This window comes from Nelumbo lutea, chromosome 2 (genome assembly GCF_056320005.1).
Source record: "Nelumbo lutea isolate HS-2025 chromosome 2, American lotus-T2T, whole genome shotgun sequence".
Lineage (NCBI taxonomy): Eukaryota > Viridiplantae > Streptophyta > Magnoliopsida > Proteales > Nelumbonaceae > Nelumbo > Nelumbo lutea.
In genome coordinates, this window is record NC_142685.1 from 27,257,253 (window position 1) to 27,384,234 (window position 126,982).

Here is a 126,982-nt window from a genome sequence, read left to right on the forward strand (position 1 = left end):
GGAATAGGTCCGGAAGAGGGACATGTGGCAGAACAATGAATCCTCCACAGCTCTCTACAATAGAGAACACGGATATGCCCTAAAACTTTGGGTGGAGGGTACTTCAGCTGAGTCCGGATCACCTGCCCATGAGAATTCTGTCCACGCCTACACACTATACACTACCCCTCCCCTCTCGTGAATTTGGAACATCTCCCCCTATATTATACTAGGCAGAAGATGAGATGTTCTCCGTGTGTGGCTTCGATAAACGTGGGTAGGAGATCCGGATTCACTTCAGCTCGCATTTCCCCCAAGTATTTAAAGGCACTATTCTCGAGGTATAGTTTTCTTCTTTCACTCTCTTTAGCACCCATGCTCTCGTCTTATTGCTTCCTCTTACTCTTCAATTCTGTTCAGCTAACACCAGTACAGCCTAGCCAACCTCCATGAAACCATCAGAAGGCCTCTTTGACTTTGTATGCATTTAGTACCGTTTATGTTTATTGAATAAATGTTTGTACTTTATTTTTTGATAAAACTGAGAAATGCAATAATTGCAACCGTTTATGACAATTAGGCGCTAGTTCAACGTAACAGTAAATAAATGTCTGGCTGTTTGTGGAAAATAACTTCTACACACGGCTAGCATGCATATAAACCAAAATTCACTTTTTACATTTTCCATGTATGCAGAAAAACAAAAGAAAAAAATGATGAAATGACACTTATGTGACACCATTAATAAATGTTTACTAAGCAAACATAAAGTGTATCAAACATCACCTTTGTTGTCTTGCCTTGTCCTACTAACCTCATTCAACGCAACTCATCCACTGCGGCACATCTAGCTTGGTCCGTATAACTTAACAGTACATTTATATGCTACTCGTCCATCTCAGGAATTCCAATTCTTCCCTGAGTTATATGCTAATCTTCGAGTCGGGATTAACTATAGATTAAGGGGTATTATGGCCCAAAAAAGCACGGATGTTCCAGGGCACATTATGGTCATTTTGATGTGTCTGGTTTTGAAACGCACTACACCTTTTACTATACATATGTGATGTGTTATGTGGCTTTGTTATTTGTAATACATGTAGCTTTATTAAAAAACTAGTGGGGCCTATGCGATGCAAAGGATGAGCCATTCCTTGTCCCTCGCCCCTATAAGTTTATTCACTCTTCCATTCCCACCTTGACCCCAATGGCGAGGTGGGTTCGGGGTGAGGCACCCATTTCTCATCTGGGATAGGGAATTCTCAAAAATTTCCCACATTGAGATAACTACCTAAAAAATCTAATTTATAGATATTTTACAAATAGGATTATGTGAATTTTGGGGTATTTTAAGAATTTGATTATGACAATTTTGGGGTATTTTATAAATAAAATTATGGAAAAAACTTAGATATATTTTAAAAATAAATATTAAATCTACAGATATTTTACTAATTTACCATTGGGCTCGGGGAATTATATACAAAACCCCATCCCTAATTTGGGGCAAAAATATTTTCCCTGCCCCCACTTCATCTCTGCCCTATCACCATTTAAGATTTGAGAAAACATGCCCCATTCGGGGCAAGGCAAGGTAAGGCCCCAGCTTTATGGGCAAACTTTTCAACCCAACAATTTTAATAAATTTGTATAACTAATTAACTAATAGTAAATTACATAACAATAAGTTATAATATTTTATGATAGTTTCCAAAAAAAAATTTATTGAAGCTTCTATTGATTAATAATAATGTACTATAAATTAATTATTTACAATAACAATAAATTAATGTAAATTATTTACTTTTTAAGACTAAATTATTTACTATTATTCAAAATAAATGTAATTATAATAAATTAATATAATTATGGTAAATTACATCATTTTTAATTAAAAGTAAACGATTTGTTGTTAATTAATGTAAAACCAAGTATGGTCAAAATCAACCAAGTGATCTAAATCGGTGTGGATAGATTTAATAATTTTCCTAAATTATTTAATAATTATTTATTGAAATCATAATAATGGATTGTTATTTAAATAATTATGAAACAATTCTGATAGATTAATTTCCTAGTTTAAATTTTCTAAATTTTTATTAATTATTTAGTTGAATAATAATAATGGATTATTATTTAAATAGTTTTGGAGAATATTTTTTCATAGATTAATTTCTTAATTTTTTAATTACTTATTTATAAAGTAATTATGGATTATTAGTTAAAGAGTTTTCCTAAATTATTTTATAATTGTTAACTATAATTATTGATTTTATAGAAATTAGTAAATTATGCTAATTAGTAATATCTTTTATCAATAAATTATTATTATAAAGTTTTAATAAAAAATTATTAAATTACAATGATTAATGTAAAGTATGCTAAACATTGAAATTTTGAACATTTATTAATAACCAAAAATTATTAAATAATGGATTGTTTATTAATTTTTGGTAGATTATTAAATTATTTAATATTTGTTAAATAATGGATTATTTCTTAAATAATTACTTCATAATTTTTGGTAGAAGATTTTCCAAAATTCTTAATAATTTTCATAACTAGTGTATTATTTAACAATAGATTATTATTTAAAAAATAGATTATTTAACAATAATGGAAGATGCCATGGATATATAGGAAACATCAAATTCCCCTTATTCCCCTCTCTTTAATTTGATTGAAATCATGTATATGGATATAAATATTGTTTGATTTGGAAAACCAAATTTTAATAAATTATTATGGCCCTATTTTTATGGGAGAGTGGAAAGAACAGAGAGGAATTAGAGATAGAAGTTTTTTCCAATTAAGAAATGTTGTGTATGCCCAACAGCCTGTGCTGTCCAAAGAATAACTTCACATTGGACACACTAGTCCATACAGCCATGCCTCCAGCACTGGTCTTACCGTTTACAAGGAGTTTGCATGGACGGAAGAGGCTATCAAAATTTCACATGTAAATACCCAAAGTTTTCTCCCCTAATTAGGCTGCATTTGGTATTTCTTATTTTAAGGACTTGTCTCCTTTTTATAGTTAAAATACCCTTATAAATATTGAGCTTTTAACTGCAAAAAGAAAATAAATCTTTAAAATAAGGATGCCAAATGCAGCCTTAGTGTTCAATTACAATGTTTTCTGCAGTGTTAGAAAGTAAAACGATGGTCTTTGCAACCACGGATCTGCTAGTAATAGGAATAATGCTAGGCACATGATAGTTTTGTGCCACCAAAACTCAACATGCAATTCTACATGAATTTTGAAAAATTTCACGTATCGAGGATAGGGTAATACAAAACTTTGATGTGCCTAGCTACCATTGTTATTTTTTGCTTTTTAATGGTGCTAATCAAGGTTTTTAAAGCCGAATTGGAAAAAGAACCGATCGGGGTCTAGTTCTCGGGTCAAATGGTTTGATCATTTGAACCGAATGGATGGCCCGTTCTAATACAAAAATAAAAAATAAAAATAACCAAAACCGTTGAACGGTTTAAACGGTTTGACCCCCCAAGTCAAACGATTTACTGACTAAATCAACAGTTTTTGGCGAAATAATAGTTCTGGGATAAAAACGGACCTAACTAGTTCCCAGTTTTTCCAGTCTAACCATCTAATCCGGTCCGATTTTGAAAACCATGGTGCCAATAGAATGAGGGTACATAGCCCATCCCTCAAACCCATAACCCCCAACCTTTGGCAGCGGAATTTGGTCCAAGGTCTCTCTCCGATATCAACCTTTTACATGTTCCCGCCAAATATGACCCATTAATATGATATCCCCATATTTTTTTTATTGGGTTTGGTTTGAGTTGAACGAAATTCATGCTCAAATCTACCCGTTAACACACAAAACATGTACAAATTAAAAGATTGAACAAATAAAACTTAAATGAAAGTTGACAGAGTAATTAGATAAAATAACTTATCACTTTGTAAATGTTAGTTCAAGTTTCTCCTTTTTGTTTAACTTTTTGTGGTGTATTTATCTTAACATCTCTTCAAGAATGATAACATACAAATATAAAAGATAATGTGCAGCTGCTGTGAGGTTGGTGTGGAAAGCACTCAGTGGGAGCAGATCCGAGTTCCCCCAGATGGGCACTGAGTTTTTGGGCTTATCCAACTCCATTGATGCCCTCATTGACAGCTTTATGGTAAGTACAATGTTAAGAATCAGAAACCCATATAGACATATGCTGTTAGTCTACAAATTTAAAAAGAGTCGGACCTTTCTTGGCTTCCCGTAAAAAAGAAAGGACAGCTTTTGGAACAAAGAACCACAAAATTCCAACTTTAAACACCTCAAGAAACCATAGATCACGGTAGTACTTTGTGTGGCTTTTCTCAATAACATGACCAGAAGAGTCGTTGTGATGTGAACTTGTCCTCAAAGCCAATGGAAATGGTTGGCCTAGAGCTACAAGAAAAAGGAAATTCGATCTTTATTGGTTGATGAGGAATTGGGGTTGCGGGTAAAAGACTCAAAACAATCAGCTGAATCATATATGGTGACTGATCCACTAAAGAATGGATTCATGAGGAGAGAGATTTTCCTTTTAATTTACTTAGACAAAATCTTGACTCAAGAGACAAGCTGCAGGTAATAAACTAAGAAGGTATATAACAAATATTTAATACAAAGCACAGTTTCTAGATGATATGTTCTATTATTATAAGTGGAAGCAAATGAGATGTTAATGTAGAAGCATTTTTCTAAGCACTGAAAGAACTAAGAAGTGGATAAGAAAAGGAGGAGGATACTGGATACCCAGCTTTGCTTTCAAAACACTCTCTTCAAAGTGGAAATAGGAAATCACAATTACATCTAATAAATGAAAAGGAATATCTATCAACCTTTGCATAAAATAAAGATTAGGTGAGCCCAAGGGTTCCATGTTTCTACAAGGTTGGTTGAACTCCATTTTCCCCTTACAAAGTACTTTTATTATTATTTTTTATATGGGTAAGTGGTTTCTTGCTTAAGGCATCTTCTATGCCTTACTGTGGTAGATAAGCTGGGAATTGAACCTCTAAAAACGATGGGTCACGGGTCAAATAGTTTGATCACTTGGTTGACCTGGTGACCCTTGATATCATATAAATAAGATGTAAAATGTGCAAGTAGTGGCTAAATGGCTTGTTTATTTGCCTTCTTAATAGAAGTGCTCATGTTTTATTGAAAATATATATGTATTTAATCAATATAAATATCAAAGAGACAAAAGCAAATAATACTCATGGTCCGTTTGGTTCAAATCTTTTCATTATCTTTGCAATAGACCAATGATTCCAGTCATCGAAAACCTACAAAATTTCACTGGTTTTTGATAGATCACTCAGATTTTATGAAAATTAAAAGATTTGGGTTCTTAAAACTGAAATGGCTGTTGGTTTTTGGTTTTCATGGTCCCACCGTCCAATCTGATCCAAATATTACTGAAAATGGAGGTGCAGGATCAACCCACAGCTGAGATGGTTACTTGGCATTCTTCCCAAATGGAGGTCCAGGGTCAACCCACATCACCAAAAGCTCTTTGTGGTAAAGTCAGTGGACCTATCATCCCTTAATCCTCTGTTAATATGGGATGCAAGTCGGATGGGTAGGGTTAGGTTTATGATCAACCCAGGCCCAATCGTAAGATTTGGGCCTAAATACCCAAGCCCGAGGTTAATCCTGATCTTTTTAAATCAAGCTCAACCTATATTGTAATTTGATACACTGGGGTGGGACTTGGGCTTGGGCCAAGCTGGGGTTGATCAATGAACATACTCTAAAATTATATATGTATGTATACAAATATATATGTATATATATAAATATGTAAGAATATATATTTATATATATTTGTTTATAGTTAGTCCAGATTCGAATTACTTAAAGCTCGACCGGGGTTTAGTCTAAAAAATAAAAAGCCCGAATTCTTAAGCCCAATCCCAATCCAAGAATTGAAAATTCAAGCCTGATCTGTATAAATTCTTGGAATGAATCAGTTCGGACTCAGTTTGGATCCGCCCAAGTTGCACCCCTATCTGTGAATGTGATGTAATACCAAAAAAGTAAAAGTTAAGTACATGTTAATAATATGCCAAAGTCTAGGTAAAAAATAATAATAATAATTTCTAAATAAAGACTTTGATTTTCCATGTTTCACATTTGTTGGAGAAGAGGAGGCACCTCACATGTTCTCTCAAACGCTATTTGTCTAAGAGCAAGGTTTGCATATCTCAAAAGATCTCCACAGATCACTACTTGGAATGTGAATGAGATCCATCATGGACCCTTGTAAGCATTCTTTATATAAATTCACGTGAAGTCCGAACTCGAACGAAAAAGCAAATCTTTGGAAAAGCAGTGCAGAATATCTGACCGGGGCCGGCCGGCGGGGGGACTGATTTATGGTAGGCTGGTAGCCCAGAAAACGACTCACTAGTGGTAGTTGCATTATAAGGACTTCTTTTGAACATGGCTGCATGGGATAACTGCACAAGCCAATGTAGGCATTGCCTCTGCATGTACTTGAGTTTAAGCCCAATGTATGATGATTTTATCTAGTAGTTGAGTTGGTCACTTGTCATCCCTTGCAAAAATGGAGATGTGGGATCAAATCGAAACCGTACATTCTCCACGATAAGGTTGATGGACCCCACATGCACCCACTTGTGTAGTATCTAATGCCCAAAAGTTGAAACATATGAGCTCATCCCACTTGAGAATGTATGAGCAATGCATATAATGTTAGAGAATTGAGTAGTTGTGGGGCATATGTATACAATGGCTGATATGCATAATTATTGGTCACATAGCCCCTAACACAATCATCACATTCAACTAATGTAGACTGAAACAACGAAGCCCATATTTAGTGGTGACCCAGCCGTTGAGAATGGTCGTTTTGGCAAGTTAGGGGTGTCAATGGACTGGTTTTGGATTGAATCCTGTCAAAACCAAAATCAATTTAGATGGATTGAAATATTGGATGGACCAACAAGACATTGAATTGAACCAGTCCAGATTTAATGATCCAAAGTATTTATTGGATTGGATTAGACATGGTCCATCCGTAATGAACTTATATTGGATTGGGTTGGATTGAGATAATATCTGGTCCATTGATAGAAAATTAATTATGAATATAGGTGTCAGTGGACCAGGTTTGGGTTAGAATAAATCTAAATTAAAACAAATTTGAACAGGTTGGACGGTCTAGGCATTGAATTGGACCATTCCAAAATATTCATTGGATTGGATTGAACCTAGTCCATTTCTAATGGACACTCACATTGGATTGGATCGGATTGGACCAAATCCAATACAATTGGCACCCCTATTTGGCTTCAATACTCTCATTGCAGATAGGGGTGGCAATTTTTCCCATTCCCGATGGGACACGACTTCCCCGACCCCATTGGGTTGGGAATGGGGATTGTTTTAGCGGGGCGGGGATAGGGATGGGGATTAATAGGAAGCCCTGATTGGGGTTAGGGTCAGGGATGGGGATTGAGGTCCCAGCTCCGACCCCAAATATATATATAATATTAAATATTATTTATATTATATATATCAAAACATATTTAAATCATTATTTAAAATTTTTATTTATTTTAAATAAATTTATTTTCCAAAAAAAAATATTATCTAAAAAAGTTTCAGAATTCGGATCCCCACGAAAAATCCATCCCCATCGAGAATCGGAGATGAAGAACAAATTTTATCCCCAGTGAAAATCAAAAACAGGGATGAGAATTAATATCAGAATCGAAGTCAGGAACGGGGAGTTCCCATTCCTAATTGCAGAGGGTGCAGGATCGGCAAAGACTAACTGCAAACTTATCAACATATATATGGCCAATGCACCTTACATGCACCTTATTATTACTAACAAGTCCATGATCATAAGATCATAAGAGTTTAACAAGTCCAAGATCACTTTGGATCCATGATCATAAGATCATAAGAACTTGTCAAAAAGTTTTAAATGCCAACTGTTAACCTGATAATTCTCCTTTATTCAAGATTTCAGAAAGTTAGTGTATAAGACAAGCTATATTGAATTATAAAGAGGGCCTGCTGTGCTATTTTGGGCCCAATTTAAGCTGTGCCCCTGAACCGAAAGCTTGGCCGATTATGACCAATAAATAGAAGGAGAAATGTTGCTCACTTGCGACAAACATGATCGATGTTGTAAACTATGAGATCCCTTAGACCAAAAATGGCCAAATCAATCTATTCAATCAGTTGCATCTTCCAACGATGAGGGTAACAAATACAGAAATGGATTCGTTGACCCATAAGTTCACTATCTAGGTTCCTTTGGCTTATCACTAGAAAAATAATTAAATTCTTTCATGGCAACACCCACAATAATATATGAGGCTGTTACTGTTGCTCAAATTGGGCCAAGACGTTTGCCCCATGAGTTGATAATCCAGTCTGAGTGAATTAACGCGGTTCCTCTCTTCTTTTTAATGTCTATCTTCTCCATGTTAGAGATATTAACGACTATTAGCATCTCTTGTAGAGGTTTTCCATTACCCTTTCTTTCTTTCTTATAGCACCTGTCCCAAACATTAGCGTGTTCACTCGTGATAGGTTGTACAGCCCATCCGTACCCAAAACTTGTTACGTTGGGGCTTATGTAGGTTTCTGCCTCATAATGCATTTGAGCAAACAGAAGGTTGGGTCATGGGTGAATTGAGATAGGGCTAGAATCGAATTGAGCTTTAATCAAATAGTTCGGACTCAAGTTTAATTAGGTTCAATTCGATTTCAATTTTAATTGAGTTTAAATCTTGAGATAAGATCAATTAGTTATTCGAACTCAAACTTGACCAATAGAAACATCAACTTGAAAACTCACACGCCTGACTCATAGTCAATTAATATGAAATATATATATATATACATACACATATTAGAGAATATAATATGAAAATATATATTTTTTGTATTCTATGTATAATTATAGGAACATCTCCTGAATGACAATAAATAGTAAGAGATGTTCCCAACGTGTAGTTATTGATTCTCTGTACACACACTCTGTGGTCACTAGATCCGGTTTTGGAATTTGGGTTCCATCAGGGCAACACCCGTTCTAGTAGCTTTTACAGTCTTGCATTAAAAATATATCCACATAGGGGTGTAAACATATCAAATTCGAATTGGATCAAGCAATATCCAAATTCGAATTCGATTAGAAAATTCGATCTCCAAATTCGATTCGATATCCGACGGATATTGAAAATTAATATCCGAATTCGAATCTGATTAAATATTCAAATATTCGATTTGATTCGAATTCGATTAATTAATTATTTTAGATAATTAATAAATATATAAAATAAATATTTTATTGATATAAAGTATGTAAATATATAAATTATTTATATAACTTAATTATTATATATATTATATAAAATATTTTATATATTATATATAACAATTAAATAATCGGTCGAACTCGGATACTTATCGAATTGAATCATGTCATATTCGAATTCGAATCCGATTAACTATTCGGTAAGAATAGGATATCCAAATTCAACCGATTAGATATTCGAATTATCCGAATTCGATTTGATTATGTTAAATATTGAATTCAAAATCGAATTTTCAAATATCGTTGACTTCCTTATCTCCACACTAATGTGCTTTATTTCATGGGGAGATATTCCTTATGCAAGGTTGCAAGAGGCTGTTGGGACGGAGTGAGCACGGGCTTGATCTGACCGAAGCTGATCTCCCGGTTTTGTGAAGCACTAATTTGACTCCTAGTTGGTCTGGTCATGGGCACTTCGACCTATGTTAAACTACTCGTGGCTCCTTGTTTTATTGAACATTTTAAAAATGTTAACGACATAGCTTCCACCAGTTTAGGTGGAAGTACCTGACCCAAATTGGATTTCCTCCTCACAAAGCTGAATGCACACATGCAAGGGCTGTGAGGTAGATGTGAAGACCAATTTTGCGAAGGAATCGGAACTCCCTATGATTATGATTAGATGGAAACAAAATATTGCCGTTTGTAATAGTATATGAAAACTTTTTTTAATCAATCTAGGGCTCTATATCTACCCCCTTTAAGAGTCCGTATCTCCTACCCACGTCCCTGTTCACGCCATAAATTTTGGACACATGTCCATTAATATGTGCTTCTTTTTAACATATGCAAAATTGCATGTGAAGTCAAATGGACGTAATGGGACGAATGTTAAGTCCATCCCGTTAGAACTCAGAATTCACCCATTACCTCAATTAATTTCCGTCTTAGCTATATCGGTATTGACCGAATCACAAGGTTGGTAAATGATGGTCCTTTGGATTTTCTAGCTGTAGAAGATCTTCCCACCTATGAACTTTGCCTTCGTGGTAAGATGATAAAACGGCCATTCGGCGGCAAGCCTGAAAGATGTACGGACACGCTTGACCTCATACATAGTGATGTATGTAGGCCCCTGAATGTTAGGACTCGTAACCAACACGTATACTTCATCACCTTCATCGATGATTATTCGCGGTTTGGTTACGTGTACCTAATGAGACACAAGTCTGAATCCTTTGAAAAGTTCAAGGAGTTTAGACAAGAGGTCGAGAAACAGTTGGGGAGAGAAATTAAGACCCTTCGATTGGAGAGTCAGGGCGTGCACGGCAGAGTTCACCTGCCAAGAGAATGTCAGTTAGCACCAGTAAGGTGACAATTTGCAGAAGTTTAAAGTATAACGAGACTTACCACCATAGAGTGGGTAGCTGCCCGAGCTCTGAGCTGAGAAGGCGATAGCTCAGCCAATTCGGAGACCACCTCGGCATAGCCCCTTTGCTCTTCCAAAAGTCGTGTTGCGGGTTCAAGATGCTCCGAGCTGTTCCTTCACTCCCTGAGAAAGTGGCGGGCACGGGAGCGGGCTCTGTAGTGGTCTCGGGAGTGGGCTCCGTGGTTGTCTCAGGAACAGGCTCCGCAATTGTCTCGGACTCCCGAGGTGGGAGGTTCTCTGACCCCTCCAAGTCAATCACAGAAGCTACAACAGGCTGTTCGGGCTCCGGAGTAGGAGCCCATGGAGACTCAATGCGAGCTCTCTTTGTAGCTCGCTTCTTTCTCCCCTCCGTTTTTCCAAAGAGTTTCTCTGCACTAAGTCGCTCTATAGGACCTGCAATAGAGTTTGGCGTTAGTAATGCTACCAAGAAGTAGAAACTAGCTACCGAAGAAAAATAATGACTCTAAACAATGTGACCTACCAGGACTCAGACCAGCCTCAATGAGCTTGTTCTCGGTGATGAAGTCCTTGTAGTCAAAGTCGAGCTCTGCCCAAGATTGGAACATCTCCCTTGTATCCTTGTCCAGCGTAATGCTAGAGTTCTGAATGGCCACCCTCCAGTGAGTAGGGAAGGGCCATTCCGCAGGGCTCCGAAGTACAAATAATCCCGTTTCTAGGCCAGGATTTTATTGAGGAGGTCATGTAGCTGCTTGTAGCCCGGGCGAGGGGACAGGTAGTAAGTCCGCCTATGCTCGGGGAGAACGCTAGAAGCATTCTTCTTTATGGAAAGTATGGAGGCGAAAATGTCAAGGTCGAGAGGCAGGGCGTAGTCAAAGAAAAGGGAGATGGTACCGACCACGTTCCGAATGGAGTTCGGGTGGAGCTGGTCTATAGTGATGTCGAAGTGATTTAACACTTCAATAATTAGGGGTGTAGTGGAAGGCGGAGTCCGGCCACGAGCTATTCCCCAAAAATCACGATCTCGTCACGACCGTGTTCTCAAGGGAAGTTGCCCGCAAGAAGGTGGTAGGTATACTCCCAAGGATGGTTATACCAAGCTATTAGCTCCTAAGCCTGTCTACCGTCATGGTAGAAGGATCGAACTTGTCTAGTATCCGACCTCGATTAGGGGTGGATGTCAGGTTACTCGAGGTCTCCCGCACCTCGTAGGTGGAATGTGCCTCGGAGTCACCTACTTGAGCCGAGGTACCCACCTCAGGCTCATCTAAAAGACTTCCAAAGCTATGGTCTCACATAGCTACGAACTGAAAAATGAACTAAGGGAAGCTAGCTACGAAACTGAAAAGATTGAAACCAAACTAAAGAGGAGAGGCTAAGGAGACTCACCAAGGAAAGACGACCGAAATAGGAAGATTGGCAGACTGGAAAACCCGAGCTGAAGAGCTTAGCCGCGACCTCAAGACGAGTTTTGGCGAACTTAAGGCGGAGAAAATGACTGGAGTCCCCCCTATTTATAGCCGATATACTCGAGATTCAACGGTTGAGATCAAGACGATCTAACGACCCCTGAGGTGAAATTAGTTTTGCGCATTTTTTGACGTCTGCAGAGTCTATAGATCGCGTGACGTCCGCGCGTGAACTGTACTCGACCCGGGTTATCCTTGATTGAGCCAAGCAGCGAACTGGTCCAAACAACGAACGCTGATGAGGCGGCCTAGACTTCAGGCCAAATCCACCTGTCATGTCGTGAACTCCCCACACTAGGTCGGGACCCCTGGCTCGGGGAGTGGGGGGCAATTGATGGAGGGTGATTTGACCCGATCTCATCATAAGATGACACGTGGACGTGACTCAGCATAAGTGACAACTCAGCACGACTAGTCCGCCAAGATCCAGCATGGCAGCTTGTTACGAGATGACACTCCGATTACCCCGAGCTAAGGTTCTTCCAAGTCGGGAATATCCCGAGCTGAAGGCACTTCGGGTTGAGCTTGGGAGCCTCCTAAGTTAGAATAAATTTACTCCTACCCAAACCTAAGTAGGCCACCTCGGGTAGAAGCACCTCAATACGACACCTGCAACTTGACATAGGGTAGCTCGGTACAAGGCAACTTGCAGAAGAGCAGCTCGGTACCTGCCAAACTTGGAGACCTACACCCACATCTCTCGCCAGGCGGCATCATGCTTGCCAGCCCTTAGAGGTGTCCCTTGTCTGGTAGGGCCGTACTCTGCAACAATTATCTGCGCCCACCAGCTCAACCCTGGCAACTAATGGCTGCAGCAGAGAATCAGAGGCGGTTATGCCAGATCTGTCAGGACACCGCCATATAAGATCTCCAACCCCCAAAGAGCAAGGGTATTGCAACTTGCGTGATCTGCACTCTAGCCCTTTTATTTTTCTCTGCAACTCTCTGTTTCAACTCTCAATTTTCTCTCCCAATTACTAACTCAAGCATCGGAGTGTTCCCGTCGTGTGAGCTCCCCGGGATCCCTTCATCTTCTTCTTTATAGGTGCTTTGCCCGCTGCCAGCTAGGAGCGCAACCACTTCCAACTAGGAGTGACCAGGTCGCACATCATCAGATGCCGAGGTGCCTCTAATATTCTTGAAATGAACATCGCTGATCTTTACACGATATGGTTGTCGGCCAAAAACAAAAATAGAATCAATCAGTGGTTCTGACTTCTGAGTGATGAGTATATATAGTAAATATTTTTTGTATTGGTTGAGGTTACTTAACCATCGGTGTATCGGTGAGCATGTCCTCGATTGCCGGTTGTTGGATGTTGGTTGAATCTCTTGGAATAGGACGTTGTGGAGAAGAGAAGAAGGTTAGCTGATGGAGTACAGAGAGAATAAGATGTCGGTGAACACGTTGCCGGTTACCAGTTGCCTATGAAGTTTCTTGGAACAGTACGTTGTAGAGAATGAAACACTGTTAGGGTTCTTGGGAAGGGAAAAATAATTATTTTTAGGTTAAAAAATTACTGGGATAAAGGGTGAATTATGAGTTCGGGATGGACTTAATGTCCGTCCCATTATATCTTTTTGACTTCACATGCAATTCTGAACATGTAAAGAAGAAACATATATTAATGGATATGTGTCCAAAATTTATGGCATGGGCGGGGACGTGGATAAGAAGTTGTGGGCAGGAGATCCGGACTCCACTTTTAATGCTTTTATTAGGAAAAATAGATTAAAAAAAAAAAAAAAAAGAAAAAAACAGTCCCATACTGCCAATCGTGCCTTCCGTGTGCCTGTTTGCCTAATAGGTTGATGCAGCATTATTGTTAATGTATATGAACTAGATATAATAATGGATTGACGACCCTTTTCAATGTTATTTAGTATTAATTCTATTTCTAAAGAATATTCTATCAATAGCTAGTTGCATGGCATGTGCATTTACGTGACATAGAGAGAGAGAGAGTAAAGAATGAGAAAAATATATGTATCAAGGTTCATACAGCATTATTGTTAATGCATATGAATGATATGTATTGGGTTGACAACACCATTTCGACCAAAAAAATATTGACAACACTTTTAAATGTTATTTAGTATTAATTCTATCCTACTGAATGTTTCTTAAGACAAAAAAAAAAAAAGGTTTGGAAACTTGTTCTTGGTTGTGTACTTATTTATTTATTTGTTTGTGGAGGGAGAATTTGTTTTTGTTTTATAAAACATAATTTTAGTGATTTTGAGAATATGATTTGTTTTTTTGGAAAGGAAATCATCGTGTTTTCACTTCTCAAAACAAAAACAAGGTTATAGCACTGAGAAGTGAGAACATGTTCTTATTTTTTTCCTGATGTGGCAACTTTGAAAACAAAAGCATTTATATTCTTGAACACCCTTTTAATGTAAAAGCTTGCCAAATATACTATTAGAAATGACACGCCATTGACACGCCATTTATAGTTTTTCCTTTGTTTTCTCTTTACTTTTAGGCTGTGATTGTTTCACTTTTCACATAAAAGTGTGGATACAATGTGAAACTTTTTTGAACTAAACCTGATAAAGGTAGATTTGGCCTGACCCCCTGGCTGTGCGACACGTGGAAGAAGACGGGTGACTTGGCAGGAACGCCAGGTTAGCACTGTGACGTAGCACGGCCGTATCCCAAAGAAAGGCTCGAGCTCTCCAGCTCCCCAAGAGGAACCCACGCTCCCTTGGAGCGAAACCCGAGCTCTCCCTAAAGGATCCCGAGGCTAACTGCGAGGCCCGCGAGGGGCAAGGTCCAGACTAGTCCACCTCGTGTCAGTTTGGACCATATGCCAGCACTTTAGGATGGTAGGACCTACACATCCGAACTCAAGACTTCACCTCGCGCACCACTCCGGCACCTTGGCTCTAGGTCGTACGACTGTGAAACCATGTCTGATAGATCCGTACTCTGAGGCAACATGCCTGACTGGTCTGGGTCTGATAGATGGCAATCACGCCGTAACAACCACCTGCCACCGCCATCCCAGTTGTGGTAGAGACGACCCTGACAGAGGGGACAATGGCTGTTATGTCTGCCCCCCCCTCCCTCCACAGAGGCGGTTGTACCTGACTTGGCAGAAATTTGGGAGTAAGTGTACCAGGTGGCTATAAAAGGCCTTCCCCCCCAAAGAAAATGGTATGTGATATTTGTGCTTTTTCTGGTCGTGAAATCCCTTATTTTCCTTGCTTTCTCAAGAATATAAACTTAAGCTTCGAAGTGTTCCTACCGGGTTCTTCCCCATAAATCTCTAGTTTCATCCTTGCTCCGTCAAATGCAATGCTACCAGCAGCTAGGACCGACTGGATTGCGCATCATCATTACCCTCTATTTCTTTGTTTGAGAAAATGTATAAAAGTCAAATTATTATAGTTTTAATGCCTAATGTAATGGCTACTAAAATGTTCATATTTGTGTATTTAATCCTTATCTAATTGTAAGGGTTGAAAATGTAACTTTAATTATTACTTTCCACATCATTTAATCCCCTTTCATTAAGTCTTATACTTAATGTATTAAATCTCATTTTTCTCTTATTATAAATCCTATATTCAAGTTATTTTTCATTAATAAATGCTACTAATTAGATATATGTCAATATTTTTAACAATATAAACACATGTTTTAAAAATGTATTGAAAACAAAACCATTTTTACCCAAGTGGTTGTTATGCAATTCAACCATTCAAATCAAATTGATCAATCTTTGAAGTCATAGTTAGGTAATAAAATTTTTAAAATAAAAATAAATGTAGAAAATTATAAAAATATAGAAAAACTAAACACATATATGATATTTTTATTAACTAAATTAAATAAATAAGTGTAATAAACAATAAATATTTTTATGGATAATGAAAATAAAATATAGTAATTAATAATAAAATAGTTCAACTTTTACGTTAAATGTGTTAACCTTTAATGTCATAAATAAATAATAAAATATAAAAATAAAACAATACATAAATTTTGCAAAAAATAAAGCATTCAGGCACATGTGTAATATCATATATTTATCATATTCAACAAAAAGTAAGTGTGACATGTCATAGTTATTTTTATACACAATATATATATATATATATATATATATATATATATATATATATATATACAAAGAGAGAGAGAGAGAGAGAGAGAGAGAGAGAGAATTGAACACATTTATAATTCTATGTTTACACTACTATTAAAAATATGAATAAAATTGTAAAACTTTATTTTAACTAAAATACTCATTTTTTAATTTAGTCCATCTATATAAGTCCTACACTTTTTTTTCTGATAAATGAACAAAAGAAAACAAATACATAAAAAAATAAACATTGCAAAAAGAAGAGTATAACGAATTAGGTAGGCCTGTCAATAATACTTAAAAATTCACAACTCGATCCGATTATCACATATATGAATGAGATGTTTATATAATTAGATTTAAATTTTGTAATCTTCATCCAATTAATAATAAAAAACAAAAAATAAAAATACAGAAAAGTTTATAAAAAATTTAGTATAATATTGCTATCATTATCTTCATCTATAATTGACACATACACACTTACTGATAAAAATGATAAGAGAAATACTCCACTTGAACCAACAAATAAGAAGAAAACAAGCGCAACCTAAGGCAAAAAGGAAACACCATAAATGGTCATTTACTAAACACTCCTATAGTGTAATGAATTTACTAAAAATTATTCTATAGTTTGTATTTTACTAAAATATCCTCAATGGTTTGCCATCAATTTAATTAATTGACCTTCCATCAAATCAAAGTGGACAATAACTGTTTTAATCCTAACATCAATTAAAATAAATTTAATGAAAAGAAACTAATAACAAAAATGCCATGCCCTAGTAAAACATGGACAACCACTATATTTTTTCTCTATTTGGTCAATTTTGTTTTCTATTCAAAAAGTATAGGGGTACTATTAAAATAAACAACTATGGATCCATACTCTTGAACATTTTCCCACTCAGTTTAGGTATAATTTTGGAATAAACAACCATGGGTCCATTGAACATTTTCTAGTCAGTTTAGATGATCATATTACTATTTTTATATGGCAAAACAAATATTTATTAAAGAAATATTGATTAATTAAATAGATTGCAAACTATAAGGAGTACTTTAATAAAATTACATACGATAAGTTTAAATAAATGTATAAAACTAAGGGGGTATTCTAGTAAATTACCCAACTATAAAAGTAGAAAAGTAGCAACTCGTCAACGGGGGAGGACCGGAGAACTCGATGAAGAAACTTTCCTCGAACTAATAAAACAAACAAACGAACAAGAAAACGATTTTCAACGTTTAAAGAGGACCGGGAAAAAGCGGAGACTAGAAAGTAGAAACGGGTTTTTGTTTTTTTGTTTTTTTGTTTTTCCTCTGAAAACGAAAGAGGGAAGGAGCAAAAGTTTTCTGAACAAGAAGAAAGAGACAAGAGATAAGAGAGTGTCTGTAATGGAGATTGAAGATGCACCGACGTCATTGGGGCCCAATGGGGACAACAGAGGCGCCGGCGGGAAGTTGAGGAAATCGGCACGGAAACCTCCGGCAACCCCATATGCCCGTCCCGCCAATCAAACCCAAACCGGCCGAAGCAAAGAGAGGGGTTGGTTCTCGAAGCTCCTCGACCCTGCTTCTCGCCTTGTCTCCAGTGGCGGTACCAGACTCTTCCCTTCTTTCTTCTCCAAAACAAATCAGGTGGAGACTCCCGCCGTTGAAGACCCTGGTGAGTTCTTCTCTTTCTTTCCTTCTACTTTTGATATTCTATTTTATCTTTCTTCTTCTTTGACGTAACTATTCACCTTTCTTTCGGAATTAGGGTTTTACGATTATCGTTTTGATCAGCTAGCGTTAATATGTCGCGTAAATGTGGATTTCTCTCTGATTTACATCATACGTGGGGATTTTTTTTAGAAGTTGGTGCATTTGGAATTGTTTCTATTAGGAATTGAAGATAATGGGAAGTTGTATAAATCAATTTTTTAAACATTCAAATTGGGATAAGTTTGTGTTTTGGTAAATAGTTAGGTTGGGTTAATGAATACTGCATCCTAGGAGGATCATTTGTTTACTCATACCGGACGTAGAAGTTGCGGGCAGCAACATCATCAATGTGAACTTATTTGAAGGGTAGCTAAGAGATAATGAACCTATTACAATGAAGATGGTCCCTAAAATGGTTACTCGATTTTAGCTTATAGATGCGTCACAGAAATTATATATACATTTCAATTGGATGGTTTGACATGTTGTCCGGTTGTCTATATTGACTCACTACTTAGTGAGGTAGTCTGTTGGACAATATCTATCTGTTTTTGACTTGGTTAGTGAAGTAGTCTGTTGGACAACATCTATCTGTTTTTGACTTGGTTACAGACGTGAAAGTTAGTACCTTGACAAAGTCAAGGAGAATATGGCTTCCAAGGTTTCAAGTGTTTGGAGCATTAGAAATCGCATATTTGATATTTGAATTTAAAACTTATATATAAATGTGAGTGAGTACTTCAAATGAGTTGTGATCAAGGGAGTGGGGAGTTGCTGGGTGATGTGTGATGTCTAGGAAATTAGGAACAAACCTATTGAGGAACATATGTGGCAACTTTTTGCAATTCTCATCGTTGGCCACCTTAGCCATTTGGAGGTGAATAGGCAACAACTAAAGAACCTTACTATTAAAGCAATTTCCTTTATCCTGAACAAACCCCAAGATTGCCTAATTTCAATGTGAAGTAATCTCACATTCTTCTATTTGGGGACACAACACAGAATCTCTTCAGGGTTTTCAGGACAAAGTCAACAGAAATAGATGACATTGGAGCCTTGACCTTGGTATTGGGATGTAAGTTGGCTCTCTTCCATCTAAGCATTTTGCTCTGTCATTTAGATCAAAGTGCATCTTGAAATTCATATGAAATCTGATATTGAACGCTTAGAAGATTATTCCATTGGAAAATTAGATACTCTTAAAAAGGAATGGAACTTACTTTATTCAGAACAAGGTTTGTTGTCACAATCAACTTTGAGGAGCTACAGTTGGATTTTTTTGTGTGCAAGGGTTGGTGAGATGAATTTGGATTCATTTGGTTGATTAAGAGATTACTTGCGTCACAGAAACAGTTAGTGGTTTGTGCTTGAGACATTTAAAACTTCAAATAAAGATTTATTAGGAAAGCGATTATGTAATTTTAATGAGGAGATGGGAAGCTGGTGGAAAAAATCCACTACCACCAGATATGGCCCCCAAAAATTCAAATGGGCCTTTTGTGAGGAAAGAACCTGTTATGGTTTGCTGTTTGGATTGGTATTAAGAAGAATTACTTTTCTTAATTGAAAGTTATTAGATGTAAACTGGGGAATGGAGTCAAGAGTAAGGTACTAAGGTTTTGGAGGGATCTATATCTTGATGTATTTACTCTTCATGAAGATATGCCATTATTTGAGGTGGCTGAAGAAAAAGGGTTCCTGCTATGAATTGAATGGAGTCCAAGGCTTTTCTATGATCTAAATAATTGGGATATAGACAACTGATAAAAAAAAGGGATATAGACACCATAGTGTTGTTATTTGCTAAAACTACAGTAACCCAACCTCTCTTAATGAGGTTGACACTAGAGTCTCTTTATGATTCAACATGTATATTCTTAGTCCATTTGTTTTTCTAGAATGCTATTTTTTGTGGCCACTGGCACCTATCTTTGTAAGATAGCATTCATGCCGTGCACTTCTTTCTTATGTAATTGCCTCACGAAGAATGAGTTTCTATGCAGAGGGGTAGGGGATTAGCATAGCAGCATACCGAACACCATATGCATCCTATACTTCATGATCAAGATATAGTGAACCACTTCCTACTGCATTGTTGGTTTTGCTCATTTCTTTGATTGCATTTTAGGAGTGTTTGAGGTTAAATTGCTTTCCTAGTTGAATGGCGAACACCTTTACTTTGTGGCATGTGAAGTTTTCCTAGTTTAAGCTGACCCTGTACAGTGTACAAAAAATGCATCACAGCCCTACCCTCTTTCTTTAAAGAACTATGTAGGCATAGAAACATCACTATACAAAGAAACCTGTTAGGGAGCCAAAGCTTTTAGGCTCGGGGAGTTAAGTCCATTGTACGACAAGTATACTCCAGGTGAAGGAAGACTGTGTCACATCAACAACAACTGTCTAACAACAACCTGCCAACTTGATCAAGAGAAGTTAGAAGTTATATGTTGGATTCTTGATGTATTCAGATTTCCGCCCATATAAGAGGGCAGTTGTAAGGAATAATAATCAAGGAAGAAGTCATTGATCTCTCTCTCTTTGTGTTGCTCTCTCCCCCTCATTTTTCCCTTTCAAGAGATTGCATCCTCTTGAAGTGGTGCTTGTGTTGGCCAAAGTTCAACAAAATTGGTATTAGAGCCTACGCTGGTGCCAATTCAAACAAGATAAAGAGCATGCGATCAGAATTCGTGGAAGACAGGATTGATAGTACGGCGGTCGGATTACACAAGGTCTCCAATGACACAAGAATTAAAGGAGGCAGTCACAGGTTAGTGTTGCATATGGGAAAGAGGCGCTATGACTAGCAATCATGATAATTAGGGAAGTCAATGGGTTAGGTTAAACGGTAAATCTGGCTTGACCTATCCCTTTAGGGTTGGGTTAGGGTCAGGTCTATTCAAGTGTAGGGTCGGGTTAGGGTTTTGGTTATTTAACCCAAGTTGAGTTTGAGTTTTGGCTGACCCACCCCACTGGGTCATGATACCCTTATGTATATATAGGGTGTTCTTGTAATTTGCTAACTTCTAACTCCATAGCCTTAAAGCTTAGGATTTCTTTTTATATTTATTTTGGTTTTTCTTCTTTAACTAATGAAGAAAGTGACACCTTAGAACCTACAAACCAAATTCCAACTTAAATTAATGGCTTTTAGGTTTTGAAAATTGTTACAAAAATACAATATAAGGTTGTTGGTTGATATTGGATTTAACTCTATAGGTTCAGGGTGTGTTTAGAAATTACATATTACTTAGTTGAGCTGATTACACTGGGTTAGGGTTGAGGTAAACTCATACTGTATCTGACTGATTGACATTCCTTTGACAATGAAATAGTAGGTATTGGGGGTGAGAATGGTTGCAATGATGGCATGGGAAGGGGCAAAACATACATCGTGAAGTTGGACTTTCCAACCTTCATTGGTGATGGCCTTGTATCATAGATCTTTAAGGCAAAAAGGTATTTTGAATTTCATGAAACCCTTAGTCACCAGAGAGTCTTGATTGCATCTTTTCACCTAGAGGGGGAAGCCATTTTATGGATTCAGTGGTTCAAGGCGAACCCACCCCCAGCTCTTGTGGGTAGACTTCACCAAAGCCCTTTGCATCCGCTTTGGACTGATGGGATTTGAAGATTTTTATGAGTTCCTCTTTAATCTCCAATAGGTAGGCTTTGTGAGAGACTACCAAATAGAATTTGGGAAGCTGGCAATAAGGGCATAGGGGTGGCCAGAGAAGGCTCTTCTACAGTGTGCTTCATCAGAGGGATTAAAGAAGAAATTAAGGTGGAACCGAAGGTGATGCAGCCTACCACCATATTAGCCACGGTGGGCCTAACCTGTTTATAGGGGGAACAGTTAAATCAATTAAGGAGGATCAGCTGGTTATACAGAGCCAAGCTGAATAATTGATCTAGTCCCGGTTTGACTCTGCGCAGCCCAAAAGTTAACCAAACCAAGGCCTAAACCTAGAAATCATTTGATTATGCCCCATCCCCAGGCCCTAGTGCCCTTCAAGAAGCTCTCATGAGCCGAGATACAAGCCTGTTGTTGAGCAGTTCTAAAGAGTAGGGTGGTTTGGGAATTGGTAGGATTCAAGAATAAAACATGGCTTTGTAAGGCAAGTGGTTATAGAGAGTCCCGAAGAATGAGAGGCTTCATGGCATTTGGTGATCAAAAGCATCTATGGGTTACATCCAAATAGTTGGGGTTCAGGGCTTGCCAGGGGTGTGACTTTGAGAAGCCCCTGGAGGTCAATTCTGACTCCATTGCCTACTTTCATGCAAAATATATGGTATGATGTGGTTTTAGGGCAAAGTGTAAAGTTTTGGTAAGATACTTGGGGTGGGGAGCTCTCCTTTTTGTCAAACCTTTCCAAGACTTTATAGGCTGTCCAACTATAAAATAGTTTAATTGCGGATGTGTTTTCCTTTGGAGAGAATGGTTTAGTTTGGGATTTGGGTCTAAGAAGGCCTTTAAGGGATTTTGAAACAAATGAGCTGTTCTCTCTTGTAACCTTTCTTGAAACCTTTGTTTTGTCTTCATCAGGGAATGGTGAGAGAACTTGGACCCCTAATACGAATGTTGTTTCACGTGCGCCTCCTTTTTTCAATCTTTACTTCTCATTTTAGAAGCTCAACCTTTCCCGGTTAAAGAGGTATGGGGGATGCCTGATTCCCCCTAAAGTAAAGTTTTTTTGTTGGGAGGTTGTCAATCAAATCAATAACACCCATGAGAGGCTCCAAAGGAAATGGAAGCACTGGGTTCTCTCTCTCCTCATGTGTGTTCTCTTTATTGGAAGAGTGGGGAAAATGCAAGCCATCTACTGTTACAATGTCTGCATGCTTCTAGACTATGACAACTCTTCTTTTGTTGTTTGGAAAAACTTGGGTGGCACAGATGTAGTAGTAGATCTTTTCAAATCAGATATTTTTGGTGGCTCAACTCAAAGACGAAAGGTTGTTTGGCAATGCAGTCGCGGGGCAGTGCTATGGGGTTTATGGTGTGAAAGAAATGCAAGGATTTTTGAAGAAAAGTGCAAAACTGTACAGGAAGTGTTTGAACTTACCAAAGTAAGGGTAGCACAAGGTTCAAAATATCGGCACACCCCTGTGTATTGGCAGGGGCGTATCGGGACTTAAAATAACACACTTTTATATTTTTTTTAGTTTTTTTTTTCAACATTTGGTTTTTGGGCCTAATTTTGATCATATTTTTCATTAAAAGAGGCCAGTTCCTGAAACACCTGTAATAGGCATATCGTGAAGCCACCGATATGATACGATACACCCGATATGGGGCATATCATATTGAAATTTTGAACCTTGGGGTAGCACACAGGGCTGTGATGTGTGGAGATTTTCAAGGGGTTTCTATCAATTATCTGCTTAGGGAGTGGTAGGTGGTGACTGGTGACAGAGTTTCAGCATACTCGGCAACAAAGGATGGTAGTTTGGTCCCCTCCTAATCTAGAGGTGCTCTTCCTGTTTCAAAAAAAAAAATGACGGTTGCAGCCTTGGAAACCCAGGGCTCTTGGGGGTGGGAGGAGTAGTTAGAGACCATGAGGCAGTATCATTCTAAGTTTCTCAGGCCCGTTGGACAGGGAAATTCCTCTATAACTGAACTTTTGGCCTTGGTTCAGGGCTTGAAGTTCTTGGTTAGGTAGGAGCTAAGGAATGTGGAAGTTGAAGGTGGCTGTCAAATGGTTATAGGTTGGATGACAAGGCAAGACCAAACTCCTTGGAAGTTCAGACCTTTAGTCAGAATGGCTCAAGCTCTAGGTGCTGACTTGAACGCCTCATTCAAGTGGATGCCTAGGAATGCCAATATATTGGCTGACTCTCTGGCTAAAGCTGGGATGCCCAGGACTGGCTATTAATGCATATTTTGTTATCAGTGCTGTTTCTGCTTTGTTGTATTTCTTTTTCTCTTTTGCCAGATGTGGATGGCCTCTTGGGAGGCCCAGCTTTGCACGCTTCTTTGGCTGTGCCTTTTGTGTGCAGTTTGATTTTAATGAATATTCTCCATGTGTTGCTTATAAAAAATGAAAGGATCCTGACCCTAATAGCTGTCCACACAAAGAAGATGGACTTGGATGGGGCTCTAGACTTCTAGGTCTATTACACTGATGGGGCAAGGTGAGGCACACACCTTTTCGAAGCAATGTGCAAAACTGCAAAAAAATAAAAATAAAACTTAAATTTTAAAATACATGTTTTAAACAAATTATTATCTCAAATTAAAATACATAAACATAACACGTAAAACATGTTTAAAATGAAAACTTAAAAATAAAATCAAGCATAACATATAAAACATATTCAAGCATGTAAAATTCTCAATCTCATTATTTTTCCCCAATTGCATTACCTCAAATAGCTAATGTGATGTTAAACACAAGTTTCAAAATTTCGTCATGTATAGTCTTGTTTCGGCCAATACGTATCGTATTGGTGGGTCACCAATACGTGAAATAGAGGGAGTTTCAGGGTACGACCTGTTTTATGGGGTAGCCGAGCCTTTTACCGACCCCCTACACACGTTTGAAAAAAAAACTATAAAAAAATAAGTGTGTTAATAAAAAGTCCGATACACCCAATTCAACGTATTAGACTATATCAATACTTTGGACGTTGGTTAAACATTATGCATTCCTTATGGCTTATGTTACGAGCCGCCTTTGTACCAAGCCCCTCGAGGCAAGCCCAAACAAGTTCATATTAGGGTCTTAAATTCTTAATCCCTATGAAAGAAGATTATATAATTTTAATTGTCTTTTAGAATATCTTTTATTAGGATGAATGAATGAACAACACTAACAAATAGAGGGTTTTTGGAGCTCTCAACCTAGCTGTTAGGCATTAAAAAAGCGCAAATTTTCAAAAGGTGTGTGCCTAGGCTGAAGCACAATGTGCCCTAGGCACACCTTTTGAAAGTGCTATGCTTAGGACTAGACCTCTTCATGGGCCGAGTAGCTTGACGGGCCAACCCAACTCAACCCATTCTAAGTTAGGCTTGGACATGAATTTAGGCCCATGGGCTTGGGTTCAAAAATTAGGCCTGATTTTTTGTTGGGCAAGGCTCAGGCTTTCTCGAAAAAGCTTGGCCTGAGCTCGAGCCCGACATGAACATGATAATATATTATATAACAAAAAAGTATATTTTACAATAAAATATATACAATATGTTTTTTTCTTTGTTCCTCTTCTCCCTTTTCAAGTCAGTCGGATCTTTCATTATTTTTGGGTTTTGAGGTCTTTTAATATAAATAAAATAGTTTTTTTATTGAATAAAAAAAGAAAAAAATATTTTTCCCAAATTTCTAGCCAGGCTGTGGGCTCAAGACCTAGGCCTGATGGTTGGACTTGGCTCAGGCTCGGGCCTGAATGTGTTCTATTAATACAGAAACAAAGCCCGACCCAGACCCAGCCCATGAACAGGTCTGCCTTGGACCTAGGCAAGGTGCATACCCTAAAATGCACTCACCTCTGTGCCTAGGCGTGCCTTTTAAATCACTGATTACCATGCTACTGCCAAGTTAGTAGACCCACTCAATTTAGAGAAAAAAATTGACTAAAAATGCTTTCCCTCTTTAGATGCAACTTTTCACATTTGGTCTTCAGAGTTGGGATGAACTTTAACCTGAGCGATATCATTCAGCAACCATCATCTCCTGAAGCTCCCACTCATAAGTATTTCTGTGCAAAACAGGGGCCCAGACTGCTTCTCCATCAATAGTTTCATACCAATCTTTTACTACAGTATCCCTGTTTAGAGCTTTATTAAAGATGTGAGGATGGGACTGGCTGAGGGGTCTTCCTCTACCCTTCGTGTCATACAGAAAGAGATGCTTTCCATTTCCCGGCTTGGGAGCAATTAACTGAGAAAAATCATCTTTTAAGCTTCATAATGCCTCCCTAGATGCTTGCCCCAATAATAAGCCTTATGCATCAAAGGTGACCAATTGTTTACCTCACTCCCATACTTGCTTTTAATAACATCTTTCCAAAGCTTATCCGTCTCATTGGCATACCTCCATAGTCATTTCCCAAAAGAGCTCTATTCATAAGGTGAAGAGATTTAATGCCTACCATAGTTTTCAAGGCGCCAAGGCGAGGCTAGGCGACAGGGGGGGTGCCTAGTCGCCTAGGTGATGGATTTTTTTTTTATGTAGGAAAAATAGATCCTAGGGTAGTTCCCTAGGTACCATAACCAGGTTTCCTTAATATTTATTCATAATTTTCATAAGAAAAGTATAGAGTTAATGTTAAAGTATAGAAAATCAACATATTAATGAGAAGAAGAAAAAGAAGGAAAAGAACATTCAGAAAATATAAGGGCTGAACCCTTATTTTTGTTATAGGAAAAGAAGAAAAAAAGTAGTAGTAGAAAATGTATTGATTAGACAAAATTTTTAAGTTCTTCCTTACTTATTGGTTCAGGTTTTAAAGTCTTTGAGGGTTCAATACAGAATTTAGCAATGTTTGTATTGATTAAACCCTAACAAATAAGAAAATAATAAAAAAATTAGTATATATAAACACACAAAATGAATATTTTAGTTTAGTAGTGCCTATTTTATAATTATAATGTCAAAAGATAAAGAATAGAAGTATTTTATAGTACATAGTACAAAACTGCTTGGCGATTAGGTGAGGCGAGCCTCAAAGGGTGCCTTGTCGCCTAGGCGTCGCGTTGACAACTAGGATGCCCACCCCACCTTCTATCTTAGGCAGACAAACTTGAGGTCATGCTACAAGATCAAATTTCTTCTATCATTGACCCCATCCTGTAAGAAGCCCCATCTGGTTTTCTCCAAAGAATTTAGAACCGAGGCTGGTGCTTTAAATAAAGACAAGAAATATATGGGAAGATTAATCATTAGTGACTTGTGAGAGCACTCTGAATTAGTGTCCCCCTTCCCCCCTTTTAGACAAGTAGTTATTCTTCCAACCTGCCAAATTGCAATGAAACCTTTCTAATATTTGGGTCCAATAACTTGTTGGACTTACTTTCGATGGGAGTGGACTACACTTGCATCCTAGCATGGCAGCTATTTCTGCAATTTTTGGAACGCCATCAATAGGGAAATGTTTATTTTCAGACCACAGGTAACTTCAAAATCTGTTAGAAGACATCTTAAAAACAGAAAGTTCTTATCCTTTTTTTTGAAGATAAATAAAAATAAACTTTATTAGAGAAAAGAAAGGATAAGGAGATTATAGCAGGGTGATAAGGAATCATCCAGCAATAGCAGACCCAAAAAGCAACAGGCCCACCCTAACAAAGACCCTAAAAACAGAGAAAAAACCTACAAACATATCAAAGCACCTTAAGAAACAAGCCTATATCCAAATACAAATATCACAACAAAATCACAGAGGTCCCTACCACCAACCCCTAAAACAACTAAAACACACAATAGACTGAATATCCCAGAAACCCAAATCCTGCCAGAAGATACATATGAAAAACATCCTGAAACCAAACAATCCAACTGATGAAAAGCTGAACTTAAACTTTATCCATTTTCTCATCATGCCCACTGTCTAATATAGAAATCTCTTGTCTCATCTGGGTAACTTTCGTTATCTTTCTCCCTTTCTTTTTTAATCCCGCTCCATATACTCCTAGCTCCAATCCTTTGCTCTCATAAAGATAATTGAGTTATCAGAAAATTGAGGAAGTGAGGTATTGTTGCTGCTTACCTTAAAGCCCTCAAGATGTCCTCCTTCAGCTTTTTTTTACCATCATGCTAAGAGCCTCTACTACTATTGTGAAGAGAATGGGTTATAGAGGATCGTCTTGTCTGAGACCCCTCTTTCCTTCATAATAGGTTTTAGGAGAGCCATTTATCACTAAGAAACTAGCAGAAGAGTGACAAGATTTTATCCATTGCCTTCATTTTACTTTGAAAACCATTCTCCATAAAAGATAATCCAAGAAAGCCCATTGAAAATGGTCATATACCTTTCAAATAACATAATAACGTCTCTTAAAAAACCCTTCCCCCGAAGCACCCTGAGTCAGATCAATGAGCCTCCTTTTGTTTAAGGGTGCAAAAAAATGTCAATCATCTTCCTAACCGAGGACATTCTATAGTGGGTTTGCCTTGTAATCATGATGTCTAATTAGATGACCGTTGATCAAATGATCAACACCTTCATTTTTGGAATCCATCCTTCCTATAGGCTGAAAATTTCCTGGTTCAAAACAGACATGTTGGTGGCAGGATGTGGTAAGCCTTCCTCTCCCTCCTGGCCAACCTTGCCTTCATGCATGAATATGATTTAAGATAAAGTGGTTCCATACAAGGTTCAAAATCTGACAACTAAAAGATAAGTGGAGTTTTGGTCAAAGCAAAACTCTCGATACATAAATTTTGCATATTGAGAGTAGTGATACTTTGAACCATGGTTCCATATTAGAGCATTGGAAAAATTTTCATCGTTTACCTATGATGATGTTTGGAGGAATTGGGGTGAGGTGGCAAAAAGTTCTTCAAAGAAACCTGTGCATAAAGTTTGGTCACCTCCTTTAGAAGGTTTTATAAAACTAGATTTTGATGGGAGCAGCCAGGGCAATCCGGGTCCCTTTGGAGTAGGGGGAGCTTTTAGAGACAAAGATGATTTCATCGTTGCACTGTTTTCGGAACAGCTAGGGATGCAACACTCTATAAGGGTGGAGTTTCTTGCGATTATCCAAGGGATGCAGGTAGCACCATGAATATGGAAAAGTTGCTTATTGAAGGTGACTCCACTGTGGTGGTGGGTTGGTTAAGTATCTGGAAACTGTGGTATGGACCTTTAGGGATGAAGTAAAGAAGTTCAAGTGGTTATATAGTAACATGACCACAGGGATACAAAGGGTGCAAAGATCGGTAAATGGGTTGTCTGACTTTAGATAAGCAAGGGGTTAATAGGGGGCAACTATATAGGGCTCAGTTGTAACTCTGTTTGCTATGAGGTTGCAACATGCACCTCTCTCTCTAATATTGATAAAAAAAACATGCACCTCTCTAAGGGATGCTTGTATTGTATGTATATATTGCTGTTCCATATTTAATGAAATTTCAAAGTTTTAGTGGAGTGGAAACCTTCAGTAAGTCACAGTATGAAGCTGAATTTTGATGGAAGCTCGATTGGAAATCCAGGACCATCAGGGATACCCAAGGCAAGGTGGTGGTTCTATTTTCAGGACTAGTTGGATTTGCTGATTCCCTAAATGCTGAAGTATTGGCACTACTGCAAGGCCTGAAGTTGACTAAGCAAATCAGACTGCAACATGCAGAGGTAGAGGGAGGCTCGAAGCTGGTTATCTCTCAGATGTGTAGAAACATCTCAGGAGCTTGGATATACAACCAAACTTTGAGGGAGATTGAGAAACTAGTGAGGGACATCAGTGCCACCTTCAGATGGTTAAGGAAATTAAAGCATTTGGGTGGTTGGGTATCCTGCCCCAGCTCTGACTGTAATTGTAATCCTTAATTCATTTATTAATAAATCTTTTCTTTGCTGGCAAAAAAAATTCAAAGATACTTATCAAAAAAATTGATGTGAAGGAATGAGGGGAATAATTGGTTGACACTCTCACCACTAATTAAGCACAAGATGCAAACATGGGGAGAGGCATGCATTCTCTACCCTTTGTGGAACATCTCCCTGTATTTGTTACTTTTAAAGCAACTTTTCAACATAAAAATGCCAAGGGTTTTCTTGAAAGCATCTTACATATGTTGATGAATGAACCACTTTTTAAAGTTGTGAAGGAAGTTGTTCTTGCCTTAATTCTTAACTGATATGTATTTTTAACTTAATTTTCTCAAAGTATGCTTCACTTTGATACTTGTAATGTTTGATTATGTGACTAATTTCTTTAAGGTCCTCATGCCATAATTATGTTACTTTTGATGAATCTCATGCCATAAGCATATTACTTTGATTTCTATTTTATTTGGCTAGTAAATTCTGCAATGACTTCTAACCGATTAGATTTTTTCTCTGTTTTCGTTTTTTACATACATGGTGTACAGAGATGAAGCAAGATCCTATTGTTGAAGATCCAAAGCGCATTTGTAATGTAAAATTTTTAACTCTTTTATGTTCTTTGTATTGTATATTCATATATTTTGTGTTTTTAAATCAGTAACATTTAAGAATTTATAAATCAAAGTAAAATAATGATGTTTAATAAATCATCATCATCCATGCCTTATCCTAATTGTACAGGGTCGACTACATGAATCCTGTTTTGCTAATCCATTCTATTTAAAACCATATCTGTTGTTAAATTATTAGTGCTTAAATCATTTCTTACTACTTCTATCCATGTCCATTTTTGGTTTACCCCGGGCTCTTATAGGCCCCTTCAATGTGTAACAAATCACTTCTTCCAATTGGTGGTCTTCTTTTTACGTGCCTAAACCATCTTAGTCTACTCTCTCTCATCTTTGTTTGATTTTCTCATCTTTTACCAAGACTCCTTTATTTTCATCTTTAATGCACCTAACATAGTTTAAATTTCTGCCTTTCCTTTTTCTCAGCTTGCTAGTTTATACTTTACCTTTTCTCCCTTTTTAGTGCCTAATTTATGGTAACGCTCATCATAAGCCTTATTTTTAATTTCATTCACTTTTTTTTTTCTCTTTTTAACTTCCTTTCTTATGGTTTTGTATTTTCCTAGTTTTCTACATTTCTAGCTTTTTACCATTCTTTGTAGCATGCTTGTTTTAATCTAATTATATTTTTAACCTCTATATTCCACCACCAAGTTTCTTTTGTACTTTTTTTGATCAATAACTCAACCTTTTATTAATTAATATAATGGAAGGTACAATACATTAAATACAGTCGGACTGTGAGAGATAACACATCTTATCTCTCTCTCTATAATCAGATCCCTTACAGTTGTGCCCAGAAAAGTGAATCTCCCTCCACCCCTTGTTTAGCTAAGGCATCTGCTACAGAATTAGCAGATCTTTTGAAAAGCCACAGTTCTGATCCCTCTTTTCATAACCAGCTAATCACCAGTTTGGAGTCTCCTTCCACAAATAGCTTTTGGATGTTCATTTGTTTTGCCTTTTGAATGCCTTCCACTACTGCCAACACTTCTGCTCTCAGGGAGTCTCCTTCTCCAGCTGGCCCTGAGAACATAGCAATGAAATTACCCTCCTCATCTCTAAAAATACCTCCAATACCTGAAGGTCCAGGATTCCCCAATCTGCTACCATCAAAGTTAAGCTTGATGAAACCTCTGTTTGGAGGTGACCAAGTATGATTTATAATTGTCTTATTGGTTGTAGAATTTGCTACTTCCTTTTTTTCGATGAATAATTTGCTACTTCCTTCCAACTTCTCATTAGATCATTTGTTGACAGTTGACACATTAGAGAAGGCTGCCAATGATTTCAGCCAATGCACCACTTTAACCTTGATTATTTCCAAGATATCACTATCATTTCTTTCTTTATCTGTAAAGATTCTTAAATTTCTTTCTTCCCAAACAGTCCAAAGAACAATAGCTCTAATGCAGTTCCACATTAACCTCCCTCTCTTTGTTGGCCATCCAAAGGTAGTTGTGTCAAATAGGCTTTGAACATCCGCTGGAGGATTCCACCTGCACCAAAAAGAGAAAAGCACCAATCCCAAATAGAGGTGATGAAGGAACAAGAGATAAAAAGGTGGAGGCAACTCTCACCATCAGCCTTACACAATACACACCAATGAGGGGATAAACACCAATTTGGCCGCTTTATTTGGAGTAGGTCAAGAGTCTTAATCTTTCCACGAGCCACTTCCCAACAAAGTGCAGCAACCCTTGGTGGAATAGCTTTGCACCACACCTCTTTCGTCGGAAAAGGAGGCAGGCCACTATAGGATGATTCTAGCAAAGTTTTAAAGGAGGCACATGAGAAGGACCCCAATGGGGTACAAGTCCAAACTCGGCTATCAAGTCTTGAAGGTTCAATGAAAACTCCTTCCCGCAAATGTAAGAGGCTAAGACCTAAGAAGACACTAAAGTTCTGAGTCTTGGATACCCTTTCGGAAACCCAAGTCCCAATTAACCCCATTGAGCGAAGGTGGGGATTGGACAAGAAACTTAGAAACTAGCTCATTTTTGAAGCTTGAGAGGGCAAAGAGAGAGGGAAATTGGTCCTTTAAAGGAGAGTCTCTCAGTCAAAGTATGCCTTTCTTCTTGGATCTCCTCATATCCTAAACACATTCATTAGTGATTAGAATTTGATCTATGATTTGCCTCTTTTGAACAAAGCCTCTTGGTTGGAAGTCACCAAAGAGGGGAGAACTTCCCGAATCCTTAAAGATTAGATTTTTGTTAGGATTTTATACAAACTATTCACCAGGTTGACGGGTTTGAAATCTTTGGGATGGTTAGCTCCCACTTTTTTAGGGATCAAGGCAATGAAAGTTGAATTCAACCTTGGATTTATTATGCCCCTTTCAAAGAACTCACTAAAAACCTCAAGTAAATCTTCTTTTGGCACATCCCAACAATCCTGATAGAAAGCCATAGTAAACCCATCTAGCCCTAGAGCTTTAGCTCTATCCATGGAAAACACTGCTCTCCTAATATCCTCCTCCTCAAAGGGTCTTTAACTGATACGATTGACCAAACCCTCAATCCACAAAGTTGCATCTAAAGGCCTCCTATAAGTTGATTTGAAATGATCCACAAAAGCCCGTGCTATCTCACATTGATCAGTAATAACTTCATCTCCTATCTCCAGTTTGGAGATGGAGTTTTTCCTTCTCCTGGCATTGGCCATTGTATGAAAGAACTTTGTGTTTCTGGCATCCTCTTGAAGCCATTTTACCCTTGATTTTTGCCTCAAGTTAATATCCTCTTTCAGTAAAATGTCTTCCAGTTGTCTCTTCAAAGCCTTCTTAGTTGTCTATCCCTTTCCTCTAGTGTTCCTTGAGATTCTTTGGAATCCACCCCTTCAATTTGATCCACTACTTCCTGCTTTCTTGCTTCAAGTCTTCTAAACTACTCTATGTTCCAAGTCTTTATCAGACTTTAGGGCCTTAAGCTTCCTATGGAAAAATATTCCTTTCCAATTCCCCCTTGGCCTTTCTCCTTCCCACCATTCCTTCACTTTATGGTGGAAACTTGGATGGGTTAACCACGTGTTTTCAAATCTGAACGGGGCAGGACCTAAATCTCTTAGCTCCTCTTGAAATAGGGAAATTGGCCAATGATCCGAGGTTACCCTAGGTAAGGTTCTAGAGGATAGCCCACTCCAATGTTCCTCCCAGTCCACTGAAAAGAGAAACCAATCATGTCTTGAGCACAACGGGGTAGTTTGGAGATTAGAGCTAGTGAAATTGTGGTGGAGAAGAGGCAGATGTTTGAGCTCAAAGGAGTTAATGAAATTGTTAAATCTCCTCATGCTTGTACTGATTCTTTGCCTTGGATTATTTGTCTCCTTAGTGAATTGAATTATATTGAAGTCTCCACCAATACACCATGGCCCCTCCCATAATCCTCTAATGTCCCTGAGTTCTTCCCACAAATCATTCCTTTCTCTGTATCCATTAGGTTCATAAATGTTGGTTATCACCCATTCATACCCATCCTCTACCTATTGAAACTTCATAGAAACAGTGTATTTACAAGTTGCTCTTCCACTCCTTCCACCACCTCTAATTTCTAGAGAGTGACAATTCCTCCTGAAGCCCCCATGAAGGAATCCAAGCCCAACCTATCCCTCTCACCTTCCACAAACTTTTGATTCATTTATTGTCAAATTCAGCCGACTTTGATTCTTGCAACAGAACTATGTCGAGATTTTCTTTCTTAATCAATTCTTTTATCACCGCTCTCGTTCTTTCACTCCCCAAACCTCTCACATTCCAGCTTAATATTTTCATTGACAATCAATAAGTTACTCCTTTTCTTTCCCCTTCTATTGCCCTCATCTTCTTCTCTCCCCTTTTCCACTAAATTCCTTGTCACCTATAATGTCGAACTTCAATCTCTCTACCTCAGTTAATTTTTTCTTTTTAGTTTTCCTTCCATCTTCAGGCTTCATCAAAGACACCTTCAACTAATTGGGATCCTTAAACTTCCAGCCTAGTTTCCCTACAAAGGCTGCTATTGAGTCTTCTTCTTTCTCTCCTAGAACTCCTCCATCCCTCTCCCCCCTTTCTTATAAACACAAATTATCTGTGGCTCTAACCACTTCCCTTTGAACCTCTCCTCTTGTTGAATTTTGTTCTTTCTCTAACTCACTCTTTTTTAATTCCTCAAGCAACTCACTGATAAGTTACCAAATTCTCTCCCCTTCTTCGTTCTCCCCTCTCTCCTCTCTCTTTCCTCTCAAATTTGATGTCCACCCCACCTCACCAACTCCTTCTATTACTGGCTCTTGAACTCTTGGCTAAACGGATAAGGGTGCTGGAAGACTTGCTTCAGGCAAAGGACAATTATTAGTATCAAAAACTGAAAACACCATAGTACCTGGGTTCGATTGGGAAGGCGAGAAGTTGTCTGCCATCTTTTCTTGCTCCAAAGCATGAGTAGAGCCTAATACTTGGGTTGTTTCTAGGGTTAAGGAAGTTGTCATGTCATTTAAGTTCTCTTGACTCACTCCAGACCTCTTTTGTCTACCCCTTTCAGGTGTGCATCTGTTCAACCTTTGGCAGTCATTGTTTAGACCTTTAATTATCTCTTGCCCTTGTTGCGGACATTGAACTTGTTTCTTCTCCCTTGACTATTAGTTTCACCCTCCATCTGTGTTCTCGGCTTCATGGTATCACCACTACCTGTGCTCGCATGTTTGGGGTTGTTGGGACTGAATTCTTCCCAGGCTTCAGATTGATTGAAGAGTAACTTAGATTCTAAGTCTTCCAGGTCCTCCCCTTTTTTCCTTACCTCTCCCTCAATGCTCCCAAGAACAGAGTCTTCCTTTGACCAAGAATTTTCACTATTCGAATCAGCAAGGTTTATCCAGTCTTCATCGTCACCTTTAGAGTTCACTGATTTCTCCCTAGAGTATTTAGGATTAGGACGATCCACCACAGATGATTGAAAAACCTGTCGTGATTGCCATATCCAGGAGTTTTTCCTTGGAGTCTAACGTGGAATAGCTGATGCAGCACTGTTCGTATTCGATTTGAAAGAAGATAGACCCAAATGATGGTCTATCACACCCTCAACCCCTTTAGAAGTCACATGTTCACTTAACAACTCACACGGCTTTAAGCCTGCCCTTTGTGGATCTTGTTTGATTAAGCGGCCCAACACTATTTCGGTTTAAGCCTGCCCTTTCTTCTCTGTGTGACTTGTCAATAGTATTTTCTGCCTCCAAAGTCTTGCTGTCCCTCTTATGCTTTAAATGTTGACCACCTGTACAAGCAACTGCTTGTGCATAGCTTTTAAAATGCACCACTCAATCAACATCCTGTGGGCATAAACCTTTTATAGATTTACCCATCCGAGCCCCTGTTTCTTCGCTTCAGACCTCTGCATTTCCTTTTTTGTGTAACATAGGCCACACATCTGTTCATCCTCTCGCAACATGCCACGTGCACTACCATCTTCCTGCACAGAGACAGCTTCCCCACCGGCAACTTCTTCCTTCCACCGTCGGGCTTCAACGGAGGAGGCAATCCACACTTTGAAGGCAATCCCATCAGAGAAGACTTCTACCCTTCTAGGTATCAGTTCTGGCTTTGCCCCCACCAACTTTAGTCTAATTGCTCTATGGTCATTAGCATCGAATGAAGCCATTTCTCCCCCACAGAGTTTTGATATCTTCTTGAAGACGTTCTCTGACTAGAGATGGAACGGAAGTCCCAAAACTCTCAGGTCAACATCCTTCTTACACTCTACTAGTTTTTCATTACTGGTAAAGGCCTAACAATGTATTGTTATCAAGTCTAGCTCTGTCTCCACAGACGTCACAAACTCCAGAGGTTTTTAATACCCCTCTACAATGATTTAAAAGGTGCACCTGAGGCATGCCTAGGCGCACAGGCGAAGCACATTTTAGGGTATGCACCTCGCCTAGGTCCTAGGCGCAACCCTTTCAAAAGTTGCACACCTAGTGCGCCTGATGTGCCTTGTGCCTCAGCCCAAGCGTGCACCTTTTGAAAATTTGATGCTTTTTTGCTTTTTTTGAACATAGCGGCTGGGCCTTTACCAGTTATCAATCCTAGCTCTGTCTTCAATCTTCAGGATCTTCCTCCAACTCCTTGCCGGCGCAAAAGCCATCCCTCTAATAGTTAAGTTTCTTTTGTACGTTGCCAATTCCCTTTATATTCTCCTAAGACATCCTTTACTACTTTCTTTATATTGTTTTCCATTTCAAGCCAAATATCATTGATCTTTCCATCTAAATTCCAATTCCCTATTATCAATCTGTTTCTAAATTAAATAGTTTTTCCCCTTTAGTTTTTTCCACTTAATTCTTGGACACCTATTTTTTTCCCTATTTCTTACCACCACTAGTCTATGTTGTGTTGTTAAAATTTCACTTGGAGTAACTTTGCAATCTTTTACAGATCATTTGTTCTGTTCTCCTTGTAAGGAAAAAATCTATTTGACTTATGTTTGACCCACTTTTAAATGTTATCAAGTGTTCATCCTTCTTTTGGGAAAAGGTGTTTATAATTCTCATATAAGCTACTACATAATCTAATATTGTACCTCTTGATTCATTCTTGTCCCCAAACCCAAATCTTCCATGCACTATATCATATCTTGCACTTCTCCCTATATGCCCATTTAAGTATCCTGCTAATCTTCTCTTCATTTAAAATTCCTTGGATTAGTCCTTCTAAGTTTTCCCAAAATTGTCTTTTAATGTTATCATCTAGATCCACTTGAGGTGCATAGGCACTAATTATGCTTTTTTTTGATGAATGAAGATAATTTTATTAATCCAGAAAATTAAGGCAATACAGGAAACCCATGATGAGGCACGAGCTGTTACCTCTTCTAGCAGAGTATTACATCAAATTAAAAACAGGAATAAACAGAAATGAAATTACAGAGCAACCCAAAATAAATGTTTCCTTGAAGCCGCTTGCTTAGCTAACCCATCCGCTAAGGTATTTGCTGATCTTCCCACCCAAAGAGAGGTAACAGTCATGCTTCTTGCGAGCCAATTGACTTTCCTCAGTAAGTCTCTGTGTCGCCACATAGCTGAAGCTGGATCTGTCAGCCATCCCACAACAGTTTTGGAGTCTCCTTCAACTACCAAATGCCGAACTCCTAATTGTTCTGCAATCTGAATGGATCACCAAGAATATGAATTTGAGGATACAATGGGTGAGGAGATTGGCAAATGGGTTAGTGATACTCTAGCCAAGCAAGGGGTGAATAGACAATCTTTGTTTTGGGCTTACTTGTAAATTTTTCTGTTTTGTTTATAGAGAGGTAGCATTTTGTGCCTCTCTAAGGGATGTTTGTAATGATTATATTTTCAGAATTAATGAAATCTAACTTCAATTATCAAAAAAATGTTAAATGAAATTTGATATATTGTGTGTGGAATATTGAAATTTGTTGTTAGAATTGATATTGCCTTACCAAATGGTGTTGTATGTGTTTTGATATGAATAATACAATATTATTGGCTTTCTTTTAGTTTTTTTCCAATGTTCCGAGAGCTGAACTGGGCATAGAACTGGAGAAGTTTATGGGTCAGAGGTTTAAACGGAGTCGAACCGTTTTCTTTTAGTTTTTTCCAATGTTCCTTAATTTTTAAAGAAAATAACTAGGGTTCAAGTCTCTTAATTTACATTTTCTTTAAAATACACGCATAATAAAGTAATATGTACAATAAAGAGTCATCAATTAACACAAGTTAAGAGGTGGATTATTGGTAATTAAGCAATATATGAAAAATAAGAGGTCATGGATTCAAATCTTGTTAAACACATGTTAAAATTTCAATTAGTTAAAGACCTGGGTGGTTTCATGAAATTGGGACCGGTTCACCGATTTTCCGGTTAAACTGGTCAGTCAGCTGTTTTTTACCGTTTTTTTAACAAAAGCGGTTATTGGGATAAGACCAAACCAGCCAAGACCCCAGGTCTCAGTTCGACCGGTCTGGTCCAGTTTTCTAAACACTGGTTTTTTCAGTGCAAAATAATATGAAATTGAAATTATAGGTCAATGTGGATTATATCCAACAAATTGTAGGTATTATTTGTCAAAAATCACTGCCTTACTGACTGGGACCCACTTGCCCATCTAAGTGCTTAAGTGACAAGGCAGTATACTGTCGCCTAGTCCCACCTTGCTGCCTGATAACTATGTTTTTGATCTGTCAATGATTCAGAAAAAAAAGAGAAAACTGGAAAGAAAAAGAAACACAGAGAAATTTGTATTATGGTTTATGAGGGGGCTGATGAGTAAGCCCAAGATTTTTTCCTTATCTTGTTTGATTTCCTTTTGGGAGCTGTATGCTGTATTTGTATTTTTTCAATTGGTGAAACTTCTTTTAATTACCAACTCAAAAGATAAATAACAAAAACAGAACCGCTTTCCATGGAATAGATTCCTTATCACGTGAAAGTTGAAACTACCTGCTAACAAGGAATTGCTATGCAAACCTTCGGAGGGGAAAAATCATTTGCTAGGATGCATTATGTGCAAGACAGTCATCACTATCATCTGCACAAAGGGCTGTTCTTTCTAAAGCTTTATAATCTTGCTGATTGCTGTCATAGCCTTATAGCTGTGAGGAACTTCTGGCTGCACTCTTTCATCTTAGTGATCTTTGCCAGCCATTTTAATGCAGATTCAGGTATCCAGATCAAAGGAAGAAGGTGGTCCTAATAAAGAAGCAGGTAGATCAAACTATGGTGGTGAAGTGGATGAACTTGCAGGAGACAAAATGGGAAGCTCATCTAATGTTGAGCTATCTAAAATTGAGCAGCTGGTGGAAGAGAAAACTTTTTCAAGGCAAGTTATTTTCTTCTGTTATTTCCTCCCATCAAAAGTCAGCTATAGTATTTTGAACATTGGGTGCAAAATAGGGTCAATGTTTACATGTACACAAATCGGTAATTTTTCTGGAGATGTATTAGGGGCATATTTCTCATTTGTAAATTTTTTCCTTTATACTGGAGTAGTCTCAATTTTTTCCCTATAAGCTAGTAATTATTAGTATCATACTTTCTTGCCAACTCTTAAATAAAACCTTTTCTTAATGCATGTAACATTGTTCAAATTGTCTTATCTGGAAGCTTTAATATCTGTACAGAGATGAACTAAACCGCTTAACAGAGATATTACGCTCAAGGATTGTTGATATCTCTGATGTTGATGGGCAGAGGAAGGAAAACCAAGACATAACCTCAGGACCAGAAGCTGCAGGGGGCATATTGGTCCAGAATAATCTTAGAACTCCAGTGAGAGAAACAACAGCAGTGAATTTGCATATAGGGGGAACACCAAGCTCTGTTTTCCGCTCAACTGTGAGTTAATATTGATATTCAATATGGTACTTTGAATCATGAAATGTTTTTCTTCACACTTTTTCACTTCTTTCTTCATATTTAGTTACGCTGTTCATTAACACGATGTAATATGTAAATGGCAATGCTTTTTTTTTTTAATTTTTTCTAGATACGTGATGATGTTGGATCTTCTCCAGTAGACATTGCAAAAGCTTACATGGAAACCCTAACATCAGAGTCAGGCCTTCATTTGCAGAGCAGAATATCAAAGGATGAAAAAGATCCAGTACATATTGATGATTTTTCATCAAAAAGGCTGTTATTTTCAGCCCCGTCACCTAAGTCACCCATGTGTTGGCCTGGTGCCATGGTACAAGACCAGCCTGGTTATCTAACACCACAAATTCAAAGAAACAGGATTGGGCTTCACAATTTGCCACGAACTCCATATTCTAGAACTGTTTATTCAAGGTCCAGTTCCAAGGTATATCATGTTTTAATAATATTATGTGGAATTTTATCCAGGTTTATTTCTTTTTGATCTCAGTTTCTTATCTTGTCAGTTGACTGCATTAGAGGGTGGTTTTGATAGATCTATTAGAATTTCACCAACAGAAGGCAATAAAAAAATTCCTGTTTATGGTGGTAAACAGGCAATATTTCATTGTTGTGATGCTTATAAGTATACCTTTAGAGCTGTCAATGGGTTGGGTCTACCCGACAGAACTGAATCAATTATGTTGGTTCTGGTTCTGATTTTTGTGTCCAATTATAATTGGGTCAAGACCAGTTTATTATAGTTTATGTCTAAAGGGTAAATTTCATAGACAGTATATAAGATATTTTTTGTTAAGAATACTTGTGTTATCAACATATAAACAATTTGCTATTTATTTAGTTTTGAAAGGTAAAAAAATTGTGTTAAAAATACTTCTCAGTATTGTACTCTTGTCTTGTTCCTTTATTGAGCCTTTTAGTCGAAGGAGGCGCAGGATCAGCTGGTGGTTTGCAAAGACAACAAATTGTAGAGTAACAATTTTCTTCCCCAGCGAACTCAGAGAGAAGTAACACCTCCTTCGGTGAAGGGAGGTTAGATTGTCACTCGCAAGAGGTGGAGACAATGAATACAATGTAGAAGCCACTTGGGGAAGGACAAGGCCAGGGGTGTTCACATGTTAGTTTGGTTCAGTTCTAGGATATTTGGTCAACTGAATCGACCTGGTCGCATTGGGAATTAGTCACTTGAAACTGACCGACCAATGATGAAAACCAGCAAACTTGGGTTGTATCGGTTTATTTTTTTTTAAATTAAAAATTACAATATAAAATATTTTAAAATAGGAAAGATGGGAATTTTCTCACTTTCCCATATTAAAAAATATAAATTTAAAATATAAAATATTAATATGCATATCTATGATTGGGTCAGCTCGGTTTTGGTCGGTTTACTAATGATCAATTCGAAACCAACCCGACCTCTCAGGTTAGGATGAAAACTAAATTGACCAACTTGGATCGGATTGGGTCGGGTTGTTTGGTTTGGTTGGTTTCATCTGTTTGATGAACATCCCTAGACAAGGTGAAGAACATAGGGTGGTTAGAGTTGGCATCTGAGGCAACTGTAGTTGTTGGATAAACTGCCACCTCCAATAGCAAAGGACCACGACACTCTTTTTCTCAGGTATCAACATTTAATGATGTATGGGGCCTTAACTGTGTGGTTCCAAAGAAAAATGAAAATTGTTTTAATTTTATTTAGGTTACATGATCTTCAGAGACAGAGGGAGAAGATACCATCTTCAGTCACTTAGTCTTCATTTCTCGACAATTTGTTGGCGATGAATGGAGAGAGAGAGAGGGATCATCTTCACCATAGTTGTCAAGGCGATGCCTAGGTGGGCGCTTAGGCGACAAGGCCCCCTTGGAGTCTCGCTTCACCTAATCGCCAAGCAGTTTTCTATAGCCTGTTATAACAAACTTTTATATTCTTAAGTTTTTGAGGTTATAATTATAGAAGACATTTTTAAATTATAATATTCTTTTTGTGTGTCTATATACTAATTTCTTTTTGTTATTTTCTTATTTGTTAGGGTTTAATCAACACAAACATTGCTAAATGCTGTATTGAACCCTCAATGACTTCAAAACCTATATTGCTAAATGCTGAAATTGAGTCTCTTTCTTTTTTGCTTGGGTGTCTTAATTAGGTTTGTTTGGATCTCTCCAAGCCTGATAAGAGGGTTTGGACTGTGCTTCTTTTTTCAAGTCCATCTCTCAACTTTCTACTCACCAACCCTTTCCGTCAAAAGAAATTTGGTGTAGGCCAGTTCCCAAAAAATTATGGCTTTTTGTTGGGAAGTTTTCCATGGGAAAGTAAACACTTTAGACAACCTACAAAAGAGAAGACCTTTTCTCTGTATTTCTCCTAATTGGTGTATCCTCTGTAGAGCTCACGGTGAGGATTGTTACCATCTATTAGTATCTTGCCCCTTTTCTGTAGACCTTTGGGCTTGGCTACTTTCGTTGTTTGGGGGTAGTTGGAGTCTACCAGCAGAAGTTCACATGCTCTTCAACCATTCTACCTTTTATTGGCCTACAAAAATAGGGAGAATTATGTGGAGATGTGCTCGTGCTGCCTTGACTTGGACTCTTTAGGAAGAAAGGAATCTCAGAATTTTTCAAGATAAGGAAAGGAACAACCAAGATTTGAAAGACTGTGTGTTAAACAGGGCAATACATTGGCTGAAGACCTTGGAAATCTTTCATCAATTCTCCTTTAATGACATTTGGAGAAATTGATTAGCAGTAGCAAGGTGTTCATCTTTGTTAGAGTTAGCCGAATAAGGGTAGATTAGTCATCTCACTTTGGTTAAGTTATGAGCTTATGTGGCAATCTTATTAGATGTTCTCTGTCCCATACTTAAGTAGGGGCAGTTTAGTCCTTGTACATTTAATTAGAAGCCTAATCACTATTAAGAGGTCGACTGATAGGGTTTAGCTATCAAGTTCGACAGTTTTTTCATCTTCTTCTTCTTCTCTTCTCTTTCTTCTTCTCCTTACTGGTTCGGACTACAGTAGCTACAGTAAAAACATGGTATCAGAGCGTGACAACTTCAGTTCGTGACTTGTTTTAGTTCGTGCTTTAGTTCTCTCCTTTTCGTCTCTGGGCTGTCAATGGAGAAAAGTGGTTCTTCCCAGGCCTGAAACATCACAACTCTTTTTTTTTTTTTTTTTTTTTTTTTTTCTGGTGCACAAAACCTTCTTTTCTAAGAAAACAACTTCAGCAGTGAATGGTTGGCTGAAGCTCTCAAACGAAGGTTGGTTATCTCTCCTCTGTGTGCTGTTTGTATTTCTGGGTTGAAAATCTTCAAGAACTTGAGAGGACTGATCAGAACCTAGAGAACTAGGTTTGTTGTTGCCCTGGTTCTTGGAAAAATTCCAAGAACAGGCTGTGTTTACAGTGACCAAATGGTGTAAGGGCTGCTACTGTAGGTGGCCAAATGGTGCAAGGTGTAATGCAATGGTACTAGTTGAGTTTTTGTTGGTCTTGTGGTGCCTCTTAAAAGCGTTAAAGCAGGTCTGTATTGTGTGTGACAGCTATGGCTGTGTGGTGGTGCTTGTAATGCACAAACTCTTGACAACAGTAGTGGTGTGACAGCTAGTTGAGTTTTTATTGAGTAGTTGTAAATGAGCTTGCATGTGGTTAGTAAGTGCTGAATTAATGTCGGTGTAGTCTGTGTTTTTTTTTTTGTGAAATCAGTAGTGGTGTGGATAAGAACAAAGGCGTGTGTATCTATCATTGTGTTTAGGGACTGCTGTAGGTTCTGGAACATCAAACTCTTGACAGCAGCACTTAGTTGGTGATTGGGAATTCAGATTAGAGGCAGCATTGAAAGAGTATCATGGCAGCAATGGGAGATGGCTGTAGTGATCAGAAACCTAGTGTGGTGGTTTCCTCTGACTATCTAGGTGTACAGATGACCTCAATTAAATTGAATGGTGAGAACTATGTTCCATGGGCCAAGTCGGTGGAAGTTTTTCTCAAGGCAAAGAGAAAAGTGAAGCATGTGAAAGAAGATAAACCACCGGCTGACTTTCCAGGGTTTGATGATTGGGAACAAGAGGATGCTCAAATCATGACATGGCTATGGAACAGTATGGAACCCAAAATAAGTGCCAACTTCATGTTCTTAGATACAGCTAAGGACATATGGGAACATGCCAAGAAGCTGTATTCTGGGCAAGATAATACTACAAGGGTATACTACAAGGGTATTCTGCAACAAGGAAATAAAACCCTAGAAGAGTACTATGCCAGTATGAAGAACCTCAGAAATGAACTCAATGTCTATCATCCTCTCACTCTAGATGTTAAGGTTCAACAACAACAGAAGGAACAACTAGATGTCACAAGGTTCTTAGTGGGGTTGAAATCAGAGTATGAACCAGTTAGAGCCCAAATATTGGGGGGCTCTACCCTTCCTACACTTGAGGAAGTGTTTGCTCGGCTTCGCAGGATTTCTTTGGGACCGATAGAGAATCCCTCACAGTCTGATAGATCAGCTTTTGTGACAGCCAGAGGAGGTGGATGTGGTACGAAAGGGGGAGGACATGCCTCCCGAGGAGGTCGTGGTGGTTCCATATTTGGCCGTGGGGGTGGTCGTGACTCAGGGGGAGACCGTGGCAAAGAAAAAGGCAGCTCTACAAGGAAGTGTACCCACTGTGGCAGGGAAGGACATTCCGTAAATTTCTGTTATGATCTTCATGACCGCCCTCCCTCTAAATGGGCCAATCATGCTATTGCTGGTGGGGTTGATGTCAGTGATAATCAATAGGCAGACCTAACTCCTCCCACATCTACATCTGTTTCCGGAAGGGAGATGGTGAGTGTACCGCGTGATGAGTATGAGCGGTTCCTTCAGTCCACTTCACAGCACACTACTGCTACACTTGCCCACTCAGGTATAGCTTGCCTGTCATCTAAAACCTCTCCTTGGATTATTGACTCTGGAGCCTCTGATCACATGACCGGGACTCCAGGTGTGTTCTCTTCTCTCTCTGAAACTTCCACATCTCAAACTGTTACCCTTGCCAATGGTTCCTCCTCTCCTATCTGTGGTGTTCGCAATGTTGACATGGCTTCTCTTTCTTTATCATCTGTTCTATATGTCCCCAAGTTTCCATTCAATCTTATGTCTGTTAGTAAATTAACCAAGACTCTTAACTGATCTGTTACTTTTTTCCCTTCCTCTTGTGTTTTTCAGGATCTCAGGACGGGAAAGAAGATTGGTGGGGGGCATGAAGCTGGTGGATTGTATTACCTTGACGGTGGTGGATCGTCAGTTGCACTTCAGACTTCACTCACTCCTCTACAGTGGCATTGTCGATTGGGACATCCTTCTCTCAAGGCACTCAAGATACTAGTTCCGTCTTTGAGTCATTTGTCAGTGTTACAGTGTGAGTCGTGTCAGTTTGGGAAACATCGTCGTGTTTCTTTCAGTCCTAGAGTTGAAAGTCGTATTTTGAGTCCTTTTGCTTTGGTTCATTCAGATGTTTGGGGCTCGATCAAAATAGAGTCTTATAATGGTTACAAGTATTTTGTCACTTTTATTGATGATTGTTCAAGAATGACATGAATTTATTTAATGAAAGAAAGGAGTGAATTATTTTCCATTTTTCAAAAATTCCATGCTGAAATATGTACACAATTTGGTGTTCCAATCAAAGTTCTTCGTTCAAATAATGGTCGTGAATATTTTCTAACTTCCTTTCAACAATATTTAGAACAACATGGCATCATTCATCAAACTTCTTGTGCATCCACTCCTCAACAAAATGGGGTGGCTGAACGGAAGAACCGTCATCTCCTTGAAACAGCTCGGTCTATTCTTCATCATATGAGTGTTCCTAAACGGTTTTGGAGTGATGTTGTACTTACTGCGTGTTTCCTCATTAATCGGATACCCTCCTTTATTCTTCATGGTCGGTCTCCCTTCTTTATCTTGTTTTCCACCTTGTCTTTGGCTGTGTGTGCTTTGTTCACAATCTGAGTCCTGGAATAGACAAGTTGGATGCACGCTCCATTAAGTGTGTCTTTCTTGGCTACTCTCAGACTCAAAGGGTACAAGTGTTACAATCCCATTACTCGGAAGTGCTATGTCTGTCTTGATGTCACATTTTTTGAGTTTGTTCCCTTCTTCTTAGGAACTGAAGCATCTTCGTCTCCACCTTTACTTCCTCTTCCTCTTCCGGTCAGTGATCCCGTTTCGGGTGTTCCTGTTGGAGTTGACTCGTCATCTCATCCAGTGCAGATCCCTACTGAACGACCACCAATTCGGCAAGTGTATACACGTCGAACGACACCGGCCCCTCCTCTAGCTTCTACCTTGTCCGCGGATCCTATCGTTGCTCCTGTTGCTGAACCTTCAGGACTTGACCTACCCATTGCCTTACGGAAAGGTAAACGTAGTTTTACTCTCCATCCCATTTCCAATTTTGTTTCAGTATCTCGCCTTTCCGCCTCACATTGCCAGTTTGTTTCACTATTGTCATCTATTTCCATACCTAACAATGTCCAAGAGGCTCTTAGTTCACCTGGGTGGAGGTAGGCAATGGAGGAGGAACTCTCTACTCTTCAACATACTCACACGTGGGAGCTCACTACTCTTCCCCCTGGTAAGCATGTTGTGGGTTGTAAATGGGTGTATACTGTTAAATACTTGCCAGATGGTAGTGTGGAGCGTCTGAAAGCCAGACTTGTTGCTAAAGGGTATTCACAGTTGTATGGAGTGGACTATATGGAGACCTTCTCTCCAGTGGCTAAGATTAGCTCTGTCCGTGTGTTAATTTCCCTGGCAGTTATGTATGATTGGCCCTTATTTCAACTTGACATAAAAAATGCCTTCCTTCATAGTGACCTTATAGAGGAGGTATATATGGAGCAACCACTTGGGTTTATTGCTCAGGGGGAGGCTGGTAAGGTGTGCAGACTGAAAAAGGCAATTTATGGGTTGAAACAATCGCCTCGTGCTTGGTTCGAGAAGTTTAGTGAAGCGGTGAAGAAATTTGGAATGAAACAATGCCAGGTTGATCACTCAGTGTTCAACTATGACTCAGAAGCTGGAATGATTTTATTAGTGGTCTATGTGGATGATATTGTCATAACTGGCAGTGACAAATTGGGGATCGACAAACTCAAGGTCTTTTTGCAAAATCATTTTCAAACAAAAGACTTTGGGACATTGAAGTATTTCTTGGGTATAGAAGTTGCTAGATCAAGACAAGGTGTAAACCTATGCCAAAGAAAAGATGTTCTCGATCTATTGGACGAAACATGACTGTTAGGTGCAAAACCGACTTAGACTCCTATGGAACCAAATGTTAAGTTGAGCGGTGATACAGGGGGAATATTTGATGATCCTGGAAGGTATAGACGACTAATGGGGAAGCTGAACTATTTGACTATCACGAGACCAGACATCTCCTTTGCAGTCAGTGTGGTGAGCCAATTTATGCAGAACCCTTGTATATCTCACTGGGATGCAGTTCTTAGAATTGTAAGATATTTGAAGGGAGCTCTAGGCCATGGGCTATTGTATAAACCAGGAGGAAAACTTGAAGTAGTTGGGTACATGGATGCAGATTGGGCGGGCTCTGTCTGATAGAAGATCTACTACAGGTTACTGCACATTTCTTGGAGGAAATCTTGTGACGTGGAAGAGTAAAAAGCAGACGGTTGTGGGTAGAAGCAGTGCTGAAGCTGAGTACAGAGCCATGGCACACACTACATGTGAATTAGTGTGGTTGAGGAATCTCCTACAAGAAATCGGGTTCCACATGGATAAACCTATGAAGTTGTACTGTGACAATCAAGCTGCGCTCCATATCTCATCCAACCCTGTTTTTCATGAGAGAACAAAGCACATAGAGATTGATTGCCACTTTGTGAGGGAGAAGGTTCTTACTAGAGAGATAAGCACAGAACATGTAAGCTCAGGTGATCAGTGGGCAGATTTGTTTACAAAAGCCTTAAGCTCAGGGAGAGTGAACTATATATGTAACAAGCTGGGATTATATGATATATATTCTCCAGCTTGAGGGGGAGTGTTAGAGTTATCCGAATAAGGGTAGATTAGTCATCTCACCTTGGTTAAGTTATGAGCTTATGTGGCAATCTTATTAGAGGTTCTCTGTCCCATACTTAAGTAGGGGCAGTTTAGTCCTTGTACATTTAATTAGAAGCCTAATCACTATTAAGAGGTCGACTGATAGGGTTTAGCTATCAAGTTCGACAGTTCTTTCATCTTCTTCTTCTTCTCTTCTCTTTCTTCTTCTCCTTACTGGTTCGGACTACTGTAGCTACAGTAGCTACAGTAAAAACAATCTTTAAAGGCCAAATCAATTACAAGCTGGTCTCCTCCACCCGAACGCTCAATTAAGTTGAACTTTGATGGAAGCAGCATGGGTAATCTAGGATTATCCGGAGTGGGGGGTGCTTTGAGAAATGAGAAGGGAGAGATTTTGTTGCTCTACTCAAGTCCTTTGGGAATTGGGAATTCCATCAGGGCAGAACTTTTAGCTATTGTACAAGGGGTCCAATTTGCAAACCAGCTGGGAGTACAACACCTAATAATCGAGGGGGATTCCAAAGTGGTGGTGGGTTGGTTGAAACATTTTGAAGAAGCTATGTGGCGAAGAATGAAATGAAGAAATTTAGTTGGTTGACAAGGAATATTTTGGTCACTGTACAGTGGGTGGGGAGATCAACAAATACCTTGTCAGATGTGTTTGCTAAGCAAGGGGTAATTAGGGAAGAATTATTTTGGGCTCAGTTGTGATTCTTGTTTTTCTTTCCTAGTTTACTTGTAAGCTTCAAGGAGGGGCTGCAGCTCGCGCCTCTGATTGGGATGATGTATGAACTCACTCTAATTTGCTTCTGAATCAATAAACTTATTTTTATTCATCAAAAAAACTTGAACCAATAAGTAAGAAAGAACATAAAATGTTGTTCAATCAACCTGTTTTCTTCTTTTTCTTTACTAATTTTCTGTTTTTATATACTGATTTCTTCTTCTTTTTCTTCTTCTTCCACCTTTTCTTTTCTTCTTTTCAGTTGAAAAACAACCCACTTGATGTATGGAACTGTTGGAGATTAGATGCAAACCAGAAAATGAACAAACAGGAGAAGAAGAGAAGAGAGAGCTGGCGGCAATGAGTGTTAGAGAGTAAGAAGTTCGAACATAACCCCTCTCTAACACTCTAAACATCTTATTAATAAGTTAATCTTTGACAAATTACAGAGAGGCCCTTGAGTGAGCAGGAAAATACAAAAAACAGAATATTACAGAGTATGGGCCCAGAATAAGGCCCACAACAGAGAGAAACATAACATAACATGAAATGACAGTCTATGGGCCATTCGGCCCATCTTCTCTACAATCCCCGTCAAGCTGAGCATAGATGTTAATCATGCCCAGCTTGCCAGTGTCATGTTGAAGCCTTGCCTTGGAAATGCCCTTGGTGAGAAAATCTGCCAGTTGTCCTTCAGAAGTAATGAATGGAAGACACACTTCACCGGAGGAGACTCTTTCACGAATAAAGTGTCTATCAACCTCAATATGTTTGGTTCTATCATGTTGTACCGGGTTGTGAGCAATGTTGATGGCAGCCTGATTATCACAGTACAACATCATGGGTTTGTCATGATCTACCCCAAGTTCTTCCATTAAGGACCTTAGCCACAATAATTCCGAGACTCCATGTGCCATGGCTCTATATTTTGCTTCTGCAGAGGATCGAGCCACAACTGTTTGTTTCTTACTCCTCCAAGAGACAACATTACCAGCCACCAGACTGCAATACCCTGAAGTAGATCTTCTATCATCAATATTTCCAGCCCAATCAGCATCAGTATAGGCTTCAAGTTTCAGATGACCATGTTTGGCAAATAGAATTCCTTTTCCTGGAGAGTCTTTCAGATAGCACAAAATCCGTTCTACTGCTGCCATATGGGTATCTCTAGGAGCATGCATGAACTGGCTAATGCAACTGACAGCATACGCGATATCTGGCCTAGTCATGCACAGGTACAAAAGCTTCCCAAGAAGTCTCTGAAAGACCCCTTTGTCTTCCAACAAAGTTCCATCCGAAGCTGAAAGTTTGTGACTCATATCAATAGGAGTTGCAGCTGGTCTTGCACCCAATTTTCCAGTTTCAGACAACAAATCAAGGACATATTTCCTCTGGGAAATAAGAATCCCATCCCTGGATCTGGCAACTTCTATGCCAAGGAAATATCTCAACTCCCCTAGATCCTTAATCTCAAATTCTATACAGAGGAAAGACTTAAGGCCCAGAATGCCAGAGGCATCATCACCAGTCACTATAATGTCATCAACATACACAATGAGATACACTGCTAGAGACCCACTTTTCTTCACAAAAAGAGTATGATCTGACTGTGTCTGAACATAGCCGAATTTAACAAGTGCAGCTCTAAATCTCTCAAACCAGGCTCTAGGAGATTGTTTGTGGCCATAAAGAGATTTCTTCAGTTTACATACCTTTCCTTGCATATCTTTCCCATACATTCCTGGAGGAAGACACATGTAGACCTCCTCATGTAAGTCACCATTCAGAATTGCATTCTTTACATCTAACTGATAGAGAGGCCAATCAAAGTGAGCTGCCAGAGATAAAAGAACCCTCACAGATGTCATCTTAGCAACAGGGGCAAAAGTCTCCAGATAGTCAATCCCATATGTGTGTGTGTAGCCCTTTGCAACAAGTCTGGCCTTGTACCTCTCAATAGTCCCATCTGCCCTGTATTTAATGGTAAAAACCCACTTGCATCCAACTGGATCCTTCCCTTCAGGCAAATCCACCACCTCCCAAGTACCATTTTCATGTAGAGCATCCATTTCAGCCTGCATGGCATCTCTCCATTCTGGAATCCCAAGAGCTTCTGATACAGACCTAGGAATGGGGTTAGAAGCAACTGAAGAGAGATAGGCACAATATGAAGGGGAAAGTAGGTCATAAGAAAGGTGTTTGGAAATGTAGTGTGCAGTACACTTCCGCTTTCCTTTCCTAACAGCAATGGGGACATCAAGATCTGGGAAGGGGGATTCCAAGGGAGCTGAAGCAATACTTGTTATCTCATCTGTGATTGGGAGGGTATGAGCCTCATTTGTTGTAAGGGAAACCACTTGCTCATTCCTGGATCTCTGCCTTTGATACACTTTGGGATTATGGGTAGGACGAGGAGGTAAAGAAATAGGAGCACTAGGACAAGAGGAATGAAGTGGCTGATCCTCCTTTGATTCATTTTGTGAGGATACAGATTTGTCAAGAGACTGAACTGGGACAAGAAGGGGAAGAGCAAAAACTTGTGACAGACTCTCCCCCTGTTGACAATGTCCTTCCTGAGAGGAACCATAAAAAGGAGAAAGTTCATCAAAGGTAACATCCATAGAGACATGTCTGGTGCCAGTCTTTGGATCAAAACAACAATAACCCTTTTGTGTGGGGGAGTAACCGAGGAAGATGCATTTGTGGGCTTTTGGTTCAAACTTGTGTCTCTGCACACTTGGAATGTGAACATAACAGGTACAACCAAACACACGAAGAGGAATTGGGAAGAGATCCTTATCTGGATGAAGAAGACTGAAGGGGGATTTAAACCCTAAAACCCTGGATGGCATACGGTTTATGAGATAGGTAGCAGTAAGTACAGCATCACCCCAAAATCTTGTGGGAACATGTGAGGCAAATAAAAGGCTCCTTGCAACTTCAACAATATGTCTATTTTTTCTCTCAGCAACTCCATTTTGTTCAGGGGTTCTAACACAGGAGTTTTGGTGAATAACCCCCATGTCAGAGAGATACAAGGATAAGCTCTTCTCAAAATACTCTTTTGCATTGTCAGATCTGAAAACCTTAATTCAGGTACCAAATTGAGTCAAAACAAGCTCATGAAATTGAAGTTTATACTTTAACATGTTAGAATATTTTGATTTTCTATACTTTAACGTGAAGTTTATACTTTTCTTTTGAAAATTCTGGATATTTATTAAGGAAATATGATTATGGAACCTAGGTAACTACCCTAGGATACATGTTTTTACTTTAAAAAAATCCATTGCCTAGGCAACTAGGTGACTAGGTGCCTCCCTGTTGCCTAGCTTCGCCTTGGCGCCTTGAAAACTATGATCTTCACTTGCCTGATAATACTAAGAAAGATTTCATCTTCATTGATATTAGAGCAAAACATTCTACAAAATTAGGAAAGAAAAAAATATATACAATCATAAACATCATCTCACATACCAAAACACATTTTCTGGATGGCTTTAACATCTCTTAGAATCTCCCACGCTTTCTTATGTAAACAAAACAAATTTTCCTTTATATTAGAATCTCTCACTCCCTCCCCTGACCCCCTTTCTATCTCTCTTTTCCCGTTTTCGTTAGAAACTAAAAGATGTTCAAATTGTTAGAACAAAATCACCCATGAAAGGCATTGGATGGGCAGTAAGATACTCCTCTTGAGTGTTATCTCTTTCTAAGTTCTCTAAAAGGTATTTTCTGTTTGCGCTGCCCTTGTGCATGTGGATTCAATATGGAGGACATCCTCCTTTTTAAGTCCTTCAATTCCAAACACCCTTTTATAGGAACTGTTCCTCTTCAACTACCTTTAGGAAGTTGGAGCTTTTTGTTGTAGATGAAACAGTTGTTACCACTGTTTGTTGTCACCGCCTTTCAAATTGCCGGAATCAATGTCTGGGGCATTTGAAATCTTTTCATGTATGAGAGGCGTGGACAATGGCCTTAGACAGACGTCTTTCCAGATCTAATCTAGAGAGGTGTGGCATCCAAATTTTAGACTCCTCTTGTGAGCTGTGCGGTTCCCTCCCAATGTGGGAGCATTTCTTGAAAGCTCTGGACAACAGCTGGGTTATGCCAAGGTCGGTCAAGGAACTGCTGTGCTGTTGGAAAATTAAAGGCCTAAACAAGAAGGGATTATTAGTGTGGAAGACCATTCCTGCAGCTGTTTTGTGGTCCATTTGGGCTGAAAGGAATAATAGAATTTTTTTCTAATAGAGCTAATAGTCCAGAAGAGTTAGTGCAGAGAGTTGTGGGCAAGCTAATCTCTTGGGTGTTTGTTACTGAGGATTTTAAGCATCTGAATTTGTCTCACTTGTTCCGAGAACCCCCTATTTACTAATGTTATTCATTTATTCATTCCAAATTTTCAATAAAATATCTTCTTAAAAGGGAATTAAAGTTATAAAATCTTTATTTTTGATGTGAGAAATAAGAATTTAAATCCCTAACATGGACTTGTTCAGGCTTGCATCGAGGGGCATGATACAAAGGCGACTCATAGAATTAAAAATGCAATATGTTTTACATCACATTAGATACTTGAAATAATGCAATTGAGGAAAAAAAGTGATTGTGGGTTTTACATGCTTGAAAATGCTTTATATGTTTGCTTTTATTTTTAAATTTTCATTTGAATACGCTTTACATGTTATGTTTATGTATTTTAACTTTAGATAATAGGTTTTTTAAAACATTTATTTTGAAATTTAAGTTTAGATTTGTTATTAACATTATGTTTCTAATTATTTATTCTTTTTTTTATTTTTTTGGCATTTTTGAAATTTCTGACTTTTATTTTTTGATTTTTTAGCATTTTTTGTAATTTTGTGCCTTGATTCAAAAAGGCATGCGCCTTGCGCCTGAGGTGCAAATTGGCCCTTGTGCCTTTTTTTTTTGCGCCTTGGGCTTTTAAAACACTGAGTTAGGCTCTGTCCCCAAGAACAAATTAATTGATTTTGAAATTTGTTTGAAGTCCAGCCTTTTAAATGCAACGTTAACGTTAAGTTTAAACATATTAATTTTGAATGACATGTTATCCTATTTGTATTGGAGGTGGCCAGTGTATGTGGCAACCACAATTGCCACAAATGTGAGTGGTAAGAGGAGGTGGCTCGGATGAGTTGGGCTTCAACTTGTATGTGTTGGAGGTATGCCCTTTTGCTTTGATCCCTACAGAATGGTAGACAGTTGGGGAGGTGTCAGCGAACTGTACTAGTAACAAGACACAAGACGGAAGCTTGGAAGTGGCACTTGCAGGTGGGGGATCTATCACAATTGCCACAAATGTGAGTGGTAGGAGGAGGTGGCTCAGAAGAGTTGGATTTCAACTTGTATGTGTTGGAGGTAAGCCCTTTTGCTTTGATTCCTACAGAATGGTTGACAGTTGGAGAGGTGTCAGCGAACTGTACTAGTAACAAGATACAAGATGGAAGCTTGGAAGTGGCACTCGCAGGTGGGGGATCTATCACAAAACCTTCAACATGGGCGCTATCAAACTTCCTCAAATTCAGTGCTTCCCTGGGAGTATCACTGAAAGGAATGGAGAAAATGTTAAATTTTCTGATGGGGTGGAGAAGAAAACTTAGGAGGAGAAAGGGAAAAAGACTCAGAGGGAACTCTTCAGATTAGCATGGGGCTTGAATGAAAATGCAGGGTCAGTGGCAAAGGATGGTAAGGGTGGAAGGAGGGGAAGACACTCACCATGAGTAGGGGCGGAGGTCCTTGGGGTTTCTTGACCAGAGGAATCATCCATTAAGATAGTCTTGTGGAATATGTGGAGGTTGAATTCAGGCTGTAGGAGATAGGTAGCAGGTTCTTATGTGAAGATTTGGAGGGTAGACAATTTGTGCTTGCCAGAAACAAAAATAGAGTTGGTGGAAGCTCGAGTTATCAGATGCATTTGGAGAGATCATAGTTGTAATTGAGTCACATTGCTGGCTGAAGGTACTGCTGGGGGTTTGGTAGTGATTTGGGAGACAGACACAGTGGAAGTTAAGTGGACAGAAGTGGGACAATTTTCAATTTCTATTTGGTGCAACTCTTTGGAGGATGATTGGGAATTTGTACTCATCTCGATGTATGGTCCAAATGACAATAGGCCGACGGAAGATTTCTGGGCGGAACTTGATGGTGTGAAAGAAAGATAGGACTTACCTTGGGTGGTAGGTGTATGAGAGGTTTTGCTTCATGGAAAGTTGGGAGTTGGTGGATTTGCCTTTGCTAGGTGGTAAAAATACTTAGATAAACAATCAAGATGAAGCAATATTAGTGAATTAGTGAAACTGAATTGCTTTGTGGTCTCTACAGCAATGAAAAAGTTCCCAAATCTTTGTGTTGAGGCCTTGCTTAGACCTATTTCAAATCATGCACCAATTTGTTTTAACTGTATTGGTGTTCAAAATAGAACCCCTCCTTTTAGGTTTGAAAACCTTTGGCTCCAAGAAGAAGGTTTTGTGGAGAAATTATGGGGCTGGTGGGAAGAAGTGCATGTGGTTGGGACAACGAGCCACATATTCAGCAAAAAGCAAGGGGTTTCGAGGGATCATCTGCTTTTGGCGGCTATGTAATTTTATTTCTGCTTCTCCGGTTCTTAAATGATGTAATACTTTTGTTAGAAGAGGTAGCAGCTCGTGCCTCTTCATGGGTTTCCTGTATTGCCTTATATTCTGAATTCATAAATTATTTTCATTCATAAAAAAAAGAAAAAATAAAGATTTGGAGAAAAGAAGTGTTTAAGGGGTTGGAGCAGAAGAAGATTAAATGCTAAGGCGGAGTTTGGCAAGTTGGCGTATCAAGATGAGGTGAAAGTGGAGACTAAGAGCTAAGTGGAAGAAGGAAGAGAGAATCAAAGCTTGTATAGTTGAATTTTATAAGAACCTATACAATGAGAATTGGATACAGGCCCAAACTCGATGGGCTAAATTGTGATGGGTTGACAAATGAGCAAGAAAGGGAGCTGGAGAGGGATTTCCAAGAAGAGGAGGTGAGAAAGGCAATTTTGGATATGGAAGGGGACAAAGCCCCGGGATTGGGTGGCTTCATCATGGCTTTTATAAGTGTTGTTGGGATTTTTTGAAGACAGATATTATGAAGGTCTTTGAGGAATTCCATACAACAACACCTTTGGAAAGTAGTCTAAACTTAACTTTCATCCCCCTTGTTCCGAAGAAGAAAGGGGCTGAAGACATAAAAGATTGTAGGCCTATTGGTCTGATAGGCAACATGAATAAAATCATTGCAAAGGTGTTAGCAAAAAGGATGAAGCTAGTAATGGGGAGCATCATGTCGGAGTGCCAAGGGGCTTTTGTAGAAGGAAGGTTGATGGTGGATGGGGTCCTAGTAGCAAATGAATTAATTGACTCGAGGATGAGAAGTGGAAGGGGTGGTTTGCTTTGCAAAATAGATTTGGAGGAACATATTATCATGTCAATTGGAGTTTCCTGGACTATGTATTTTGAAGCAGTGTTTTAAAAGCGAAAGGCCCAAGGGCCATTTTGCACCTGAGGCGCAAGGTGCAAGGTGAGGTGCGTGCCTTTTTGAGGCAAGGGGCACAATTTTTTGAAAAATCAGAAACAAATGAAAAAATTAAGGGTATAATTAAAAGACATATTCCTATACTTCAAATTAAATTAAATGATTAACACACAACCTATTAATATGTCAAGTAACAACAAAAATCTGAAATAATCAAGTTCTCAAGTACTCACCAATGACCAATCAACATTAAGTTCAAGACTTCAAGCAAGCTACAAGCCATTAATGCAATACAATGAACAATCACATAGAGTTAGAGTCATGTCATAATCATACTATCATAGGCAATTTTCATTCAAAAAAAGAGGCAGACAATTTTCTTTAAAAAAAAGACAGAGATTATAGACATATAGTCATAGACAGTTTTCTACCCAAAAAATGAGTCAGGCAAATTTCTACAAAACAAAATTCATAGACAATTTTCTATATATAGAAAAAAAAGAGTCTAAGGTTTCAATTCAGCCATTCTTTTTTTTGATGAATGATAATAAATTTATTAATTCAGAAGCAGATTTAGAGTGAGTTCATACAACATCCCAAGGAGAGGTGCGAGCTGCAGCCCCTCCTTGAATCTTACAAGTAAACTAGGAAAGAAAAGCAAGAATCACAACTGAGCCCAAAACAATTCTTCCCTATTTACCCCTTGCTTAGCTAACACATCTGACAAAGTATTTGCTGATCTCCCCACCCACTGTACAGTGACCAACATATTCCTTGTCAACCAACTAAATTTCTTCATTTCATTCTTGTAACTCCACATAGCCTCTTTAGGATTTTTCAACCAATCCACCACCACTTTGGAATCCCCCTCGATTGTTAGGTGTACCCCCAGCTGTTTTGCAAATTGCACCCCTTGTACAACAGCTAAAAGTTCTGCCCTGATGGAGTCCTCAATTCCCAAGGGACCTGAGTAGAGCAACAAGATCTCTCCCTTCTCATTTCTCAAAGCACCCCCCATTCCCGATAATCCTGGATTACCCATGCTACTTCCATCAAAATTCAACTTCAGTGAGCCTTCAGATGGAGGAGACCAGCTTGTAATTGATTTGTCCTTTAGGGATGAACACCTTGCTACTGCTGACCAATTTCTCCAAAGGTCATTAAAGGAGAATTGGTGAAAGATTTCCAAGGTCTTCAGCCAAGGTATTGCCCTATTTAACACATAGTCTTTCAATTCCTAACTGCTCCTTTCCTTTTCTTGAAAAATTCTAACATTCCTTTCTTCCCAAAGAGTCCAAATCAAGGCAGCACGAACACATCTCTACATAATTCTCTCTATTTTTGTAGGCCAATAAAAGGTAGAATGGTTGAAGAGCATGTGAACTTCTGCTGGTAGACTCCAACTACTCCCAAACAATGAAAGCAGCCAAGCCCAAAGGTCTGCAAAAAAGGGACAAGATATTAATAGGTGGTAACAATCCTCACCGTGAGCTCTACAGAGGATACACCAATTAGGAGAAATACAGAGGAAAGGTCTTCTCTTTTGTAGGTTATCTAGAGTATTTACTTTCCCATGGAATACTTCCCAACAAAATGCCATAATTTTTTTGGGAAGTGGCCTACACCAAATTTCTTTTGACGGAAAGAGTTGGTGAGTAGATAGTTGAGAGATGGACTTGAAGAAAGAAGCACAAGTGAAGGTTCCATTGGGTCTAGGAGTCCATACCCTCTTATCTGGCTTGGAGGGATCCAAACAAACCTGATTAAGACAACCAAGCAAGACAAAAAGAGATTCAATTTCATCATCCCTAAGTCCTCTATGTAACCCAAAATCCCAAGTAGGATCTAAGGGTGTTCCCAAAGGTGAGACACATTTTGAGACCACCTCTTTTTTGTACAAAGAAACAGAAAATAGCGAAGGGAACAAATCCTTTAAAGGTGTGTCTCCAACCCAAATATCCTCCCAGAAGTGAACAGTGTTGCCAGAACAAACTTCATACCTGATAAAATTGAGGAATTGAGGAAGGGTGTTTTGAATGGCCTTCCAAGGTGCTGCTAGGTTAGCTTGCCTTGATACACCAGCATTCCATCCATTCTCTGACCTCCCAAACAGAGTTTGATTTTTTCTAGTTACCCTCCCAAGTCCCAAACCTCCCTCTTCTTTACTTTTGCACACAATTTCCCAATTAACCAAGTGATCCTTTTTTTCTTGTCCCGGCTCTCATAAGAAATCTCTCATCAACTTCTCCAGTTTCCTAGCTTCCCTAACTAGTATCCTAAAAATAGACAAAAAATAGGTAGGTAAGTTAGCCAAGGTAGCTCTTATTAGGGTAATTCTCCCTCCTAAAGAGACATAATTCCTCTTCCATGAGGCTAATCTCTTCTCAAACTTTTCTATCACTGGGGTCCAAAATCTACTCTCCTTAGGATTTGCCCTTAAAGGAAGCCCTAAGTATGACATAGGCCAAGCAGAGGTGGAATGCTCAAGACACTCCACAATAGCCTCGACCTCCCCTACCTCCAAATTTATACCCGCTATGCAGCTCTATTCCAAATTTATTCTCAAATTAGAAATAGTTTCAAATCCTTTGATTAGATCCTTTAGGTTTGATACCTTTTCGCTAAAACCTCCTTCACAAAAGATCATTAGGTCATCTGCAAACTGAAGGTGGGTGACGAGGACTTGGTGTCTCCCTATTCTCCATCCCCTAATGGCATCATCACTGTCAGCCTTAGTAATGATCCTACTAATCACATCAGCTACTAAGGTAAAAAGGAAGGGTGAGAGTGGATCCCCTTGCTTGACACCCTTGCAAGCTGGAAAAAGTCCCTCACCATACCATTTGCCAGAATAGAGTAGTGACAAGTACTGATACACCCAAAAATCCAACTACACCACTTGTCCCCAAATCCACAGTTTCGCATAACCTCTAATAGAAATTCCCAATCCACCAAATCATAGGCCTTTTCAAGATCCAATTTACAAATGAAACCTCTCTTCCTAGACCTTTTCATTTCCTCCACACACTCATTCGCAATTAAGATCTTCATTTCAGCCATTCTTCAAGATTCAATCAGCATCCTCTTCATCTTTACTTGGAAGTTCAACTTCATCTTCATTGTCATCTGACTTGTAGTCATCAAAATCGTCTTCCATTCTTCTTCAACTTAAACTTTAACAAACTTCTTCTTCCTCTTCTTCATCTTCTAATTGAAGTTGTCTTGGTATTTTTCCACTAGATTTTGTTGCTCTTGCTTGTGAAGTTGAAGCTCTAGACCTTGTATACCTTAGTGGCTCTTCAACTCCAGAAGCACTAGCAACATCTCCCCATGCTAGTGTATCATCATCAAACACCAAATCAGCTTCTGCACCATCCTCATCACGTCCTACCTCCCCCATTAACCATTCACTACTCTCATCTATATCTTTTAATGAAATGGGGTCACTGGTGCTACGTGAGCCAAAACATTCTTTAAGCATCTGATTGAACTTAACAAATACCAAGTCATTCAATCGCTTGTGATCCAACTGTTTTCTTTTCTTAGTATGAATCTGTTAAGTCAAAAAATTAAACAAGTGTAAATTTAAGATAGTTTATCCAAAAAAATGGAAGTATTTTAGTGTAGTAGTTTGGCATACATGCTGAAATAAGCTCCAATTTCGCTCATACCCCGATGCACTACATGTCAAACTTAGAAATTTCATTGCAATCTTTTGTAGATTCGGGGTAGAAGCACCAAATATGGTCCACGAATCAGCTAAAAAATATAAATATTAACTGAATTAGTGATCATTAGACTAACTAAAACTATTAAGAGGATCCAATATTTATATTAATTATTAAATCAATGTTATTTACCTGGTGCTTTAATCTTCCTCTGGGAAATAGCCATATCATTCTTGTACTTGGATATTTCATCAGTTATTACACTTCTCTTGTTCATGTCCTTCTCAAGCATCTCAATTACTTTAAAAAGCCCTGTCATAACCTCTTCATCTGTTTCAATTCTCTTTTGATCATCATAATAAAATTGGGAGTTCAAAAAGTAACCAGCTGCATGCAATGGTTGGTGGAGTTCGCATTTCTATCTCTTATCAATAATTTCAAAAATGTCTTCATATTTTTCATTTCTTCCACCAAATGCCTTGTTAGTGGTCTCCTTTGCTTGGTCCATAGCCTCATAAATATAACCCATGGAAGGCTTGTTTTCACGATTTACCAACCTTAATATACAAACAAGAGGGCCACACACTTTAAGAGTAAAGACGACACTATTCCAAAATGTGGGTATCATGACGGTCTCCCCTATTCTTTTCTCTTTTGCTTCTTTTACCCATTTGCTATCATTCCATTCCTTTGAGTTGAACAAATCTCTCAAATTCTTCTTTTGTTTGTATATATTCTGCAATGTGAGAAAGGAAGTAGCAAAACGGGTTTTTGCTAGCCTAATCAATTCTCTCTGATTTGTGAGCTTCCTCATCAGGTTCAATAAACCTAGATGGTTATAGATATACCCCATAAGTGCAATTGCTCTCTCAATTGTTCTCTTCTCAGTAGTAAACTTCCCAATGTCTGCCAATATCAAGTCCAAACAATAGGCAGCACACGGTGTCCATGTCAGATGTGGATGCTTTGACATAAAAAACTTCCCTAATAATACAAGAAAACAATTCAAGAAATAATAACTTCAGAAATGTGACTCTAACATGTCAAAAAACTAGAGGAAAGTTAAATAGAAATAATAACAAAGTATAAAACTCACCGGCTAGGACATAATTTGATGCATTGTCTGTAATAACTTGGAGAAGATTTTTCTCACCATTTCTCTCCACCATCTTGTCAAGCAATATAAATAACCTCTCAACTGTTTTTACTTCACTTGAATCATCAATGTTCTCTATAAGAATTGTCCCCACACGACTATGGACCAAAAAATTTATGAGGGTCCTATCCTTTCTATCTGTCCACCCATTAACGATAATAGAGCAGCCCCTTTTTCCCAAGACTCCTTATAGTGTTGAAGCAATGTTTTTGTATAGTCGACCTCCTTCAAGAAAGAAACTCACAACTCATTGTAACTTGGGGTTTTTAATCCCGGACCAAATTTCCCTATTGCCTCTACCATTGCTTCAAAACTTTTCAAGCGTACGGTATTCAAGGGAATACCAGCTTGATAAAATCATCTAGCAATGTGTATGCATACTTGCTCTCTCCCTTCTTTATTATTTGCATCACTAATAGTGGTTTGCTTAATCTTTTTCTGTTCTCTTCTCAAATTCACAGTTTCTTTTGTGCTTGGAGTAGGAAAAAAATTATCCAAAGGCCCCTTTTGCCTTATTATGGGGGCTGTTTAGAACTTCTTTTTGAACTTGAAGCAGAAGGAATGTGATCACCACCACCAAGCACTTCCACCTTGTCCCCTGTCTCATCTTCATCTTCAACTATATTTTCAAAATCATCAAAATGTGGAATTCTGCCCTCTTGACTTCCAACTATGTCCTCTTTCATTGATTTTATTCTCTACATGCATGCTAATATCTCTTCTTTCACCTCTTTCAAGGATTTAGGACAAACTTTCACATTTCTTCCACCAATTAAATGCTCTTTTGATCTATAGATCCCTCCATTTGTCACTTTGCCACAAAATTTGCAAGTGACAGAATTTGTATTCTTTCGATCTTGCAAATAACAATATTTCCAGCCCGGGTCTTTCCTATTGCTTTCTTGAGTATTGTCGGACTTGTCTCCCATCTCTTTACTTGGTTGGCAAAATTTCCTATTGGCAAATAGCAAATTGCAATTTGCAACTATCAATACTCATATTTGTGAACCTATCTTCGAAAATAAATAAACTATTCTACTTGATAATAACACAAATAAATAAACTATTCTATTTGATAATGAGAAAATGGTGTAGTCAAGGATTTCTTTGGGGCCTTGAAAGGAGTGAGACAAGGGGACCCTTTATCCCCTTTCCTCTTCACCATACTAGCTGAGGTCTTTAGTAGATTGATCTTGAAGGCAGAGGAGAGCGGGTTGTTAAAGGGATGGGAAATAGGGAGGGAAAGGGTGGTGTTAACTCATGTACAATTTGCAGATGACATCATTATCTTTTGTGAGATTGGAGACGAGTTAGGAGTAAGAAACCTTAGGATGTTAGTTAAACTATTTGAAAAAGTGACAAATCTGTGTTGCTGATAAAAAGAAAAGTGACAAATATGAGGGTGAATCTTAATAAGAGTCAGGTGGCAGGGATCAATTTATCACAAGAAGATGTTAATTTGTGGGCTGAGGAACTAGGATGTTTAAGAAGTGATTGGCCACTTAAGTATTTAGGCCTCCCCCTTGGTGCAAATCCTAGAAGATTAGATTTTTGGAATCCAGTTGTGGAAAGATTTGAAAAGAAACTTGATGCGTGGAAGAGGAACTACATTTCTCTGGGGGGAAGGATTACTCTCATTAAGTCTACCTTAGCAAATCTTCTAGTTTACTATCTCTCAGTGTTCAGCATGCCTCAAGTTGTGGGAAAGAGATTAGAGAAGATAATGAGGGATTTTTTTTGTGGGAACCGGGCGAGAAGAAGAGAGATCATTTAGTAAGGTGGGATCTAGTGTCTAGGAGGAGAGAGTTTGGTGGTTTGGGATTAGGAAGGTTGAAGGAAAGGAGCAAGGCTCTACTAGGAAAGTGGTTACGGAGGTACCCACAGGAAACAAATAGGTTGTGGCACAAGATTGTGACCAGTATTCATGGGCTATTTATGAATGGTTGGAATGCCAGTGTCTAACAGGGTTTCCAGTGCTTCACCTTGGAAAGCGATTCACAAAATCCTTCCATTGCTCCTCAGTCATGTCAGGTTTGATATCAATTCAGGTAACAAAGTTAAATTTTGGGAAGATGTATTGGTGGGTGACTATTCTTTAAAGGCCTTGTTGCCATCAATTTATGCTTTGTCTTGCCTCAAGGGTAAACCGGTTGTTGATTTCCTGTCCCTTTCTCCTTCATAGTCTGGTTTTGCTTGGAATTTGGGTTTCCGCAGAAATGTGCGAGATTCTGAGTTGGATTTGGTGTCTTCTATTATTCAGCTGCTCGACGGGGTTTTCATTGATCCTGCAAAGCAAGATACTAGAATATGGATTCCTAATCCCCTTAGAGCATTCAGTTGTGCGTCCATTTTCAAAACCTTGACCTCTAATCACCCTGGGGTCCAATTCCCAGTCCGAGAAGTCTGGTGTCGCCCTATTCCCCCTAAAGTGGGTGCTTTTAACACCTATGGCCTCTGCCACGGTGCAATTAACATCTATGATCTGATGCAGAGGAAGAGGTCTGACTGGTGCCTTTCTCCTAATTGGTGTTGTTTGTGTGAATCAAATGGTGAAACTGCTCATCATATATTTGTTTCCTGTCCTGTAGCGAGCAGCATTTGGGATTGTTTTTTTTCTCTCTTTGGATGCAGGTGGGATACCCCGGTGAGCCTGGGGGGACTGACGCCTCCATATTCAGATGGCCAAAAAGAAGAGGAGGAACTCTATGGAGATGCACACGGGCAGCAGTACTGTGGATGTTATGGGAGGAAAGAAATCAGAGAATTTTTGAAGGGAAGAAAAGGTGTAAGGATCTACTGATAGAAGGGATTATGATTAAAGTAAGTTCATGGGTGAAATCTATGGACTTATTTTCAGACTTTACTATGGATGGTATAATCAGGAATTGGAAGACTGTAGCATCCTTGTCATCTGCAGAAAAGAAGTAAGAAGTTGGGTTCCTCCTGAATCAGGACTCCTTAAATTAAACTTTGATGGGAGCAGCTTTGGCAACCCGGGTATGGCTGGAATTGGTGGGGTTATAAGAGATGACAGGGGGACAGTAGTGGGGCTGTACTCGGGCCCTATTGGTTGGGGAGACTCCATTACAGCTGAACTAAAGGCAGTGCTCTTCGGAATACAAAAAGCCATGGAAATAGGGATCAGGAAGTTGGCTGTAGAAGGCGTCTCCAAAGTAGTTATCAGTTGGCTAAAGCAAAATGGGAAGACTCCTTGGGAATTCAGAAACAAGATCAAGAAACTTAATCATATTACAAAGGGTATACAGATATCATACCAGTGGACTCCAAGAGAAGCAAATGGATTTGCGTACCAGCTAGTGAAACAAGGGTCTAATAGGGAACACTGTTTCTGGGCTCAGTTGTAAGGATGTAAAGCAAATCTTAGATGGATTCTTAAAGGAAAATGGGGTAGCCGAGGCTACTCAATCTCTATACTAATGTTCATATCTCTTTATTAATAAAAACACTTTTACTGATAAAAAAAAACTGCTGTTTTAATGAGAAAAATCTGAAAAAAAAAATGAGGCAGAGCCATTGTTTTTGTGTAAGAACTAAGAAGCAAGACCGCAAGTCTGCAAGTATGCACGTCCTTGTAGAAACTATAAAGAGGAATGGGCAGTTTTAATGATAAAAACTAAAAAAATAATGGGGTGGAGCCCCTGTTTTAACGAGAAAAACTGAAAAAATGGGGCGGATCCCTTGTTTTTATGATAAAAGCTGAAAAACAATATGTTTTAATGAGAAAAACTGAAAAAAATGTGGTGGATCCCCTGTTTTTATGATAACAACTGAAAAACAATGGGGCAAAGCCCTTGTTTTAATGAGAAAAACTGAAAAGATGGGGCGGATCCCCTGTTTTTTTGATAAAAACTAAAAAAACAAATGGGGCAAGTCTATGTAGAAGGAAGAAGAAGAAGAAGAAGAAGAGAAAGGGTGGAGCCCCTGTTTTACTGAGAAAACTGAAAAAAAGGGGGCGGAGCCCCTGTTTTTGTGCAGGTTGTGTATGAAGAAGAAGAAGAGTAATGGAGCTCCACCCCTGATTCAACATTAAAAGCAAAAAGAGAAAGGGGCAGAGCACCTGTTTTACTGAGAAAACCGAAAAAAATAAATAGGGTGGAACCCTTGTTTTACTGAGAAAAGCCGAAAAAATAAATGGGGCGGAGCCCCTATTTTTATGCAGGTTTTGTACGAAAAAGAAGAAGAAAAATAGGGCGGAGCCCCTATTTTCTCAGCCTGGACTGCCACAGGAAGAAGAAAAAATATATATACATATACATACCTGTTACTGTAGCTCTGTTCGATTAAGGCTTGGAGTCTTGGACAAACTTGAGCTTGAATGCGCTTCAGCTTCCTCTGGTAGTCTGGTTTGGACTTTGGAGTCTTAACTTTTGGACGAAGGAGGCTTTCTTTTTTATTCTTTTGGTTGTTTTGGCAAAGGCCTCTGTCGATTCAGCTTCCTTTTCTCCCAAGTTTCCTATTTTATATTTTTTTTATTTTTAATATATTTTCAAAATTTGTTTAGGTTAGATTGTTTAGAAATCATCTAGGCGCTTGCCTGGGCTGCCTGTCGCCCGGCCTGAGGCGCATGCCTAGGCACAAAGGCGAGCACCTATCCAATGGTTGTGCGCCTTAGCTTGGGCGAGGCATCCAGCCTGGAAAGCACCTTGCCTCTATGCCTAGGCACGCCCCAGACGTGCCTTTTAAGACACTGCTTTGAATGATGAATTTTGGTTTGAAATGGAGGAATTAGATGAAGGTATGTGGTTGTATTCCATCCTTTTTGGTTTTTGGTAAATGGAAGAGCTTATGGAAACTTTAACATCTTGAGGGGGTTAGACAAGGGGACCCACTGTCCCCATTCTATTTTATTTGTGTGATGGAAGCTCTCAGCAGGTTGGTGAAAAGGGCTGGAACTTGAGGATTTTTAGAATGATTCACAGTAGGTATGAGAGGGTGGAGGTTGATCTACTGCAATATGCTGATGACGCACTTATCTTTTGTGATGCATCTCAAGAGCAACTAGATTTTGTAATGTTTATGCTGAAATTGTTTGAATTTTGAAATAGTATTGGGGTCGAAAGTAAACTTGAGCAAAAGAGAGCTAGTGACTGGAGGTGAGGTGCAGGAGTGGGCTTACGTAGCACTAGTGACCCCATTTCATTAAAAGATATCGATGAGAGTAATGAATGGTTAGTGGGGGAGGTAGGACGTGATGAGGATGGTGGAGAAGCTGATTTGGTGTTTAATGATGATACACTAACACGGGGAGATGTTACTGAACAAAAAAAAAAAAAACACGGGGAGATGTTGCTCGTGCTTCTGGAGTTGAAGAGCCACTAAGGTATACAAGGTCTAGAGCTTCAATTTCACAAGCAAGAGCAACAAAATCTAGTGGAAAAATACTAAGACAGCTTCAATTAGAAGATGAAGAAGAGGAAGAAGAAGTTGAAGAAGAAATGGAAGAGGATTTTGATGATTACAAGTCAGATGACAATGAAGATGAAGTTGAACTTCCAAGTGCGGATGAAGAGGATGCTGATTGAGTCTTGAAGAATGGCTGAAACATTAGACTCTTTTTTTATATAGAAAATTGTCTATGACTCATTTTTGGGTAGAAACCAGTCTCTGACTCTGTCTATAATCTGTATGTCTTTTTTTGAAAGAAAAATTTCTCTTTTTTTTTGGGAGAAAATTGCCTATGATAGTATGATTATGACATGACTCTAACTCTATGTGATTGTTCATTGTATTGCATTAATGGCTTGTAGCTTGGTTGAAGTCTAGAACTTAATGTTGATTGGTCATTGGTGAGTACTTAAGAACTTGATTATTTCAGATTTTTGTTATTTGACATATTAATAGGTTGTTTGTTAATCATTTAATTTAATTCGAAGATTAGGAATATGTTTTTTAATTATACCCTTCATTTTTTTCATTTATTTTTGAATTTTCAAAAAATTGTGTCTTACCTTAAAAGGTGTGTGCCTTGCCTTGTGCCTTGCACCTAATGTGAAAAATGGCCCTTTTGCCTTTTTGCTTTTAAAACACTGGCCCAATCTCGGTAGGAATGGCTGCTATCATTGAAAAGAAAATGGGGGGTTTCCTTTCGAGAGGCTAAAAAGAGAAGTACCACTTAGTAAATTGGAACATTTTAGGGTAGGTGCCTCACCCAGGTCCTAGGCACACGCCTGGTGCACCTAGTCGTGCTCCTTGCACCTCAGCTCAGGCGTGCTCCTTTTGAAAGTTTGACGCTTTTTTGCTTTTTTGTTCATTCATTTATCCTAATAAAATATTTCCCTGAAAAGCAATTATAACTATAAAGTCATTATTTTGTGTGTGAGAACTAATTATTTAAAACCCTAACATGGACTTGTTTGGGCTTTCCTTAAGGGGTGTGGCACAAAGGTGGCTCATAGAATCAAGAATGTAATATGTTTTATATCACATTAGCAACTTGAAGTAATGCAATTGAGAAAAAAAAGAGATTGTGGGTTTTACATGTTTGAAAATGTTTTATATGTTAGATTTTATTTTTAAATTCTCATTTGAATGTGCTTTACATGTTATGTTTATGTATTTTAACTTTAGATTATAGGTTTTTTTAAAACATATATTTTGAAATTTAAGTTTATATTTTTATTAATATTATGCTTAATGTTTTTTTTGTGCATTTTTTATTTTTTGGCATTATTTGATTTTCCTGACAATTTTATTTATTTTTTGTACCTTGCTTAAAAAGGCGTGCGCCTCTCCTTGCGCCTTGCGCTTTGTTCCTCAGGCGCAAATTGACCCCTATGCTTTTTTTTTTTTTTTTTTTGCGCCTTGCGCTTTTAAAACACTAGGTGGGACCCTGGAACTTCAGATCAGTCCTACAAGTGTTTGGTATGGAAGGTAATACAATGGTCTATAATTCGTTTGCAAAAGGTGTGAAACTCAAAATAGGGAATGGGGAGCGGGTCAAATTTTGGAAGGATGTTTGGTGTGGGGAGAGGTCCTTGTCCGAGAGCTTTCTTGCTTTATTTGAAGTGGCAGTGGACAAAGAAGTAAGGTTGATGAGTGGTTGCAAAATTCAATATGGTAGCATGGTCTGGATCTCACAGTTCAGGAGGAATTTGAATGATTGGGAAGTGGATGAGTGGATGGAGCTATTGCAACTTTTATATACTACATTGGTGGAGTTTTCCAGGTTTGACAGAAGAGTTTGGAAGTGGGAGAAAACTGGAAGATTCTCAGTGAAATCCTTTCAATAAGGCCTTGAACAACCAGGACATTCAGTCCCAGCTCATATCTTCTGGTGTAAAAATTGTGCCTTAAAAATATCTTTGTTTGGACAGCTTACCTTAATAGAATACTTGCAAGGGACAGCCTTGCCTGGAAAGGTGTTTTACTGGATTCAGCTTGTTGTGTACTATGTGAAGGATGGCTGTAAACAGTGGATTGCCTTTTAGTGCACTGCAGCTTCTCTTTTGGGATTTGGAACAGAATTTCACACTTGTTTGAAGTACAAAGTTGCTGCCCAGGATCAGTAAAGGACTTTGTAAAGGGTTGGAAGGTGGAAGGGCCGAGTAAAAGAGGAAAATTAATCTGGAATATAACCCCAGCAGTGGTTTTCTGGTGCCTCTGGCAACGTAAATTCTATTTATCAGAAACTTCCAGGAAAGATGTTCTCTTGGTTGGCTGGTCACAGGTTGATTAAGTGTCTAGGTTTTGAATCCCATTTTTTTTTGTACAGGATAATCTTTTTGTAAAGCAGGGTGGGGACCAAGGTTTGAGGGAAGAGGGAACAATTTTTCTTGGTTCCCAAGTACATCATCTTTCTGTACATTTTTTGTTCATACTAATACATTAATACTTTACCTTTTCTCAAAAAAAAAAAAAGGTAAAAAGAAAAGTTTTCATTAAAATAAGAAGATGAATACAATCAACAGAAGGTGTTAAGTAACATCCGGGACAATACAACCCAAACACAACAACATTACATTGATCTGAAAAGAAAAAAATCACACAATCCAAAGCTCTTGGAAAAAATACACACCTGGGACAACATAGGTAATTACTAATTGGGCCTCAATTTTATTAAGGTTATGTTATCAAAAATAAAGTTCCAAGTTGTTATTATCATAGGTAATTATAGTTGATAGATGTCAAATATAATCGGGTCAGGCCCGGTTAGTAATTAGTTTAATTCTTGGTCTATATTATAGAACCTATTAATAATCAGTTTGGGACTGTTCCATCCTATCCCAACCAGATCCAACCAATTGACAGCTCTAATACCTTCATAATGATATTATCAATGTCAGGATTTTCTGTTTGTGGCATGACTTGATTTTCTCATGCCTTTTGGACTGAGTTTCACTCACATGAAAGACTGTTGCTTTGTCATAAAGTAAAACAAAATGATTTAGGATAGATGCCCTGATATGGGATTGGTGTTGAATTGGAGTTTTAATATCAAAACTCTATGATTTGGGCAGTATTGCATGGATACAGACATGGGAACTGGAATCCATCATGTTCATGTGTACAAGAATCTGATTTGGTATGTTGAGATTTGAGGAAACATGGATTGATGGACAACACGTCCATGAAAAAAGAATTTACTTTTAAAACAGTTCATATATATATTTTAAATTCTAATGTTATATGCCCACAAAAAAGGGGTCCTTAGTAATGTTTGATGAAAAAAATGGCATTCATTTTGTGCATGAGCTGTTCACTTATGCCAAATAAGCTAGGAGGTAAAAGGAAGAAACATTGCATGGAAAGTGTCTCTCAAGAATCCATGGAGTAATGGAATCCAATGCAGAACTGGGGCTGGGCAAAGGGTCTGTTGTTAGAAATTGTTAGGTTGGAACTTGGTTTAGGGATTGGTAGCGTTTCCATTGCAATTGATGCAAGGGGCTGTTGTAAGAAATAGTTAGGTCTAACTTGGAAGAAACATCATGATCACTGTGATGATTAGTAAGGAGGTACATGGCTGTTTATTGGGTAGCAGCAGCAGATGGCATAATTGGTCTGACAGTACTTGGCTGTTTATTTGGTATCAGTGCTGTAGAGTGTACTGCAGAGTGCAGACTTAGCTGGAGCCCTGGGGTGTGCTGTTGGGAGGCTGCCATCTACCTACTTGTTCTCCCTTTGGGGGAAAAATTTATAGCAAATGTGATTTGGGGTCCTATCATTGAGAGGTTCTGTAGGAAATTGAGCTACCTTTTTCTTTGTAATTAGTATGTCTTTTTGTGAAACCCTCTGAGATGTACAGTCAGTTACCCTATAGGGTTTTGTTCCCTTTTATACTTTGGTAATACACTTATACTTTATCATTTTACCTTCTCTCTCTCTCTCTCAAAAAAAAGGAGGAATTATTAAATAGGAAATCTGTTGGTTGGTAGCATGGAAAGCCACCTAAGGAAGGGAAGGCAACTCTTTTTTTTTTGATAAATGAAGGGGAGGCGACTCTTATTAAAAGCACTTTATCCAATCTTACAGTGTACTGTCTTTCTATGTCCATCATGCCTGCTTTGCTGGTTTATATATTGGAAAAAAAAGGAGAGGGACTTTCTTTAGGATGGACCAAATGAGAAGATGAATTATTGTTTGATGGAGTAGGGGAGAATTAAGTACCCCTAGAGATGTGAGGTGCTTGGAGATTAAATCTTTCTAGCTGGTGAACAAGGTGTTACTGGGGGTAGCTTTGGAGATTTGGGAATGAATCTAATACTCTTTGGAGACATGTCATCTTGAGTCAATATGTGGGTAGACCTTTGGTTGGGAGTCCTAATTTTTGAGAATAGAACCACTACAATCCCTTTCTCATCCCTAAAGATGCCTTCTATCTCTGAGGGCCCTGAATTTCCCTTTCTGCTCCATCAAAGTTGAGCTTGATGAACCCTTCTTCTAGACGAGTCGAGCTTCTGTAAATCATTGTGTTTTGTAGAAGTCTCTTCCACCTCTTTTCACTTCCGTATGAAGTCACTAGAAGTTCAGGACTGTTATCAGTCTTGAACCCTAATGAATCTCAGGATTGAAGATAAGCAGAAAGAAAGAGGAGAGAAGAGAAAGAGGGAGAAGAAGCAGTAGAACACAAGGGTTGAAAGGAGGAGCAGAAGCTTCATGTTTTGCCGCCGCCACTTTAATTAATATTTATAGGTTATGCTCATTACATGGAAAGGACAGATCTGCCCTTAGTCTTTACATAACAAATAGAGTAAAACAAAGACTGAAATAAATAACAACTGAAACAACTAAATGACCAATAGCTAACCCTAGGCAGACTAGAATATCTTCTACCCTACGAACACAGTGGGACCGTAGCTGTGGGGCCCACTTCAGTGTTCTCTACACTCCCCCTCAAGTTGGGAATAAATGTTTATCAATCCCAACTTGGATAGATCTGCCTCTAGCTTCTTCCGTGATATAGCTTTAGTGAGGATATCTGCCAGTTGCATATTGGAGGTGATGTATGGGAGACATACTTCTTGTGATGAGACCCTCTCTCGTACAAAGTGTCGATCAACTTCAATGTGTTTAGTCCTATCATGCTGCACTGGGTTGTGTGCTATATTAATAGCCGCTTGATTATCACAATACAACATCAGGGGCTTCTCATACTCAACACCCAACTCCTCAAGTAGTGATCTCAGCCAAAGAATTTCAGCCACTCCATTAGCCATTGACCTATACTCAGCTTCAACACTGGATCGAGAGACAACACTTTGTTTCTTACTCCGCCAAGAAACCAGGCTACCTCCCACAAGAGCACAATATCCAGAGGTAGACCTTCTGTCATCAACACACCTAGCCCAATCGGCATCTGTATAGACTTCCACCTTCATGTGGTCATTGTTCTTGAACAATATACCTCTACCCGGGCATCTCTTCAAATATGCTAGTATTCTTTATGCTGCTAGAAGGTGTGTGGTTCTAGGAGAATGCATGTACTGACTGATAACACTAACGACATAACTGATGTTTGGTCGGGTAAGGCATAGATATAGGAGCTTTCCCACTAACCGCTGGAACATAACTTTGTCTTCAAGCAGCTCCCCACTCTCTACATTAATCATGTGGTTCTGTTCAATAGGTGTAACACATATTTCCTCTGAGAGACAAAGATCCCCTGCTTAGATCTAGCAACCTCAATACCCAAAAAATACCGTGGTGTACCCAGATCTTTCACCTCAAACTCTTGATGAAGAAGCTGTTTGAGGGACTCAATCTCATGGTTGTCGTTTCCTGTGACCACAATATCATCAACATAAACTGCAAGTAGTGTCAGTGACAACTCCACCCTCTTGATGAATAATGTATGATTTGACTGGGCATGTACATAACCGAACTTCCCAAGGGCTAGTCTGAATCTGTCGAACCAAGCTCTAGGTGACTGCTTCAAACCATACAAAGCCTTATTGAGCCGGCAAACTTTCTTACCTGCTTCTGTATCATAGAATCCAGGAGGCAACTGCATGTAGACCTCTTCCTGCAAGTCCCCGTTCAGGAAAGCATTCTTAACATCCATTTGGTACAAAGGCCAAGTGTAGCTTGCTGCAAGAGATAATAGAACCCGAATGGTGGTCATCTTGGCTACCGGGGCAAATGTCTCCAAGTAATCTATACCATAAGTTTGAGTGAACCCTTTTGCAACTAGCCGAGCTTTGTACCTCTCAATGGAACCATCCGCATTATGCTTCACAGTAAATACCCACCTGCATCCAACTGGTTTCTTTCCTTGGGCAAGTCAACTAGCTCCCAGGTATTATTTTTCAACAGGGCATCCATTTCAACTTGCATTGCACCTCTCCACTCCGGGACTGATAGGGCTTCTTGCACTGTTTTCGGAATAGGGACATCAGCAACAGAGGTGAGATAGGACCTATAGGAGGGAGATAGGCGATCATAGGACAAAAACTGGGAGATGTAGTGGGCTGTAGATGTGGTGCAATGCCGTTTTCCTTTACGGAGGGCAATGGGAAGGTCAAGGTCATCTGTAGAGGGTGAGGTAGCAACAATGGAAGGAGTCTCTGTGGGCCCTGGGGCTGTAATATCTGGACTTGGAGCCGCAGAAGAGATTGTAGCTGGCTGGGACTGCTGATGACCAGGATCAATCTGCCTGCATCGCCTATGATAGACTCTCAACTCCCGATCCCTTTGACCACCCTCGCTACTACAACCCTCATCATCAACTGGAATAGGTAAGGGAACAACCCCAAAGGTATTAATCCTGTCCTCACTGTACTCCTCCTCCCCCTGAAGAAAAAGACCCAAATCTCCACGCTCACTACTCTCCCCCTGAGGAGAGACCCGAGAATAGTAGGGTGTCTCCTCAAAGAAAGTGACATCCTTGGATACAAACTTCTTCCCTGAGACAGAATCATAACAACAATAACCCTTTTGAGTTTGTGCATAACCAAGAAAGATGCATTTGGAGGCCCTTGGGTTGAAACTTGGAGTGATTGGGACCAAGAAGCTGAACAAAACAGGTACAACCAAATGTCTTGAGGGGAATAGTGAACAACTCCTCATTGGGGTATAGAAGGGAAAAAGGAGGTTTCATATCAAGAACCCGAGAAGGAATCCGATTAATAAGATATACCACCGTAAGGATAGCATCACCCCAGAAGCGAATAGGGACATTGGAGGTAAACATAATACTTCTAGCCACCTCCAAGATGTGCCTATTCTTCCTCTCTGCAACCCCATTCTGCTGAGGTGTATGAGGACATGTGCTCTGGTGGATAACCCCATGATTAAGGAGGTACGATGCCAATGGCTTAGCAAAGTATTCCTTTGCATTATCAGATCTAAGTACTTTTATCCTGGCATCAAATTGTGTTAGGATCATTTGGTGGAAGTTTTGGGTCAGGACAGGCACTTCATCTCGTGATCGCATAAGATAAACCCATGAAAAACGGGTGTGGTCATCAACAAATAGCAAAAAATACCTATACCCCCCCATAGAAGGAATGTGATATGGCCCCCAAACATCAGTATGCACAATATCAAAAGAACTATTACTCTTTTTATTACTCAATGAATAAGAGTTTGTACAATGTTTAGCCAACTCACAACTTTCACACTTCAACTGAGATCACTCAACAGACTCAAACAAAGTAGGAAACAGACTCTTCATGGACCGAAAAGATAAATGACCCAATCGGTTATGCCACAACATAACCGGACTCACAACTTGAGAAACAAGTAACTTCTTATCCACTGACTCTTCCCGACGAGAACTCTCCCCGAGCAGATAGATCCCATTCGTCTCACAGCCAGTCCCAATCACCTTCTTCGTCTCCATGTCCTGAAAAACACATCGGTCAGGAAAGAAAGTTACTGAGCAGTTCAAATGTTTGGTAATGCTACTGACGGAAAGGAGGTTAGTATCCAGTTTAGGAACATGCAAGACAGAGGACAAGGATATAGTATCTGACAGTTTGATGTCACCCTTGCCAGAAATAGGGACAAGAGAGCCATCAGCTATAGATACTTTATCCCTACCAGAAGATAAGTGATAAGTAGTAAACAGAGAGGGCAAGCTGGTCATATGGTCAGATGCACCTGAATCTATTACCCAACACGGTTCAGTAGTACCTGGAGCGGAGGCATGGTAGGCTGAGGCTCGAGTACCTGAATGTGCAAAGGCCGATGTAGCTGGAGCTGATGATGACTGCGGTAACTGAGTTGAACTGCCAACTTCTCCAATTGTATTAGAGCTGCCCGAACTGCAGCTAAGGTCTCTAATGGTGTGCCTCTCGTGCCAGATGAGGATGCTGAATCAGTAGTCGTAGCCACATGAGCATTACTCCTTTTATTTCTCAATTTTGCCGGGACCAAATGTGGATGCAGCTTCCAACATGTTTCTTTTGTGTGTTTAGGTTTCTTGCAATGATCACACACCACATCCCTTTTATCTTCCTTCTTTCTGTCCCTCTCTAAATCACCCTCTGTTTTGGGTTTGACAGCTACCAAGGCAGGTGTAAGCGGCTGAGGTTGCATCATGACTTTCCTCCTGGTCTTTTCACTGTGCACTAAGGAGTATGCCTGAGAGAGGGTCACACCATCTCTGGTCAAGATTTGCTGCCTCACAATATCATATTATGAATTCAGTCCTGCCAGAAACTCAAACACTCTGTTTGTCTCAATGTGCTTTCTATGTATCTGAGCATCTTTGGGATTCTCCCACTCAAGAGTCTCTAAATGATCAATCTCATGCCACAGGGACTGCAAGTTAGAGAAATAGACCGACACCGGTTTCTCTCATTGTTTAAGGGCATTCACCTCACATTTCAACTCATATGCTCTGGCAACATTAAGGGGTTGGGAGTAAGTCTCTTTCATCACATTCCATATCTCCTTGGTTGTCTTTGCCCATAAGTAATTTCGGCTGATATGGGGCTGCATTGAATTACAGAGCCATGTCATAACCAAGTAGTTTTCTTGGACCCACTTGGTATACGTAGGGTCTCCCTTGGAAGGTTCTGCTACATCTCCCAAGAGATACCCTACTTTGCCCCTTCTCCCAATAGCCATCATGGCTGATTGGGCCCATTCCAAGTAGTTTGATCCATCAAACTTTACGGTTGTAATCTGAAAACCTGTCTCAGAACCACCACCATAACTGCTGTTCCCAAAACTGCCTTCTGCCTGATTCTTAAGCTCCATTTCAGTCAAGAACCAGAAGTATCAAAGATTATGGTTACTACAGTCAAAACCAGCACTTGAAGTCCCAACAACAATCACAAAATCAGTGGAGAACCAATCTGTACTCACGATAGATGTGCATGAAATATATATAAGACTGATCTGAAATCAATAACCACACACAACAGCAACAGTCCGAACTGTTTTCACCCCTTCAAAAGTGTTTGAAACCCCAAAAGAAGACTGAAACACGGTTTGAAGGGCAATCTGATATGCTGAAGCCAATTCGAGGTTTTAATCAGTCCTAAGAGCCTTACGGATGAGGTTTGTATTAGGGTTAATATGAAACCCTAAAACTGATCAATGTTGAGGAGAATTCTAGGGTTTGCTGCAGGAAGAAGATCACAAGTTTCAGCCTAATACTAGGGTTTTCCGTAGGGATAGGACAAAACCCTAGAGAAACCCTAGAGAATAGAGAGATAAAACCCTAGAGTAGTTCGGCCACCCTTACTGGATAGGTCCAACCTATCTTTTCTGATGTTACTTCTCTCAGAAAGTAAAAAACTTACAGTAGAATGCAATTCACTGCCTACCAAGGTTACCCAAACCCTAGCCTTCTCTGATTCTTCATGATCGCCAACTTGCTACAACTGTGATACTTCTTCAAACAGCTGCTAATCCTCTGGAGATCTCCAAGAACCAGTCAACGAACTCTGCTTTCTCAGTCTTCAAGCCTTAGATGGTTCTCATGTGGTCGGCTGGACTAGACTCACATGAGAGAACTTGGCTCTGATACCAACTAGAAGTTCAGGACTGTTATCAGTCTTGAACCCTAATGAATCTCAGGATCGAAGATAAGCAGAAAGAAAGAGGAGAGAAGAGAAAGAGGGAGAAGAAGCAGTGGAACACAAGGGTTGAAAGGAGGAGCAGAAGCTTCATGTTCTGCTGCCGCCACTTTAATTAATATTTATAGGTTATGCTAATTACATGGAAAGGACAGATCTGCCCTTAGTCTTTACATAACAAATAGAGTAAAACAAAGACCGAAATAAATAACAACTGAAACAACTAAATGACCAATAGCTAACCCTAGGCAGACTAGAATATCTTCTACCCTACGAACACAGTGGGACCGTAGCTGTGGGGCCCACTTCAGTGTTCTCTACAAAGTCATCAACTGAGTATGTTGAGAAGCTCTCCAAAGATCTAATCTAGTGGCCACTCTTATAGTGATGCATTTTAGTATTGCTTCTGTGGTTCTTTCCTTCTATTTGGGGATTTGAGCATTGCTTTCCTCCCATATTGTCCAAACAATTGCAGCCCTGGTGTATTTCCATAAATCCTTCCCCTCTTTTTTGGCCAATTGAAGGTTGTAGGTGCAAAACGGTTTGACACACTAGGAGGAATTACTCACCTGCATCTAAAAAGAATAAAATGCCAATTCCAAATACAAGTAACAAAAAGACAGGAGATTAGCAAGTGATAGCATGTCTCACCATTAGCTTTGCAAAGTATACACCACAAGGGAGAAAAGCAACACTTAGGTTTCCTTTTCTGTAATAGGTCACAAGTGTTAATTCTCTTATGGAAGACCTCCAAGTGAATGGCACCAACCTTAGGTGGAATCAATCTATACACTAAACTTCTTTCACTGGGAAAAGCTGCAAGAAAGGCTAGGGATTTTAGCTATTAGGTGCTTCTAGGACAAGGCTGGCGGTTATCAAATGAATAGGAGCATGAGAATGTTTGCCGAGTTTATCCAGAACTGGGAGTTGTTGGACCTGTCTTTATTGGGGGCAAAGGATACTTGGACCAACAACCAAGATTTTCTATCCTTTGTGAGGTTTGATTGCTTTCTGATTTCAAGAGAACGGGAGGTTCTTTTTCCAAGTACTCCTTCGCCCTCTCCGCCCTCTTTTTGAATCACATCCCTTTGCTTTTAGAGTGTGGGGCAGTAAATAGAAAAGTTTCTCCCTTCAGATTAGATCACAGTTAGTTGGAGATAGAAGATTTTGGCAACAACACCAAGAAGTGATGAGCTGAGTTTCAGGTGGAAGGATCTGCTAGCTTTGTGATATGCATGAAATTGCAATACCAGAAGAAGCAGTTAAAAGACTGGGGAGCCAAGCAAGTCACTTGTGAAAGGATTCGAAAATTAGAATGGCTAATCTTATAGCAGAGGTGATTCATCAAAAAAAAAAAATCTTATAGCAGAGATGGACAAAGAAGAGGAAAACGAGTTTGTTGTTGAGGGGTTAAATCTAAAACGACCACAAGCTGAGAAGGAATTTGACTCGCTAGCATATAGAGAGGAAGTCAGTTGGAGGAAAAGATCCAAGGTTAGATGGATGAAAGGGTGATAACACAAACTTTCTCTTGCTTGGGTACTTGTAAACTAGATCCCCATGTTTTCTGTATTGCTAACTTCTCACCCTCACCTTGCCTCCCTTCCTGAGCTTGAACTTGATCATCCCCTTTCCCAGAAAATACTATCATCTCTTAGGAGCACACCCCCAATACCAGCTTTACCAGGATTACCGATGGAAGTCCCATAAAATTTCAGCCTCATCTCTGGCTCTGCCTCCTGGAAGTTCAAAGTATGGGTTAGTTTTTTTTTTTTTTTTTTCCTTTTTCTTTTTTGGATGGTTTCTGTCCCCCATTGGAACAAGGGAGGTATTGGAAATAGTTTTTGAACATTGGCAAATCTATACTGCAGTATTAATTGCTTAAACTAAAAAAATATCTTTTTTAAATGCAAAAATATATTGTAAGATGTATGTAAAACCTATATGGTATTTTATCTTTTGGACTGACAACTTGGCTTTTCATGTTGCCCTCTGCATTGACCGCAGATGATCAAAACAGGGAACACTGTTGTGGATGATCACACAGGAACAGTAGGACCCATTCGTAGAATACGTCAGAAGTTCATTTCAACAGGTTCTTCCAGAGAACATGGTTCATCTCGTCCTTCCAGCTCTGCTCCTTTATGGTCAGAAGGTTCTGATGCTTTTAAGGGCTTTTCACCCACAGTTAAGAGGACTCTTGATCCTGGAGCATCTACCAGTGGTAATTTACAATTCCATCCTGCAGATGATAAAGCATCCACTTCTAGTACTGTTGTACCATCCGTCCACCCACAGTCTAGTAAGATGGCTAGAAAAATATTGGAGCACCTTGACAGGACTATTCCAACCCTGAAGGAGAAATCAGATGAAATAAAGCTGGCGACTGCATGGAAAAAGCCTCCTTGTGGGTTCACCAAAGACATGGTAAATGGTCAGTTTATTGGCTCTAATCTTGAGGCTTTTGATACTCAGAAGAGTGACTGTTTACTTATCTCTACCAACCAAGGAGGTGAAGATGGGGGTAGCTCTTTCCTTAAAGTTCATCATGAACAGAAAAAATCTAATGAAACTGCTACTTCAGAAAGCAGAAGAACTTCAGTTTCTGGCACAGTACCTGCTCTGGTTGGTTTTGGGTCTGATGGTACACGTTTAAAAAAGCCTTCCATGGATTCACAAGTCTGTACAGATGGGGTAAGCCATTCCTCTCTTCTCTATTTTGTTCTGATGCACTTGCATTGTCAATTTCCTATGGCCAGGGCTCAGATGAGTGAATGGTTGTTATCCTGTCATGAATGTATCTTGCTGAGAATCTTACCAAAAAAAATGTATCATGGTGAGAAAGAGGTTGCATGCAGCTATGCACCCACATACTTTCACTTGTTTCATTTTTGGGGATGTCCACATATTTATGCATAACGTTGAAACATGTTGATGTGCATTTTACATCTTGCTTGTTATTAATAAAAACTAGACTTAAAGCATAATATGTTTTCAAAGTATTTGGACCTGAGTTCCATAATACTCAATGAGCCTCCCTTGCCTATTTATGCATTACCATTAGATTGCTAGCTCATTACTCTGGATTTTACCACTACTTGCCAACTCTTGTATTCTGTAGGGTAAGGTGGAAAGCTGTATACTAAATGCTTAACATAAAATTGGAGTTGAACTTTAGTTCCAAAGGAAATGAAATGAATTCTTGGACATTTATGGAAGCCAATAATATTAAAAACACTAAAACATTGAGAAAATATTAAAAACAGTGGAATAGGATAAGAATTCAGAAAACAGTAGGATAAGCAACAAGATACATAACACTCAATAAATAACCTGATCAGATGCATATATACAGATGTGTTCAACCATGATACCAGAAAGATATGATACTGGAATAACTTGTAACCAATTAACTTGTATCATAAAAGTGGTAACCAATCAGATGGTTATTTATCAAATTCAAGTTGGGCGGGGGGGGGGGGGTTGATTGGTCAAAGCCCTTCTGGTATTATGTGTTTCCAGCAGCATGATATATTCTTGAATGTAAAATTCTGGTTGAGAAAATAATGCAAATAATGCCTACTGGAATTTGATCTAGAACTGTGTTGTTTGTATTCCAGAGTGTTTTTTAGTTTCATGTGCCACTGAAATGGAAACATCTCAATGAAAAATAATTAGGTTTCACTGAAAGTTCCAAGTCATGCCTCTACATAGAAGCTCTTCTAATAGAAACTTTAGTTTTTAGCCATTTCATTTTAAGTTTAAGCTCTTGCTTTAGCATGCCTTTGATCAGTAGCACTTCAATTTATGAAATTTATAAGAAAGAATGATGTGAATATATATGAGAATGTGCCAAGCACCTCATATAGGATAGCATTTTCTACCCACTCAAACGTAAGTATTTAATTTTTTTTTTTTTTGAAAATGGCGAATTACTAAAAGGGAGGGGGAGGAGCCCTCCAATAAGAGAGAGAGATTACAAAGAAAACATGGAGAGCATTACACATTCCCACTGCACAAGGTTGACATGCACAAATAACGAAATCAATATTTTCATTTTGGAATTATAGACTTCCCCACTTGGAAATTACTCCCAATACAATAGGTTCCTGTTCACTCCTTGTCTTGCCAATGCATCAGCTATATTATTTGGTTGATCTCAGTGTCCCTTTAATGGTTACTCCCAATTCTCCTCCCAGCTTTTTTTTTTTTTTTTACCTTATTGCATGCCTGTTTTGTATGAACTAGCCCGTCATGACTTTAAGATATCTCTTGGTGCATGTCTATAGTTCTACCTGACTACCTCATGCTTTTGATCTTACCATGTTGAGAACTTGAGACATGTATTTGATGTGATTTGTGCAATAGCTCATCAAGTGGTGGAGCATTGATATTGTAACTATTTGGTCAGCCATTGATTGATTTGGTGGGAGGATTAATTAATGATGAAGTGACCTAGAACATATGCTTGTGTATGTTTTCCATGTTTTATGTCATGAATCACATTTCTTCCAAAAAAAAAAAAACTTGTTTAATGGGTGTGTCAATGAATGAGTTGGATTTCATTGGAGGTATCCACTAACAGTGAGAAACCATGAAATCTATAGCAATGGGTATTACCTTATTTTGAAAATACCGTACTGAATTTACTAGATACATAATTGTCATGCTAATTTTATTATCCTGAAGGTCTTTGTGGGGCTGGGCGACGGTGGAAAGAATGAGAAGAGTCAACCATTTCCTCTCCACAATTGTATATCTGGGCAAGAGATTCATCGTGCTGCTACTTTCGAGAGTCTAAATGTACCAAGGAAGACTGCAGCTCAATCGTCTGGAAGTAAACTGGGTTTGACATCAACCTCTCTTGGTAAAGTGGACCAAAAGTGCACAATTTCACCCGACAATGGTTCTGGGTTTTCTTTTCCTGTGCCTATGTCATCTGGTGTACTTTCTGAACCGCCAACACCTACCATAGCACCATCATTGTCAGCTAGGGCTATGCCTGAATTCGAAGGAACCACAGTCCCGTCTTATAGTTTTGGCTCCAAGAAGTCTGGCCACTTCCTTGTTTTCAAATTTCCATCTACAGATTCCTCCGCTCAGGGTAATGCTTCGACTCCAAAGTTCAAATTTGGATCAGATAAGGTGGGCAGAGTATCCTTCCGATCAGTTGGCAAAGATGCCGTATGTTACTAACAGTGATGTTGTTGATATATTTTTTTTCTTCATTTTCATGAAAACAGTAACATTTGATGTGTAGCCATCCCAGTCTTCACATGATTTTATCCCTTTGGCCGTGTAGTTGGGCACTTCGGCTATGTAGTAGCCCTGCAGTTGAAGCTTATGAAACAATGTTTTATCAATGCTATGTAAATTACATTTCTGCTTTCACCAAAAGACTAGGCGAGAAGATAGACCTTAAGGTGCACGGATAACTTGATAATTAGTTTTAGAAGCACTGAGAGAATCGGGTTCAGGCATTGATAGGTATAGGTTTCCATGCTTGGTGAGCCTCCAATTTTGGTGTACGTACCAGTAATATTGTTCCAGTTTATTCCCTTGTGGCCTTGTGCATTTTAAGGAATTGAACAGAGTCGGGTCCAAATTCATATATGCACCACCTAGGCTTTGGCCCAAACAAGGATCTATGGTATCTGTGGGTACATATGGGTGGTCGTGGAGACACGTGGAAACACCGATTCAGAAAGGGTTTGGGGTTTTTCAAATTTGGGATGATCAATGATGGAAGACATCCCTAAAAGAGTATGTCTGTATTCATACGCCAATAACCGAGGTCTCGGTATCCTCCCTATGGATGATATTTTGATCCTTGTCTCCAAGCCTCCAACAAGGTACGTGTTGACATGATTGTGTCAAACATGAAAAATTCTTTGATGTTCTTTTTTTTAAACATTTTAATTTAAATAATAATAACACAGAAGTGTAATATGTATACATACAATCTCATCATTTACATATGTTTTTAGTTAAAAAAGTTTGGCTCAACCCAAAAGGGTCCTAAAGTTCCTCTGAGGACCATTATAAATCAAACGGAACTACAATTTAAGTTTGGAACAGGACCGATATGGACTATGGACTATGGTATTCAATGCATGAATCCAGAGGATCCCAAATCTGATGAACTTTCCAATTGGACACAATTCTTCCACATGGCTAAAATATAGTAAGCTCTGTAGGATTTTGTCCTCGCAAGATTGGTATTCACTGTCCTCACAACACTTGCAGCCATGCATTGAGAATCTCTCTGTACTTGTGTATTTTCATTGATGGGAAGGCGTTCTCATTTCTCAATGCATGGATGGAAAGGATGTGAGGACGAAATCTGGATTTAGTACCTTAATTGTTTAGCAAATGTATGGCAATATGATTTAGGCCCAAAGGTTCTCGTTCTCTTTGGGGACATATTCCAGGTTAAGATATCTAGAAACATAAGAAAACACAAAATCATCAAACCTACAAATAATTTCTCTAAAATTTGTCCAAAATACTGCAATTAGCGCACACAATACTAGGGAGTTCCGACTATTACACGCCAAAATAGAATTCAATGAGTTAGAATACACAACCACAAGTCCACAACTCTCCATCCTTGATTCTTAGCAAAATATAAAGCTTTCAAAACAGACCAGACTTCAGCTTCATGCTTGTTCTTTTGTTTTGTGTGTGTAGGCAGCTTTGGATACTTGTACGATGTCGAAATCATAATAAATTGTCAAATTTCTAAGGGAAGCCTGAAGGCTGAAGCATTTAGAGAGACACACACCTAAGCCCATATTTTCGTGGTGAGTTTCGTTCAATCATCTTTCAGTGACAGCTTTGGCACATGGAAGAAAAGTCTTTGTTCTTATCTTGATTCATGACAGTGAGTGAGTGGTTCTGGTCTCCTTTCCAGTTGGGTTAAAAAAATCCCAGTCATAACCCGGATGAAAAGCCAGAGTTGGTGGTGGATCGGATTCTATATTGACATTGGGCTGAAGGAATACCAACCTAGACCCAACCAGTTTGTTGATGGAGTCGGAACTCAGAATCTGCCAACCCAAATAGTCACGCTGGATGTCACCCCATCCACCAGCAATAGAACTCTATCTGAGATGAGCCATCAGTGTCTAGGGCCCATTTACCTTCCACAGAAAGGATCCATTTCCAAGGACCATGGCTTTTGTACGAACCAACTCCCCCCCCCTTGTTTTCCAGCTGCTGAAAATCTACGCAGTTCCTGACAATCGTTTGGCTTGATCACAAGCAAAGTATCACTTAAAGAAAAGAAAAAAAAAAAAAAAACTCCCAAGGTTGATATTAGTGGTTAAATGTGCCATTTGGAGTTATTGTATTTTGAACTATGCATCAAGAATTTTCTTGTGCCAATGGAATAGACTTTGTCCAAGAAAGATTATCTTGAATTAGTTGAGCTTTATCATTGAGGTATTTTCAATTAGAGAAGAAAGTTAAAAAAAAAAACCCTTTATCTTTAGGGTTGATATGGATGGGCCTGGTTGGTGGGCTGTTGTCCTGAATTTTGTTTACTAAACTTAGTTGTGTTAATAATGACCCAGTAGCTGAGTTGGTCATTTGTGAATTCGGATTCAATCCTTATAAAATTGTTCTCACACCATGCTCACGGCCTTTTGCAGTCATGCATTGGGAACATTTCCCTATAAATGAAAGAAAAAAAGTAAAGAGATGTTTCAAACGCAGGGCTGTAAGTGTTGTGAGGACAAATTTTGTGAGGGATGAATCCGGTCTCATCATTTGTCATCCCTCTAAATATGGAGGCATGAGATCAAAATCTGTGTAACTGCAGGCTCTCCGTGGTAAGATAAGTGCTAAAGTGGTTTTCCATTTATTATATTTTAATTTATTTTCCTTTTTAAAAGAATCACATAATTGGAAGACCTAAATCTCTAAGGGTATAAGCCCATAACTCAGTGTTGATCTTGGTTATCCAGGGTTTTGAAAGGAATTAAAAGGAAATGGACTGGATACGGACCTAACCTTGAGTATGTTCTTGTGTAAAGTGAGCGTTCTTAGACTCAAAACCCACTTTCTCATGCTTGTCAGCCCGCGATTTTACTGTTGCACCTAGTAATGGCCCATTGCAGACCTTAATATCTCAACTTAATTAAGGGGTGTTTATGGTTTGGTTAATCGAACCATAGACAATTTTTGAACCATTCTCACTAGTTTTTGCAATATACTGAATTGAAACTGATCGGTTCAATTCTGTGGCTTTTTGATTTTTAAAATTATTGAACTGATTGAATCAATTAACCAGACCTTAATATCACTAGTTTTCTAGTTTTTATGAGCACCCCTAACATGAATCATGTCTTTCCATTCCATCATATTCAATGTCATATCTATGGGCCGCAATATCTATGGGACAAAAGAAAAATTAAACTTGTTTCCTTGGATGCGTAGCTCTAATCATCAAGTAAATAGATTATTGCCGCAAAGAATAGAATTCCTGCATTTAGACATTTCAAAAGTGACTCAGTGTTCAATTCCATTTAATTTTTGGTGTTAAAAATTTTCAAGATTTGGTCTTTTCTTTCTTTTTTTTTTTTTTTGAAAAGAAAAATGGGTTTATGAACTGAAGATTCCTTATCATTAAAACAATCTGGGATTGTTTTATATTTTTACTTTGGTTAGCTGATTAATTTAGATCCTTGTCCATAGTGTCTAGAAGTACAAAAAAAAAAAAAAAATCGAAGAATTATTGGTTCCTACCTGTTTCGGAGGAATTGTATCCAACCAAATGCATTTTCAGTTAAAACTTAGCCCCAATATGATTGAAACCCACCCCACAAGTTTTAACTTCATCATACACTCACAGCAATTTAAAGTTTCCAACACCCCACTTATGATTCTATACCCCCTTTGTATTGGCATCAATTCATGCACTGTTGTTTAGAATTTGTTAGGTGGGAATAGTGAAGTATTCCCCTTTAAAATTAGGTTTTTAATATAAAAATCAAGAGTTGGTTAGACGAAATCATCCAACCATATGTGCTCATAACAATGGTACCTAAACCTAATGTGTTCACGGTGCTGTCTAATTACCAATCAAGATCATAGATATGCGGATGAGGATCCCATCTATGAGACAGAGGTTCACGCGTCAATCAGCCTGCTGCTTGATTTGCTTCCCTACATCATACCGCGCTCCATAACGTTGACAAGTCTCAAACATTCTTCTATGATGGTTTTCAATCTCCACGGGATCTGACATTGATTTTTGAGATATGAAATCATCATGAGAGAGTCACCTTACATTCCTCCGCGATGGTTTTCGATTTCCACGGGATCTGACATTGATTTTTGAAACATGAAATCACCATGAGAGAGTCACCTTCATCAATGCGTATTGGATAATTCTCATAATTGAAGAACAACATTATGAGCTTCCCAAAATAGGCTTTTGCATCAAACACTTGCCCAATGCATGAAATTCAGTTAATTATTTCACCTTTTATAGTTATACAAACCATGTCAAAAGAGTACACTGGTTTCACTGTTAACTCATTAAATATATTGTTTGGGATTGTTCAATTCACAGCCAAAAACATTCACGTAGATGGTTTCATTTGGAGGTTAGAGTTCAAGAGCTTGTGATAACCATGTCGGGTGGAATGGGTAGTTGTTGAATTGAATTTTTGAAGTGGGGCTGTCCAGTGTCCACTCCACGTTTCGAGTACATAGAGAAAGAGAGAGAGATCCAATAAGCAACCTGAACGTAGCTGACTGGCTGGCAAGCTGCCAAATGAGATGGCATTTAATGTGAAGCAGACATGAATTGACGTTTCAGATTCTCCGTTGTCTTCTGAGCATTCATCCGTTTTAATCATGCTATTTATAGCATTTACTTTTTCGAGTTCTACACTACAGAGTTGGGGATCCCAAGGCAACTCCAAATACAATAATTCTAACACCTGTTGCAGAGAGAGGACAGATATTTATTTATTATTTTCTTTATGTTTATTTAAAGAAAAGGGTCCCTTTGTCTACTTTTTTCTGTGAAGAAAATTAATAAAGCCATCTCAAGAATCAAAGATGAAGTTGAGGGAACGTTTGCTGTGAGTTTGACAAGAGTAAGGAGGTCCAATCTTCCAGAGGGTTTCAGTGTTTGCCACGTGGAAAATTTATCAAAATCTTTGCTCATATTTCATTAATTTTTTTTTTTTTTTTTTTTTTTTTTTTATGGCCAAGGAAGGGACTAACTTCGGAAAAAAACTTGCAGTTACTTTATATGGATGATAAGCTCTGTTCAACAGCAGTCCTTGTCGTGTATTGGAGTCAGTAGCTGCTTGAGTTTTCAATCTTTACTTTTTAAAGTATTATAAGAAAAAAGCTAAAAAAAGTCATAAAGTTGTTAATTGTTACTTGTTAGAGAACAAAAGCATATTTAGGCACTTTACCAAACACCTTCAGCTTTTTAGGTTGAACAATCAACCCCCTATAGGCGAGAATTATTAGTATCCATTTGGGCAATACCTAGCTTCAATTATAAAATTATTTCCTCATTTGGCAAACACTTCTTCCCTTTTTAATATTTTTAAAGATTTCCAACTGTATTAAAGTACGTAAATCTATTAATGAGTAGGAATGGTAATAGGGTGGGGCGGGGCGGGGCTGGGCTCAATAGCTTGATCAAGTTTACTTGTATATTTGCAAATTTATTTATTTTTATTTTTTTGTTTTTATAAGAATATTATATTATATAATATATAATATTATAATATTAATAATTTTATATATTATGTAATATAATATAGTCTGGGCAGGTTTGGGGCCGGTATCAGGAAGGGGTGGACAAATACCATCCCTGCCCTCTCTTCGATCCCCAACGCTGTGTTTGATTTGAAAGAAAAAGTAGGAAAAGAAAAGGAAAAGAAAGAAAATCTATACAAGCTTTGTAAATATTTCTTTACCTTTCCCTTCCTTTCTCAACCTTTTCCTTCAAACCAAATATAGCCTAAAACCTGCCTTGAACCCCAATCAGTGGTAAAATAACTCACCCCAATTACCATCTCTAAGAGAGAGAGAGATGGGTGTTTTGATATAGCTGGGATTTTGGAATGAACAAGCATTTCCAACACCCATTGAACACAAAGTTGTAGAGGTTTATGGTAAGGTGCATCCCCTTATAAAGTTTTAAAGTGATTCCCTCCACTTTATGTAAATTACCATACTTCTATCACCATCAAGTTTTAAAATATCGATACGACTGTATTGCCATCGGTGTATCCAAATACACTTGAATATTGGTACAAGAGTTTTTAATAATTTTAGAACTTTAAATAATAAGTGGGACCCTCTAATATCTTTAAAGTTGAAAAAAGTGAAAAAAAAATCATATTACATCCACTTGAGGTTATCAAACATATGGATATTTTAATACTTGATCACCATTAATGTTTTTTTTTTCTATGGAACCATTAATGAAAATTATGCCATAATATGTTGTGCCAGAAAGATGATTACAATACTTGTAAGCTTATATCTGCATAGGATTTGAAGAGTAACATCTATTTTATGGTAATTAATATTTAACAATTAAATGGTTTCAGTCTTGCCATGGAAACTTGAGAACTCAGTCCTGATCACTCAACCTATTTACAGGAGAGGAGATCATTACTTGAGAACTCAGTTCTAAGAGAAATGAACCATAGTTTCGGTTTTTTTGTGTGTATGAAAAACCAGCTCTAAATAAGTGGTCCTTTCATTTCATGTGAATGAAGATCTTTTCAATTTGGAAAAGGAAAAATGTAGTAGAAGTCAACCTTTTTAAGCTACAACCTCATTTTACTCAAACAAAGTTGTGTTATCCAGTGAATGTAAATAAGTTTTCCTTGTTCTCTTTCTCTTTTTAATTAACTTGACTTGGCACTCAACATGGATGGGATGTTGCCCCGGTCAAAGTTTCCCAACAATTTTAAATTAAAAATTGTAGAAAAAATTCATTATTATATTCCCTTTTAAGTCTTTTCACTCTTAGCCTTTTTGTTTTGAGATAAAAGAATAAAAGTAGAATGTAAATGAAATTATACCATGTTCATTGGAAAATCAAAATATCTATAAGGGATACTTGCCTTTGTTTTGGTGTAAGTCATGAAAGTTAAATTCAATTGCCATATCTGTACAATATAAAAGTTAAATCCAAATATCATGTATCATATATGATTAATACTTTTTATATATAAACATACATAGCACGTCCTCTTACATTAATTTCTTTTAAAAAGCAATATTTAATTCTCTTTCAGTGCCGGAAGCTTCATATTCCTTTTAACCTCTATGTTTTAGCATTTATTCCTTATCTAAATTAAGGTAGCACCATCTTAATCTTCAAAATTCTATCTTTTAACTAGCTGACACCCTTTTCCTAGTGAAGTGCAACAACATATTTATGTGGACACCCTTTCTTTTCTGTAAGCATGCAATACATCAATCTGAATTATTCAGAAGGAGACAAAGGCTTTTATTGATATATTTTATAACTCCATCTAGCTAGTTTATATCAATAAGGAACTTTGCATTAAAAGTGGCAATATGTACAGAAGATACTTTTATGAATAGAATGTAAGAGAAAAGAAAATTGTCTTTAGTTAAACTTAGATATGGCTGGCTTCAGGTAATTGGAGACGCAAAACATATCTTTGATACTATCATGGAAAAATTTACCTCTTAAAGGATATTTTACAAAAATGGTAACATATGCACTTCAGTTAATTATTTCATGAGCAGTGAGAATTAAAATGAACAATATAATGAAATTTTGTCATTATGCATGGATATTTGATTGAATGAAAGTGTAGAATAAGCAAAAAAAAAAAAAAAAAAAAAAAAAAAAAGCCAGTGCACGAGGGTCCCACCAATGTAAAGTATAGGGAGGGAAAGATATACATAGCCTTACCCCTGCACATACAGGTTTCCAAGATTTGAACCCTGCTCACCAGGTCGCAATGAAAATGTAGAATAAGTATAGTAAAAATGCAGCACATCCATACTTGTTGCCGGAACTAATTACTTGAGGATAATTGTGTCATGTATCATGCATGCATTGCTCGGTCGTAGACCAGTTCAGATCTCCTCTCCCGCACTTAACACGGGTCCAGGTACTAATTAAGTGTACTAAGGCATATATTAACCAATGGAAATTCATCAAAATTCATGAGATGGTTTTGATTGGTCAAACTCTTAATTTGACCTCTTACGGCCGCCGTGAATTTCGATGAATTTCCATTGGTTAGTATATACCTTTAAGATCTAATTAACCTTCAAGTTTTGGCAGTGAGAAGTAAAATATCTACATCTCAAATAAAAGAAAATGAAGTTGAGTCAAGTCACAGCCTTGCATTTTACTAAATATTGAAGTACGTAGAGAGGAAATGTAGAACCCCAAAGAAAACCAAGGTACATATGAATTGCGCCAAATAATAAAATAATTATACCTGGCAAAAACTTGACCAAATCCGCGAATTCGATCCAACCCAACAACTCGAAAAAACAGGGTTAGGGTCTCATATTTGCTACCCAAATGTGAAAATGACTCGACCCGAGAAAACTGGATTGGATTGGGTCGGGTCATGGGTTAACCCGCTGATCCGATTGTCAAGTCTAATTGGGATTATTTATGCATTGTTAGAAGTTTCCATTCTTTAATTTTTTCTATTTAGTCTTTAATTTTTATTATTACACTTTAAATTGTTAAATGTTCAAGTTTTTTTTTATTTTATATTTAAAATTTTAAGGTTAATTCTTTTAATTTTGACATTTTTCAAGTAAAATTTGTTAATTTTATTAAATTTCAAATATTTTTTAGGATGACCCGAATTGACCCATTGGTCAATCCTAACCCAAACATTTAAGGTTAGGGTCTAGTATTTGGCAACCCAACCCCAAATTCAACCCGAAATACCTTGGCCCAATCCGAACCTGACCCACCCAACCCAATTGACTGGTCTAAAAATAATACAAAGCAAAATAGAAGGGAGAAAACTCTGTCCCAGGTTCACAAAGATTAGTAAGACAAGGAAGCTGGGTCATAAACGAACACCCCCCCCCCCCAAAAAAAAAAAAAAAAAAAAAAAATTCATGGCTTCGCCACTAATCCATGACTGGGTAGTGTGAGACCGTGAGTATTACTAGCTAGAAATCACTTTTTATTTTATTTTTTCTTTTTCTTTTCTTTTTTTTTTTTTTTCTTGGGGAGGGGGGGGGGGGGGTTGATAGGGCTACACAACGGGAGTAGTCCATCCCCTTAACGCATAACCCCTCTAACTCTGGTGAAGGTGGGATACGATCCCAAGTCTCCACTACAGCCAGCCAAAGCCGATTTAATAGATGATTCAATAAAATCCCCTATGATTTCTATAGATCAATAAATTCTATCTGAAGGCTTTTCCTTCTCAAAATTTCTTTGACAATATAATTTTCTAAATCAAAATTAAGAAAGGATCTGCGGTCGATCTAATCTACCCTTATCCAACATAAACCCTTTTATATGACAGTATTTAGATTAGAAAATCCAAACATATTTCTTTCTTGACTTCAAACCTTGAATAATGAATATTACTTGAGAAATGGCAACCAAGGGTTTGCTAGCTAAGTGTATTGTCTCTTTAATTGCGGATTGCAGGAGTTTAGTTCCTTCATTTGCTATGTGTTCCTTTGCATCATACAAATGGTCGTATTAACAAGGTGGTACATTGCATTGCAGTTGCAGTTAAGGTTCGCTACTTCTATACAAAGCATCGTTACTTGGTCGGTTGAACCTGATTTTATTCATAGCGGGCCTTGTTGACATAATGGATCCATTGTTAAAAAAAGAACAGTGTAGTGTTGTTCTATATTGGGCTGTTCATAGGTTGATTCGGTTCGTTTTTACACAATTCTATCAATCAGGCCGAAACTGTTGGATTCATTTTTATGCGAATCAAAACTCTTGGTTTCACATAATTGTTGGTTGGTTTATTAGGTTTGAATTAAACCGAATGGCTAGCGGCTGGCAACCTGACTCAACTAACAATTGGAAAAAGCATAAAGAGAGGCCAGGGCTTTTAATTTATACATTGGTTCAGTCAGGTTACAAATACATAACCAGCAATGAACCGAGCCGAAGCCAACCAAGTTCTTGACCATCTTGGGTTGAGTTGGTCTGATTTGGTCAGTTTGATCGTTTTTAACATTATGTGAACAGCCCTAGTCCTATCACACACGAACATGATAGTTGTCAAGACTAACGATGATTTCACATCTTTGTATGATCTTTCTATTCTTTGACCTTCATGATAAACAAATCTAAGAACAAAAGTTTTTGTTGAAAAGTATAAAGAAAATACGAACATAATTGCACACACAATAACATTGTTAACAGTTATATAGACAAAAGGAAAAATAATGCAACTTGACTATATATGTCAACACTAGCATATCTTAGCTAGGTAATAAACTATTGGGTAAAATGCTTTAGCGCTCAATCCTTTGGAATGAATACATGGAAGGAGCTGGGATCTGCTATAAACAAATTCTGTAAGCCAATGTTGTGTTAGTTATCAGCGTTGGACAACTGGTTGTGCTTTTGGGAACTTGGGCCTCACGCTTAATGTTAAAGGAACATCTATCCAACGCTGATAGGCAACACAACGTTGGTTTTAAAGCATTTGTTCACAGAAGGTAGGAGTCGCAAGGAAATATACACTTCACCTCTCATGACATGCAAAAAAAAAAAAAAAAAAACGGAGAAGTACAAACAGGCTCAATGCAGATTTCTGATTTTCACTGCAGAGCTATAAACATTCAATATGGCAATAACCCACACTCTATGCATCAACTTTGCCCGTGAATTGACATTAATTCTGAGTTGGCACCTACCCCAACCGTAATCTGTGCCTATATATTCTGACTCTGGACTGATCCGTTTTTCTCCCAAAAAAAAAATCCACCTTTTTTTACCATGCTTGGCATTTACAAATTAATTATAAGGGCTTGATTGTTGAGAGGGGGGAAATTGGCCAATGGGATATGGAATTCATTGACCAAGATTGTACCCATGTTCTTTTTTTTTTTTAAGATTTATGTGGGGTACATGGAAAATTTATTTTCCCCGGGTATCACTTCCAAGGTGGATAAGTAAATTTCCCACTTGGGAGAAAGTTGCCAATACTTGAAGGATACAAAATTGGCCCTTTTAATAATAGCTTTTTATGTCAAAAATGGTTATTTTCTTATTTATGTGGGAAATAAAAGAACATGGGTAAATGCACTTTTCTGACAAGTAACTTTTTGAAAAGAAAACGGGTCTAAAGACATTAGTACTTAAGTAAATTGACATTAGTATTTTCTATATTGAAAAAATCAAGACAACCTAGTCAATGAACAAGAACTTAAGCAAGCACAAATGCAGTTTATTTTAGACATCTCCTTCATTTGGAAGGTTCATGAGGGACGGAAATTTAAGATGAGCTAGTTTGCTTTCAACATAAGTAGCATCTCATAATCAACTTACAACAAATGCATCAAAAGGAAATTATGTTTCATCCCCTTATACAAACACATAAGATACTTAAATGACATAGATGCAATAACAAGAATCTCTCTTATTTGTTGAACATCGCCTCCTTTGTCATTAGATGCCTATCTGATCCCTGCAACCACAAAGTTGGACAGCTTTACACCGCATTCAATGGAGAGATTTAATATCCCATGCAGTAGGAGATCAACTAGGCTTATAGTCTTCTAGGTAATAACTAGGGATGGATATTAATGAATAAAACCAATAAGTTGCTAATGTTGCTAGCTAAAAAGACAAATAATAGAGCTCATCTAACTTTGCATTATTTATTTAGATGCAAAATGATAAAAGCGTTTCAGAAAATTTGGGTGAAGTTTATATAATCAGGCCAATCTTGATGAATGTATTACTTTCCTTTCACTAGTACTCATTTTGTAATGCTCATATAAAAGACCCAAGAAACATATCTTACGTCTAACGAGGAACAAAGAGAAAAATTATAATCATAATAGGAAATATTGTAAAAATACAAAGAGAAGTCTTTCTTTTTTTTTTTTTTTTTTTTTTTCTAAAACGTCCAAACCAAGTAGGAACCTGAAGCAATAATATGCTTAAAAGAACTGAAGGACATAACAAGGCTCAAAGAGAATTCAGAGAGGGGATTCTTCTTTCCTATTAAAAGTTAGCTACATCTCCCCTCGGGAAAATAAAAGAAAGAGATACTGAAGGGAAAAGAAAGAAAACTAAGTTCTTATTACCTCGTCAAGCTTAGCTTGGTTGCTGTTCTCCAACATCAACCCGAAATGAATATGAGGGAAATGTGCCCACTGGAAAAAAAAAAAAAAAAAAAAACGAGATTATGAGTTGTGAGTCCACCCAGAATGTTCAATATTTCAATTTAAGTTGTAAAGAAAAGGAGCTTCTTGGTTTGGGTTAGGAATACACAGTGAATAATGTAATATCTAATAAGGTTGTAGCCCAAATTGGACTCTTTGCATTATTCACATTGAATCCCTAATAGCCATATATTATGTTGAATACTCACATTTTTGGCTGCTGTGCTGAAAGCTTCTCTGTGGCTGATTTCTGGATTATTGGCCTTGATCCTCTGGATCTCTTCTCTGTGAACCATATTCCATAAACAACAATTCAGTTACTATAACTAAAAGTGGTTAGGAAAGTTTGAAGAGAGTGAAAATAGTTTCATTCATTACTTTATGAACTGGTTGTATGCAGAAGGTACTCGCTGCCTCTTCTCTGGTGCTGCATAGGGAGATAAAATAATAATAAAAGGGAGCTTAGTTAAGAGTATCCCAAATTAGAACTGCTAATAATATCAAAAGAGCACTTGGGCAAGAGCTGTCAACTGTTAGATCTGCCTGGTTTTTACAGTACGGAGGTGGATAATTAGGGTTGAAAACAGTGGATGGTCTTGGGTTAGTAATGGGGCCTTTGTATGATTTAATAATCCTGATGACGCAGTTACTCTGTAGTAATGCTTCTCATGACTTCATCCTTCATCGCTTCTCACTCATAACCCACAGTAATGAGCTCTTGTGCAAAGCATATCCAAGTGCTCTTTGCAACAGTGCACACTGTCAAGCGGACATCAGATAAAAGACAACTTACGGCGATTTACGATCCTTTCCTCGTTAATGGCAGGTGGTGGTCGCATTGCAATCTTGTTGCATTTTGATGAAGAGGAGCCCAACTCGATCCTGTACTCTGGAGAAGTAAAGCTTGGTGCCTGCAAATGAGCCACGAGACAATACGGTCACGGTTTTGTATAGTGACAGTGAAAACACAGCGACCAAGAGAGGGAGAGAGATGGCTTATGATAATTATGGTTGAGTAGTCTACGTTCGAGTACACATTTTCTCTTGGGTAGTCCTGTCGTTAAGCCTTCTCCAATCCCAAGTCTAACGCCGTGCGGCCTCCGAACCAACAATCCCAAAGCTAACAGCTCATCTGAGCAGTAGGCTGAACTTGAAATAAATACGAGAGAGAGAGAAAGAGAGAGAGAGGTGCAAGCAGCGGGAAACCTTTCATGATCTTACGAGAAGAGAGCATGAAAAGACAAACTAAGAACACTAGAACAGGTTGAGATGAGGTGACTCAATCAGTTAGAAATTAGAATGATGTCTTATCCAGGGGAGAAAACCCTGATCGACAGTTGGATTTAAGAGATTTGAAGATTTCTTAAAAAATGCGGTTTCTTTTTCCAGATGTGTTTCCGCCGTAGAAGACAAAGCTGATATATGGGAAGCCGCATGATCTCTGAGAACCTTATGGATTAAATCAAATCAAGGGTTAAATAAAAGTGGGTCGAAAGAAAACCAAACCCTGAAAATTGCTTTTTCCTGGGCCGGTCAAGTCATCAGAGACTGACTAAAATCCAACTGCGGCCGAAAATTCACTCTACAAAAAGCAAAAATAGGTATAGTAATGGCGGCTGCTAGGGTTACAGTCTCGCGCAGAAGCACAAGAATAGCTTCGAAAGACTCGATCCACAGATGCAATAGGTTCCCTTTCATCAAAAGAACAAATCCCAGAAACCCTAGTTTTCAGAAGCTAAAGTCATAGATGATAGATACTGATCACCGCCCTTAAAACAAGCCGAGAAGAGAGCGAGTATGTTTCACCTGGAGATCTTGCCACGACAGCGACTGAAGCGCTGCTGCCATGTTCACGGACCATAGGTTAGTGCAGTGACCGCATCGGACGGTCACGATGTCGAACAAGCTGCTGCATGGAACGCTGACCTGCAAAAGCGAAAGCAAACCCAGAATTTAAACAAAGACAAACCCAGATCATAAAAAATGCTTTTAAACCTTCCAATCTTTTCAGCTGAAAAGCACTCCGGAAGGTGGAAAACATTGATCCTGGTTTTCTAAGTTATCAAATTAAAAGAAGATAAGAAAAAGAACACACTTGAATTACTAGAAATCTACTGTTTTATAAGAAACCCCAGTTCTTAGCTTTCATTCTAACATGAGAATTACAAAGAATTATCTCTCTTCCTACTTCGATGAATTGTAACTGTATTTTATTGTAAAAATAATAAAGACATAAGCTAAAAAAATAAAATGAAGATCGTGGAAAAGAAATCCAATTGAGTCATCTTCTCTTTGTCTGTTGTTTCCGTGGTCTTATTCTCTTCAGCTAAAGGTAAAGCTAAAGAACACAGGATGAAGAAATCGATGAACGCAGGAGTTGTCATCGTCACTTATCATCAAATTATTGTTTATTCATAGTTAAAGGGAACCCTATTTTGATATCAAGTATCATAACGTAGTCATTCACGCTCTCTCTCTCTCTCTCACTCTCTCTTGTCTGGTCTCGTCTTTAGCACAACAGGTATGACTTTCGCGTTTGACAGCAAAAGAAGAAGAAAAAAAAAAAAGTCCTGACGATTGAGACCTGACTGTTAAGAACCCATGAAAGAATTTATAAAATAAGTGAAAATGATGAAAACCCAGATCTCAGAAGAAATGACTTGAGCCTTTTCTTCGGGATTCAAGTTAGGTCTTTTCATGCTGTTAACAGAAAAAGAAAAAGAATACTAAGAGTTGATACCGCTAGAATGATGTTGCAAAAGTTGCAAGGGATGTAGCAGACTTGCTCAGACGGAACATCGATGCAGGTCGACATATCCTCTTCAACAGAATTTTTGGCTCCCAAAGACAAAGATGGAAAAAATATTGAAAGAGATGGACCAAAAAGGAAGATGAAGATGGTGTTGATGATGAAGCTTCCTGCAGCAAGCCAGAGTATGAGAAAGAGCTTTTCCGTCAGCTCCCCCTCTGGTTTTGAAGCCTGAGTGATCGGTTTCAATTGTTAAATTGGTATATAAATAGACAGAGAAAGGGAGAGCGATTGAAGAAAAAAGTGGGTGAGAGTTTAAAGAGAAGAGAGAGAGAGAGAGAGGGGATCCAAAGCGGGAACACCGATGATCTGAGTCTGAGCTGTGTGGATGCCTGGAGAGAATGAAAACCATAATATATTAACGAATTAAAAATAAAAATAAAAAGTGGGGTTTTAGGGTACAAATGGTCCGTTCCTATAGTGCCCACCAGTTTACAGAGCAGGCAGAAGTGTGGGACCGGGAATAGGATTATTAGAAAGCTTTAACCGGTTTTACGGGCGGGAAGAAAAGCGGTTTTGGGGGGAAGAAAAGCGGTTTTCCGTGACACCTTTTCACTAGGTTTAGGGTTTCAGGATGAGGGAAGGTTTTGGCTGTATTAATCCCATACAAGAGACCAACCAGATGAAGGCTATTATGAAGAAATGAGTGCGACCACTCACCCCCCCCCCCTGCGGACGAGGGGGGCGAAATGGTCTCTCTCTGTGTCATTGTGTCTGAATTACATTTATCCTCTTGGAAGAAAAACAAATAATTCCAGTGAAGAGTTGATCAAGTTGCAGACTGAAGCATCGAAGATGACAAACACAATAAAAGGCCGATCGATCAGATTCATTAAAGAAAAGAAGCAAAGATGAAAATGAGAAAAACAAAACATTATCAGGAACTTAGGATCTCTTCTTTGTCGACTAAGCCGACCTGATGAATGGGCTGAGAGTGCAGGTCTGGCTTCTGTCCTTTTCCATGTCTGAGAAATAATAAATTTACATGAGATACAGCCACATGACAGTGGCAGGAAAACCACGGTGGGTTTATCCAGGAATCGCCCCGAGTGAATCCTGCACTTTTCAACAGAAGTGGCCCTAGGTATATGTATATATGCATGCTTGATTTTTTATTTTGAATGCCCATTATTTAGCAGTTCCAAAGTACTTGCATTTCAGCTTTCAATCAAATCTTACCTCATTTAGCTCCTATTAGTCCTTCTAAACTATTACTTGAATGTTGGCTAGGCTAGGCTAGGCTACTTTATATACCTTCTAAATTTAACAAATAACTAATAAATTCTGTAATAACTGTGAGCACAACCTATGACCCCAAAAGAGTATATGAAGTTACAACATTACTCTACTTTTTTTCCTACTTTCCTAGCTTTATACTTTTATGTAATATGGGTATATATCCTACAATGCTTTAATACCCACTGTCACTCATCTTCGTTAATTCTTTCTCTTTTATTTTCTTTATGATGCCCTTTTGAGCAGTGCTAATTACTCCTTTATCACACAATATTAGAAATAAGCACCTGATCAGACTGTTGAGATTATTTGATACTTAGTCTCTAATAAGAGATTAAAAGCATCATCCTGCATCCATAACCATTAAACAGGAACTGGATATATGTTTTGAAGAAAATGTGGGTATGTGTATTATATAATGTAGGCCCAGCCACCAATATTTCGTAAATAAATATTTCTTATTAACTTAATATATGTTTTGAAGAACCAAATTGGTTTCATGGATTATAATTAATATTCTCTAATACTAATAATTGTACCTGACCCCATATATATAATTGCGGTAAGGCTTACATGATGATGATGATTTGCTAATTAATAATTTCTCAAGGAATTTTGGTAATATATATATTTATTATTTACTAGATGATTTAGTTTTAATTGACTATAGAATATATTTGCAAATATATTTAGGTACGTAGGTAGATCACTGATTTGGAGGAAGATAATTTGGCAACCCCATTTTGAAGAATATAAAAGAATTAAGGATAGAGAAACCATTTCCCTTTTCCTTATCCATTAACCACTCGGAAATCCCATTTCTTCCCACCCTTAACCTTTCCTGTCATCAACAATAATGGCTCTTACTCGTGTTTTGTTTTGTTTTTTTTTTGTTTTTGTTTGAGGTAACAATCAAGTTGGAGTTTTTTTTTTTATATTTATTATATTTTCCTCTTTGAATATAAATAAGTCCTTCAATAATTATACATACATACATACCATACATGCACACACGTGAATTGCCCATGTTGTAGGGCATTGAAGGAGGCATGCTTTAAAGTTTTGACCGCTACTAGATAATCACTAGTAATGTGGACTGCCCACCTCTTTTGTTCAAATATGCATGTATTTTAGATTAGGGGCTTTTCGATAATAGCTTGAAGTTGCTGAACAAGTTATTGCTTTTCTTTAGTGGATAAAATAATGAAATATATTCAAGGGTATATTTATAATCTATCCAACTTCAGATTCAGTCATTAAGGAACTCACAGTCTACTTAAAAATTTATTTATTAAAAGACAAAGCAATAAGCTTTTCAGTTCAAGCACTGCATCTGTTATCAAATATACCCTTAGTCCGTCTTGTTAGTAAAATATACATGATACATGTTGCGCACATGAAACAATTTCACCAATCTTTACCAAGTAGTTTTTTGATTGAATTGAACTTTTTTAGTCTGTAGGTTAGGCACCCTTCATGGTAAAAATATCAGTTATTGGAATTATGAAAGCAAGATTCCATATGGTTTCTAACTTGCCCAAACTTCAGTGAGTCAGAATTAGATTCTAATTTTTAATTTCAATAGAAGCTTTAACAAATTGCAGAAAAAAGAGAAAAAAAAAGCAAGCAACTTTGACAAAACTATGATGGAAACGAAAATTGAGATGATGCCACAATCCAACCCTAGGGTAGCTCCTTTTCTCTACCATTTTTTTTTTTATTTTTTATAGAGGTAAGTCTCTATGCAAGGTTTTAGCATAGCCACTCCCCTACCCTAGGTGGGTCCCACTAAGTTTTTTGGAAACAGGAGCCCCAACTTAGATCCAATCACTGAATTATCAAGCTAACAAAAAATACAGAAGTCCTTCCTTCCATATTTCCTAGGTTACAAACATAGTATATAATGCAGACAATATATCTGAATTCTGAAGCTTTACATTCGTGAACAATTGATTGTTGGGGTATGTAACAAATGTTCAAATGTCTAGAGAAGAAGCCTCAGGCCTTTATCTAACTAGCTGAAATCAGCTTCAGTGCTCGCAAGGCAGTACTCACACCGTTTGCACAGCCTTTTACAGCTTTGTATTTGAAATATCTCCTAATGAAAAAAAAAAAAAACATATAAATATGGAGATATTAAGGCTGTATAAATGATGTGAGCACTGAAGCCAATCTCCCACACAGAAAATAGCTGAAGTCTTCCAATTATATTTGTTCCCTTTCAAGATGAACATTTGGATACTAGTGGAATTTGTTTGCTGGCAGCAACATTTAGTCAAATGAGACTGTTCCCATTGAAAATTCTCTACGCGAAATGAGATATTTCCAAGGAAACTCTGTTAAGCCATGGCCATTTGTGACTTTTAATTGACTATTCTCTGCAATATTCGTATAATGGAATGCCATGCTGGTATGAATGAGAAAACGCCCTTAAAATCCAGATTCTATATTAAATTTGACAGTTTGATCTAGAATATTCTGCTCTAATAATTTTGTTTTTCATTTCCAATCTCCATATAAAACTAATGTGATCATAATTAAAGGATTCAAAATGTTATGAGTTTCATTAATGCACTTTCCTCCACCATTTTCAGCAAGCCTTTGGAACAATTAAGCTAATAGTACAATCAATTTCAATCCTCTTTAGTAATTAAAGAGAATATCATTTAGCTAGCATCTTTTGTCTACCCAAATATTAAATCCATCTGTTTGGCCTCTCCCCTAGTTCCCTATCGTCTCATATCCAAGATGTCAACCTACATGTATTTAATCTCCTAACATCATCAATCACAAGATACTGTATACTCCAAATATACAATTCATTTGGCGCAAGACTATAAGAGTATAAGACATGGTTTTCAATATCGGACCGGTCTAGACGGTCGGATTGGAAAAACTGGAATCGGTCCGTTTTATCTTAGAACCATTATTTTGCCAAAAACCATTGACCTGGACAGTTTAATGTTCAAACCGTTCAAATAGTTCAATGGTTTTGGCCGTTTTTTATTTTTTGTCAAAATATACCATCCGTTTGATTTGAACAATTAGACCGTTCGACCTGAAAATTGAACCCTGACCGATTCACTGCCTGATTCGATTTTAAAAACCTTGGTATAAGATAATGCCAAAAACAAAATGTTTCAGATGTGAGAAGATTTGACAACTCATATTTCTAGCTAAATACATGACCCTAAAGCAGAAGAGAGGAAAGATCCATTTTTCTTATTTTAATTTTCAATAAGGACCTTATATGTTGAGGGGTTCGAGCTCCATTTTCTATGTCAAGGTAAACTGTACATTTTCCCTTGTTGGTGCTAGATAATTAAGCTCCATGAGTGTAGTTTGCATTTTATGTCTTATTTGAGCTTCCCTATATTTTTGGCTTCTAGCTAGCTAGTTTCTTCCTCAGAATTCTGTGGCCACTTGGGTGCCAAATGAGCATATATAATGTCTTCACTTAAGCATTATGTTACCATATGCTAGGAAAAAGGTTGTACTAATCAATAGAATGTTAACAAAAAAAACAAGAATTAATTAATAAAAAATGGATTTAAGCAATGATATACTCTCTCTCTCTGCTCTTCTATTTGTTTGTTCTCGACTTCTTTCCATGTGCAGGCATATGGGTTGGTGGTTTAACCGATTGATAATTTTACCTATGCTTGTAAGTTAACTAGACATAGATGATGATCATAGAGAGAGAGAGAGAGCGCTATAACTCTTTAAGTCCTTTGCAGTTGGACTGGAGAGAAAAGCCGTGCAGTTCAATGCATTGGCAACCATACTCTTGATGTTCTGAAGTATCTTTATCATCTCCAGGCTCCCCAGCTGAATTTATCCGTTCAAGTTTGACTACTGCAAATTAAAGCCTTCCCAGGCTGCTTGTAGCCAGCATTTCACTGAACCCCATAGAAAGGTTTTCTTGGAATCCGTGTAAAATTTCAACTTCTTTTACAATATTGTATGTACCTACGAAACTCTGAGGGTACCCTTAGATTATAATATTTAGGTAGAGGGGATATAAGTGTCATTTAATATAAGCTCTGGAGACCATGGGTGGGCCTTGCCATGTCTCCCAATATTTCTCTTTATTCTACAAATGTCAGAAGTAGCATGTTGACAATAGAACATTAATTCTCTCGCATCTTCGAGGAATAACTGCCGAGGGCATCGCCTCTCCTACTCATTGTGCTGCGCCTTTTTCTTTTTCTTTTTCTCTTTTTTTTTTCTTATTTAAAGTTAATTAATAATTAATATTTAATGATGTTATTGATTTGGACACGTCTATTCTTGATAAATGGAAGGGGGTTGCTCCTGTCCGAATTACTTTAATGCGGTGCAGTTAAGCCAGTTTGGGAGTGCCTAAAAATATGTATTTATTCCGATAAACACTTATTTTGGGTCAGGGCTACACCAATAAATATTTATTTTATTTTATTATTATAAATAAAGTTTTATTGGCAGTTGGCCAGGAAATAAGCCCAAGATATAGTATAGATATTTTTAAAATGATATGGTGGGTCAAGATAAGATCAGAAAGGAAATAATCATTTATTGAATAAGTAGTTAAAAATAAGCCCAAAATTTGGGCTTCTCAGAATAAGTACTAATTTGGAATTTATTTCCTAAAGGCAAAGAAGTGCTAAATCAAATAATCACTTTATTTTCACCTCAAATAATCACACTCCCAAACGTAGCCTAATATCTTGTTTTTATGAGCCTACATTAGCCTAGCAGCCTTTATCTGAACTTCTGATGTACGTGGAACAGATGCTGCCGCATACCTAGCAAATGTGATTAGATCTCTACCCAAGTCTCCTCCATTAGTTCGTCCACTTTCCTGGTCGAGACGACGAGACCCGTCGTGAGTCGTGACAGAAGAGGGCCTCCGCACTGAGACAGATATATAAGTTCTGGTGCAGCGATTGTTGCACTTGCAACATCACGGGTGGAGAGAAAGAGAGAGAGAGAGAGAGAGCACGGGTTTGTTAAGGTCACCGTCTCTCAATTCATCAAATACAATTGATAAGAGACCAGATCTGCTCCTCACAAGTTACAACGATCTCACAGGTGCATCCCACCGTATTCCCAATGCAGAGTGGGGTGTCTGTGAGGCGCCCTGTGTGAGCAGCAGATCTCATTCGACTAATAATAAGGAGAGTCAAAACTAAAAGAAAGTGTCACTGGGGGGAGGTGGGGATCGTTTTAGGAGATTGCCCACCTAATGGCTAATTATTCCAGCCACATGGAGCTATAGCGTTGATGTGGGCAACTCAATCCATTACCCTCGGGATTGGCCTGTCTCTACTCCTCACCACATTTATTTATTTATTGCAACTTTTCCCGAGGCTGTTGATGTTTTGATTACCTAAAAATGTTTAGATATATAAATAATTACAGATAAATTACCTGTACTTCAAGGTATAGTGACATTACCATCCCTGAACCTGAATTCTATTTTATTGTAATTCCAAAGCCCAAATTTTGAATTTCTCTATTTCTCTTGTTTTCATTTGTTTACGAGTGAGATGAAGAATTGAAAGAGATAGATCATATATATAGCTCTATTGGAATCTGAAAGTTTTCAAAAGGATATAAGGAAAAATGGTCCCACAAAAAATGGGAGCAAAGTATTGGAATCTGAAAGTACAGTGTGTAGTTCTTTGTTGCAAATGAAATGAAATTCAGGGACCTAATTAAGTGTCACTACCCCCACCGACCTGGTGCTTTTTCTATTGAAAATGAACCCAGTCTAGAGTCTAGATATAACCAATATAAACCCAAGTAATAGTGTAAAATTCAGCAAATATACAAATGGTTTTGACTTGACCATCTTAAAATGAGCTAGACCATTCGTGCAGCTATGAGATTAAAATGTTCATTAACTCAACAAGGAACTTTAGTTTCTCCTTTTTACCTCACATATGGATCCAAGTGTTGAAGCTAATTAGCTAGATCCACATGAATGTTTTGATGTTTGGCACAATTGGAAACTTTTTCCAAAGAGTTTCAAAATATATGTGATTGGTATGAATAAGGCTATGTTTGGTTTGAAGGAAAAGATAGGGAAAGGAAGGGAAATACAGTGAAACCAATACAAAGATTGTAAAGGTTTCCCTTCCTTTCCTTGCATTTTTCTTCAAACCAAACATAGCCTAAAGGTCTAGTCACATGATTGTCTCAAAGAGATTTAGCCACATCATAGGTTGACCTAATAGAGATTAATGAACCATTCTTCTCAATTTTCCAGCATAGCTAGCTAGCTAGCCTGCTTCACATGCATGAGTGATCGAGAAAATAAAGATTCCAAATTGCGTGAATTGTCTCATTAGTTCAAGAGGACTTGACAATATTCATCATCCCATCTTCTACACAATCAAATAATGAACTTCATGTAATGAACAATTCACAAGCTGACTAGTGATATGATATGATATGATGATTTAGGAGATCAAGGGGCCATTCGTGGATCTTCCCAAATATCGGCATTGGGACCAATACCACTTTGCCATAATCTCCATTACCTAGAGGCCCCGTTCGCTTTTTGGTAAATTATTTATCCGAGTAAATAGATTTATCCAAGTAAGCGTTTTTCAAGAAAGACTTATCCGGGTAAATGTACTTACCCATGTTCTTTTATTTTCCATGTAAATATGGCAATGAACATTTTAACCATAAAAACCCATTCTTAAAAGGGCATTTTTGTTCCATTCAATTATTAAAAGTTATTTATCCACCTAGGAATACACAAGAAAATAAACTTTTCCTAATCTCCACATAAATCTGAAAAAAGAACATGATTCGTTTTGTCAATGGGAATCAAAATCTCATTGACCAACTTTCCCTCTTTCAAAATCCAAAAAAAAAAAGCCCCCTGAATGTCATATCCAAATGGTAAAATTTTCCGACCCCATGAAGACCTATGAAGAATACGGGTAGCAAAGAAGGAAGGAGAAAGAAAGTACTTAGCTTTCATCACACTTGTCCATAGAGAGTTGGGGTTGTCGATAAGTCTCCATGCTTGTTTGACAAGAAGATCTAAATTGAAGCATTTAATTAGGATCTCTTAGACCAAGACCACCATCAATCTTTTTTTACTATGTATATCCCGCTAACTCACTAAATCTAGTGTACAATCCCATCAAAATGGTATCTATGCCTTGGCCACCTCATTAATTGCAAACACTGCTAGGAAGAAGAAAATAGTACATTGTATAAACAGGAAGAGCAGAAATTGAAAATTTAATAAGTACTTCCTTTGTAGTAGGAGTTAAAAGTTTTTTCCTTCTAACCTTCTGTTTTCCTATTAGCCCTCCATAATATATTCAATGGTTCTTTTTCTTAATTCGAGTCACTTCATATGGCAGACAAAGAGAAATGTCTGGGCAAGAGACCAATTTAACTTTGAGAGATTTGCCTATGTCCTTTGAAACCCGAGGGGATAGTATTAGTATTGAAATTGATTTTCGATTTTTTGAAGGTTCACTTTTTGCCCATAAACATGCTCATAGACTTCGAGTATTCAGAATTTCTTCATCCTCTTTCAGATTAGCTCTGAAAAATATGTAGCTACCATCAAACAAAAAACAAATAAGAGATAATAGGAGCATTATTGTTCAGTTTAACCCCCAATGATGCAATTGTTTCTTTCCTTGGCAAGGAGAATATTATGTAAGACCTTACATATGATGAAAAAGAGAAAATGGGAGAGTGGTTCTCCCTACCTTATCCTTCTCAATTGTGTTATAACATTAATTAGGGAACCATTGATGAGAATTCTATAAGACAGTTTCCCTAAGTTAGACCAAAGTTTATTTTCTCTACCATCACTTCTATTTGGGTTATGGTTGAGCTAGCCAAGGATGCTGTGTGGCAGCCTTCACAGTCATCCTTTCTCTCTAGCCACGTCAGCACCATGCATGATGGATAACCATGACTCAAAAGGAGTGTTCTGCATGGATGAGGAAGTTAACTCCGTTGGGGAAGATGAGACATCCCAAAAGCCTTGGCGGATAACTTCATCCCGATAGCCCCGAAAATCTCATCTGATTAAAACACAGATGTCTAGCTATAAATAGGTAATCTCTGCTCAAGGTAAGGGACTTTTGGACTTTGAATACATCTGCTCTACCTCTTCTGTTTGGACCAGCACTGTTCTTACCTGCTCAGCCCAACCACCTACCCTTCCATTCAACTGACTTGAACGTCAGAATACCTACCTGGGGAATAACTCCTCGAGCCTCTGACCTTCCCTCTTGGTTGTAGATTACAGTGCGTGGCTTCATCCTTTCACCTCGGCTTTGTCCAATTGGCAGGATTATCTAATGGATTGGATAGCATCAACTTCGATGAAAAAACACCATTCAAACCTATCAAAAGCATTTATCATATCAAAATATTAGGACAATTTGTTTCTTTGTATCTTGGGGTAGATCTACCCATGATGATAATGGAAATAAGGTGTCATATTCTTTGCCATTATCATGGGTCCCCACCATAAATAAATAACGTGTAAAAAGTTAGAAATATTTGAATAATCTATATATAGTCATTAATCTTTAAATTATTTTTGGGTCCTTGTTGGCACCCTTTTGGACCATCCACTAGAATTTGTAGTTTTTAATAAAAAATAGAAAAAGTTGGAAAAAGGGTCAACCTTAGCTGAGGGTTTTCGTGTAATTTATATATCAACACCTTTGCCCCCCCCCCCCCCCTCTCCCTAAAAAAAATAGCTTAGCTAAAGAAAATTGATCTTCTTCAATTGTACAATCTTTACCATTCTACGTGAGGGGACATTGCCAAATCTTTTTCTTCTTGTCCACACAAAAAGTTGATTATTTCTTTTTCATTCTTTTAATTTGATTGCTATAATCATGATCATTAATTTGTTTGGTGGTCATCTCCTATGTGGAATCCATTGGATGGCCAAAAGGCCCAAGCTTGGATTGTTTGATGAAGACAGAAATTAGAGGAGATCCACTCAATTGTGGGCTTTATCCTTTAAAGGTTATACAAAGGAACATGTAGAAATTCAAGCTAGAACCTCATCCCCACTTATATGAGTTGTGAGTTGTGATCAAGAGCACCCTCACCTCATTGTACTACTGTTCTAGTAATGGCCAACTGATCAGAGCCCCTTGTATTAATGCATTTACACCACATAAATCTGATACATTTCATTGTTTCAGATGGGTTTGGCATAATTGTTCAATTCAGTGGTCCCATTCACAAAATTCCAGATATATGGTATAAGATGCACTTAGAGAATGTAATGTGTAAAATGTTCATCTAAAAAGAAGGGGTGAATAAATAGGAACAGTGATGGTTGGTCCCGACAGAGAGAGAGAGAGAACCCAATAATAAAAAGAAAAATTCACAGTTTGACACTACTATTCTTCCTGGACTGTACTATTATAGATATTCCTAGTAGCTATTTCTATCCTAATAAATTTGCATTTTCAATTAAAACCAAATAATATTTCTTCCTTTATACCAGTCAACTATTCCTCTATTATTTTCTAGCTAGTTTTGCTCATCCTTTAGATTCCATTTTCCTAATTTATCCCATGATCAGCATAATCTGTACGTGCCTCTGCTCAAGTCCTGAATAAATAGAAATTTCATTAAGGTTGGTATGAACTTAGGCTGTGTTTGGTTTGAAAGAAAAGAAGGAAAGGGAAAGGGAAAAAAAAAGGAAGAGGAGTAGAAGGCTTTCTCTTCCCTTTTTTTCTTTCAAACCAGAAACAGCCTGCTCAATTTGGGAAAAGTGTAAATACAAATATGTTGAGTGCAAAACCTTGAATACAGTATATCTAAACCTTGTATTTGCACAGTTCATATTTCTATTTGCATTCTTCCATGGAGCAGTTACTTTTTTTTTGTATACTTTCTGTCTCTTTTGTGATTTTCTTTCTTTTTTTCTTTTTTCAGATCTTCTTTGTCTCTTGACCTGTATCTCACACGTCTATTTCCCAAGGAAAAGAAATTTCTTTAGGAAAAAAAAAATCTCTGGTATTAAACTTTATATAGTAGATGGATTTTGACAGAAACAGAATGCATATATTTCTATCTTGAGCCCTGATTAAAGCTTGTGATGACTGGTCCAATCTGTATATTAGAATCTATTATCCACCTTCTTGATGGGCATTTCAAATCTGATCTTTTTCTTAACCTATGAGGGGAATCAACATATACATAGAATCAAGATCATGGTGATTATCCTCAATGTAATTTTGGGTTCTTTGCAATTAATTTTAATGTTGGATGAATTCTGTTAAGAACAACATTTAACAGATGACTAATGGAAAGAGGAGTCCTATTAATGCCAAATCAGTTGATGAGAGAGATTCAATAAATATTCAAAAAGTAGGGAAAGTTTTATAGCAATAGCAACATAGTTATTGAGTAGAAATTTAAATAAAGTTTCTCTATTTTAATCTTTATTTATACCACGCTGAGGATTCAAGGTATGCAGAAAAACAATATAAATGGAATGGTCCTCTCTCTCTCTCTCTCTCCTATTAATAATGTGCATTGAACACTTGTCCCATTTAAGTGAAATATACATTTGATATGGACTCTTGTATTAAACTAGTTTGTCTTTAATTTAGCCATTCTGGATAAGACAGTGGAAGTCTTGGAAAGAAAGAAATCATTGATTCATTGGATCCCTTGATTGATGCATGCAAATCCCAAATTTCTTTCTACTGTTTCATTCGTTTGTTGCTGGCATGCCACGGAAATTGTGGCAAATAAATTTGTTCATGGAATCGCTGGATCTCAAAGAAGTCAGTTCCATTATTTAATAGGGTAGAATACTTTAACATGAATTGGGATCTGTTCCTCACAGAGCGCTCCTCACAATAACAATAATAATAATAATAATAATTAATAGTAGTATTAGTATTACTATGTTTTTTTTTTTTTTTTTCTATTTGCAGAACCTTCTCATTGACAGCCTGAACATAGTTGGAGGATATTCTATATACTTGTAAAAAATTGGGAAAGCCACTGCTAGCCTTTCTTCGTTGATGTTGACACTCCACAGGCTCGAAATCCTTGGAAATCACTTTGCAATTGCTTTATTCAAAGCTTTTAACACTTTCCTATGAAAAAAAAAAAAACAAATTAAGCGCCCATCATCTGGTAAGATATTCCCTGTAGAACGAACTTAATTTTTATATATTTTTGCAGGGGAAATGAAAAATTGAAAAGATAAAAAATATTTGAAGACATTTGGATCGTTTACCTTACAGGAATTTAAAAGAAGGTAGTTGGAAGTCGTTTTCCAAATTTCAAAGGTGATTTTAACTCTCCTTGGAAACGAGAGTACAAGACAATTTATGGTGAATTTGATGCTGACCTTCACATACACAACAAGTGAGGATACATCACTTTCTACATTTGGGGCCAACCATGCTCTTCTTTTTCCCTTGTCACAATACTTTTATAGTGCTATTTATATAAAATATTATCTATCTACACTTATTTTCATTGGAATTCAAGTGAATCAGCTTTACTCTTTTACTTGCAAATGAATATAATATACTTATACTACTTCAAATTATTAATTAAATAAAACTCAAAAATAAAAGTATTAAACTAAAAATTACTTTAAGGGGGCGTTATTTTTTTAGATTCGAGAGTGGGGAAAGTTGGTCAGTGGGATTTTAATTTTCATTGACAAAGAAATCTATGTTCATTTCTCAGATTTATATAGGGACTAGTGAAAGCTTATTTTCCTAGGTATCACTTACCCGATTAAGTGATACACATCTCCTACCTGGATAAATTAACTTTCTTATTTAGGGGAAAGTTGCCAATACTTGGATGGGACAAAAATGCCCCTTTTAATAATAGAATTTTTATGGCTAAGATGATCATTGCCTTATTTACATAGGAAATAAAAGAATATGGGTAGATACACTAACCCGGATAAATCTTTCTTAAAAAACACTTATCCAGGTAAGTGCATTTACCCGGGTAAGTGACTTACCGAAAAGTGAACGAGGTATAAAAGCTTGAAGTTTGTATTTTCTAGATAATATAACTCGAGTAAGACAAATAATTAATATACTTTGTGATTAGATAGAGAAAAGAAAAAGAAGTTAATTATTTTCACCTATCAGAAATTTCTAAAAATCAGAATTTATGAAAATCTTCCCAAATAAAGTAGAATATAGCCCATAAACTCATATAGGGTTTGCAATAATTAAATTATAATTCAAAGGGTCTAATGCCTGCAAAAAAGGAACAGTGTTTATATATGCACATGTGTGTATTTATTAGCTATGATAAAAGAGAGGGCTCTTACTTCATTTCATCAATTGTCTATCCCCAGTATCGTCAAGACCAGATCTGCTTTTCACATAGCATTTTTCACACTAATTCCAAAGCACTTGTAACTGTACATTGGAAACATTTTCTATACTTTTAAGTTGCATGTCATTCATGGAAAGGAGAGATGCTCTCAATGCATGGCTGCAACCTACTCTGAGGTTGGTGTGCGGAATGCTTTGTGAGTAGATCTGATTTTAATATTGTCATCATCATCTAAGCCTTATCCCAACTATATGTATGAATTCTACTTTGCCATTGCATTCTGTTCAATATCATATTTATTATTAAATTATGAACATTTAAATCATTTGATTCATTTCTTATTACTTTCACTCAAATTCTTTTCGGTCTACCCCAGTATATCCTTATTAATTTTTGAATTTCTAGTTAAATAAAGCTAAAACCATTAAAGGATGATGCATCAAGTGGATTTCATGTTTGACTTGTACAAACCAGCTGACTCAAATCATATTGTATATACATGGCATGCACCACAGTGATGGGTGCAAAATGCACTTTTACGTGTATTTCTTGTCAACAAAAATCTCATTGCCTTCTAACAATCTGGCGTAGGTTTGGAGAAGTAGTAAATAAGATACTTTCAAACACAAACCTTTTTTGCCAATTTTGAAAATTTTATCGATAAATTCACTAGACTTCGTTTGGACACAGTGCTGGGTGCAAAATTTGTACCCGATTCAGTTTTGCTTTTGCTTGTTTGTAATTATCTTTGGCATTCTTACCTGATACAAAATGTATAGTTTTCTTTTTTACACCTAGTGGAAGTGCAAAATTTGCACCACCTTCTTCCTACTTCAGTTTTTTCACATGACAAAGTGGGGAATACATCATCTTTGCATTCTACCTCACTCCTAGACAGATATAACCCTCCTCCCACCTCCATTCTAGTTCATTACAAAGTAGATGTCACTTCATTTTTTGCTTCTCACAAACAAATAAGACAAAGTCAAACCAAAACAAAAGTGAATCAGAATTTGCACTCCCACGCATAGACTAATGCAAATGAAATTTGCATTACAAACAAATTGAGCCTTGGAAGGAGTACAAATACAAATATGTAGAGTGCAAAATCTTATATTTTGTATGTATTTGTGCTGTACATATTTGTATTTGTACTCTTTCCAAATTAAACCTTAAGAAAACATTGTTTACATGGAAATTCTGATGTCTTGATCCTTCAATTCAAATTCATTCTAGTTAGAGCAATGGATATTGATGGTGTGCGATCTAGTAGCTTCCTATTGGAGGACACAACTTGGGCATCAGACTAATGAATTCAGCAAGCCTAGCTACAAAAGAACAGTCAGAGTACTTGGGGTGGGCACTCTGATGCTTAAATTAGCGATGGATGTAAAGAATGCAAGAGAGCTAGAGAGTTTGAGTACACGACCGCACATACCTTTTATGGTTGAAGAAGGTGCCTTTATATAGGCATGGGTAGCCGTGGATCTCATGTAGTGCATTCGAGATCTCCAGAAGGGTGTGGCTTATTGGCCCACCACGCTCAGAGGTGGTTTCCACGGATAGTGACAAGGCTTGTCCGGTTATCCGAAGCAAGTAGCGCGAAAATCAGTTCTATTGGTCAAGCGATGTGATCACAGAAGATTTGGAAACGATAAATCACTTGCAACGGAAGCCAATTGCCACATCATGTAGGTTACCACCTCAAACCTCAGTCAGGTCGGTGAGTCCTTGGTGGGTGGTCGGCCCTCCTGCCGAGATGCATCTGAAGTGGCTCCAAGGTGAATTCAATTAACTTGATAAAGGCATACGGGTCATTGTCTATGTGACACCGAGGTATTATACAATGGTTCAAAAGTGTGATGTGGCACGATGTCATTGAAGTGCCAAATTACCCCTCATCATATATGGTTTGCTACAGGTTGAAATCACACTAAAGTCCAACTTAATTGAACCTAATTGTCTACCTAACAAAAACATGCTTTCAACCCCATAAGGTAGGATGTTATATTGATGTAAGAGGGAAATAATTGTCATCATTTCTCATTCTTAAAGTTGAGGTCTATCCACTGGTTCAATACTTCAATCCGTCCAACATTGTAATACTAATTATGAATGGATGTTAAGAGGATCTTGAGTGGGCTAAGGTCAGTTTTAATTTGCTTGAGATACTTAAAATGCTATGTATGAATATAGTAAAGAATACAATATAAACACTTAATAGAAGACTAATAAAACAAAACTAGGTCTTTTTCACATTATTATCGAAGGAGATGTGCAGAAGATAGCTTCGATCTTTCCTTGGTGTATCAACACAGTGATAGCCGATTGTAGGAGTCTTTTGCAGACATCAAACTCTTATCTCGCCTCCTTCACTCCTCAGACAGGACATGTACAGGAAGAAAAAGCAAAAATTCTGCAAAAGACAAATGACAGGCCAACTATATTGAACCAAACATTAACGGTGTATATCTGGATGCCATGTGTGAAATAAAAGAGTTCCATTGTAGCTTTCTTTTACGCTTCCAAGCACAAATCACCATCTGAAATAGTTCTAAGTTAATGGAAGTAATTTCACTAGTTCCAGTTCGGATTTCCTATCCACAATAACACTCTTTATGCTTCACTACAGCTGTACATTGAGAATATATCCCTTATTTATGTATTATTATTCATCAGGAGATATTCCTAATGCACAGCTGTAGTTTCATGTGGGTAGGATTTTAGTGGACAGGAAATCTCAATTAATTTGCACTATTTCAAGAAATGAGATGATCATCCCCCCTCCCCATCATAAGTTCAGATCTTCTCCCAACAAGCCTCTATAGCTACAACCGCAGGGGGCATCTCTTGTTGGAAGCATTTGTTGGGAGCAGATCAGTCGGCTTCCTTCCCCCTTCTCTCTTTTATCTTTTGCTTAACAAAATCCATTTCAATCAATTACGTTATAGGTTTACATGATTTCTTTCCCATGGCATCTGAACATGCTATAAACTACATGATTTCTTCTTCATTTAATTTATTTTTTATCCAAACCCAATGGAAGAATTGATCCAATCTGAATATTAACCGACCAAATTTAGATTGATCTAAATCAGATCCACCTGCAGCCCTTTGTAAATTTATAGAGACTAGTAATTAAGTACATGCGTTGCACGTGATAAATTTTTCTTCATATTAATTACTTAATTTTAGATATATCATAGTTAAGATAGTATTTGAAAATTAACAAAAGAAACAATGTGATTAAAAATAAACTTAAATATTTAGTATTTAATTATGACATTATGGGTTTCGTTGAAAAGTTGGATCATTGACCCACCATTTAGATAAGAAAATAGCTTTGCTTTTGAATTACTTTTTAATTGGGAAAAATTATAGTCGGAGTCAGTTGTACATTTAAAATTAGGCTACAAGTTGGTCCATAAACCAACAAAACTCTGATAATCGGCTCTACATTTCAAATTATAAAAACCCACGCTATGCCATCGGAGGCTTATGTGGCTATTGCCAACATGGGAATCTTAATTAGACCTGTTCATGGGCCGGGTAGCCCGACGGGCCGACCCAACCCGGCCCGATCTAAGTTGGGCTTGGATAGGATTTCAAGCCTGTGGGCTTGGGCCTAAAAAATTGGGCTCAATTTTTTTTTTCAGGCCAGGCTCGGGCTTTTTCAAAAAAGCCCATCTTGAGCTCGAACCTAACTTGATAATGTATTGTATAATAAAAATATATTTTATATAATAAAAAACATATATAGTACATTTTTTCTTTATTTTTCTTCTCTTTTTTCAAGTAATAATGAGATCTTTTATTATTTTTTTAGGTTTTGAGGTCTTTTAATATAAATAAATTAATTTTTAATTGAATTAAAAAGGAAAAAATATTTTTTCCAAATTTCTGGCTGGGCTCAGGCTCAGATCCAGGCTTCAGGCTTTATATGAGGGTCGGGCTTGGGCTCGAGCCTGAGCATATTTTGTTAATGTAGAGGCAAAGCCCGGCCTGGCTTGGCCCATGAACATGTCTACTCTTAATCCATGTTGGACACAACAAAATGCTTATGCTGAAATTGTCCTATAATGTTGGGCGATTGGAAAAAAAAAATGTTTTTAGTCTCTCTCTCTCTCTCTCTCTCTCTCCCTCACACTCTCACTCATAGTCATCTTTATCTACTCAACGACTATGTGATTTAAAAATAAATAAAAATGCTTTTTTGTTTTAATATTTACATTCTCTATATCAATTTCTCTCATTCTCTCTCTACCTATCGTTCTCCCTTAATCTCTATCATTCATTTTCTCAATCAATCTCTCATTCTCCTTTAATTTCTATCGTTCTCCCTTAGTTTCTCTCCCGCTCATCTCATTTTTTTATTTTCTTACACACTTATATGGTATTAATCAGATCGTATAAATGAACATGAGACGAACTTGGTATGGTTAAAAAATTATTACACTAGTTTGATAAAATATCACAAGAAGCTATTGGTTATGAAATTTACACAAACTGGAGAATGATAGAGATTGAGGGAGAATGAGATTTTGACCGAGAGAGAGAGAGAGTGAAGGAGAAGAATGAGAAAGATTGAGGGAGAACAATAGAGAGAGAGAGAGAGAGAGAGAGAGAGAGAGAGAGAGAGAGAGAGAGATTTTGATTTAGCTACAAACCGAAGCTGAGAAAGTGGGAGAGACAAAGTGAGTAGGAGATTGGGAGATAACTGCGAGAGTGGAAGAGAAACTAAAAACCTATTTTTGATAAAGTTTTTTTTTGTTGTGTCCAACATGGACTAAGAGTCCCATGTTGGCAACAACTATATAAGCATCCGGTGACATGGTAGGGATTTTTATAATTTGAAATGTAGAGCTGGTTGTCAGAGTTTTGTTGGTTTCTAAACCAACTTGCAACCTAATTTTAAATGTATAACTGACTTTGACTATAATTTTCCTTTTAAGCTATATATTTCATTTACACTATATAAAACATTTTTTTATTTATCACACTTAATTTTTGTTTGTTTATTGTATCATTTGATTCAAACCACTAATCCACCATCTAAAAATAAAAATTGTTTGATCTCTATGTTGATATTAAATTTTATATTACATTTCCCTCATTGATAAAATTATTTCTTATGTATAAAACTTTTTTTTTCAATATAATGAATGCACAATATTAGAGATGTACCCAATATTTTATTTTTTATAAATATATAACATTAGATATATGCCCAAAATTTTCTCTATTTTTTTCTTATTTTTGTGATTCTTTGTATTTTCTATTATTAAAAATTTTATTAATTGACCATGACATCATTTCATTTCTAGGTAGATTTTGAATTTGGCATTCCATTTTCATCATTAATAAAAATATGACTTACATTTCATAGTTATTTATTTTAATTTTTTATTATTTAATTATGGCATTATTTATTAATCCATTTGACCCCAAATGGTCGAACTGTTTACCCACCACCGGGAGGGAAGAAAATGGTTTTGTTTTCAAATTACTTTTTAAAATATTTATTTTTATACTATTAAAATTAATATTGTGGATTTAATTACAAGAATTTAATAATAAAAATAATATATCTTAAATATAGGATTTATTAAGAGAGAATAGGAAAATATTTGTATTTCCAATTGGTTTTAAATTTTACATTCCATTTCCATCATTAATAAAAATATTTCTTATTTATCATCCTTATTATTGTTTAATATGTATGTTAAAAATGTTCTCATTTTTTTTAATTTCTATTTTTTTACTTTATCTATTTTTTAATTTTATTATTTAATTGTGGCAACATGGATTAACCCATTTGACCCAAAATGATTTAATTTCTTACCACTACCTAGTTGAAAACACTATTTTTTGCTATGTAGATTTTAAAAGTATAAGCTTTTATGTTAATAGAATTATTAATTTATTAAGTATGAATTTAATTAATAGAACTTAATGATAGGAAGAAACAAAAATGACTTAAATATATGATTCAATGAACATAAGTGCAAGTTAATAACTTAGATGTTGGATTTAATGAGAGAGAATTGAATGCATTGAATATCTTTAAATTACCTTTTTTCAACTTATTTAATATCAATAACCGATTACCCTATTTGCCCTCTTTTTTTTTATCAATAAATTTAAATATAGAAGGATAAATTTTGTCCTTAGAAAATTCCAGAAATATTCTTGAGGTCATTCTTTTTTTTTAAGTAGTATAGATATAAATAGATATATTTAAATGGTTTATACATTTGGGATTGCCAGCACCTCATCTACGACCAAGCCAAGCCTAAACCACGAATTCAGATTAACTTAACCCGGTCTATGAAATCAATGGTAATGTCCCACAGCAGTGAAAAAGTATATGGAACCCCCACAGTAAGAAATCAAATGGTTGTGGGTCTCATGTATTTTATTACCGGTGTGGAAAGATATAATCGATTTCCACGGTCCACTTGGTACTTTTAATCTCAAGGCCAACTTGTTGGAAATAAATAAAATTAAAGAAAATTCAGTTTAAACAATGAAAATATAAATTCCAATGTTCTCAATAATTCAAATTTAAGTCAAAACATAAGGCTTACACATGCTAATCAAAATCCAATAGTCAAAGGTAGCATAATGATACAATAAAAGAGAAGCAGCACTTCTATATAACAAGAATAAGTTAAACTTATCAAGCTGTAGATTGAAGCACAATATAATGAGATCAATTGGGTCAAATGGTTCAGTGGTTCAATCATATGGGTCATCGGGTTGTTGACCAAATTAACGATAAACCGTTCATCGGTGAAACTGAAACAGACCTGGAATTCTGGTCAGGTGTCAGGTCAACCAGTTCAACTGTGGCTTGAAAACATTGGTTAGAGGGAGTAAAACGAGAAAATGGACTTTTAAGGCCCATTACCATGAAATGGCTAGTTCTTTCAATGGGTTATAACTGTTAACAGTTAGCTTAGTTAATCCAAATGACTCAAAAGGAATAAATGTTAAGTGGTCTATACAATACAACACTTATATTGGACCTTATTGGGCTATTGGCTCAACCTAGCACAACCAGTCAAAGTTAAACCCTATCCCACATCTACTTATTTCATGCAATGTGAGATCCCAATCTTCTCTTCTCAGTTCTCATCACAAGAGAAGCAAGAGTAGAAAGCATCAAATAACATTTTGAGTTCCTTAATGGTTGAAACTGAAGTTGGTTGATTACTATACCCCTCAAATATCTTATTATTTAATTATGTTATCCATTAAAAGACAAAACAATAAAGGGGTGTTTGACAACATGGCTGGTCTTATTTTTATTTTCAAAAAACCAAACAAATGGTCCTAGCTAGATTCCCTAAAAAAACAAAACGTTAAACACTTTTGGAGACAAGCTTTATTGCCAAAACTGTTAAAACTTCTTGTACATGAAAAGAAAAGTAAAACTTGTTAAAAGAGGTAAGAATATTAATAACAATAAAAACCCAAATTTTACTTATTCTTTGAATTCAACAAAATCAATTTAAACCTTAAAACTTAAAATTCATAAAACAACCAAGATTGTATCATTGTATGTCAGCAGTCAGCCTCACTCAACCTAAAGCATTGGTCGTATTGGGCAAACCCCAAGTGAAATCCCAAATTTGTGGGGGGGAAGAATTGCAGTATTGCAGTTTGGGCCCTCTGGATTTTTCACCAAACATTGTTTATAGCCTTTTAGGGTGGTCTTCACCTGTCAAACCCAAAAGCAGCAATGTGAAAACCCTCCCAACATGTTACTGCTTTTTCCCTTCTGAGTGACAATTCCACACTATTCCAATATCCACTCCTTTTACTCCATACCCATCCAGCAGCCAGTTTTCCTACAGCTCCATCTGGTCCAGCTCTTCAGCCTTATTCATGATTCAGAGCTGGATCACTTAAAAAGATCTGGTTCAACATCAGAGATTAGAAGAACTTTGAATGCTGGTCAATCATGATAGAGGGAAAGTATTGCTTTAGCTACAAAGTTGCTTTCTCTCCTTTCTTCTTTTTCTCAAATGGGAAAATGAAAACCAATGAATTTTTTCTGAGACTTGAACCTTTTTATATATCAAGGTTTTATTTCCCCACTATAAACTATTTTTTACAAGATCCAAAGTATATAAACTCTGAACTCTGTACAAGAATTATCTAGGATTTTTATTTCTGTGGAGCATTGGGACTCTTTAGTGTGAATATAAAGGAATGGCATGACAAATCTCTGATATTAAAGCAATTATGTAGCTCTGTTCATAGGGGACAACAGTCCTTCTGGTGCAGTCTTAATGCCCCACATCAACCCCATCAAAGTTCCTCCCCATCCAAATAAAAATGTAGCGTGCACACAAAGACCACCTTGGCATATTTCAAACCAGATCATATCTGAGAAACATGTCATGCAGCTGATTTTGAAATATTGTACAGCACTGGTTAGGCAAAGTTGTAATCAATTCAAGCATGGTTTCAAATCTTGCTTAGACAAAGCTGGAGCCTTGAGGGCATGTCAGTAGTGTAAAGATACCCTCTAAGAAAGCTGATTTGGATCTGCCATCCCAACTTGCCGGTGTAAGTTGAATTCACATCTTCTCCTCACAGAGCACGCCCCAAAAACGTTTGACAGCACATCCCAATCGTGTATTGGGAATATCTCCCAATGACAAGTCAATGTATGCTGAGATGTGCATGTGGGGTGTTTTTGGAGTGCCTTTTGTGGGGGGCAGATGTGAATTCGTATAAGTTATTTTACACTGCCGATCCCAATTCCGAATAAAGGAGAAGGGTTGTATCAGATTGGCAGTCAGCATTTAAAACTTTTACCAAATTCTTGTGATTATGGATTCCGAATTATTGTTTTGGTGTTCATGTTGGGACATTCTTGAAAGCGATGCACTATACCTTAATCCAAATGCCATGTCGAATGGACAATATGGCATCCAACACAAGGAATAATTAAAAATAGAATTCATGTATCTGATTTTAGATAATGATAATAATAATGATGATTGCAAGCTTATAAGAGATACTTAAAAAGAATTACATTCTTTAGAATACAAATTTATTGATGGCAATGGAGTGGCCAAATGCTTTGATCATCCTCAATGGAAGGGATCTTCTGTAATTGACCAAGGTTGGTAATGGGTTTGAACTTTGAACCAAATGCTAACACGAGTCTGGATGTGCTCCTCCTCACACCAACCTCGGTCACACAGCACGTCCTAGTTGCATATCAGGAACACCATTCACAATTCTCCTAACACAGTTTGATTGGATTCACCATGTTAATATTCAATTTGGATACTTTGTAAGGGCTCAAATGAAACAAATTTGTTCTGGGTCTACATTTATATATACAACCTTGCTTTGTACATGAATTGCATCTCTGTACATGAAGTTTTGGATGGGACACTTCTACTCTCTCTATATATGATACTGGGCCTTTTGTCTGCATTAGCCCACATCCTGACAAAGCATGCAACGACTCTTCATTTAAATAAAGACAAATACCAGAACTGCATCAAATTTACCAATACAAACAGACAGAATGACAACTACACGTGGGATTACTACATATATGAATTTGTGATTGTAATTTGAAATGAAATTGGAGAGAGAGATATTTGCTTATCCATAAAGTTTGTCTGACTTGACGTATCATGATCTTTCACAAGCTTACTTGCAGTTCTGAAACATTGGCTAGCTTTTCATAGAAACCACATGGTTCTGTTTCATGAATAAAATAAATTAAAAGTTTTTTTTTATTTTTTTATTTTTGTGTGTGTTAGGAAAAATAACTTGGATTGGACTTAACTCACGATTCCTTAATAAACATATGATATAATAGTTAGACCAAATTTATTGATATATTTAAATATAATCGAATCAGATAATCACATTGGATAAGGGTGGTCACAGTCATAAAATGCAGACCGCATATAACATTATTAGGAAAAGTGATGTATCACAAATTAAAGGATTAGAAGAGTTATGATAAAAGGAAAAGGACTTAAGTGGAAGTAATACGAAATGATTTAAGGGTTTATAATTTCAGTTCGAGTTTGTTATTCATGAAATGTTTTCACATCTTTATTTACGAGACATGACAACTACCTATTGAAAATATCTCCTTTGTCATTTAAGGGGAGATGTTCCTAATACATGGTGGTGTGCTATGTGGGTATGGATTTGTGGGTAGAAGATCCCGAATTGTATAATTTATCGATAAATTCATATTAACCAAAATCCCATATAATTCAAACAAGGTTCGGTCATCATCATCATAGGGGTGGATCTATGTTACATCCAATTATAAATAGGAGTGCAAGTTTGGCATTCGATTTGAAGAATGTATACAGCTTTTGAAAAAGGGGGGATTCAAATTGCAATAAATGCTCAACTTAAAACCTGCCCAAGTTGCAACCTGCTCGAATTTGAATTGAAATTGAGACAATCAGACACCATTTACAGCCCTACTTTTTATTGCAATTTTGAAGTGATTTTCAATTGAATGCTTAGAGTTGCATAAACTTGGGCCATGCCTTGCCAAAAGAAAACTTGAATCATGAAATCTCTTTTCAGAAACATGACTTGGTTTAGTCCTTGGTTTCATCTATTATCTTTTAGTATTCCATGAGGTCGATTTATCTTTGTTTAATAATACTTCTATAGGTGGAGTGCTGATTGGCCTTCAAGTTATCTCCAGATTCCCATTTGTGAATGGACCTTATGTCGGAGTCAACCCACGTTATGTGGGCTTTGCATTGGATTTGATTCACTTGGAACCACCTGGGCTGCAACTAGTATTAGTTGAAATTTTGGCCCAATAGCATAGACTTGCCAATGGATTGGCTCTGGTGGATCAGGCCCTTAATTGACTGTTAATCGATTCTATAAAATGGACTCATAACCGAACCAATAATTAGGGATGGCAATTTCTATCCTACCCGGTGGTTACTCGTCCTTAGCCTCCCTGATGGGGCGGATTTTTATGCTTAAATGATGGGTTTTGGGATTCTACAACCCATGCGGGTATGGGTAGGGTATGGTATTAGCCTAAACCGACCCTCCCTGATTCGCACAATATTGTTGGAAAGCATATAAAATTTATGTACTATGTGTTGAATTTAATAATATTTTAAATTTTATGTGAAGGATAATTGGTAGTTTATGTATTTTTTACATGTCTTAATCAAATAATTAGAAATCTTGATGTTTATTTGTATTATTTTACTTATTTATTGCTTATATATGACAAGAAATAATAGGAAATTAGATGTGGGTTTTAAACCCAACCCGCCCCTATCCTTGAATGCGGGGAGGGTAGGGTCAGGGAGGGTTTGGATTCTCAAAATCCAACTCACTATGGGTCTTGGGGCGGGTATGGGTTAGGAGATTTAAGGAGGTGGGTAGGCTATAAAATTTACAAAACCCTCCCCGAACCCACCCTGTTGCCATTCCTACCAATAATTAATCAGGATAATCATGTTTTACCCAATTATGCTTTACATCTATAGTTTAGTTATTAGCTATGATAATAACAATTTAGAACTTCATTCTTTATAACATAACCTCGATAAAAATGAGTAAGGGTCCGTTTGGTTCATGGGAATAGGGGTCTGTAATTAGAACCAAAATTAGACCATTCCAATTCCAACCATTTGGTTGGGTGGAGGTGGAATCGGAATCCTGTTCCCATTCTTGGTGGGATGGTATTCCCCCTCCCCCTCTCATGGGAATGAGAATCCATCCCAGCCAATTCTGATTCTGATTCCAGTTTCAGCCTGAACCAAACAAGCGAGCTGAATAGATTATTCCAACTCTGATTCCAAAGGATTTCAATTCTGATTCCAAGTGCAAACCAAATAAACCCTAATATTGTAAACTGTTTATATGTTGATAAAACAACTATTTTTAATATCTATAAAATTTACCTTTTAAACAAAATATAACAAAAAATTACAATAAAATCAGTTTGAATATATATATATATAACAAAAAATTACAGAAAAAACTGAGCCTAACCCAATTGTTAATAAGTAACAAACCACCGATTTGATCGGTTTGAATATATATATATATATATATTGACAGCTCTACAATGACAAAGTAGTATTTCCTTGACAGAGGCCCATTTTGATGATGAGTCCATTTGTTGGCTTTGGAGTTTGGAGAAACGCCTAGCTAGAAGCCTAGAACTAGAAGTGCGCCTTTTCCCTTAATCACATCTTTGGTGTTTTCCTGTTACGTTCTTTGATTCCTACCAAGTGTAAGTTGGCTGGAACCTTTAGGCCCAAGCCCAAAGTAAAACATGTGGGTTGGGCCAATAGGCAACCCTAATTATCTGTGAACACTTTTGGGACTCTATAGTCTAAATTCTATTCGTAGGCAATTTCCTTCCCTGGATCCCGTGACTCTGATCTTTAGCCTATTCATGTGTTTGGGCTGGATCATTTAGAAGAGCTCCCATGTACAAGACATTGTCGCTTCCATCGGGAATGTCTTCCATGAAAGAGGAGATGTTTTCAATGTAATGTATGGTTACAGTGTCTTGTGACGGGTAGATATTCCCAATGCACATAAGGGATGGGCGGTGAGGGCGTACTATATATGTGATCGAGAAGCCAATCCCAATACATATAGGTGTTCCAAAATGAGAGGGGGAGTGTTTGAATATAGTTAGATGTGGGAATAATGAATCCCATACGGGCTCTCCAGTTCAATATCTCTTCACCTATTAACTCTTTAGATGAGCTTACATGATCAGTCGTTAGGTCAATCCATGCAAGGTTTCAGTGGATATGTATCATTGGTCAAATACAAGGAACACATGGAATTCCTATGTATTAATCGTTACTTTTCATTTGTATTATTAGACTGACACCAGCATGTATCCGCTTATTTCAGGTCTATATTGGTTGATATGGATTTGATAGGTATTCATAACCCCTAACCCCACTCCCTCACTCTAATAACTCCTATATCAAATTTCCTAACTTTTTCTTTCTCATTTATTACTCCCTTTCTCTCCCACTCTAATATAAACCACTCATACATTTAAGCAAAGTTTTGAAATTCAAATTTGGCAAGCCATTCTAGCACCTAATTTAAATTTGACACAGTTTTGGGTATAGAAACTTAGAAGTAGGTAATATGAAGTGTAAGGGCGACGGTTATGTCTAACCTTGAAATCTAAAGAGTTGGCTCAAGTTAATGAACTGGAAAGGGAAAAGGAAGAGAGGAAGAACAAGTGGTTGTACCCCCTGAAGGGGCTGCCTATATACCCTTCGGCAAGGTATCAAGCTAATGTACTTCACTGGAGCTGGAATTCCGGCAATGGAGGAGAAGGGTAGCAGTCTGGCAGATAGGTGCATGGGAGATGAGGAATGGCCGAGGTGGGAAAGAAGGGAGGAAGGAGAGCAATGGTGATTTAGGGGTGTAAATGATGAGCTCCCAAAAGTCCTTTGAAATGGATGGGAAGCACTAGAGGTGTAAATCGGGTTGTGCCGCCCACGATCCGATATGGCCTGACAAGATTGTGAGCTAGCTTGGCTCGGCCCAGCCTAGTGATTTACAAGTCGTACTGGGGCATGGCACGATAGTATGGACAGTGTCGGATTTGGGGTATCAGATCCGTGGTCCAGGTTGACATGGCCTGCATTGTCGTGTTGTGCCACCCGTAGCCCGCGTGCTAGCTCAACTCGGCCTATAGGTCAGCAGACCACCCGAAGAACTAGTCATTGGAGACCCCCCTAGTAGTTATAAACAATTAGCTATATGGGGGGCTATTTATGTATTTTTTGGCTTTGCATGAGATAAAAAGACAATAATGCCCCCCAACAACTATATAACAATTAGTTTAGGGGGGGTATTTAGGTCAAGTGATAACTGATTTTATAATGAAAAAAAAACTATCTAGTCCTTGCCGCTATGGCACATGATCTACTAACCACTCCGGTGCTTACAATTCCATCGAAGTCTTGTTTTAGTGCAAGTACTAGGGTGCAAGCTACATGAATGATGAAAGTTGGGAAATGTGCATCTACCTTAAAGATTGGTTGGATGCCGAGGATAGATTACAAGGCAAAGGAGGTCATGATATTACACTTGATGTTTTCACCTAAAGAAGATGATGAAAATCAAGGAGATGATTAGATGAAGATGCAGGTGGAGGTGCAACTTGAAGAAAAATGATGAAGTCAATATTTTTTATTTTTTTTGTATACTCAATATTTCAAATATTGTAATTTTTCAATTTTATTTAAATTAGTTGTTATTTTTTATTTTCAATTTATAATTATATTATATTTTTTATATTTTATTCCATTTTCTATATTTCATTCATCAATTGACCATTGTATTGTTCAAATTTAAGAAATAAAATTGCTATTTTTCCCTAATTCGTTGTCCATTTTGTATTTTGTTAAGTATTTAAGTTTTTTTTTTCATTTCTTTGCTAGCTTTTTATTTTTCCAATTTGTTCCCAAAGCTCAAAGGAATTAAAGAAAGTGAAGTATTTTAGTTTTAGTGTTTACTTAGAAAAAAAAAATAAAAAACAAAATGTAAAAAAAAAACACAAAAACAGTTTGGCCTGGTTCGGCCCAAGCCCATGGCATGGCCCGGTGAGAGCCAAAATGGGCTCAGGCCATGGGCTGTGCCGGGCTGATCCCCGAAACTATCCCAAGGGAGGGAAGCACGACCCACACTTTGCACATGCCACATTTACACCTCCAGGAAGCACCCATTTAGTTTTTGGGCACACATTTTAAAAGTTTTCTGAGTTGTTGCACATTCCCATTTTACCCTCACATTTTGGAATTTTTTTACACATTTAAGGTCCGTTTGGTTCATAGTTGGAATCGAAATTGGAATCAAAATCCTTCGGAATCAGAATTACAATGGTCTATTCTCATAGTCTGTTTGGTTCAAATAGGAATGGGAATGAACATTAAAATTAGTCGGAATGGGATTTCATTCCAAGGGAGGGGCTGGGAGTGGCCATTCCCTCAAATGGGGGAATGCCATTACAGCAAGAATGGGAATGGGATTCCAATTCCACCTAACCAAATAGATAGTCTATTTTGATTCCAATTCCAAACCCCTATTCCTACAAACCAAACAGGCCTTAATACGTGTGATTAAATCCCTTTCTGGAATTCTCTTTTTAATTACCATTTTGATGTTTACCCTATTGTTCTAGAATATTCTTTGCTTATTTAAATCACATTTATTCTTCATTTAGAATGTTCTTAGATGTATGCATTTAGTGGATTTGTTTGACCCGGGTTCAGTCTTGCGTCAAACAATTGGTAATGACCACAAATCTATGTACTTTTGTGATGCCATCCTCTTATAAGAAGATTTGAACCCTAGACATAATTTGTAATGACCATAAATGCATCACTATACCCTATTAAATTTAATTGTTATAATCATATGTATTTTATTCTAAAGTAAAATTTCTCTTCTTAGTTGAAGTCTCTTAATAAATGGTAAAATTGATTATTAAAATTTATATATTCATAATTATTAAAATAAATGATATTGATTTTTGAAAATTAAGTTATATACATACATATTTTAGTTCTTCCATAACTTTTTAATGGTTACCAATTGCGTCTCAATATCTCACACTTGTATAAACCATTAAAGTCCTGTTTTTTATATTTAAATAACTTATTTATAGTCACATGAAACTTGTACTTATTGTTAGTGATATATTTTTTTAGGAATTATTTGAGTTTCCTAGTGTATTCATGTGTATTTTAATTTTTTTATCTATATCCATGTATATCCAAAGTGTATCCTGATACATCTCTTAAAATTGTTTTTCCGGTATCGCATTTAGGTCGTTTAATGAATCTACTAGTCTATCCTTCAAGGTGAGGTAATTTTACTAGATATCCCTTTGAGGTGGACATGTGGCATTTCTGTTGTGTGGCTGCAATGTGCTAATGAGGTGGGTGTGAGAAGCGCTTTATGAGGAGCAGATCCAATCTCAATTTCTTTGGGTTAACCTTAAAAAGGCCCATTTGGGAGCACTTAGCTCCATGCTCATTTGGGAGAGTTGAAGTGTTGCAACTTCTATCTTTTTTTGGTGGGCTCCACACAAATAGCCTATAAGCCAATGTTTTAAAAACCGACCTAGAGGCTGAACCATTTTTGTCTCTAGGTCATGAGTCATCAGTTCAATTGTCCACGTCAAATGGGTTAGCACCATGTTGCATTAGCAAATACACACACATATAGATATAAACACATTTTATCAATAAATAATATATAATTAAATTCTACATGTAATATACGCAATATTTTATATTTAATTAAACTTTTTAATTCAGTTTTAATTTTTTTTATTTGTAAAAAATGCTAACTAAGTGCAATTTGAAGCAAAAAAAAAAGTTTTGTGGGCAAAAATAGCAGGGCACCTTGGGACAGATAGATCCTGAAAAGTTACCCAAGTTAAAATAAAATAAAAAAAATCACCCCAATTAGACATCAAAGTGCAAAGTTATGACCTTTGGAAGTTTGCACATACATCGAGTGTGCAACTCATGGCCCGATGATCGGGTCGAACTATGGGTGATCATTTCAGCCCGACCCAGAAATTATGGGCTTGGGCTTAGGTTTTGTGTCCAGGCCTGTCCTGGGCCCAACTTAGGCCCACAAATTTTAGGGCCAGACTTGAGCTTAATACTTCAAGCCTAGTCCAGGCCCGAGTTGGCCCACTTATATTTAAACTTACACATTTTGTGTATAATGTATACATATGTATACATGTTATTTTACATTATATTATATATTATATGCATGTTATGTCATTTAATATAAAATATTATAGATATGTAATGTTTTATATATGAAAGACATTGGCCCAGAATCAAGCCTGGCCCCCCCGCCCGAGCCCGTGTAGACCTGGGCTTGGGCTTATGTTTCAGGTCCAGAACCTCAGGTCGAGCCAGGCCCGAGCCTAAGCTATAGCCCTTATCGTAAGTGCAAAGCTCGGCCCAAGCCCGGCTCGGCCCATGATCACCCCTAGGTCAAACAGGTCAATGGTTCAATCACTCGAATTGGACAATTTTTTACTAAGTTAACAGGCTTTGATCGAATCTCGGGTTTTAGCCAAACTAGAACCAGAATCATGACCATGTGATAGTTCGACCATCCAGGTCAATTGTGGGTTGAAA

General features: G+C 37.7%; 2 protein-coding genes across 2 annotated transcripts; one reads left to right on the forward strand and one right to left on the reverse strand.

The window, feature by feature from the left end:
• Positions 1-17,494: 17,494 nt before the first annotated feature.
• LOC148869416 (nucleoporin-like protein) lies at positions 17,495-81,451 on the forward strand. Its single transcript, XM_088967336.1, has 7 exons — positions 17,495-17,922; positions 29,990-30,036; positions 38,726-38,889; positions 39,191-39,404; positions 39,556-39,870; positions 78,062-78,748; positions 80,744-81,451. Exons 1-7 carry the CDS (start codon positions 17,652-17,654, stop codon positions 81,248-81,250), a joined length of 2,205 nt encoding a protein of 734 aa, XP_088823462.1. The 5' UTR covers positions 17,495-17,651; the 3' UTR covers positions 81,251-81,451.
• Positions 81,452-92,460: 11,009 nt separating this feature from the next.
• Positions 92,461-97,015, reverse strand: LOC148869417 (axial regulator YABBY 5-like). The gene is made up of 7 exons (XM_088967337.1): positions 96,165-97,015; positions 95,231-95,350; positions 94,218-94,335; positions 93,803-93,851; positions 93,634-93,709; positions 93,347-93,415; positions 92,461-92,721 (listed from the first exon to the last, which is right to left on the reverse strand). Exons 1-7 carry the CDS (start codon positions 96,237-96,239, stop codon positions 92,674-92,676), a joined length of 555 nt encoding a protein of 184 aa, XP_088823463.1. The 5' UTR covers positions 96,240-97,015; the 3' UTR covers positions 92,461-92,673.
• Between the last annotated feature and the right edge of the window lie 29,967 nt (positions 97,016-126,982).

Bases quoted from the DNA above. Each gene is read 5' to 3' on its own strand.
- LOC148869416 (XM_088967336.1), top strand. From the start codon at position 17,652: ATGGAGATTGAAGATGCACCGACGTCATTGGGGCCCAATGGGGACAAC. The intron at 30,037-38,725 runs GTAAAATTTTTA...ATTTTAATGCAG, and splicing joins ATCCAAAGCGCATTTGTAAT to ATTCAGGTATCCAGATCAAA. The intron at 38,890-39,190 runs GCAAGTTATTTT...ATATCTGTACAG, and splicing joins GAAGAGAAAACTTTTTCAAG to AGATGAACTAAACCGCTTAA.
- LOC148869417 (XM_088967337.1), bottom strand. From the start codon at position 96,239: ATGTCGACCTGCATCGATGTTCCGTCTGAGCAAGTCTGCTACATCCCT. The intron at 93,852-94,217 runs GTAAGTTGTCTT...CTCCCTATGCAG, and splicing joins GGAAAGGATCGTAAATCGCC to CACCAGAGAAGAGGCAGCGA. The intron at 92,722-93,346 runs GTAATAAGAACT...TTGTGGTTGCAG, and splicing joins ACCAAGCTAAGCTTGACGAG to GGATCAGATAGGCATCTAAT.